Source organism: Camelus dromedarius, chromosome 7 (genome assembly GCF_036321535.1).
Source record: "Camelus dromedarius isolate mCamDro1 chromosome 7, mCamDro1.pat, whole genome shotgun sequence".
NCBI classification, from domain to species: Eukaryota; Metazoa; Chordata; class Mammalia; order Artiodactyla; family Camelidae; genus Camelus; species Camelus dromedarius.
Window position 1 is genome coordinate 46,453,083 of NC_087442.1, and position 144,179 is coordinate 46,597,261.

The 144,179-nt window shown below is 39.6% G+C and overlaps 2 protein-coding genes and 1 long non-coding RNA gene across 4 annotated transcripts in view; 2 read left to right on the forward strand and 1 right to left on the reverse strand.

The window, feature by feature from the left end:
- The window catches only part of TOMM7 (translocase of outer mitochondrial membrane 7), a 6,710-nt gene extending 2,632 nt beyond the window's left edge, over positions 1-4,078 (forward strand). Inside the window, exons 2-3 of the mRNA XM_031455038.2 lie at positions 442-490; positions 3,851-4,078. Of these exons, the coding sequence (XP_031310898.1) occupies positions 442-490; positions 3,851-3,866 (65 nt within the window). The 3' untranslated portion in view covers positions 3,867-4,078. The remainder of the gene's footprint in view (positions 1-441; positions 491-3,850) is intronic.
- Positions 4,079-49,469: 45,391 nt separating this feature from the next.
- Positions 49,470-55,376, reverse strand: IL6 (interleukin 6). 2 transcript variants are annotated; one of them, XM_064487510.1, is made up of 5 exons: positions 55,099-55,376; positions 53,652-53,839; positions 52,478-52,591; positions 51,395-51,541; positions 49,470-50,121 (listed from the first exon to the last, which is right to left on the reverse strand). In XM_064487510.1, exons 1-5 carry the CDS (start codon positions 55,133-55,135, stop codon positions 49,954-49,956), a joined length of 654 nt encoding a protein of 217 aa, XP_064343580.1. In that variant the 5' UTR covers positions 55,136-55,376; the 3' UTR covers positions 49,470-49,953. The 2 variants fall into 2 exon arrangements, with proteins under 2 accessions (XP_064343580.1, XP_010985479.3); XM_010987177.3 differs by lacking the exon at positions 55,099-55,376 and adding an exon at positions 54,006-54,081.
- On the forward strand, positions 52,591-109,230 carry LOC135321685 (uncharacterized). The gene is made up of 2 exons (XR_010381659.1): positions 52,591-53,194; positions 108,925-109,230. It is a non-coding gene; the product is annotated as an uncharacterized LOC135321685 (long non-coding RNA).
- Positions 109,231-144,179: the final 34,949 nt, after the last annotated feature.

Consider the following 144,179-nt stretch of genomic DNA (forward strand, 5'->3'; position numbering starts at 1 on the left):
CTTTGGTTGATTTATAAAAAGAGGTTCATAGGGGATAAAATAAGATATCCTCAATTTTTTTTTAAAAAGTATAGTTTAAAAAAAAATCTTTGTGCTCTTTGTAGTCTTTCATCCAGTATGATTTGGTAGTTGTGATGTCTTTTTTGTGGGTAATGACTAATAATGAAAGGTAGTGCATGCTGAGGGCTACTGTGCAGTTGTGTGTATAATAGGACTAAGATAGTTTGTCCTCTCTACTGCTTAGTCCTGTACATAGTCTCATATTCTAGTGAGGATTTGAGACAGTTCTGTCGCACAGGTAAATCTAGATAGTGCTGGTAGATCTAGATACCATTCTAGCTACCCTGGGTTGATTTAGAAAGTCTCGATTGTAAATTTTTTGTCTGCTAGGGTTTTAATTAGTATTTATTCTCTCTCTCCTCCCTTCCCCTCTCCCCCCAGGATTTAAGAGGGGTGCAGATCCTGGAATGCCTGAACCAACCATTTTGAGGTACTGCTCTTACAAATAAGCATTGCAGGGAAATGTTCATATATTAGTACTGAATCATGGAAAGTATAAGGGAAGTAGTGGTAGGCACTGTAACAGAGCTTTACCAGTCAGTGTCGTTTTGGGCTGTTGGAAAGCCAGGAGTTTGCAGACCAGTCTGATTTATGTTATTAGGTAACTACTGTCTCTACTCTTCCTAATTTTTATATATCATACATCATATATACTATGCATATGTCATATATACTATATATTTAAAATATTATGTGTTTAAACTATACAGTTTAAAAATGATAAACATTTTTATGTGCATAGATTTTATAGGTTTTGATTTATTTCCTTGTAATAAATTCTTGTGAGCTTAATAGGTCAAAGTGTATGAACATAAGTGGCTCTGACAATGCATTGTCAAATTCCTTTCTCAGAAATAACCTTGCCAGTGTTGGATAAGCACTTGTGAAAACTGCTACATACACACACACAGATACAGAGTATATTCATATACTTACATGTATGTGTATATATAAATAACTTGTGAAAATTATATGTATACATGTGTATATATCTGTATATATATAGATATATACATATACATATATAAAGGCAGAATCTGGAACAGGCAGGATTGCTGTGTAGGAAGGACTGGTATTTGTTTCACTGTGATGACTAGACCCCTGCACAAGAGCTGTGGGATTTCAGTTTGACCCTCTGTCTTAAAGACATTTCTTGTGAATTGTCCTAACAGACTTTTAGCTGGTTGTATTAGGTCTCAGTTTCTTCAGACTCAATCTAAGCCACTTTTTTCTAGAATGGGCAGAAATAATAATAGTAATATTACTAACAGTCACTGTTTTAAGCACTTTACATACAGTATCTCACTTCAGTCCTTCACATTGGATCACACAGTTGGTAAGTGGTGCAGTGTGGCTGTCTCCAAGGCCTACACACTGTCCACTGGGTCACGTGGCCTCCCTCAGATAATCTGACCTCTTAGCACAGTGCCATTGTGTATGAATTTGCTCCACATTCTCTGCCTTGCCAGCCTCTCCTTTCTCAAAGCAAGAGGTTTTTCTTCTTAAGAATTACTGCCATATGTACCTTCAGCATGTCCATTTCTGCAGTTACTCTTTTCCCTGATAAAGTTCTTCAATAAATGACCTTCACTCACTGCTTCCTTTCTTCACGTCCCTTTCTTTCTTTAACCCTTTATGTTATGGCTTCTTAAAACTGCTTTCAGAGATCCCTGATAAATTCCTTTTTTTTTTTTTAGCCTTACTCTGAACTGTCAATTTCCTTTTCTGTAAAATGGGGACTTGAGGTAATGTATCTGCTGCTGAGTAGCCCGTCGACCTTAGACCAGTTATTTCCTTAGGGAAACATTACCTTAGGGAACACTGTCAGAAATGGGACTACCTGGTCAAGCTGTGTGAACATTTTCCAAGCAGTGGAAATTATCATCAGATAACCTTTCCCCAAGAGACCATTAACCTTTCTAAGATGAAGATTCCTCTTTTATAAGTTGGGTATAATATCTGCTTTATAAGATTGCCGTGAGGATTGAATAAGAATATTGTATATAAAGTATTAACAGTGCTTGGCAAGTAATGTTTGAGCAATAAACTATTAATAATAATTTTTAATCTTTCCTATGTCATCTCCTTTGCCCCACTTCTTTCTCCTGTGAGAACTATGCTCTGGCTACATGATACTGCATACTTGTCCCAGAATAAACTGTGTTTTTTCATGTCTGTCATTCTCTGCCTAGTATTATGCTTGTTGCTTATTTACATTACATTTTTTCCTGTAAGTACCTAAAGTAGCTGCCAGCTACTTTGGCAACACTTTTTGAATGTTCAATTAACTTAATTAAATGATCTTAACCACTTATTGGTGGTCTTGAGACAAGAGTGGATATGACATTGCATCTTGTGGTACAGTTTTTAGACTGGACCTGCATGCTGAGAAATAGCATTTTTTGTGCCCTAGGTGATCTGGGATCCAGGGGTGGGGATAGAATGTGCCCTTCTGCTGTATTGGCTTCAGTTATCCCACCAAGAGTTGACCCTTCAAAGCTGCAGACTAGATGAAGCAGCTACCTCCCTGTTTTTTTCATTTCTTCACCTCATTGTTGTCTCAGTGCTGCTCTCCTTTCTGGTGCTAACGATCATTGATCATTCTTTTCTGTCGTTAGAGGGATTTTCTGGTTTCCTTTCAGGGTAATTTGTGATTTAGGAAAGAACTGAGTGCCTGAGAAGGGTTATCCTCTTAACAGAATTTCGTATGCTGTGCTGCTTGCACTGGGGAGACTGACTGGGGAGGTCTTCCTGGGTTGCCTAGTCTGTACACTGATAGGAGTAGAATTGTATCTGTCAGGGTTTTTATTAATGTAAATGTTTTATTAATATAAAATTTATTGTTCGAATATATAAAGTTTATTGTTTATATATAAATTTATTTGCATAATACTTATGTAAATAACATGGTGCATGATTTGCTGGTCTACTTCCCTTTTTGTTGGATTCCTTGGGATTAGGTCTGCATTTGTCTTAGTGTCCTCTTTTACCCAGGGTGGTATATTGTACATGGGCAGCAAATGTGGCTTGCTGTGAATGCCTTATTCAAAATGCAGTACTTAATGAATAAAGAATAATACCTTAGTAAAACATTTAGGCAAAATATATGAATACTAAGTAACAGAGAATCATTGACTCCTTATCAGTTTAAGGCCAAGGGAGATATTCTTCTCTTTATCTTGGATGCTCATTACCAGTGAGGAAGAGACCTTGATAAATGGGTATTTTATTTTTAAATCTTAACTGTATGCAAAAATAGTTGGGGTTTTATGGGAGATTTTAATACTTAATGAAAGTTGGAAATAGATGCATGTTGGTCTGTTTCACACGCAAAGGGAAAATATTTCCTAAAAATAAACTTAACAGAATGCTCAAATTGGCATTTTGTAACGTAGTTTTATTTAAGTTGACATCCTACTACAAACCACATTTTTAATCAGCAGGACTTAGAAGTAAGACATTTCTTTTCTCCTTCCCGGATCTAAAAATGATACAGCTTTATTTTCTGGGTTCATCAATCCTTTATGTCTATGTTTTGATTGACTTCAATTTATGTTTTTCTTTTTGTTTATAATAGGTACCTATAATAAAAAGTTACAAAATTATTTCTTTAACTAGGTCTCTGTGTTTGATTTTTTTTGCTCAGTGAGATTGATCCTTCTGCTAACTCTGAATTTGACTGATGAGTAAACACAAACATAAATGTATCAAATCCTCTAGTTCTTAATCTCTGTTTAAGAAGTTTTTACTTTGGGGTTTAATTTATGTCTCCTCTTCACAAACATTTTAGCTTACTTTGGGGATAAAAGACTATTTGGTCATCTGGTTTTGGAAGCAGTCAATGCAGAGGAACAACATGGAAAGTGTGCACTCTGGCTGGGATAAAAGATGGGACATCGTTCAGACGTTCATCACTTGGATGGCATAGGGCTCTTCTCAGATGCGTCTGTGACAGAGTGAACCTCTACTGACTTATTTATGATAGACTGTATCAAAATAAATGTTTTTAACAATGTTATGTCTTGAGTCCTTTTTGAATTGAACGTGATAGGACTATTAGGTAAAAATTTAGCCTTTTCATACTTTTTCAACACAGGGAATCTATGTATGTGCCTAGATGCTACTTTAAAAAACAAGAAAATCTTCAAGTTAATTCCTGTCCATTCATTTAACAAATGGATTCCAGTTTCCCTTTGCAGTGAATTAATAACTCCCTCTGAGATGGTCTGAGGTAGTAAAAGTAGAGACGAACTCTAACGAACTGGGCCCTTACTTGCTGTACTGCATTGGAGTAATGCTCTGATTAAAAGAAACAGAGTTTTTTGTCTCTTGGTAGGGGATGGGAATGGCGCTGGGGAGTTGTGTGTCTTATTTGTAAGTTAAATGTGAGTCTAAGATTTCCCTCAGTGTTAGGAACTATAGGCAGCTGGGCAGGAGCCCAGGGAGAGCTACATAGAATAGTAGCACTTACTGTTTTCTAATAGAAGAAAAGGCATTTAATTAATGGAAACTAGTTTTCAGTTCTAAGTCTTGGTTTCCTGGGACCTTTACCTGTATTTGAAGCCCCCACCTCCCTTTTTAAAATTTAGCCTTTTCTGTAATTCTAACTAAATAGATCTATTTACTTAGTTTTGGGAATTATAATTAAATAGGAAAGTAGGCCTGAAACAAGATATGACACAGTTTGGGAGGAGCCTATTGGATTGAATGTTTTAAACATACAGTGTTAAATAGGGAATGATCATGAATGTAATCTCAGGTTACTTGAGCTATCATTACCAGAAGTTCCTTCCTTATTTCTGATGTAAAACCCTCTTAGCTATTTAAGCCTATCTCCTTACGTTTTATTACCTTTGCCATGGAGATATAGAACTCTATTATGGAGGCTTATTGCATAAGGGGATTTTAAAGTGGAATTCTTGAGAGCTGACTGCAGGGAAACCATTTTGGGTATGATGTAGTTTCTGTAACCTCTTCATGAATCTAGGCATGTATGATTTTGCTAAACAGTCTGAGCAGTTTTAAATCCCCATAGAATTGCTTAAGATTGTGGCCTCCCCCCCCCCCCCCCGGACCCTTATCCCTTCTGCTAAATGTGTTGTTGGTGTTTTGGTGCATATTTTTCTTTCCCTTTTCACTCAGGGTTTCCAGAAATTGAGAAAGCTATAGAAAGTGTCCATTTTGATAAAATACTGCCATGTATAGTAAACATAACTGTTTTTGTTATTTTAGGAGTTGTAGCTGTTTATAAAACCCCAGAAGACTTTAAAGTGCAAAATCCAGAATTAAGTAGGAAAGGGTCAGTTCCTTGTACTCATACCTAAGGAAACCAAGGAACAAGAGTTGAAGCATTTATTCAAGGCACAAGATAAGAGCTGAGACAGGTGTACACTTTACCGTCTTGTGTATCTCTTAAGGTTTGTGAAATGTTTATCGCTAAGCTCCTGTATTTTATTGAATTTTTGTGTTTAGGGCATTACAGTCTAGTTCAGCAATCACTGGTCTCTGTTCTGTGGTAGACACTAGAGTCCTTTAAATTATTTCTGACCTTGATTTTGCTTAGGCAAACACCGAGCTGATAGGACCTGATTTGAGTCCTGGCCTTGCCACTTAGTTCCTGCTGCCCTTGACAGAGAAGTAACTTAATCTTTAGACTTGAGGTTCTTCACAAAATAATAATAATAATACTTGCCCCAATGTGTTGTTCCCTAAATCAGTGGTTGTCATAGCTGATCCCACTGGACACTTGTTAGCAATACACGTTTTGAGGTCTTCCTGAATCAGAAACGGGAGGAAGCCCAATTTGTGTGTTTTTGATTACTTCAGTCATTGTTTTAAATTAAACTTGTTTTGAGATAATTGTAGAGTTGCATGTAATGTAAGAAAAAATAGAGGAAGATCCCTGTACCTTTTACATAGTTTCCCTAGTGGTAACATCTTGTGAAGGCTATAGTACAATGTCAGTATGTTGACATTGGTAACATTTCAGAACATTTCCATCACCAAAAGGATCTGTCATGTTGCCCTTTTAATAGCCAACCTTCCTCCCTCACACCTCATTTCTGTCCCTAACCCCTGGAGGGATTTGAGTTGTTCCCAGTTTTTAGCTGTTATGCATAAAGCTGCTATGAACATTGTGAACATCTTTTTATGTGATCACTCTGTGTTTTAAAAAGCTCTGTAGGTGACTGATACAACTTAGATTTCAGAATACTGTCCTAGACTTGGAATAGCCCCTTTCCCCATATACATTAAAATCTTTTCACATCCTATCCAGAGTGATCCTTTTAAAAGTAAGATCACATCACACCATGATCAAAACTTCCCAGTGGCTTCCTATCTCACGGAAAAAATTCCCAGATGCTTATTTTCCATGACCTACAAAAGGATGTAACCTGGTTTTATGTGCCTTTGATCTCTTCATTGCTTAGGATTCTTTCTCCATGTTCACTTGCACTCTTGCTGTTTCGATATCTAGTCCTTCAGAAAGGCCGGGCACGTTCTCACTTTGGAGTCTGAGTTAGCTATTCTCTCTGCTGGAACTCTTTTCCCAGATACCCACATGTGTGGCTTTATTCTATTCTCTGCCCAAATGCCATCTTGCTAGAGAGGTATGTCAAATAGCAAACCCTACACTAGTCTTGTCTCCTTCATTCTCTCCTTTAACCTCATCTTATTTTCTTCAAAGAACTTTTACCTGCCTGATTACATATATGGATATAAATAAATAATCTTATCTCTCACCTCTAGAACATAAGCTCCATAAACATAGGACTGTATTTTTAGAAGCTAGCACAGGTCGTACATATAGTAGATGTTCAATAGGATGAATGAATGATAAGATAGTATGTGTGAAGTGTAAAATGTTTTGAGAACTGGAAACTCATCATTGTAAAGGGCCAGTATTCTCCACATTAGTCATAATTGGTAATAATAGATTGTGGCCAAAAGATGACATCAAAAGATGTTGGGAGGAGATGATATGGGAAAGGGAATGTTTACTCTGACTTGGCGCTTTTCTCATTTAGTCAGCACAGCAATGCCGTGAAGTTGGATATTTTCTCCATTTTGCAGATGAAACAGGCTTGTGTCATTTTCCCCAAATTTCAGAGAAAGCTTGAATTTAAACCCATGCCTGCTAACTAGAAGCTTAAGATCTTATTAGTGATAAGTGCCACATTTAAAATTTATACAACTGTTAAGATGGTATAATAGACAATTACAACAACTACAGAATGTTAACATTTCAAGTTCCATAGAGAGGGCTCATCTACTTAGTCCAATATCCAGGGCCATATACACAATAGCAGAGTCAAATTCACACTGTAAATTTAACTTACTTGAAATTATTATGCCAGCTACAGTAAACTCTAAACATTTCTTTTTGTTATCTTTCCATGATTAGCCTATGTTTCTATGGAGGTATATTTTACATACAGTAAAATGAGCAGATCTTAAGTATACAGTTTGATGAGTGCTCCCAGTTGTGTATACCTTATACCCACCATGCCATGATGGTGACCAGGATCTCCTCAAACCTGGAATCCTTAGTGTATCACACATGGCAGGTGCTCAACAGATGCTTTTGAATTAAACATAAATTTTTTGAGCTTGACGTTTATGGACTGTATAGGGAAGTTTGAACTGATGTTCTCTTTCTTTCCTGTAAGAAGCAAGGATATTAAAAGTTAAATAATAACAATCTTAGACTTTTACTCAAAACTGGGATGATGAAAAAGAGAGGTACTGCAAGCACTGTCTTTCCTGTTACATTGACAATCCAGAAGAGGAAGTAAGGGAAAGGGCTTGAAGACAGATGGAGAAGTAAATGTTTTTCTGAAGAAAACTGTACCACTGTAGAAAACTACCACTAGTAAGAAGTGAGCTATGAAATGTCAGCAACTCCCTGGTGTTCCCTCATGCCTACTGAGAATGAGGCCACGGACAAGAAAGAACCTCCTAGAGAATAAATCTAGAGGCCCCAGAAAGAGTTTCCTAGAAAGCAGAACTGAAGGCCTTAGGTAATGCCTGGAAAGGAGGTCTCTGTTTCTGCCTCATGGAATTGCATATTGCTATAGACCAGTGACCACTGCAGGGTTTTCTCTCTCCCCTTTTCTGAATGGCAGTTTTAATGTTATCTTGCTCCTGCTCCACATTTGTATATTGGGTAAGTTTGGGGTGGTTAAGTTATCTTTAAGTTCTTAGATTGCTGGACCCTGGGGAGCCATCTAGTCCAGATGGGAGGTGCACATTTCCCCAGATTCCTGAACTTTGATCAGGATGCAATATCTAGATGAGACCTGAGACATTGCAATCAAACTAAGAGGCTCCCAGACTCCTTGGCAGTTAGGTATGGCTCTATGACTAATAATTTGATAGTTGAAATAAGTAGAAGTGTTGTGTGGTACTTCTGGGAAGTCTCCCCGAAAGGGAAGTCTGTTTCTTGGACATAAGATGACTGGGTCATAGCTGTTCTGGACCATGAGGATAAGTGCATGCCCTAGGAATGGTAGAGTGGTGTGCCGTTAGTCTAGGTCTCTGAAGACTAATAGAAGCCAATTTGCTCACACCTTCACTGGCTGGTGTGTTACCAAATTTTGTGGTCTTTCCAAACAGATAAAATATGGTGTTTTGTAGCTTAAACAATGTTTTTCTTATGAGTGAGGTAGAGCATCATTCATCTTTTTAAAAAATCTTTGTGTTTTCTTTAGCCCATTTTTCTGTTGGAGCATTGATATTTTCCATATTGATTTCTAGGAACTTATATTTTAGGGAAATTTTATCTGTAGTATTTGTTGTAAATTTTCCCCAGTTTTTCATTTGTCGTTTGACTTTGCTTGTGACCATTCTTGCCACATAGGAGTTCTTGAATTTTATTAATTAAATTATTGACTTTTAAAAATGAATCTGGAATTTTGTATCGTATTTACAAAATCATTTTTTCTCTCTTGAGATGGAAAAAAATATTTTCCCAACTTTTCCTTTGGTATGTGTTAGTTTACATTTTTATATTTTTTTCCATTTATAAACTAAGGCAGCGTCTCATTTTACTTTGCAACAACTCCTTTTAATCTTATTTACTACCCTGACTTCACGGTCCAGGCAGGAGATAAGATCAAATAGATCTCATTTAGAAATAGACAGGATCAATTAGAGAAGGTGTGAGTGAAGTAAAATAAGGGGTTTTAGTAATAGATTCCAAAAGGATCACATTAAATTTTTGAGGGAGTTATACCCTCTCTTGCCTTTGGGCCTCAACAAATGCCCATTAACTTTGCCTCACTATTCCTGCTCCCTCCCCCAAGACTTCCCATATATCTGGCTTTTTTACCATAAGGGAAAGGACCTAGTCAATTTGTTCACTGCTATATCCCAGCACCTAGAATAGTGCAGGGCACATAGTAGGCTCTCATTATCTGGTAAGCATAGAAGTAGGCATGGCATAGATTGTTAGTTGCCTACTAAAAATCTGTTTTTGTGCAACCTGTGAAAGTTTTGCTCAGCCTTGTTCTCCAATCTCCCAGCAACTGTTCTGTGCTGGCTTTCCTGGAGTCTCCCTCGCTCTGTGCTCATGCAGCACAGAAACAAGGATCTGAGAAGTTTCTATAAAGATTCATAATTGGATGCATTTTTAGTGAGAGGTGTATGCAAGGAACAGGTACTGCTCTCATGTGAGGAGAACTGTATATGGGGACTGTATTTAGAGAGATGTGGATAAGTTAGATGGAAGCAGGTAATAGGGAGTCTCCAATGTTAGAAGAAAGAGCTTGGATGTCTTCTGATGGACAATGGAGAGCTATTTTTATTTAGCTGAAAACTAAACTTTAAAGGAGAGCTACAAGTATATTTTATCAGAACTAGAATAAAACTTTATGAAATACTTTGCTCAACAAGTTTATGTTTATAAATTCTATTAACAGTATGTACTTACTGTCTTGAAAAACTCCCTCCTCTGTGATACATATTAATATTAGATATCTTTAACAGGACTGTTCTCCAAAATTTAATTTTTTTCTTCTAATTTTTAGGTCTTTCGAGTAATAGATTGGAGGAAGGTAAATAAAACACCTAAGATTATTTCCATTTACACTTTTTTCCTGATATTAATGAGTTGTTTAAATGCCATGTAGATCAAGAGTTTATATGGAATTAGAGTGAATAGTGGCGGTATTATTGTCACTTTTATTATCCTTCACTTCATTACTATTATTTAAAGTTTCTCTATTCTAAAGTACTGCCATCCTTCACTGGCATGTTATAGAGTTCTAGATTTCAACCTCAATAATTTACTCTTCTGCATCATGTATTTCCAGGATTGACATGTTAAATGATAGTCTATAAGGTCTAACAGATGAATGGCATTATGTTAATTAGCATATCCATTTGCTCACTACCCAAAGCTTGAGGGAATGGGATACAGGATGAGCACCTTTGCAGTGGAGGGTCTGAGACCCAATTTTGGGAGAGCAGGCAGCCCAGTAGAGGCTCTGAACCTGTTGAGGAGCGCAGTGGTTTGCCTTCTGGACTCTGGATATGGAAATGGTAAGGGCCTTGAAAGGAGGAGTTTTGAACTGTCCAAACATCCTTTCTGCTTGATTTTTGTGGCCAAACTTAATTCTTTTTTAAATTTTTTAATTAATTAGTTATTGGGGAGAGGTAATTAGCAAACTTAATTCTTAATTACAGACTCTTCTCAACACCCTAGTAAACCCTTCATAAGTCAAAAATAAGTAAACATGTTTAATAACCTAACCTACCAAACATAGGAGCTTAGCCTAGCTTACCTTAAACGTGCTCAGAACACTTACATTAGCCTACCGTTGGGCAAAGTCATATAACATAAAACCTTATTTTATAATAAAGTATTGAATAGCTCATGTAGTTTGTTGAATACAGTAATGAAAGTGAAAAACAGATGCATCTTGGTTGTTTACTTCATGATCGTATGGTTGACCGGGGGCTGGGGCAGGCTGCCCAGCATCATGAGAGAGCATTGTACCACATATCGCTAGCCCAGGAAAAGATAAAAATTCTTCATATGGTTTCTACTGATTGCGTCTTGCTTTTACATCATTGTAAAGTCAAAAAATTAAGTCCAACCATCATTACGTTTGACTTAAGAGGACCATCTTTGTTACGTAGCTGTTTCTCACTAGGTAATCCCACTCCCACTCTGCTTTTTCTCTTATTAGAAAAATTACTTGTTTGGGAGAAAGAAGGAAAAAGAGGTAAATAAGAGAGTATCTCTCCAGAAATGGATTTAGGATAACTTTTTTTTTCTATTGTGTTTTTCTCTTTCCGTGCTAAAATGCAGGTATCTTTTATTGAGTGTGCTGCGTTTTATGGGTTATGCTGCTAACCCATCTGATAAATTCTTAATTTCTGATATTGAATTTTGCAATTATTGGATGTTTACCTGATTTCTTTAAAAAAGTAAATATTCTGATTCTCTGTTGATATGCTCCCTCTTGTTATCCTCACTGTCAATCTACTCCTATTTTATTTAACGTATTTAGTTATTTTGAAGTTTTCTCTGCTAACTCCAATATATTGGATCATCGCTATACCTGCTTCTAACTCTTGGCTGTTAGTCACTTTACCCTGATTCTTCTCACCTGGTAAATTTTTATTTCATGTGTGAAAATAAATAAAGGAAACCTCATTTAAAATGGAATTGGTGTGGGGAGGTATAACTTGGCAGTAGAGTGCATGCCTAGCATGCACAAAGTCCTGGGTTTAATCCTCAGTACCTCCATTTAAAAAAAAAAAACTAATAAATAAACTGACTTACCTTCACCCCAACAACAACAACAACAATAAATAAAAAGATAAAGTTTAAAAAATAAAATGAAGTCAGGAAGCCCTGAAAGGGGAGGTCTTGTACACATATCACTCACCACAACTTACAGACCCCACCAGAAGAAAGATTTCCTTCTGACCCACTAACAACAAGCTGCGGATAGCCAACAAGGAACCACCACAGCCTGCCCAGTTTGCTGCTAAAAACCTAATAAAAGCTGACCTTCCCTTTGCCTTCTCAGACTGGCCCTAGTTTTTATTGTCTCAAACTGCAATTCCTCTGCTATTGAATAAACTCATTTGCTGGTAAATTAACTGTTGTTTTATGTTTTTAGGGTCAACACATGCTAGATTTTGTGGATAATACTTTGTAGAAACTCTGAATTATGCTATCTTCCTCTAATAAGTGTTGAATTTTGTTCTAGGTGCCAGTTAAATTACTGGTAGATCACCTTAATTCTTATGACGATTGGATTTAGACTGTCATGGTAGGTTTATTTCAGTTTTGACCTTTCTCCCAGGGTGTAGTCCTTACTCCTAGAACATGATCTTTTTCTGCAACTCAGCTGAAGGTACAGTATCCCTCTACTCTGTCTGAGTTTGAACGCCACCATCTTTCCAGCACTATACAGTCTCTGAAATTTCTTCTCAGCTTTCCAGTCTCCAAGCAGCTATTCTCTGCTAGGACTCCGGGAGACTCACTCTGTGCTCATACAACTTGGGGTCGAGGATATGAGAAGAATTTCTATACAATTTCAGGAGTTTCTTCTCTCCTGTGCAATTCCCTCCGCTCCAGCCTCTGACCTCCAAATCCCAGCCACCATGGCAACCTCAAACTCCAGTCTATTTCCTCTGTCCTTTGAAATGCAACTTTTTGGATTCAACTTCCCAAGAAGGGTAAGTGTGAAGCTCCTTTCACTTTCATTTTTTCAAGTCTCAGCTGTGTTTTGATTGCTGTCCAATCCTGAAAATTGTTATTTTATATATTTTGTCCAGTCTATGACAGGAAGGCTAAATCTAGTATCAGCTATTCTGTCATGGCTGGACCTGAAAGTCTTAAACAGATTTATTTTTTAATTTTAATTTTTTATTGAATGAAAGATTCTTTAAATTGTCAGTGAGAGGTGGAGTTGGCATATATGCTGGGCTTAATCTTATTTTTCTTTTGATTTTTTTGTTATACTTCCTTTTAAGTGAAAAGAGGCTCTAATAAACAGTGTTGATGTGGGTGGGTGGCTAGATTATTAGAATTTTCAAATGCTCTGAAGAGAACGCCCATGAGTTATTTTACATAGAAAAAGTCTCCATAGAACTATTAGTTTACTTTCTTTTTCTTAAAGAGCAAGATTCCTCTCTGAAAGGCTGTAGCTGCAGGAAATTCAGCACATGTCAATCCTTTTTTAAGGACTCAGTTGGCAAAAGTATATTGCTGTGGTTTTTGCTTTCTGATTAGATCAGAGAAAGCTCAGGGTATGCATAGATCTAAAAATGATGCCAAATGAAATAGGTCTAATCTCAAATAAAACAAATTTTTTTGAAATAAACAAATTAGGATGCATGGGGGTGAATCTAAAAGTCTAATGTTTGCACTCTGAGATTACTTAAATTTTGAATGTTTAAAAATGTTAATTCTAGCAACTGACATCTTTACATGTGACAGTGGAAATCACTAGAGCTTAAAATTTCCTGAGTACAGATTTAAGATTATTTAATGGCTATCAGGCTACTTTTGCACAGTAGAGAGTGATAAATGTGCCCTTTTTTGCAAAAGCAGAGGATCCTCTTAAAAGATTATTGCATAAAAGGGCCTTGACAGCAAATTAGTCCAACATCCTCTGTGGCAGCTTCTAAAATGGCTTCCAGTGATTCCCAGCCTCCTGGTATTCATGCCTGTGTTAGTTTGCTTAGGGCTGCCATAACAAAATTCCACAGACAGCACGCCTTAAACACAAATGTATCTTTTCACAGTTTTGAAGGCTGGAGGGCCAAGATCAGGTATAGATAGGTTTGGTACCTCTTGTAGGCCTTTCTCCTTGCCTTGTAGATAGCTGTATTCTTACTGTGTTTTCATGGAGCCTTTCCTTGCCTCTGTGACCTGGCTCTCTCTTCCTCTTCTCACAGTGATACCAGTCATATTGGATTAGTGCCACCCCCACATGACCTTATTCAACAACGTATTACCTCTTTAAATGTCCTAACTCCTTATACAACCACATTCTAAGGTACTGGGGGTTAGGACTTCAGCACATGAATTTTAGGGTGACTCCAGTTCATAACAATGCCTTTGTGTAATCCCTTTCCCTTGACTGTGAGATGGACCTAGTGACTTGCTTCTAATGATTCAAATATGGCAAAAATGATATGTCACTTTTGATACTAGGCTACAAAAAGCTCTGACTTCTGTCTTGCTCAATCTCTCTCTCTCTGGTTTTTCTTGCTTGTTTTAATGGAAGCAAGTAGCCATGTTGGGAGTTGCCCTGTGGAGAGAGGCCCACTTAGCAAGGAACAGAGGGTGTCTTACAGCTAGCAGCCAGCAAGGAACTGAGGCCCTGTGTCCATCAACCCAGAGGGAACTGAATCCTGCCAATGGCCACATGAGTGATATTGGAAGCAGATTCTTTTTCACTTTAGTCTTGAGATGACTACAGCCTTGGCTGATAATTTGACTACAATCTGGTGAGAGACTGAGCCAGAGGAACTAGTTAAGTTGCACCTAGATTTCTGACCCATAGAAACTGTGAGGCAATAAATGTTGTTTTAAGCCACTGAGTTTTGGGGTAATTTGTTATATAGGTATAGTCTCTATAAACTCTCGATAAAATGAGAGCAGCTAATGTACTCATTTTGTCATTGTTGAGAACAAATAATAGTTACCTGTTAAGGACTATTTATGTGTAGTACAATGCTGTTTATTTCCATATATTATATGGATATGTCCTAGGTCATACTTCTAAAAAGTGGCAAGGGAGAATTTGAGCCCATAGGCCCACTCCAGACCTGACACCATGACAGGCTCCATAATTTGTGTGGCCTTGTGAAAAACAAAAATGTGGGGCTGCTTGTTTAAAAAATTGTTAGGAATTTCAAGATAGTAATAGCAGAGCATGAAACCAAGTTCTTGGCTCTTTTCAGTGTAGGGCTCTGTGTGTCCACACAGGTTGCTTGCCCACTAAGCCTGCCTGGCTGGCACTCTTAACTACTGTGCAATGATGCCTTCAGCTTTAAGCAGGAAAAATATTACAGATGAGGACCCTGAAGCCAGTTAGACAAAAGTCATAGTTATGATTAGATGTCCTCATCCTGAGCCTTTAATTCATCTCTATATCACACTGCCTTCCTATGGCAGTTATATTATCCAGCCCTTTATTTGTGCTTTGAAGTTTCTACAAAGTTGTCTTCCCACTGATAGAATCTCCAGCAAGGATCATAGAACACTGATGCCTTTCCTGCTTGACTGGCCGTGTTCTACTGTATGTTCTACTGAGGGCAAAATGCCTGTGTGGGAAAGAGGCACACAGAACCAAGGAATCTGAATTTGATTCCATTACCATCTGGTGAGCTTTTTCTTACCTAAGCAACTGTGTCCTTGATGGCTTCCTGTGTAGTAAAGGGTTAACTCATCAGGCCTGTGTTGTCCAAATCCCATATATCCTAAAGGTCCTTGGGACTGGTCCTTGACCATTGCCTAAGTGATAACTCTAAGCCCTTGGAACCTCCTGCCTGTTAAGAGTGTGTTTGTATACCTGGGATCTTGGGCCATGCCAGATAGTTTATACTAACAATTTGATTTATAGTGAGTTTCTGATTTTGTTTACTTGGGACCCTGGGCCATAGGGTATCAGCTTGACCTCTGAGGAGGACTGGAGACTGAGTAGCTAAAGTCAGTCATATGGGTACTCTATAAAAACCCTGGGTATCAAACCTTGGACAAGTCTCCCTAGTAGACAACAATTCACACATCACACATCATTTCTGAGAGAATTAAGCACTCTGTGTAACTTCACTGGGGAGGGAAACTGGAAGCTTGTTTCTGGTTTCTTTTGGACTCTGCCCTACTTTCCCTTTGCTGATTTTAATCTGTATACTTTCACTGTAATAAATCATAACCATGAGTATTGTAGCTTTTCTGAGTTCTGTGAGTCATGGAACATTAGGATGGTCTTAGGGACCCCCAAACACTTCTCCATTACATTCCTTTCAACAATTTAAATATTTCACTTCACTCTCTTCTTGCTTGCTGGTTTCTGAAGGGAATTACTGAAAAAGTAGTTCTTATTTTTCTCCACAGGTAAAGTATTCTTTTTCTCTGGCTTCTTTCAAGATTTTCACTTTGTGTTTGATTTTCTGTAATTTAGATGTGATATACCTTGGTGTAGGGCTTTTGGCATTTATCCTGTTCTCTGCGCTTCTTGGGTCTGGAGTTTGATGTCTTGTTAATTTTGAAAAATATCTCAGCCATTATTAATTCACATATTTCATCTGCCCTCTCTTTCTTCTCCTGATATTCCCATTACAAGTATGTTACCCCTTTTGTAATTGTCCCACAGTCCTTAGACAATCTGTTCCTTTTTTTTTTTTTTCCATTCATTTTTCTCTTTGACTTTCACTCTGAGAGGTTTCTGTTGATGTGATTCTTCAAGCTCAGTGATTCTTTCCTCAGCCATGCCCAGGCTACTGATGAGCTCATCAAAGGCTTTATTTCTCTTACAGTGTTTTTGATTTATAGCTTCTGTCTTAAGAGTTTTCATATCACTGATTACATTACCCATCTGTTTTCATATATTGTCCATTTTTTTCCATTAGAGCCCTTAGCATATAATCATAGTTAAAATTTCCTGTCTTATAATTAAAAAATCTCTGTCATATCTAAGTCTGATCCTGATGTTTGCTTTGTTGTTTCAGACTGTATTTTTTGCCTTTTAGCATGTTTTGTAGTTATTTGTTCAGAGTTGGACATGATGTATTGGATAAAGGAAACTGAGGTTAATAGGATTTTAGTGTGAGATTTTACATTTATCTGGCTGGGAGTTAGGCTGTGTTTACTGTTTGCTGTAGCTACGTCAGAGGCTAAAATTTCCTCTAGTGTCCTTGTCTTTGTCTTCCTTGTCTTTTGGTTTCCTCAGAGATTCCCTCTCAAACAGGGTCTGAGACTGGCAGTTCTTTCAGCTGTAATCCCCTGTTATACAGGAGCCCTATTTTGGGGTGGTAAGGTGAGGGGGTGGGAAAGAGAAGTGTTCTACAGTCCTATGGTTAGGTATCAGCCTTTTAGTGAGTCTGTGCCTCTGGGCTGTGACCTTCATGAGTGCTTCTCAGCTTTCTCTCCTGCCTCCCTGTGCCCAGGTGAGACAGGAAGGCTAGAGAAGACTGGAATTGGGTGTTTCCCTTCCCCCAGTTTGTTTTGGCTCTTGTAAAACTCAAATTTGTTAGGCTCAGGTCAAATAGTTTCCCTTGAAGGCGGGCTTTTGTTAAGGAGTACAAAATTCTCTGTTTATATTTCAAAATGATTACATTTCCCCTCCCCCTGCTGGAAGCACTAGGGAATTTTCCTCTCATCTTCACCCTAAGAACCTAGTGGGGCTTTTGGAAGTAAAACTCATGAAAGTATGGGAGCTTCCCTAGACTAGGATCCTCAAAGTTTTTAACTTTCAAGTTTGTTTACACAGACCCCATCATCAATTATAGTTTACCTGTTCCTACTGGTACTGGCTCCAGCAGTGGGCTTTCTGCTCCTGGGCTTCTGTTCCTGGTAAGCTGTGATTCTCTGTATTTGTTTCTCTTTCCAATTTGGGGGTCTGGGGTTTTCCAGTACCTCAGTTCTCTGATGGATCTAGGAAGGGTTGTTGATGATTAGTTTGTTCAGCTTTTTTCTTGTGAGGACAGATGTGATGACCTCTAAGCTTTTAAATGTTGGATTGCAAATTGGAAATCTCCATTGTGCTTCTAAATCCATATACATTAACTTTTCAGGTTGTCTTCTTAAAACAATATGGATTCTGAGTAGACTCTCGGTTTTAACGATGGAAAAATACTTGTTATAATGATAAGCAAGATAAAAAAAGCAGGATTTTATATATATACATATAAATCTTAACATGCTTCTTTAAAGAGCACAGAAAAAGACTAGAAGAAATTATACCCAAAATTAATGGTAAATGCATATTGATCATGGTACATTAGATGATGCTTGCTATTTCTTTTTTCTTATTTTCTATATTGAATTTTTAGTGAAAAGCAGATATCAAAGTATATATTGACTGAATGCACACTGCTGAAATTTATTTCTGAAACTCATCTACTCGGATGCTAAGTAATTCTACCACACCCTGTACTTGTGCCCTATTAATTCTAGACGTCTGTAAAAGAAGCGTTTTGAAACTTTATCTCACTGCTTCTGTCTTTTTGCAGATTGCTCAAGAACAGGACCAATTTGAGTTCGTGACATCTTTCTGATATTTTTTCTTTGGTTAAACTGACTGATAGCATGTGGCCCTCTGTCTTCAGTACTATGATTGTAATGCCTTCCATTTATATTTCCCCTTTCCTTTAAATCCTTTCGTCTCCCCCTGCCCTTCCTGAATCATTTCAGGCCATCTCTCTTTGGGCAGTTATGATTCTTTCCTGTATTCAGCTTCACTCTTCCTGTTACCTGCCATCCTTCACATTTTCTTCAGTAAAATTCCTCAGACCTGCAGCTCACAAACCTCAGATGGCTCATCATTGCCTGGCTATAAAGTTCCATCCAATAGAAGAACACTGTCATGTCTCAACCTATCTTTCTAACCCCGTTCTCCACTCATCCCATGCTGTAGCCAAACTGGAGTTCTTAGTGTCTCCAGAACCGTCTATTCCTCTGCATCTTTGCTCTCATTCTTTACTCTGTCTAGGAGGCCTTCTCCTCATTTTGGGTTTCCCAAATCTCACTTGTTTCTAGAATCTGGCCTGGTGTGAACACATTCCCAAAGCCATCTGTGATTCTTGTTCCACCCTCCGCCTCAGACTAAAATCAGTTTTTCTTTCCTCTTTGATCCTATTGTTCCTTTTCTGTAAAACTAAATATGATACAGCCTCTGGTTTGAGGGATAGTTATTCTCATGCAGGTTTATTTCATCCACAAATTTATAAAATTTTGCAAGGATCGAAACTAGCATTGTCATCATTGCCTCTTCAAAGTGCCAGGCAGTTTTGTTGTCACTGGTCAGTTAATTAGCATAGCACTTCGTGGTTTACCAAGGGCTTTGACACACATCTGTTCTTTCATTTGGCCCAGTCAACGCTCACAAGTGAACTGCACAGGAATTATGACCATTTCATAGATAAAGTCCCTAGTGTGCCAAGAGGTTAGGTGTCATGTGGAGAGCACTGGAGAGACAAAACAACTGGATGCTTGCCAGGGACCAGACACTGTTGCAAGTACTATCTAATATGATCCTTACAGCAACTATATGGGGTGGATACTATCATCATATTCTATAGATGAGGAAGCTGAAGCTCAGGGAAACTCAGAATAACTTTCCTAATATCACATAACTAGAAAGTAACAGAATGGGGACTAAGACACCAGCCTGCCTGACAAATGGTTTATGCCTTTTCCCACTGAAGGGTACCCTGTTTCTCTGGTATGGCATTAAAACTTTTGGAAGGTGATTAGCAAGTGTAGCTTCTCTTTAATATTTAGTCTATACATTTTGAGGCATAGATGGGTGTCAGACTGAGACATAAATAGGCTGTGGACTTTGGAAGAGTTGCAGTAGGACATAGATTTCCAGCAGAGGGAGTGGGAGAGCAGTCTTTGGCTGGTAAGAAGGTCTGAGTCCCACACAATACAAGATTGCTGTTGTAGCCTTTGCTTTCTTGGTATTTTACTTGGTTTCTAGCTTGTAGTTCAAGTGTCTTGAACTTTGTTTAGTTCAGTGTCTTGCCTTTGCTTTCCTTTAGGGAAAAGAATTACCTCTGACACTATGGTTGGCCTGTCTTAGAAGGGACAGGAATTGATGTCATAGAGGAACACTGCTTTTGGACCCCATTATACTTCATAGGGCAGGTAGAAGCCCTATGAAAAGCCACATGGGTTAGGGATACCATCTTAGAAGGAGTGGCCAAGATCACAGAGTGGCAAGACTCTGATCTCACTTCCTTCCATAGGTACACCAAAATTACAACTATTTACAGAGCAACTATCTATGAGAATGATCTGAAGACTAGCAGAAAAGATTTTCCATAACTAAAGATATAAAAAGGGAACCACAATGAGATGGATAGGAAGGGCAGAGATGAAATATACTCAAGACCCACACCGTCAACAGGTGGTAGGTGACCCACAAATGAGGGGGCGGGAGGATCACAATTACAGAGGTTCTCCACCACAAAGTGAAGGGTTGGAGCCCAACATCAGGTCCCCAGCCTGGGATTCTTGTACTGGGAAGACAGGCCCTTAGAATGTCCAGCTTTGAAGGCCAGCAGGAGTTGTGTATGGGAGAGCCAGAGGGTTGTGGGAAAGACACTTTACTCTTAAAGGGTGTGTGCAAAATCTTACCCACTCCAAGTCCCAACACAGAGCCAGTAATTTGAAAGAAGCCTCTGTCAGGCCAAATTGCTGATCCTGGAGAGCCTCTCAGAAAGTCAAGAGACAACTGGGATTCTCTCTGGAGACATAGACATTAGCAATAGCCATATTTTGGAGCTCATTCACAAGAACACTAGTGCTGGGAGGGCCATTCTGGAGTTTTTCCTCTAGCCTATTAGTGCAGGGGGCTTACCTGCCCAACAGTGGATCAGCAACAGCCTAGGACACCCTGGGCAGTGCAGCCATGCTGGGACTTGACATCACCCACTAGTGGGCCAGCAGCCACCACATGAGGTAGAGCCTGGCAGCCAACAGGGCCTGGGGCCAGCCTTGCCTACCAGCACACCCACAGCAAAAGGGCTCACACAGCCCACATATGGGACACCTCTGGAACATATAACTCTGGTGACCAGAGAGAGTGTGCTACTGGGTCCCATAGAACATCTCCAATGTAATGCCAATTCTCCAAGACTAAGAAATGTGATGACATACCTAATACATAGAAATAAACACAGAGAATTAGGCAAAATGAAAAGAGAGAGGAATATATTTCAAATGAAGGCAAAAGACAAAAGCCTCAGAAACAGAATGAAACAAAGTGGAGATAAGCAATCTACCCAGTAAGGAGTTCAAGGTAATGATCATAAAGGTGCTCAGTGAACTCAGGAGAAGAATGGATGAACACAGTGAGAATTTTAACAAAGAGTTAGAAAATATGAAGAACCAAACAGAAATGGAGAATACAATAATTGAAATAAAAAACTAGAAGGAATAAACATTTGATTATTTGATACAGAGGAATGGAACTAGAAGACGGAGTAGTGGAAGTCATCCAAGCAGAACAGAAAAAAAGAATAAAGAATTTTAAAAAATGAGGATAGTTTAAGAAACCTCTGGGACAACATTAAGTGACTAACATTCGTACTATAAGTTTCACAGAAGGAAAAGAGAGAGAAAAGGGAGTAGAGAATTTGTTTGAAGTAATAAAAGCTGAAAACTTCTCTAACCTGGGAGAGGAGAAAGACATCCAGTTCCAGGAAGCACAGGGTCCTGAACAAGATGAATCCAAAGAGGGCCACAACAAGATACATCATAATTAAAATGACAAAATGTAAAGACAGTCTCTTTGGCAAGTGGTGTTGGGAAACCCGGACAACTGCATGTAAATCAATGAATTTAGAACACTCCCTCACACCACGCACATAGTATACCCAAAATGACTTAAAGATTTAAACATGAGAAAAGACACCATGAATCTCCTTGAAGAAAACATAGGCAAAATATTCTCTGACATAAATCATAACAATATTCTCCTAGGTCAGTCTACCAAAGCAATAAAAATAAAAGCAAGAATAAACAACTAGAACCTAATTAAACTTATAAGCTTTTCCACAGCAAAGGATACCATAAACATAACAAAAAGACAACCTATGGAATGGGAGAAACTGTTTGCAAATGATGTGACTGACAAAGGCTTAATTTCAAGAATATACAAACAGCTCATAGAACTCAGTAACAACAACAGTAACAACAATCAAAAAGTGGGCAGAAGACCTAAACAAACATTTCTCAAAAAAGACATATAGATGGCCAAGAGGCACATGGAAAAATGCTCAGGATCACTAATTATCAGAGAAATGCAAATCAAAACTACAATGAGGTATCACCTCACACCAGTCAGCATGGCCATCATTCAAATGTCCACAGATGTTAAATGCTGGAGAGCATGTGGAGAAAAGGGAACACCCCTGTGCAATTGGTGGGAATGTAATTTGGTGTAGTCACTATGGAAAACAGTATGGAGATTCCTCAAAAAACTAAAAAATAGTTACCATAAAATCCAGCAGTCCTACTCCTGGGCATACATCTGGATGAAACTAATTCATAAAGATAAATACACCTCAGCATTCATGGCAGCACTATTTACAGTAGCCAAGACATGGAAGCAGCCTAAATGTTCATCAGCAGATGATTGGATAAAGATGTGAGATTTTATATATATATATATAAACACACACACACATACACATATACAATGGAGCCACAAAAAAGAATGAAATAATGTCATTTGTAGCAACAAATGATCTGGAGATTGTCACTCCAAGTGAAGTAAGTCAGAAAGAGACAAACATCATATGATATCACTTATATGTGGAATCTTAAAAAAAAATGGCACAAATAAACTTGTTTACAAAATAGAAACAGACTCACAGGCATAGAAAACAACTTATGGTTACCAGGGGGAAAAGGAGAGGGAGTGACAAGTTAGGATTCTGGGATTTGCAGATACTAACTACTATATATAAAATAGGTAAACAACATGATCTTACTGTTTAGCACAGGAAACTATATTCAATATATTGTAATAACCTATAATGATAAAGAATATAATATAAAACCGAATCAATATGTGGTACACCAGAAACTAACACAATATTGTACATCAACTATACTTCAATTAAACTTAAAGAGAGACTCCTGAAAGCAACAAGAGAAAAGCAACTAAATATGTGTAAGGGAATTTCCATAAGATAGCTAGCTGACTTTTCAGCGGAAACTTTGCAGGCCAGAAGGAAGTGGTATAATATGTTCTACAACCAAGAATACTCTATCCAGTAAGGCTATTATCCAGATTTGAAGGAGAGATAAAGAGTTTTACAGACAAGCAGACGTTAAAAGAGTTCACATCCACTAAACCAGCTTTACAAGAAATGTTAAAGGGACTTTTTTAAGTGGAAGAGAAAAGACCACAACTAGAAATATGAAACTTACAAAAGGAAAAATCTCACTGGTAAAGGCAAACATACAGTAAAGGTGGTAGATCAATCACTAATAAAGTTAGTAGGAACATTAATGACAAAACTAGTAAAATCATCTTACAGCCATAAGAAGTAGTTGGATATATTCCTGGAAATGGATGATTTCTTAAAAACTTTTTTTTATTGATTTATAGTCATTTTACAATGTTGTGTCAAATTCCAGTGTAGAGCACAATTTTTCAGTTATACATGAACATACATACATTCATTGTCACATTCTCTTTCACTGTGAGCCACCACAAGATCCTGTGGATGATTTTTTAATACCAAGTCAGAAAGAAATAGAAAATATGAACAGATCAATTACCAGTAATGAAAGCTCCCAACAAACAAATGTCCAGGACCAGATGTCTTCGCAGGTGAATTTTACTAAACTTTTAGGGAGGTATTAACACCTATCCTTCTCAAACTATTCCAAAAAATTGAAGAGGAAGAAATACTTTCATTCTATCATAGGAAACCTGCATCACCGTGATATGAAAACCAGACAAAGACAGCACACGCGTGCACGCACACACACACACACACACAAATACAAGCCAACATCACTGATAAACATAAGTGCAAAAATCTTCAATAAAATATTGACAAGCTGAATTCAACAATATATTAAACAGATCACTATTAAGTGGAATTTATCCCAGGGATGCAAGGATGATTCAATAGCCACAAATCAATCAACATGATCACATTAACAACTGAAGAATAAAAATAATATGATCATCTCAGTAGATGCAGAAAAAGCTTTTGAAAAAAATCAACATCCATTTATGATAGAAACTCTCAACAAAGTAGGTATGGAGGGACCATATCTCAACATAATAAAGGACATATATGACCCTTCAGCCAATATTATACTTAATGAGGAAAAACTGAAAGCATTTCCTCTAACATCAGGAGCAAGACAAGAATGCCCAAAACTATTAGAAGTAATAAATGAATTCAGTAAAGTTGCAAGGTACAGAATAAGTATACATGAATCCATTTCATTTCTATACAGTAATCATGAACTGTCAGAAAGAGAAATTAAGAAATCAGTCCCATTTACAGGTGCAGCAAAAAGAAAAGAAACCTATGAATAAACCTAAGCAAGCTGGTATAAGACTTGTACTCTGTAAACTATAAGACATTGATGAAAGAAATTGAAGATAACACCAAAAAAAAAAAAAAATGGAAAGATATAGCATGCTTATGGATTGAAAGAATATTAATTGTTAAAATGATATTACCCAAGGCAATCTTCAGATTCAATGAAATGCCAATTTTTTACCGAATGACATATTTCACATAACTAAAACAAATAATTCTAAAATTTCTGTGGAAACACCAAAGACCCTGAATAGCCAAAGCAATACTGAGAACGAAGGACAAAGCTGGATGTATCATGCTCCCTGATTTTAAACTATACTACAAGCTACAGTAATCAAAACAGTACAGTACTGGCACAAAAACAGACACATAGATGAATAAAGCAGAATCAAGAGCCCAGAAATAAACCCACACTTATATGGTACTTAATCTATGACAAAGGAGGCAAGAATATACAATGGAGACAAGACAGCCTCTTCAACAAATTGTGTTGGGAAAACTGGGCAGCTACATGCAAAAAAATCAAACTGTACCACTTCTCAAACCATATAAAAATAAACTCAAAGTGGATTAAAGATTTAATTGTAAGACCTGAACCCACAGAGCACGTAGAAGAAAGCATAGGCAGTACACTCTTTGAAATTGGCCTTAGCAATATTTTTTTAAAAAAATCTGTCTTCTCAGAAACAAACCCCAGAATAAACAAATAGGACTACATCAAACTAAAAAGCTTTCATGCAGGGAAGGAAACTATCAACAAGACAAAAAGGCAGCCTACTGAATGGGAGAAGATATTTTCAAACAATATATCTGATAAGGGGTTAATATCCAAAATATACAAAGAACTCATACATAAAAACAAGCAAATAGATTTAAAAATTGGACCCAAGTAGACATTTTTCTAAAGAAGACATCCAGATGGTCAACAGACACATAAAAAGATGTTCAGATCACTAGTTGCCTGGGAAATGTAAATCAAAAACTCAGTAAGATATCACCTCACACCTGTCAGAATGACTATAATCAAAAAGACAACAAAGAACAAGTGTTAGCAAGGATGGGGAGAAAAGGGAACCCTCATGCACTGTTGTGTAGAATTGTAAATAGGTACAGCCACTATGGAAGACAATATGGAGGTTCCTCAAAAAATTATACCTAGAACTGCTATGTTATCTAGCAATTGCACTTCTGGGAATTTACCCAAAGAAAACAAAAGCACTAATTCACATAAATGTTCACTGAAGCATTATTTGCAATAGGCAAGATATGGAAGCAACTGAAGTGTCCATAGATGAATAGATAAAGATGCCGTGTGTGTGTGTGTGTGTGTACACAATAAAAAATTACTCAGCCATTAAGAACATGAAATTTTGCCACATGGGACACTATGGTTGGATCTACAGGGTATTATGCTAAGTGAAATAAGTCAGAAGAAAAAGACAAATACCTCATGCTCTCACTTATATATGAAATTAAACAAAACAAAACAAAATGGAAAGACTTATAGATACAGAGAAAAACAGGTGGTTGCCAGAAGGCAGGGGAGTTGGTAGACTAAGTGAAATAGGTGAAGGAGATTAAAAGGTACAAACCTCCAGTTATATAACAAATAGGTCACAGTGATGTAATATACTGCATAAGGAATATGGTCAAAAATATTGTTATAACTTTGTGTGGGGACAGATGGTTACCAGAGTTACTATGGTAATCATTTCATAATGTATACAAATATCAAATCTATGTTGTACACCAGAAACTAGCATATTGTACATCAACTATATTTCAATAAAAATAATAAATTTAAAAAAGAATCCTGTCTGACAAAACATGGTAGAATCAGAGTATATGTTATATTAAATCCTTCCTGGAATAAGGATAGTCACAAATAAATAAAAACCAAAAATAGGAGACATTATAAATCAGTCATTTCCTATCATGTTACACATGGAAAGACTGGCTCCCCCCAGAAGGCAGAGTGTAGAAAGCTGATGGTGGAGATGGGGCAGGGGACCTGTACTGAAGTGTGGAGACAGGCTGATGAAGCCATGGGGGTCGAGGAGGGTACCAATGGGCTAAATGGTTAAGCAATTGGCAGGTACTACATGCTTTGAGACCTTAGTAGATAAGATTTGACTTGCAGAGATTAGGTTGGAACAGAGATGGTAGGGATGCAGTTATGACTGAAAATTAAGACTAGCTGGGTAAAGATGCAAAGGTAAACCAAGCTAAGAATTGTGGCTGGAGTTGGCTGTGAGGTAGGGAGTGGGGAATCTGGAGACATGAATCAGGGCCTAGTCTTAAGCTTGTCAGGGTAGGGATGGGGGAATATTTATGGAACATATTTAGAAGAATATTATGGAATATTTATGGAATGAGAGGTCCTGGATAGAGGGAGCAGACATATATGCATAGCAGTCATATCCATTATCTTATTATCTCATAGAGGAGGTATTTTGGGATAGGGAGCCATGCTTTATATCCCTTCAACTGTACATTGCTAAATATCCTGTTACTCAGAAGGCTGTCATATGAAGCAGGAAGCATTCAAGACGCCTGGTGGCCAATTTGAATTGTCTCTCAGAAAGATCTGTTTTCTTTTTTATTTCCCAGTGTCTGGTACAAGTGCATTCTTCTCCTAAATTGTGACAGGCTAAGGAGAAATGACTAGGTTCCTATTCCTTCTATTCTTGATCTGGATTCAGGCATAGGTTTGAGCTTTTCTGATGACCTGGGAAATGGTTCCAGTTATTTAGTGGAAATAAGCAACTGTTTCAACACATAAGTTCCGTAAGATTCAGGGGGGCATAGTGCCATGGACTTATCTCCAAATAGCTGATGAAACCATTAAGAATTATTGGTTAAATACTGATACTAAGTTAAGAAACTAACATGAGCCAAGGCATCATTATTATCTTATCAAAATCATAGTTTAAAAAAATTGAAGTTGAAAAATAGTTTTTAATAAAATAAAGCTGAAGAAATAAACATAAAAGAATTTTTGTGATACAAAATTTATGGTGTGTTTTTAAAAATTACATATTTTTCTAATTTAAAAAATAGATGCTAACTGAAAAAAATATGGAAACATAAAAGAACAAAAAATAAAGAAACTATCACTGTAATCTTCTACTTAGAGATGATCACTTAATATTTTAGTGGATTCTTTCTGGGCTTTAGTTTTCAATGCACATATGCATAATTTATGTAGTTGAATTTGTACTTTATAATCAAATCCATAATTTGGTTTTTGTTTTTTCTTTCACAATGCTATATGGTAAGCATTTTCCAATGTTATTAAGATTATTTGTAAACATATTTAATGGCTGCATAATTACTATGTGAATGTTCCATTATTTAATTTTTAATTTTTAAACTTTCCATTTTGAAATACCAAAAGTTATAATAATAGTACAAAGATTTTCAGTCTATCTTTCACCAAGTTTTTGTTAATGTTAACATCTTACAGAATTATATACAATGGTCAAAACCAGAAAATTAACTATGATACAATACTAATAACTAATCTCTAGACCTTATCCAAATTTCACCAGTTGTCTTGCAAATGTCCAGGATAATGCATTGCATTTAGTTGTAGTGTCTCCTCCATTATGGGATAGTCCTTCCATCTTTCTTTGCCTTTCATTATCCTGACTTATTTTGTAGAATATGTTTCAATTTGTGTTTATCTGATATTTTTCTCACGGTTAAATTCAGGTTATGCATTTTGGGTAAGAATACCACAGAAGTGATGTTCTGTCTTTCTCAGTGCATCAGTTCAGAAGGTGATGTACCATCATTTATAAGCCGTTTATGTATAGCTGATGATGTGTCCATTGATTTAAGTGCTATGTGCTCTAGGGGTGTCCACTGTGTGGGCTGTGTGGGCCCTTCTATTGTGGTGGGGACCAACTATGGTGGGTGCACTGGTAGGTGAGGCTGGCCCCTGGCTCAGTTGGCTGCGAGGCTTTGCCTTGTGTGGTGGCTGCAGACCCATTGGAGGAGGGGGTAGGCTCTGTGTAGTTGGCTGCACAGCCCAGTTGCTTGGATTGGTTCTGGTCTGCTGGTGGGTGGGGCTGGGTCTCTGGTTCTAATAGGCTAGAGGGAGGGTTTCAAAATGGCACTTGCCAGCCCTGATGTTGTACTGCAGTAGAATGAGCTCCCCAAAATGGCTGTCACCAGTGTCTTCATCACCAGGGGGAGACTCAGTTTCCTCCTGCCTCTCCAGGAGGCTCCCCAAGCTCAGCAAATGGAGTGATACAGGCCCCTTTCTAACTACAACCTCTGGTGGGGAGGGTGTAGCTCAGTGGTGGACTATGTGCTTAGCATGCATGAGGTCCTAGGTTCAATCCCCAGTACCTACATTAAAATAAATGAGTAAGTAAATAAACCTAACTACCTCCCCCTACCAAAAAAAAACCCCAAAACAAAACAAACAAAAAAACTATTGCCCCTCTGCTGGGACTCAGAGCATGTGAGACTTTGTGTGTGCCTTTCATGTGCAGAATTTCTGTTTCCTATAGCTCTCTGGCTTTCTAGAATATAAACCTTGCTGGATTTCTCCCCTCCCGTCCTCTCCCCTTCCCTCCCTCCCCTCTCTCCCCTCCCCTTTCTTTCCTTCCTTCCTTCCTTTCTACATTTTTTATTGAGTTATAATCATTTTACAATGTTGTGTCAAATTCCAGTGAAGAGCACAATTTTTCAGTTACACATGAACATATGTATATTCATTGTCACATTTTTTTCTCTGTGAGCTACCATAAGATCTTGTATATATTTCCCTGTGCTATACAGTATAATCTTGTTTATCTATTCTACATTTTGAAATCCCAATCTGTCCCTTCCCACCCCCTGCCCCCTTGGCAACCACAAGACATAGAAAACCTTGCTGGATTTCAAAAACACATTCTAGGGGCTTGTCTTCCTGGTGCAGCCCTCTTGGCCTCCTTGGGGAACACCTCTACAATTGCAGTATTTCTCCTTTTTGTGAGTTTCCATCCTGGGGGTGTGAGTCCTGACTATACTGTGTTGTCATCCCTCCTACCTTTCTCATTGTGGCGTCTTTATTTTGCCTTTTGTTGTAGAAAATCCTTTCTTCCAGTCTTCAGGTCATTCTCAGAGATAGTTGCTCTATAAATAGTTGTAATTTTTGTGTGTCTGTGGGAGGAGGTGGATTCAGAGTCCTCCTTCTCCCCCATCTTGGCCATCTTCCTCTATCCATTTAATATTCTATTAGTAACAACAGAATCATCCCCTTTATGTTCTTGCCAGCACTAAATGCAATTAACAACAAAATAAGACAAAAACTCTCTATTAATTAGATTACTATTGAAGCTGATCAGTTTTCCATATATATTCTATCCATTTTAAAATTCTGATTTCATGAGACTTCTATCTAATTACTCTCAAGTCTTTTTACAAGTGCTAAGTGCTTTACATATATCATCTCATTTAATCCTCCTAAGCATTCCCTTAGGATGCTATTAATATTTACATTTTACAGATTGGAAACTAGAGTTCAGAATTTTTAAATAATGTTGTCTAAGTTCAGTTAGCAATAAATGGAGACAAAATTACAACACACACACCCTGACTTAAAAGCATATGCAGTAATTCTAATGCTACTCTTGTTTTGGGATTACAAATTATTTTCTCTAATGAAGACAGCTTTTATATATTTAATAACTTCCAACATCTTGCAAAATAGTAACAGAAAATCTGTGTGAGTGGTTTAATTCTTGAACCTTAAAAAGCGTTAATAAAACAAGAATTCATAAGTGTTTGTTCTTTTCCTTAAATTCTGTGATTTGCTGGACTTCTAAAGTTGATACTGGGTTCTTTAAAGATGATTGCAATAAAACTGCTCTTTTAAAACTTTGTAATTTTTTTATTTAAAAAATTTTTTAAATAAAATATTCTTCCAAACTCGACTCCTTCAGTTTTAGGAATGGTATTCTTATGGAAACAAAGAAAATAAATGGCTTGCTTGTTCTGTTATTCAAAAGCATAAGAGACAGTAGTAACTCTAGACATTAGTTTGCCTTTTCCATTTTCAAAATGCTCATGTTGAATGACCTACTCTATGAATGAGGTAGGATTTCTATCTCCATGAGGAAACAGAAGCTAAGAAAGGTTGGGTGATATCTCTACTTACACAACTAGTTTGCAGCATATTTGGTAGTGAAATACGGGATATGTGAATTCCAGCTCTTTCCACTACATAAAACTAATTTAGCAGTGGGCTATGAAACATTGAAATTCTGAACACTTCTCAAATTTCCATTACTTTTCTGAATAAGAAGATCATAGCCATTTTGAGTATCTTTATTTTAATATCTCACAAGTATATCTTAAAAACATGTCAAAAGTGAAACTTATTTTTCCCCGTTAAGTCCTATTTCTTCAAAAGTCAGTAAATGCCTCTACTACCTTTTTATTTATTTAAGCCAGAAATTTGGAAGTCATTCTTAGCTGTTTCTTTTTTTCATCCAGTCTCCACACGGTGGTTTACTTCCTGAGAAATATATATGACATCATAAAGGAAAAAAGAGATACAAAAACTGTACACACCGAGGGTGTACATATAAGTGATTAATACAGAAATTGCTATACACTCAGCTTTTTGTCTTCTGCAATAATAACTAGACATTAAGAGGGAAATAATGATTCCTATATAAGTGCCTGTGTGAACACTTTGAATGTACACATGTTTATTGGCATTAAAGATTTTAATTGACAAATCTGGGTTGATTGCTCATAATATTATTTACAAGAGATAACATATATCTAAGTTGAGTCTGTGTTTTGTTTTAATAATTTTACATGTTAGCTACATCTGAGAATTCATCAATTTGCAATGAAGAATACTTTGCTAGATGAACTTACTCATTAAGTTAGTCTTTCCTATCATTAGCCAGTTTCTGAAAACATCAATCTATAGTATCACTAGAGAAAGTGGTACCTGAGCTACATCTTTTGCTGTATATTCATCAATTTGAAGAAAATATCTCTGATTCAGTCTTTCACTAATTTCCTTGACTAATGTCACCTGTATGTGGTTTGTTAGTTTTAGCAACCTGAAGTGCTCTTTTATAAGCTCTCAAAGCACAGATGTTTGTGAATGAAATATTGAATGTTTGTCTGTGTTGGCTTTTTAATCCAGTTTTCTTCCATGAATTTTTTGTGTGTGTTTTGAACTTTCTTTTAATGCAAATATTATGTAAATTTAGGAGTTTAGGTACCCTCATTGCTTCATTAGCTGTATGTTTCTACAAATAACACACTGTGGTTTAACATTTGACCATCACTTATGGCTACAAAACCAAGGGATCATATTCTGAATAAAACAGGTACAAATTTAACCTTTCTTTCTTTGTAATCACTCCCCTTGTTACCATTTGGTTAACTACTATTGCTACATTCAAAGTTTTGTTTTGTTTTGTTTGCAAAATGTTCTGTGAAGCTTATTTAGCAATCAGATTTTTTAAAAGGCTTGACTAACATTCAAATTAATTGTAAAAGTGTTATTAAAAATGCTTACATTTTGTCATCAAACCACAAGAAAAGGGAACAAAAAGAAGAAAGAGAAAAAAAAAGACCTACAAAAGATTGCTTTGGCAATTCGGGGTCTTTATGATTCCACATAAATTTTGGAATTGTTTATTCTAGTTCTGTGAAGAGTATTGTGGGTATTTTGACAGGGGTTGCATTAGATCTGTAGACTGCTTTGGGTAGTGTGGCCATTTTGATAATGTTGATTCTTCCAATCCAAGAGCACAAGATATCTTTCCATTTCTTTATATCATATTCAGTTTCCTTCATTAATGTTTTACAGTTTTCAGAGTATAGGTAACCTCCTTGGTTAGGTTTATTCCTAGGTATTTTGTTATTTTTGATGCAGTGGAAATGTTTATGCCAGTTATAAAATTCTGGTTTTTGAAGTGCAAAATAAATAAATAAATAAATAAATAAATAAATAAATAAATAAATAAATAAATAAATAAATAAATAAAAAGAATAAAGGGCTGCAAATGGCAACATACCTTCTTTTTTATGGGTGAGTTGTATTTCATCACATATATGTGCTACATCTTCTTTATCCATTCATCTATTGATGTACACTTAGGGTGCTTCCATGTCTTAGTGATTGTAAATAGTGCTGCTGTTAATAGTGGGATATATGTATATTTTTGAATTAATGTTTTTGGTTTTTTTGGGGTATATGCTCAGGAGTAGAATTGCTGGGCCATGTGATGGTTCTGATTTGGGTTTTTAAGAAATCTCCATATTATTTTCCATGGTGGCTGCACCAATTTACATTCCCACCACCAGTGTGCAAGGGTTCCCTTTTCTCCACATCCTTGCTAACATTTGTTATTTGTGTTCTTTTTTCTGTGGCTATTCTAACAGGTGTGAGATGGTGTCTCATTGTGATTCTGGTTTGCATTTTCCTGATATTGGTGACGCTTAGCAGTTTTTCATGTTCCTATTGGCCATCTCCATTTCTTCTTTTGGAAAAATGTTCAGTTCTTCTGCCTATATTTTAAATGGTCTGTGTTTGCTTTTTAATTGAAGTACAGTTGATTTAAAATGTTTAAAAAAAAACCCACAATGGGAAAATACTTTATACCCACTATAGTGGTCATAAAAATTTTTTTTTAATGGAAAATAGCATGTGATAGGGAGGATGTGAAGAAATCAAAACCCTGATACATTGCTAGTGGGAAAATAAAATGGTGCAGTCCCTGTTGAATGGATAAACCAAATGTGGTACTTCCTCATGATGGAATATTATTTGATCATAAAATGGAGGGAAGTACTGATACAGGCTACCATGTGGATGAACCTTGAAAACATTATGTTAAGTGAAAGAAGCCAGCCCCAAAAGGTCACATATCATATGATTCCATTTATATGAAATTTCAAGAATAGGAAAACCATAGATACAGAAAGCTGATTAGTGTTCACCAGGGGCTGGAAGAGGTAGGGAGTGAAATGGGTATTAGGTTTCTTTTGGGGGGTGCTAAAAATTTTCTGGAAGTTGATGATGGTGATGGTTGCACAATATTTTGAATGTCCCAAATGCCACTGAGTTGTAGTGTTTAAAATGGTTAAAATGTTTTTAAAAATGCTTACATTTTTCAGGTTTTAATATATCTTGGGGTTTCAGTTGACAAAGTGACCTTAAAATAAATGGTCCTACTGCTCCTGAGCTATATGCAGCTCACATGCATCTCATCTCATGAGTTCACTAATAGTGACTGGTCTAAACCTTGGTCACAGGAGCCACTGATCACATGTTTGGATGATGCAGCAATATCAAATCGCTGTTTCCAAAGGTTTACTCAATCAACTGGTATTGATCTTACTGCCAATCAGTATGACAAGGAGTTAATGGGCCAGTGTCAGTTCATAATCCGCACTTTGAGTAGCATTGAGCTGATGGGAACTAAGATATACAGAACACAGTAGACAAGTAATAGCTCTCATTTGAATCCTGCATTACAGCCTACAAGCATTGTCACATGCACTATTTTCTTGTCAGTGTAACTCAAAATGAGTACTATTATTATTCTGCTGTCAAATCTCCCATAGCCAGGAAGTGGCAGGAGGGACTTAAGACCCCTAGTCCAGTGTGCTGTCTCATCTAAAATTTCCAAATAGCTACACAACACCTAAGCACTTAAATTATATGTACTTACTACACCTTCTTCCCAGCTATTTGCTGTGACAACTCAGTTCTGAATGGGTAAGTAGTCTCTTTTGATGATGCATTTTCTAAATACACTTGAGTTGATTTTATCTGTGATCCTATAAAAAGTCCTGGCATCAATTTTGTTCTCTAAATTTATTATTATTCTAAGACATATTAGGAAAGTAAATTCACTGTCACATTTATAAAATGTCAACTTATGAAAAATAAAATTAAGTTAGAACACTCAGGAAACATCACCAATATCACTGTTGGAGCCAAATTGTCTTCAACTTCCTTATATGGGCTACTGTTTTGAGAGGTGTAACACTAAGAAGAGTGAGCTGCTAAGGTGGTCTTTGTGTGTGAAAAAATTTTTTCCAGTTATGTTTCGTTTCTAAGCCAGATCTACATTTGAAATGCCCTCAAATTCTAGTAGGAAAGATGTGTGTGTTTGTTGGGAGGGAAGGGTTAATATACACTAATCTCTTAATCCCTGGTTAATGAAGACTGGGGACTTCAGGGTTTGAAGAGAGTATTTCTTACATCAGGACATCTAAACTGCTCAAATGTTGAATTATTGAGGACTACTCTATCAATTACTGAATTGCTGCTTCTTATTCAGATATGGTTAACTTGTGAGTTATATGAACATATTAATACAGTATGATATCTGACAACTGAGTTATTCCACTAATCATGAACACTACTGTATGTTATTTAACCTATTCTATTCCTATAATGAAAATAAAATAATAATAATAAAGATAAAATTGATAAAAACAATCAAATTGGATTGAGTGGTTCACCAACTTTCTGAGAATTATTTTTCCTGTGTAAATGAGGACAACTGTTTGAATGCCAATCTCCATGGGCTTCTGAGTGATTCAGGTGGTCAGACATTAGCGAGGCTGTTCAAGCTGGGTTATCAGGCATTTACCCATGAAGCCTGCTGTCCAGCTGACTTGCTCTCTCTTCAGGAGAAAATGAATTCATTATAAGGAGAACAGTGTGTCATACGGCTTTCAGGAATCTTGACTATTTGGCTTCGAATAGGTTTAAAAAATAAATTAACACAAGTATTTGGAAGTCAGGCTCTGGGAGGTTTCTCCTGAAAATAATTACAAGGCTATGTGAATTAAAATTCTTTGGTTTATAACTAACAGAAATAGACTCTGGCTAGCTTAAGCAAAAATGAAATGTATTGGATGGACACAGAATTATCTTATTCATTTAAGAAATCACTGACTAGCTAAATCTTGGGAAGAACAGGAACTGAGGGTTCAGTAGCAGGAGTTTGTAGAACTCTGCTATCAATATCTCTTCTCCCTAGTCTCAGTTTAATTTCCAGAGAATTGGATTGGTTTGACTTGAGCCTTTATCTGAGTTTATCCTTGGACCAATCAGTGATGGCCAGTGGCAGGGTCTTCTAGTCCAGACAGTGCAGCTGAGTGCTCAACTCACATGACCCTGGAAGCTCCTGGAGAAGGGAGGGGGTATCTACTGCAGAGTGTTTTACCTTTGACTACTTTCTTTTTCATCCTGCCCTTAAAAACCTTGGTGAACTTTTTATTCTACTTTTTGTTCAGGGAAGTTAAATGAATTTCTGCCCCTATTCCTGGACATTTGATTAGTGATTTTTGAGAAGTTCTGTGAGTGTCAGCAGTTCTACTTAGTAGATCCAGTAACAGCAGTCTTTGGGTATTTCCTCTGGTGATATCTGTTCTTCACTTTTTTTGCTTACATTTCTTTTTTCCTTTCTCACTGTTTTTGCAATTTTTATGTATAGTTCCACACTGATTGCCATCTGATTATTACTCATCTTTGAATGAGCTGGCCATCATCTGAAGGGAGTGGGTAGGGCAGTAAACTGGAGCAATCTGAACCACAGCTTGGGTTTATCGTCTCAAACATCTTCTCATCTAATCTGTTATTGCCTTTGTCCCGGAGGAGTGTTTTCACTCACTTGTCTTCTCTCCCCTCTGATCTTTTATTTGAGAGAGACTGTTCAATAAGAAGGTATTATTTCCTCTTTTTAAAAAATTATGAACAGGATAAGTCATACAAAAGAATAAATAAGATATATGTCTTATTAGTCTTTTAAAGACTAATCATAAAAAGAATTTTGATATATAAATAGAACATTCCAAGTGTCTTAGAAATCCTCTGTGTGTCCTGCCCTGATGACACCATTCCTCCCCTGGTGGTAATCATTTGCTGACTTTTGTGTTCATAATTTTCTCACTTAAAATAAACTTTTAAAATCACCTGTGTATATGCATATGTATGCCTAAGCATACATAAAAACATAATCAGTCAGTACAAACTTAGCTGAATGGGGAAAGAACTATATTGCCATTGTTAGAAGTCTCTCCAGAGAAAATACACTGAATGGTCTCTTGGACATGGTTTACAAGAGACCCTTCTAGAGAAGTCTTTGGGCAAAGGCTTGAATAATGCATCCTGGGAAAGTTGAAACATCTGGTGGGCCAGGAGTGTGGGCCAGGGCTATCCAGAGGAAAGATGGGTGAAGAGAGCTGAGAAGCATTGTTTATTGCTTCTCAGCTCACCATGACCAACCCCAGGACTAAAAAGTAGGTAAAAAGCAGTGGTTCTCAAAGTATGGTTCCTAGGCTAACAGCATCAGTATCATCTGGGAACTTGTTTGCAATTCCTAGTTCTCAGTCCAGGGAACAGGTATCTGAGGGATGACGGCCCTCAAACATGGCTGCCTTTTGGTGACATTGCATCAGCTTGGACTATTGTCTTCTGAAATTGGTGCACAGCTATTAACCCAGATTCTTCCTTTATTGTTCCACCTCGAGATTACCTTCAATTCTCTCCTCTTTCCTCTACCCCATGTCTTTTCTTTTCCTTCTTTTTTCTCTCTTTCTAGATATACTCTCTTGCTTTGGTAAAGCTCAGCATTCAATAGCTCCTTCCAAAAGAGTGAATGGGATGTAAATTTTTGTAGTCCTGGAATTTTTTCTAAAAGTGTCTTTATTCATTTTTCATGCTTAATTAATTGTTTGGCTGAATTTAGAGGAATGTTGAAGACATTGCTCTTTTGCTTCTTATCCTTCGGTCTTCTTGCTTCTAGTGTTGCTGCTCAGAAGTCTACAGCCATCTGATTCCTGGGTTTTTTTGTTTTTTTTTTTTTTTTTTTTTTTTATGACCTGATTTTTCCTCTCTGAAGCATGCAAAATCTTCTGTCTGTCCCCAGAGCTCTGGAATTTTACAAGAATATGCCTTGATGCATGTTTTGTTTGTTTGTTTGTTTTTGATGTGAGGAATTTAAAAAATTAACTGTGTTGTGACCCTTTCAGTCTAGAAATGTACATTTTTTCATCCTGGGAAATGTTCTTGAATTATTTTATTGACTTCCATCTCTCCATTTTCTCTGTCCTCCCTTTCTGTAATTCCTGTTTATTTGTTTGTTTTGGTTTGTATCTCTTAAGTTGGTTGCCATTTAAATTTTTCATGTTTTAGCTCTTTGTCCTTGGACTGTTCCCTTTTTGATAGCCTCCCATTCTTGTTTCATGGATGCAATGTCCTTTCCTATCTGAGGATATGCATGATACTTTTGAAGTTTTCTTAACTGCAGAGTATCTTTTTCCTGGAAATTGCTTATTTTTGGTGGGGTTGGGGGTGTCTCTATCTTCTACATTAGAGGTTTAGAAAAGTTGATTAACAAACGTCAGTTGAATAGACTCAGGAGACCAGAAGGGGGAGCTCTCATGCCCTGCAATAATAGCCGAGTCCAACAGAAAGAAGAAAGTCTCTTCTTTCCTCAAAAGGGCTCAACCAATGAAGAGCCATGGCCTCTTTGTTTGCTATAGCCCTCTCAACTACTTTTTTCTCTCTATGAAAGCCTTCTCCTTCCCTTATGTTGTGGGGACTTACACGTGGCTTGCCATGGTTGCAGATCTCGAATCTCAGTTCTCTGCTAATCTCAAAGAAATCCATCTTTGTTGGAAAAATTTCTGGCTGTCCATATGTTTCAGATCAACAGAAATTTCCTTAGAAGTATGACTTGGTTATTTGCTCATATTAAAGTGTTAAAAGCTAAAAAGCTAACTGGAAGTTTAAAACATGTGTGTGTGTGTAGGGCTTGTCATTCTTGAATGTCACAAAATAATGAGTGGACTATTCATTGGAGTGCTCCTAATATTAGTATTTTTACATCCTTACTCTTTTATCAATTCCCGGAGATGACTCTTCCAATATCCTGCCTGGCTCCCGGTATTCTGGAAACTGAGTGAGGCATGAGGGCTAGGGGACTTACAATTCAGCTTCTCAGAACTTGTTCACCCTCTCTTCCTTATTTGGAGATCCTCCTCACCCCCAGATCCCTTGGCTGAGACGTCTGGGTCAACAATGCACATGAGTTCTCCTTTAGCCCTTTCTTCTCTGACATTCAGTGGAGTTGAATTGGGTCTCTCCATAGGTCTAAAGGCGTTTCAGCTGTGATACCGTTTAGAACTCTGAAAAACCTTGCGGTCTACAAAAACCATGCTCTAAAAATAAGGCTTCTGGGAAAAATAGGTTTAGGGGAACACTACTCAAAATTTTATACTTTTGTAATCAGTGCAATGCAAAACCAGTTATAATTCTGATAGGAAAGACAATAGCACAATTACATTTCCATGTTCATTTGCATCCAGCATCATTCAGTAGATCCTTTGCAGCCTTAAACTGAAGTATAGGTTATTAAGAGCATTTGCTTCTAACAGAGATTAGTATCAAAATAAAAAATCTGATCTGACCTGGATGTAAGTGTCTCTTCCTTGATTTTTTTTTTTTTAAACACAGAGAAAATGCCTTTGCAGTTCCAACACCAGGACTCTAAGATCCCTCAAATGGTTAATGTAGAAAATGTAGAGATTCTTGAAGTCAGTAAACCATGAAACCAGACCATACTGGAGTAAACTTTTTTTTTTTTTTTTTTTTTTAAGGATTTCATATACTGTTAAGGCTTTCTCTTTAATTGTGTGAGGTCTTGCTCTCTGGTAGCTTCACAAGGACTGGGAAAGTTCATTTATGAACTTATACAAGTTCTGAATTATACTGTATCATCCCCCTAATTACCAATTGCATTTGAATTGTTTCTCATTAAAGAAATACATCTTATATCTGAACAGACTGAACCCCTCACTTCTGTGGGCCGTTTCCTCCCTGGGGCTTGTTTATCTAAGCAAAGATCCTTGGGTGGACCTTTCAGTGCACTGGCAATTCCTTTAGGGGAAGTATGTATGTTCTGTGCATTCCTCCCACATCTCCATCCAGACTCCCCAGGTTGGGGCCATGCACTTGTGGACTGGAGCTGTGCTTATTTCCTTATTTCACTAGTGATATCATTGTTTTTCTTTTTCCCCTCAAGTTTTTATTTTCAGAAAAAGGTTTTCATAAAACTGAGGAAAGGCAATGAAGTAGAATGTATTACTTCGTGGTCATTATCCAGAAGCCCCCGAGGCACAGTAGTCTTTGAGGAAATGAACTCAAAGTTAGTTGGACTTTTACAAGTTGAGAAGTTTGCTTTGGCCCCAGAGACTTCCGAGGAAAGAGAGGCTGTGAGGATGGGGTGAGTTAGAGAGAGGGAGAGGTAAAGGAAGCATTTTTGGAAACGCCACAGGCTGTGGCTAGTGATCTAATTTAATTGAGCCTGATTCACAGTCTGTTTAGAGTACTCCCTTGTTGTCTATCTTTTGAATCTCAGAATCACCTAGGAATTTGAGAAAAAGTAGATTCCTGAGCACCATTCATGAGGACCCACTCTGGGAAATGCTGGCTGGGGAATGTAGGGGAAGGAAAGCCAGTGCATGACTGTAATGTGGCAAATTCACGTATCAAGATGCATATGTAGTTCCATTTCTAGTTCTGCTACATTTCAAAGGGATACAGAAGTTCCTGTGGCCTCTATATCTTCAGCGGCCCAACTACTATCTAATTAAAATGACTCAAAGCCTTTAAGCATAAAAATGAATTGTGTCATGGGTCCTTGACAATTGTTATTGCTTTCTAAACAAAATATTTGACTCTTGCAAGAAACTCTCAATTTTCATTTTCCGCTGTGGCTCTTTTTCAAAGGGTGGAGATTTCTAAGCCCTGAATTGTCTGCCACATACGGAACTACCTATTATTAGCTCTTGGCCTTTATGGCATTCTGTAGTTAATTATTATCATACTGCAATAGAACTTCATTAAAAAATTTAAAAATTTGTGGATCTGTTAAACAAAAGTTTAATTAACTTATTTGTCAAAATATACTTAGTCTACCAACTCTACTGGAAAACCAAGCTCTCTTATTTGAATATTTCTGGTCTCTTGCCAGCATCTCTTCATTATTTCATTATTTCTGTAGTGTCCATGAATCTTAGGCTCTCAACAGAGGTATGTAAACCATGTCATTTAAAAAAATTGAATGTGAGTTCTATGTCAAGCCCTCATTTTGTAAAAGTTTAACCTCAGCCAATTCAGTCAATTCAGGCTCTTTGCTTCCCCTACCGCCCACATACCTTCAGAACTGAGAGTCAGTCCCAGGAGTGCCAAGAATTCCTAGGGGATGGGTTTCTGTGGGGATAAGCTGTCTGCCCTCCCCTGGTTGTCACCTGTTTCCAAGTTATCAAATATAAATCAGGTCTCTTTTCATCAGATACAACATTGCTCTTATGTCTGACCTATCCTGTCCTGAGGTCTCTCCAGGCTGTTCTTACTTGTGACCTTTGGACACATACAGCATTCAGATGCCTTCCTTAGAGATATTTGTCAACAAATAATTCTCTTGTTTTTCCATTTTTTAACTCCCCATCTTCCATAGCTAAGGGAATCTGCATTTCCTCTAGGGTAGGAACAACTGGGTTTTTTATATATAATCATGCATTTTCTCCAATCTATTTGGTAATATATACTTTTTTGCCATATGCTCAAAAGATCAGGCTATTATGACTGAAACAATGGTCTGCTTTTCTACAGAAGCATTCCTTTTTGGAGGTAGTAGATGCCTTAATGTTCAGTTTGAGTAGGCGAAGGGTCAAGGGGCAAAAGGGAATGGTTAGAAATGAAATGAACACCAGTTTAATATATGAAAATATTAACCACAAAAATTACATTGGAACTTGGTATATATAATTAATATCTGTTGTGCATTCTAGATTCTTAATTTTAGTTTGATATTCTATTTTTCATATATGAATATTATTTCTACATGTCCCTGTGGGGAAGTGGAAAGCCAGGGGTAGTGAGCGATGGCTGGGTAGCACAGCCTCTGCATGATGTGCAAATTTGATTTTAGGTTCGGAACTGAGAGCACCTGGTATTAGTACACATATTCTGCTTCCAGGAAGATGAAATAAACACACTTCCCCCTATTCGTCCTACTAAATATAATTAAGACCCTGGATATTATGTGTAAATGAACATAAGAAGACTGTAGAGAGAAGAGGCAGACCATCCAGGGACCTGAGGACATGAGGAATGACACAGTGGTGAGTTCCTTGTTTTTTTTTTTTTTTTTTTTTCGCCTCATATATTTCAGACTCAATACTGGGGAAGACAACAACCCAGAAAATGCCAATGGGTACAGATAAAAAAAAGTCCCAAGAAAAGCTTGATCTCTCTAGCCAAAGGACTAGGGAAAGGACAGTCTTGCAAGGCAGAAAATTTTTAGATAATAGTCACTAGACTGTAGTCAAATGTCACAGAAAAACATGGCGTCCCCAAACCCCTCCTCCAGCAGAGACCAAGTGAGGAACTTCAACAACCACCCTCATGAGACTATAATGAGGCACCCCAACACCCCTACTGGAGTAGTGTCACAGAAAGCTAAGTGGAGATCTGAGACTTCCATGTCTGCCAGGCAGTAATGACCTGCCCTCTCTCACTACCCCAGCCCTTGTGGTGTCAGTGAACCATATGGAGAGCCTGGACTTCCACTCCTACCTGATGAAAGGAAGTGGCTTTTCTCTTCCCCACTAAGATGATGTCAGAGGGGGCCTAATGGAGAACCAGAACTTTCACCAACACTCAGAGGTAACAAGGCCATCTCTATTCCTCACCATATCAGTGATGGCCAAATGGGAAGCAGTAATGAGGCACTCCTCTCCAGCCAGCATGGTATCTATGGAGACCTAGTGGAGACCCTGGACTCCCACACCTACCTAGTAGTAACAAGAGGCACCTCCCACCCTGGGTGTCAACCAAGGACAGCAGAGGACCTGGACTTCTTTTCCCACTTTATTACTTTGTCTAAAATAAAACTACTTCATGTAAAATGAAACTAAAGATAAAGACAAATTCTTGAAAACAGCTAGAGAGAAATGACATATTGTCTATTACCTATGGGGAAAAACAATTTGAATGACAAGCAGAATTCTCATCAGAAACTGTAGACAATAGAAGGGATTGACACATTTTTCAAGTGCTGAAGGAAAAGAACTGTCAACCCAAAATTCTATATCCAGTGAAAATATCCTTCAGGAATTAAGAGGAAATCAAGACATTCTCAGATGATGGAAAACTAAGAAAATTTGTTGACAGTACACCTATCATAAAAGAATGTCTAAAGGAAGTTATCCAAACAAAACAGAAATGGTAAAACAAGGAATTGTGGAACATCAGGAAGGAAGAAAAAACATGACAAGAGCAAAAAAAAAAAAAAAAAAAAAAAAAGGTGAATACAATAGACTTTCCTTCTACTGTTGAGTTTTCTAAGTTACATTTGATTGTGGAAGCAAAAATTATAACTTTAGTGTTCTGAATATATGGAGAGAAAATAATTAAGACAATTATATTATAAATGGGGGAAGAGTGTAATGGAATATAAAGAGAGATAAACTTTCTAAACTTCACTTGAACTGGTAAAATGTTGATACCAGTGGACTCTGATAAGTTATGTATATATTACATAATGAATTCATGGAAGAAACACTGAAAGAGTTCTACAAAGAGAAACACTCAAAAACTCTATAAACTCTATAGGTAAATCAAAATGAAATTTGAAGAAATGTTTAAGTAACCCACCAGAAGACAGGGAATAGAAAACAGAGAAACAAAACTACAGAGAGATTAAACATAAAGTGAAATAACAGAATGGCAGGATTAAGGCTTAATATATCAACAATTATATTAAATGTAAATCACTTAAACATACTAATTAAAAGATGGAGATTGGCACAGTGGATTCAAAAAAGTTACCCAGCTATATGTTGTACAAAAAACTCATTTTAAATAGTTTAAATGATATATGTAGGTTAAAAAATAAAAGGATGGAAAAGTATAAGCTATGCAAACCTTAAACAAAAGCAGATTGGCTGTATTAATATCAGATAGACTTGGAGCAAAGAAAATTACCAAGGACAGAGAGGAACATTATATAATGATAAAAGGGTCAATCCACCAAGAAAACATAGTAATCCCAAGTGTGTCTTCACCATGACAGAACTGCAAAATATATGAAGCAAACATAATGGAAGTGAAAGGAAAAATAGATAAATCTGTAATTCTAGTTGGCAACTTCAAAACTCCTCTTTCAACAACAAATAGAACAACTAGAGAGAAAATCATCAAGGATATAGAAAAGCCCAATAGCACCTATTGGTTGGTACCAAGCGAATCTAACTGACATATAAAACACTTCACCTAACAACAATAGAAAACATTCTTTTCAAGAACCCATGGAACATATACCAAGATAGACCATATTCTGGGTCATAAAACAAACCTCAAGAAATTTAAAAGAATTGAAATCATATGTTCTCTGACCACAATAGTATCAAACTAGAAATGGATATCAGAAAGATAACAGATACATCTCCAAACACTGGGAAACCAAACAACATACTTCCAAATAATCCATGAGTCAAAGAAGTCTCAAGAGAAATAAAAAAAATTCATTGAACTGAATGAAAATGAAAATGCAGTATATGAAACTTTGTGGGACAAAGCTAAAGCAGTGCTGAGAGGGAAATTTATAGCATTAATACTTACATTAAAAGGAAGTATATAGATTGTTTGTGTAAGTTCTTCCTGAATGATGATACAAAAGGGCAATGGTTGAGCAATAATTGAGCCTTTGAGATCTTGGGAAACCCTACTCCATGTGAACAATGTCACCAACTGACATGTTTTCTGATTAAAGACCTGGTCATCAAAGGTAGCTATTCTCCTTAGATATTCTGAATCTGTTCTTTTCCTGCTTGATTACTTTGCTTCATGTGTGGTTTTTTATCCTTGGTTAAGAATAAATTGGGAGCTACATTATTTAGAGTATAGGATTAGCTTCTGTAACAAAGATATTGCCAAAAATAGATGAATAAGATAGAAGTATTTGTCATCTAACAATCCATTGATTGTTGGTGGTCTAGAATGATGAGTCTATTCAGCTCCATAAGGTCATTTAGTGATCAAGGTTCCAGTCATCTCTTTGCCCTACTAACCTCTAGGGCAGGGCTGTCCAGCAGAAATTTCTGCAGTGATGAATATGTATTGTATCTGCACTGCCCAATATGATAGTCACTAGCATGTGTGAAATTGGGGAACTTTTTAATTTTATATAATTCAAATGAATTTCAATTTAAAAATAAATTCATACAAGTGACTACTGTGTACCATATTGGATATTGCAGCTATGGACATATTGCTCTGTTCTGCATGATTAAAGCTGATTCACTACAGCATTCCCCCCCATCCCCACCCCTAAAGCACAGAAAGTGAAAGACAATGGAGGGCAAGTAATATCTTTTTAGGCAAGTGAAAGTAAAATTACAACATCAATTTTACTCACGTTTTATTGGTGAAAACTCAGCCACTGTGTTGGGGGTTCCAAACACCACCCTCAGGTTCAGTGATTTACTAGGAGGGCTCCCAGGACTCTCAGTGTATATGAATCATAGAACTCATACTCATGGCTATGATTTATTATAGCAAAAGGATACAAAGCAAACTCAGCAAAGGGAAAAGACACAAGGGGTGGATTTCAGAGAAATTAAGCATGAGCTTCTGATTATCCTCTTCCAGTGGAGTTGCATGGAATACGCTCAATTCTTCCAGCAGTGAGTTGTGGCATGTGTCTACCAGGGACGTTCATTGCAACTCAGTGCCCAAAGTTTTTATTGGGGTACCCTCTGCTTAGTACATATTAAAATTTCAGATTTTCTGAAGGAAACAGGTGGCTTGTATAAACCATATGGTTTGTACAAACAGTTTAGGGACTCTGATCATTTGGAGGAAGGTTTATATCAGTGTAGGGAAATGTTTACCAGTCAAGTTCCCAGATGCCAGCCAAGGGCTATGCTTGTAAGCAGACTTCTCTAAAAACTTTATTCTAAAGCCTTGGGCTTGCTATGTTCTTTTTTCAGCGTAGCCACACCTATTTGCAAAGGAGAATGGGAAATGTAGCCTCCAGATGGTAGCCACATGGCTAATTCAAACACCATTACTGTGGATGAGGTGGAGGGATTTGAAAGGATAACTAGCAGTCTGCTGTGGAATTTACACACTATGACTTTGCACAAGTTGCTTAGACTCTCTGTTCCTTTGGTTAATACATGTGCCTCTAAAATAATACATACATTGAATCATGCTTGGTACACAGTAAGTGCTCAATAACAGATCATTTATTATCACCATTATTATCAGTCTATTCTTAGTCTTATTATTCTATTCATATGGGTCGGTTTATCTCTTCCTTTCTATTCTTAACCCACTGGAAACTCAGAATTTTATTAGGGTGGAGTCTGGACTGCAGTCTTCCTATCAGCTTTCTCTCTTACAGATTTTAAGGCCATTTTCATAGTATAACCTGTGTGTCCTCAAGCCCCTAGCCTTTGGAGATCATCCTTTCCTCTAGCTTCCAAATTATTATAACCAGTACCCTTATCCCAAGCTGACTACAGGAAAGTCAAACTTCTCCCAAACTTTCCTGAGTATTCTTGAGTTTCTTTGTAAAAATTATTATTCTTTATTTTCTTGGTAGGGCCTTATGAGTCCTGATTGTTGCCTGTCACTTCTTGCCTTGACCTCTGGTTTCTCCTTAATCTCTTCTTTGATTCTTCCTGCGTTTTTCAACCTTCCATTGTCCATTTTGCTCAGAAAGGTGAACATGAACCTCCCTTTATTCTTCAGAGCTGGGCTAGCACAAGGCTGCCATAAATTTATTCTATGTTGATGAATAAAGTTCATGGAAGTTTTAAGAGTAAGGGCGAAGATGAATGAAAATTGGATACTAGACACCACAGTGTTTGAAGTTCTTAAGTCATACCTTGTGAGTACTCCTCATCATCTTCTCCTTTTTGCCTCTCACCTCCCTCGTGTCATCTGCCCTGTTGCTGGAACCCACTACAGAAAGCTAGATGTCTTCTAGACCTTCTCTATCATAGCCTGGATCCAAACCTCCTTACCCCACACCACCAGAAAATGCTGAAAATCCCTAAACATTTAAAAAACCAAACCAAACAAACCAACAAAAGTCCCAAATCAAAAACTCTAAGAAAGTTGCTCTTCATCTTTCTGTTATACTAGTGTTTTTATTTAACCCATCCTTTCTGCTCTTTCGTAACTTAGACCCTACTGCTTCAGCTTCAGTTTTACTACTTCCCTCTTGGTGCTTCAGCTATTTAGGTTCCTTCAGTTCCTCCAACATGTTCTCTCCTACCTCTGAGCCTTTGCACATGCTGCGCTCACCACTTGCAACACATTTCCTGCCTCTCCAACTGGCTGAATCCTATACCTTCTTTTAATATAAGCATGATTGTAATTTCTTTTGGGCAGCCTCTCTTGAACTTTAGATTCAATCCTTCCACTGTGTGCTGGCATAGTAGCTGTCTTTTGTTTCCTAGGGCTGCTATAAATAATTACCACAAGCTGTGTGGCTTAAAACCACAAGAATGTATTCTCTCACAGGTCTGGAGGCTAGATACCTGAAATCAAGGTATGAGCAAGGCTGTGCTCTTCCTGAAGACTCTAGGGGAGTATCTTTTCCTGCCTCTTCCTACCTTCTGATGGTTGTCCCTTGGTGATCCTTTGTTTGTAGATGCATCTCCCCAATATCTGCCTCCCTCTTCATGTGGACTTCTCCCCTGTGTGTCTCTTTCTGTCTTTTTTATTCTTATTAGACACCCCCCCCCAAATGACCTCTTGATTATCTTGATTACATCTGCAAAGATCTTATGTCCAAGTAAGGTCACATTCACAGGTACCAAGGGTTAGGATTTCAACATGTCTTTTTAGGGGGCACGATTCAACTCATAACTGTAGCCCACATACTTAGCTTACAGCATAGTAAATATTTCTTTAAATTGTTTTCCTTAGATTGTAAACTCCCTGAGAGCAGAGACCTAGTCTGTTTTATTCACCATTAGATCCCCAGGGCGCAACAGAGAATCTGGCACATTGCAGATGTGCAGAGAATATTTGAATAAATGAAAACTCTCAAATCCAAATTCTCTGTGATTTACCCCTCCATTCAACTCCTGCTTCTTCCCCCTCTCAAAACCTGTGTCCTCTAGAATTCCTGTATCTTGGTCAGCAATCACCGGATTGTAGCTCCTAGATGTCTTTTGCTGATGACTGCTACTGCCTTCTCTTCTCTCACCATTATCACCATCCTAATTCATCTCCTCCCTGCAGTACAACGAAGGCCTCTGGATTGTTCCTCCAACATTCTCTTCCAGCCTCTTGCCCATCCATTCCCCACACTGCAACTTGAGTGATCATATCAAAATGTAAATCACATATGTCATTCTACTGCTTAAAATCTGTCAATGTCTTCTCACCACAAATGGGATAAATTCCAAATTTATATGGCTTTTTTAAATTATATTTTTATATTAACATGACTTTATATTGATATGGCTTCTGATGCTGTCAGAGATCTGGTCCCAGCCTCCCTCTGCACCCACTCTCAACTACCCTCCTTCTCCTTCTTTATGCACTGGACATAATGTACATTTCACTGTCTCAACCATAGAGTGCTCTTTGTTGATTCAAACTTTTGCACATGCTGTTCCCTCTGGCTGGAATACTCTTCCCACCCATCTTGACCTGGCAAACTCCTACGTATATTTTATAACTCAGCCCAAACCTCTCTTCCTCAATTAAGCCTCCATGACTGCCCTCCCCTGGTTCAGTTCAGTCCGCCTGCTATTGGTGCCTAATCACACTTACATTCTTTGTTCTGCACCTGTCTTCCATGCCACAGTGTAAACCACATGAACAAACATGTTTAGCTTGTTCACCTTTGCATCCCAAGCACTACCTGACTTATATGGTGCTCAACACATTTTCGTTTGAAGAATGGATGTGTTGGTTGACTGCTATTTCTCTTCATTCTTTGATCTGGCTGATTTTGGGAAGCTGGTTTGTGATGCATGGTGGCTCTTCTCTTGCTTGACTCCTGTCAGTTCTTGACCCCTGTGGACTTTCCCTTGCTCAACAGAACTCCTCCCTAGAGGAAGACGTCTGTGGTGGTTAGGGTGGGGAGAGCGTTATTAGAAGACAGAACTTTTGTATGGCTGGGGGTGTAAAGGGGAATCTTTACCAAATTCCCAGTGTAGTGTTGCAGTGGGATGGAGGGGCCATGTGCACTTACCCAGACTGCCTCTCTCACCACCAGTCTCAACCAGGTTGAGGGGAGAGGGCAGATGAAGAACAGTGCTGATGGGAAAGGAAGTGGAGGCGGATATACATGCACTGACTCCTCACTGCCTCCTGTAGAAGTTCTTAGAATGTTTCTTCCTAAATCTCACTATTTTTTCTGTAGGATGAAGATACAGAAGTGCACAGTGTTTTCCCCCCTACTCTTTGACCAACAGTGTATGTCCGTAAGAACTGAGGGGTCTTAGGTTTGATCATCTACATATGGTTTCTTCATTCAGCAGTTGTTTACTGGGGCCTCCTATGTTCAGGTTCTGGGCTGTGGGCTCAGGTTGCAAAGATGAATACAACAGATTCTGCCTTCTTGAGGGACCTACATGTTAGCTGGAAAGAAAAATCCATCAATTTTAAGATGTGATGCAATGTGGTCTGTGTTGTGACAGACAGGCATGTGCAGTGTTTGAGGAAGCTAGGACGGGGAGAACTAGTTATTTTTTGGAAGCTTGCATATCGCTGTCTTCTACAGGTGGTTTTGATTGCATCTTTAGGTGTATTCCTTATATTGTCTTGGGATTTTCTACATCATCTCTCAGTTCCCTGGGAGGCAATGGGACATAAAAGTTAAGAAGAGTAGGGGCTCTAGAGGCAGGTAGACCTGGACTTCAAATCTGGAAGGTACCTTACCTTCCGGCTGGGTGAATTAGGGAATCATGTACTCTCCCACATCCAGTAAAAAGTGTGTAAGCTCCAGGATGAAATGTGATGGATGCAACACATTTAGCTTGGTGCCTGGCATGCAATAGGTGCTCAGTTATATCTTTCTCCAAGTGATCGCAGCTCGTTTTTTGGTGGTGGTGATGGTGTTGGAAACTCGTTTATATGAAACTTCACAGGATACACACGGATGCTTAGTTGCTAATTTTTTTTAAAAAGGCGTTTATTGATATAAAAACAACTTAAACATTATATAAATACAATATAAATATTTCTTTTAAAAATACATATAAGTTAGCAATTTATTTGAGGTAAGCCTACACATTCAAAGAAATGATCCAGCTCTGAGCCAAGGACATTCAAGCCGTGTAGCCATTTTATGTTACTTTTTCAAAACAAATACATAAAATATTTCAAGTGGTACTTCATAAAAATATAAATATCTATCACGTATATAAATTAACTCAATATCACATATTTAAATATCAATAAATTAAAAATAATTAAAATAGTGTCCTAACGCTCATACTTTTAGTTCTTCACAGAGAACAACATAAGTTATGTGCCCAGTGGACAGGTTTCTGACCAGAGAAGGGAACGCCCATGAACTGCAATGATCTTAGGTGTCCTGGCTACATTATCCGAACAGCCCTCAGGCTGAACTGCAGGAAATCCTCGAGGCTTCGCAGGATGAGGATCATTTTTGTATTCTTCATCCACTGGTTCTCGGTCTGCAGTTTATTCAGCAGGCTGGAGCCTGTGATTGGGTTAGGGGTGCTTACTTCTTCTGGTTGCTTTACCTGGAGGAAAAGAAAACAAAAATGATTTTTTAACTATCAGACAAATCCTTTGAAGTGGAAGGATGCTCTGGTCTGCAGGGAGATGTTCAAACTGGGGGTGAAGGAGTGAATTGGGGCCACCTGCTGTGACTCCCCCAGACAGGGCCAGGTGCCTCTCCTCTGAGCCCACCCAACATGGAGCCCTCTCACAGCAACCGAGCTCTAATCATTCCTTTGCTGTCTGTCTCTGTTAAACCATAAGCATCTCATGGGCAGCCATAGTATCTTACTTGTCTTCTGTTATGCCTGGCACATAGTTGGAATTCAATCGATAAATGAAGAAGTTTTAGTTAGAGGCATTCTAATGGGTTCTTCAGGGCTCTCTAACCCTAATACTTTTCTCTGGTTTCACTCTCACCCATCCATTGTGTATCTATTAAGAATCCTCTGCTCTGATGGTGTAAGGAGGACTGGGAAACATCTTTCTATAGACCCGCTGACATGGGGCTAAGTAATTGTGAAAGGCCTTGCACCTCCATGTGATCCTGCAGCAGTACAGCCTCCGCATCACTGGGAGCTTGTTAGAAATGTGGGTCTCAGGTCTCACCCCAGACCTGCTGAATCAGACTCCACACTGTAACAGGATCCCTCAGGGGAACTCCTGTGCACGTTAAATGGAAGAAGCCCTGGTTTAAGGCAAACAGCTAGGAAAGGCAGGGGCAGGATTAGCACCCATGTGCTTGCTTCTCCATCCAGGGCCCTTCTCTTTGCTCTTCGGCTCATCCACACACTGTGCCATCAAGCCTCCATCACGTGGCATTTGAATGACTAGCTGGTAGTGACCAGAGCCCTTGGTACCTGCTCTTCCAGGCTTTAGCCATTTCTCTGCATTAACTCTTCCAGCAAAAGAGTAAGGGAAAGAAGCTGAAATTACCATAATAACAAGCATGTCATTTGGCAATATTAAAATAATTTTTGTGGTCTCTGTTTTTTGTTATTATGGATCACAGAGCAGGATTGGAATGGCTTCCTTCTGCCTGTACAGATACATTTTTTTTTTCTTATTTCTTAAGTTTTTAGAAGTTGATGTTAAAAATCCACTTCGTTTAAAAGAGTTTTAAATATAGTTGATGTCTTGCAGAAGAGATGAAGAAAAAAAATAGTTTTAAATGTCAGGAAACATTTCTCAGATCCTTTCCTTTGCATGCGGCCATCTCTTCTGAATTGGCTTTGCACTCCTGTGTTGTCTAGGCTGCCTTCTTTGAGCCTAATGAGAGGACGAGGAGACACTCACTTTTTGCCTCAGGAGCTGGATCAGTGCTTTGGTACTGATTTGCACAGCCTCAGTGTTTCCCTTATCACCCTCATAATAGTTCTGGAGGTAGTCCAGGTATATCTGAAACTCCAGAAGACCAATGGTGATTCTCATCAGGCAGGTTTCCTAAGAGGAAAGATCATGGGAAAATTGGTTACAGCTAGGAAGACATAATCAGTTTTAAAAGTTAAAATTGCTATAATTCAATAACTTCTCCCACTGCTTCTCCAGGGAACTTCAAGAACTTCTTAGGCATCATGTTTCGAGACATCAGACAGCATCTGCTATCCCATTTTAAATATCCGGACAATCAGAGACATCACTTAATTTTATCCAAAGCCCAACAAATGCTAGATCGGGGCAAGGGGTCTTCCTCTGATCCCCTCTTTAATGCTCTTCCTTCTGGCTGCTCTCCTGCCCTTGTCAATGTTGGGCTGAAACCTCCTTTTATGAAATAATCAGAAGTCAGTGCAGGTTATCTCACTGTCGGGAAGGAGAAGGATGTAAAGAATGACCTCAGCAGGGAGGATAGGAGTGGATCCTGCTAAGGGCAGTGAAGGAGGAGAAAGGACCCTGGACCACATTACCCAGGATGAACTGTGACATTTCCTAACATCTGACAGTTGTGAAAATCCCAACACAGAGGGACTATCTCTGACCATGTCATTCAAAAAGAAGTTGCCTTTACTAACTACTGTATATAAAATAGATAAACAACAAGGTCCTACTGTGTAGCACAGGGGACTATATCTAATATCTTTTAAAAGCCTATAAGGAAAAATATGAAAAGGAATACATATGTACATATATATGTATAACTGAATTACTCTGCTGTAAACCAGAAACTAACACAACATTGTAAATCGACTATACTTCAATAAAAAAATAATAAGTTGCCTTTAATAACACTTAAGTTGGCCTCCTCATGAAAATTTACATGATGTTCTTTACATTTATCCCCCTCTTTGTTGCCTGCCTGGTCTATATGTGTACAGACGCTGCATGCAAGAGGCAGAACTTTTGACTAGGGAGTAGCTAGAAGTGCATGTGATGCATTTGTACCTGATTGAACCCAGATTGGAAGCATCCGTCTTTTTCTGTCATTTTCGGAAGGTTCAAGTTGTTTTCTGACAGTGCCTCCTTGCTGTTTTCACACTTGTCATACTTTTCACACATCTGGGAAAGAATATCAGAACTGTTATCATATAAGTGCCCCTAAGACCAACACCACTAGAGGGCTGATTCATGGTCTGTCATAACCGGGAAGTTCTCTAAGAAAAGTGAAGCCACAACCCACTAGCATCCAGGCAAGCAAGGTCTAGTGGAGATGGGCAAATTTGGGTTCAATTCTAGCCTCACCTGTGACTTCAGGCTTGTTCCCTATTCTGAGTCTCAAAGTCCTGTGTCTCTAAATTGAGGATAAGGAGACACTTCCCTTGTAAATTTATTGTGAAGATAAGACATAATTTATATAATGTGCCTGACACATAGTAGGTACTTAATAAATTATAGCAATTTTGATGATAATTGGGTGAATATAATTTGAGCCATAGAATGGCCCAGCTTGCAAATCATCTGGTTCAATTTCATAATTATACAGGTGAAGACCAGAGGTGATAGGGAATTTGCCCAAGAGCACAAAGCTGGTTTAGCAAAGCCAGAACTAGATTTGGGGCTTCTAATACGTTCTCCTGTATTCTTTCCTTTCTAGCTAACAGAGCCAAACTATCTTACATTTAAGGAGCTGCTTACGACTTTGCCATTTCGGTGGGCTAGCAGGTATGCACCTTATATGCCAGAATGACTTTGGGGAGTCCCTAACCACTGAGCTTATGTAACCTAAAAGTACTGTGTCCTGAGAAGCTGAACAGTAATTTCAGGTGGCACTTTTTAATCCTCCCAAAGTCCAAGGAACACAAAGAAGATTGACAGACCTTATTTTTTGATTGAGGAAAAGGAAATCCTGACCCCCCAGCTCATGCCAAGTACGGAACTGAGAATGGGCCAGGGGTATGGATTCCAGCCCCACTGTATATTTTCCAGGAGGGAAAGGAACCACCTGAGACCAGCAGCAGATGAGAAATTATAGAACACAGCCTGCCCCTTTGGCTTCAAATCTAAACTGCCCCAGAACCCAGCAAAGCCCTCCCAATGCAGAAGCTTCCCTGTCCACAGCCAAGGCAAGGAGATGAACACCCAAGCTGGCCCTACATCACCCTCAGGTGAGCCTACCCACCTCCTTTCTCATTGCAGAGATTCTGCCGAGGATGTACTTAATGAGTTCTTCAGATTTGTCTGGAGAGGTGAATGGTCTGTTTGAGGTGGTACCATCTTTGAAATCTTCTCCCAGGGGTACCGGGGTAGGGAAAGCAGTAGCCATCACCAGGAGCAGCCCCAGGGAGAAGGCAACTGGACTGAAGGCGCCTGTGCCGGAGGGAAGGGAGAGCAGCCAGTGAGCAGACTGCACCGCTGGGGGAGCTGTGCTTCTGGCTGCTGGCCGCCCGCCAGCCCTCGCAGCGGATACACACCCCCTCCCTCGCTCAGGCTCAGCTGCTAGGCAGTTCCAGGGCTAGGGATTTCCTTCACTTACTTGTGGAGAGCGAGTTCATAGCTGAGTTCCTGGAGGGCAGATGGAGCTCTCTTTCGTTCCTGGTGGGCTCGAGGGCAGACTGAGCCTCAGGCATCCCCAGTCTCATATTTATTGGGGGTTGAGATTCTAATATTGAGACTCATGGGAAAATCCCACATTTGATAAATCTTTGTTGGAGGGTGGGGGTGGGGCCAGAGCGGGTGGGGCTGATTGGAAACCTTATTAAGATTGTGCAATGTGACGTCCTTTAGCATCACAGGAATCACAACTAGGGGGAAAAGGGCCGCTTAGGTCATTACCAAGGCTATAGCCCTCAGAAGCGGGATCACTCTTCCTTTACTTTCTGTTTTTTCTTTTTTTCCCCTCTCTCTCTCTTTTTTTTTCCTTTTTCCTTTTTTTTTTTTTTTTTTTTAGTGACTCAGCACACTGGCATGTCTTGAGGAGAGTAAAGCTGAAATCATGCACGAAGTTTTACAGGGGTAGAGGGTGGGGAAAAGCTAAGGCTGATATGATTTAAAAAACCCTTTAATTACCAGATTAGCAAGCTAGGATTTAGTATTCCAGTTTACTCATATTTGTAAAAAACCCAAGATGTTCTGACCTGAGTTTCCTCAGACTGCCCCACAGCCCACCAGCCTGGGGTTCCAAATAAGATACTAGGAGCCATCCGCAGTACTTTTCTTTTCTGGCTCTGGTGGTGACCAGCTGTTGCAGAACCGCCTGTCTGCCCCCACAGCTTGTGCAGTTATCTCTAGGAGTCTCCAGGTGCAGAGTGAGTACACACATAAATGACTCCTTTGTGCCACCACGTGGCATCTGCCAGTTTCCTCCTCATCTGCTTCAGCCCACTTTGCCCAGGTCAGTGACAGCCCTGCTCACTCCCTTGTGGCCTTCATCATCCCAGTGAAGACTTTGATCTCTGTGCCAAAGGGGTTGTCTTGTGCTGCTGGTGCTGTCCTCACCACTGGCAATGTGGTGATCCTGCTCCCACTGGGGAGCCCTGAGGACCTTGGGCAGGTTCTGGGTCTGCGGGAGCCCTCAATTTACTGCCACACACTGGGTTCAGGGCAGAAGTGGGGAGAATACTACTCACCTCTTTGGTGGGATGTCAAAGGAGGACCTTGTGGCATTTCCTAGAGCTTGTGTTCATAGCTCACTCCTGCTGTACGACTTGATTTGAGTCCAGAGGCAGCTGAGAAGGAATATACTGATAGAACAGGGCTCTAGGTTCAGAATCACGCTTCCCCTCCAATGCCCCAGCTTCCTTACTGGGTTGAGCTTGTACAGTCTCGCTAGGCTCTTACAATGATATCACTTGCAGGAGGGTCCTTGGTTTCATGCAAATGGGCTCTATACCAGGCTGCCCCACCAGTCTCCCAGAACACCCAGAAAGCTCAGAAGATTGGTTCCAGGCTGAAACTAGGACCCTTGTAGGTTACCAAAAGAAAAAAAAACCCAAGACTGTTTTTATTTACAAAACACAGTGTTAACATCACAATCAGCTTCTTTGCTTTGCAAAGAGGATCTTGTCAGGATTGCTAAAACAAAGACCTCTGCTGGAGTATTTAAAATATGAATCGATTTACTCAAGTTTTGTTTTGCGCACAACATTTCAGACCCGCCTGTTGGGGAAAGTGAGGTCATCCATTCTTTCACTGACTTTCTAAACAGAAAGGCAGGTCCTGCGGTGGTAGAGTGGTAGTGGGGGTTTTGAGTTTGAAAACGGAAAATGGGAGAGAGTGGCTGAATGGTTTCACTTTTAGGTGCTCTTGGTTCTCGAGCAACTCAGATACTCCTAGCCAAGTCTCCTGCACTGAATGAAGCCACCTTGCTTGGCTCCCCTGCGATGATTGCGATAGGACTTTGTAACGTTGGACTGCTTCTTCTCACATTTCTATTTTTTAGAAAATATGACTCAGTAAATTTCAAATACTTAGTGACACAACAACATACAGATTTTTCTTTTTAATTAAAAGTTTTTAAAATAGGAAGTACATGTGCACGAAAAAAAAAAGTTCAAACAGAACATCAGGGCATATAGGGAAACGTAAGTCTCCTTCCAGGGGGAGAGTGTAGCTCAGTGGTAGAGTGCATGCCTAGCATACACCATGTCCTGGGTTCAATCCCTAGTACCTCCATTAAAGATAAATAAAAATTTAAAAAACCTGATTACTCCCCCCCCCCCAAAAAGGAAAAAAAGTCGGTCTCCTCACTTTCTAGCTCCTCTCCCCAGAAGTAGCCCCTGATCCACAGGGTTTTTAGCTAAATCCTCTGCTACCCTAATCTGGGTAAGATTTTATTGTAAGGCTTTCTTGGCTACCTGGGTACTCACCTCTGTATTTACATTATTGGTTTGTATATTTTGTACATATACACACACTCATATGCAAATAGCCATACAATATAATTTCCCATTGTCTGGATGCCATCTAGGCAATTCTCTATGGGCGGGCACATGAGAGAGCACAGGCTCTTGTGTTCACACAGCTTGGGTTTAGAGCCCAGCTCTGCCACTTGCTGTTTGACCCTGGCTAAGTTACCTCAAGGATCTGTGCTGTTGGTTGCTCATCTATAAAATTGAGATAATAACAGTTCTTCCCCGATCACTGTGGTGAAGAACAAAGGAGATGAAGTGTGAAAAAATCCCTGGAGCATAGTAATCCTGCAATTAACACTTGCTTCTTGTAACATTCCTTGGCTCAGGGTCTCTGCCTTGAAGAACTCTTCCAGCTCAGCTGTCAGTAAGTCCACGTGGTGTCTTGCCTATAAGGGAGCTCTGCATGAGCCAGACCACTGGGGCAGTGGTCAGGTGGTCTTCCAGGCATTTTCACTCTGAAGAAATGAGACTCTGTGGTTTGTTGAAAGTAAGTGGGAGATGAAGAAAAAAAGGTCATTCCCTTTCTTTTGGAGAACCTTAAAATCCCCAAACCTGGTCTGTCAGTTTAGATAATGAGCCCAGCTTGTCTTGTTCCTACACTGTTCTCAAGACTTTCTGCTAAGTGTTTTTATGACAGAAGCTTGCAGCCTTCCCTGTCCATGGTCATCATCATTATTCACAATCTTTAAAGTGGCCCTTGAGGGTGAGGGGACCTGAGACAATCCCAGGTCTTGTGCTTCTGGCTGCCAAAAAAGGGCAAACTGTGTAGGGGTGGGAATGCATGCATGTGGGGAGGTTGGAGGCCGCTGTCTGCCCCGTTGCATGTTGCTAGCTTCTAGGGTCTTTATTAGTTTAGTATCATGGTCTTGGGCTGGCATTTATGAGAGAAAAGGTCTCTTCTTTGCTCAAAAGCATTAATGCAACATCTGTAACTCCACCATGATAGCTTTCTTCTTTTGGATCTTAACGGATTTTCCTCTTGGAGAGTTCATCCCTCGTATTTTAACATGTACAAATGACCAGGAAAGGCCATGCTGTCAGCATTTATTAACTAATAACCTTACCTGCTGGATTGCACCATCAGTGATTTGAAGTGACTGCCAGCTGAGACCGAGAGGACTGACAAATGGGAATATCTGGGGAGAAAGAAGGGAAACCAAGGTAGCTTTGCTTCCTTTACCCTTATCTAGGGTTGGCCAGTCCCGTCTGTGCCCCTTAGAATTACTGCCCATGATTTCTCTCCTACATGTTGGTGGAGTCCAGTTCAGAAAGTCCATCAGTACATTTGAGGTGATGGGGAAAAAGTAACTTCCATTTGGTCCTAAGCCCTCAGGAGAAAAGGTGTCGTCCACATCTCAAAGGTTAAAATGTGGTGCTGCACTCTGTCTTTATTCCGGTAGGTAGAGGGTTAGGTTGGTTCTTTGATTTAGCGGGAGGGAGTGTCCCAAGAAAAAGAGAAGTCACCGGGTGCTAGGGAACTTGCAGTTGCTGTCAGAATGTAGTTTCACTTGTCACTAAGTTATAAGAAGTCTGTAAACTGAAACAGTGGGTTATTTAACAGCTTCTTCCGTGGTTGAGTCCCACTGAGCAGATACTAGGCCTGTAAGGCTCTGGGAAATGTCTTTGCTTGGGGAAAAGTGGTGGTATTACTTGGAGAGAGACCACTAGAGACACGTGGTATGTCTACTTGGAAAGGGCTGGCTGGTCTGGGGGGCAGCCAGGCCTGAGACGAACACTCTGGGCAGTCCCCAGCCTGATCCAGTCTCTGTCCTGGCCCTCACAACCTCAGCTCTGATGTCCTGTTGCAGCCCCTAGAGACTTCATGGTCTGGTCTCAGCTTTTCAGAGGGCAAAGCTGTGCTGGGGCTGGGTCTAGCTCTCCCTCTGTTAGGGAAGGGGCACTTCTGCCCTGCTGGGTTTCTGATCCAAAACTATGCAGGGAGGTCATCTGTTCTGTGCCCTCGTTGTTTTGCTATGTGCTGAGTTACCTTCCCCTGCTGAACTGGAAAATCCCAGGCATCTTGGGAGGGAAGCGGCCTCTCCAGGGGCAACAATGTAGACTCCCCCTGCCTTGGGGATCACCCCTCTCCCCGCGTCCCTTTTCCTCTGGTCTCCAGGCCTGGAAGAGAGTGCCCAGATCTCCAGATGTTAATAAGCCAGCTACACTGAAGCTGGTTTGGTGATGGGATCTTGCTTTGCTGATCCTGAAGTAGCCCCACTGCCCCCAGGGCTGGAGAGGTCCCTTAAGCTGTTTCAATGCTTTATCTCTTTTCCATCTGTGGGGTAGGCCTTCTATGTTGGTGGCTGCTGGTTCTGCTTTACAATTAAGAAACTTCAACTCCTCAGCGAGAAGCACTGAGTTAATTTATTCTCACAAGTCATTTGAACATGTTTGGTTTCTCTAAAGGTCTCAGTTCTCTTGAGTTCGGTGTCATAGGCAGAAACTAAGCATGCAAAAGCATTGGCTGGTTCCTTCCACTCTTTTGCCTCAAAATTAAGGTACTAATAACCCTTTTGAAAGCATCATACGTAATGATTAAGACCAGGGGATTCTGCTGGCCTGGCTATGATGTATTTTACCTCTCTTCCCTGCCCTTTTGGCTACTTAGTTGCTAAGAAGAGAATGCTTTTGTCTGTCTGAACTATGCCTCATGTGTGTTCTCATTAGGAAGCTGAGTCCATGAAGGTAGGGAAGGTCTCTCTGGTCTTCATGGTGGAATAATTTCCATGATATGCCTTGGACATGTTGAGCGCTCTGTAACTGAGGCATTGGGGTTTATTATCCCTGAAGGAAGTCCCACCTGGCTTGATTAAAAATATTGCAGAAGAATTCAGATCCAGGTAAGCAGATCGAAGAATCATAGGTAATTTCTTCAAGCTATTAGTTCTATGAACTTTTGTATGGGTGTGGGTATATGTAGTGCAGTCCTTGACCTACAGGCCACTGCCACAGCTCCAAGGGTGCTGCCTTCTCTGTGTAAGGTGGCTTCAGAGGCCCGGGTACCCAGGAAGCTGGGCTGGTGGTCTGCTGTCACTTTGGTCTGCCAGGCCTGTAGCTCCCACTGTGCTATGGGACATCCACAGTGGTCTGTGTCTGAGCAGAAGTGTTATGTCCCCCAAGGGCTCTGTGGGTTAATGGCCCTATAGCTCCACTCTGGAGGCCATGTTTCTTATGTGCTCCTTTTTGTGGGTGAGAGATAGTGACAGGAGGAAAAGTATGATCTACTATATTAGTTTGCTTGGCAAGTGATCGGGTTGTGTGGAAATGGTGTTCTCCACTCTGGCATTTGAAATTGTCTTTTGGTGATACTTTTCTTGGGAGGTGATGAACTTTTAGAAGGAGAGACAGCATTCCCAAAGGTTTGTTTGGAGCCTTGGTGCTTAAGCAATTGCTGCTTGCTGCCTCAGATTCTCTTGTCCTAGGACAATCAACAGAGAGGCTATGATACATACTCCTTTCTCCATGTTAAGTTCGTTCACTGTGGCCCTGGACGACATCAAGTATGGAGTCTGGGGCAGGTTAGGTATCAGAGAAGATTTAGGTTCTGTGTTTTTTTCCATCTGATATTGTGGGGCCACTCTGTTGGTAAGGCTTGTAAAGACCCCTCCAGCCTTCTTGTCTTAGATTGCAGGATTCAGAAGGAGGTTAGGGCTTTTTGCTGCCAGCAAAAATCTTCTGGCCAACTGGAGGATTTGGGGCAAAGCAGTCTTCTATCTCAGAGGTTCCATTAGGGAGATGTTTTCTAAGTTCGCTCCTCACTCCAGCATTCTGTGATTCTGTGGGTCTTTCATTAGCAACAATTCTGAATTCATAATAATCTAGAGCCTACTCTTAATGGAACTGTAGGAGTGGGAGACTCTAAGAAATAGTTCTTGAATATCCAGAAAGTCTGATGCTGTCTTCTAGTTCACACCCAAAGACCTGCTGTAGCTAGTTGGGGTGCTGCCCATTTTGACACACCCTGGATCTTGGTGGCCTCAGGCAGACTAAACTGATGTGGAAGATGCCAAAGCCCAGACATATCAATGCAAGGAGGTAGCAGATTTCTTAGTTATCATACAAGTAGAAACAGATCAGTGTTCAAAATTTTAATTGTTTTTAACTTAAAAAAAGAATTGCATGAGTAATACATGTTCAATGAAGAAAATAGAGATAAGCGGAAAAAATTGCAAAATAATCTTATCATTCAGTGTTAATCAGTGCTGTCATTATGCTGTAATCATTCTTGTCATTTTTCTATGTAACGATACATCTATAAATGTATGGGAAATAGAAAAATACCATATGTAGTGTTTTATAACCTGCTTTTCTTTCTTTATACTGCTTTGTATGCATAATGAACGTTCTGGGTAATTCTCTGAGTAGAGATGATATAAATCATGGCTATAGCTCTACCAACAAGTCTGAGCCGAGAAGGAAAATATCCAGTGAGGTTTACTGATGACTGCTGCACACTATTCACTGCACAAGGCACTGGAGAAAGAGTTCATATCTTAACGGGGATAAGATGCATTTAAGACATTCACTGAGTTTCCCAGGGGTTTAACTCATCTCTTGTTTGTGGAGTAGCGCAATCTCTAAATCAGTAAGTCTTGCTGATTGTTTGGCATCGTGAAACTGACACTTGCTTTTTCAGCTGGTTCTAGTAACCTGACATAGCCCAGCTCAGCTGGTTCTTGCATAGGGCATTGGTAATTCATTGCTCTTGGTGTCAGGGTGCACGGGGAGTTGTCACAGGCGATAGCGTCACCATCTCTTCTCGCCTTGTGTGGCTCATTTCCCCTAGCACTGGATACAGTGAGAGAATTAGACACAGCAAAGCAGCAGTCCATGGGCTTAGGAATTTCTGCTTTGTCACTGTCCCAAAGCAACCAGAGCTGATGAATCAAGAGTGCAGCTTTGGGGCACTTAGTGGACAGGATGAGGAAAGCCCTGAAGCATTCTTAGGGTCCCTGAAGATTGCTGCTTGGGTCATAAGCTTTGCTCTGAGCTACCAGAATCACAAGGAATCACTTCTCCTACTGTTATTTTTGGCATTACATCTTATTGTACTACATCCTTTTGATTCATCTCCGCTAGTTCTGTTGCATATTTCTAGGACATTGTGTTAGGAAAACAAACAGTGCCATTAAATCCAACCCCTGCCTCCCTCTAATAGAACCCGCCTGATGACAGGAACCTGTTGATACTTGACTATGTCAGCCAAACTTCAGAACATTGAGTAAAACATAAAATTCCCTGACAGAAACTTGGTTCCATTACATGGCACAGCTCCCAGGCAGACCACATTAGGCTCTGCGCTACAGTATTTTTTTTCCCCTCTCCAAAGGATGTAAGTCTTTTTTTTCCTAACAGTTCCAATGCAGGGTAGAATGACATCTTGCGGATGCCATGACGTCTCTCTGTTCTGAACTCCATGAGACTCAGACTCTGACTGGATCCTCCAGGAAGCCTTTGCTGACCCATTTCCAGGAACAATGAGGTTCTCCTCTGAGTTCTCCTGAGGTGTCGTGTGCTGTACTAATCAGTTTCCAGGCAGTGTCCTAGTGGCACAGGCTCTGGAGCCAAACTGCCTGGGTTCAAATTCCTGTTCTGGAATCTACAAGCTGTGGTCAACTGGGAAGTAATTGAACTGTCAGGCTTCATTTTTTTCCTAATTTGTAAAGTTGAGGATGGTAATTGTACCTTATGTCATACAGTTGTTGGAACCAATGTAAAATGCTTAGCACCCTGCCTGGCACATTGGAGGAGCCCAGTAAACAGTAATATTGCTCCCTCTGCTATTGACTGAGAATGTCTTGAGGACACCATCTTTCAATGTCAATGAATAGCACAGCTTTAAGCATTAGGTGCTCAGGGCTGATCAGTGAATGAAAGGTGACATTTCCTTTCAACTGATTTGTTGAAAATAATCACCGAGAATTTAGAAATAAAAAATAGTTTAATTCACAAAATTTTCTTTATATGTGTGCTTTTTAAAAGTCATTTAAAATATTAAACTCTCTTGACTTTTAAATTAGAAACGACTTTACTTTATCCAACAAGTTAAAAATATATATGGATATATATTTATTCCTTATTGTAGGCAGTACGGTTTACTAAAAGAAGCATGGATTTCAGACAGACTTGGTTTAAATCCCAGCCCCAACATTTGCTGTTCATATGGCTTAGGCTAAATTCTGCAGTCCCCTTTGCCTGAGTTTCCTCATTTGTGAAATGCAGCGAAACAACTCCTCTGGGGGTGGTTGTAAGAATTAAATGAAATCACACCCATAAAGCACAGTTTTTGGTATATACTCAATTGTCATCAGATGCTAATTTTTTTTTAAGTTGTATTAAACAGAGGTGGGGTAAGGGAAAGAAGGGAAGAGAAAGGGAATAGAGAGAAAAGGAGGAAGGTAGACAAAACATGAAGAAGAAAGTGAAAAAATCCAAAATCAGGCCACTGGAAAATAAAGACAAAGTCGTTTACATATTTCATTTTGTTTTAAAATATTATATTTTTGCTTTTTTTGTGTGTGTGTGTGTAGCCATAGTATGAAATTCAAAAGTTATCAAAGGGTACTCAGTAAAAAAGAAGTCACTTCCACACCACATGAGCCAACTAGTTTACTCTTTGGGGACAACTACTTCTACTATTTTAATTTTTTCTCTTGTGATTCCTTCTAGAAATACTCCATACACTGATAAACAAAATGTTTATATTGCCCATGATTTAATTTTATTCTTCTGCATGAGTGGTAGTGCACTGATTACAGTGTTTCATACCTTGCTTTCTTTATTGAATGTGTTTTAGCAAACATTCCTTTGCAGGAGATACAGGGCTGCCTCCTTCCTCTTAACCCTTGTATTCCATTTATTAGCCAGTTCCCCATTGATGGAATTTTAGGTTGTTTCCAATCTTTTGTTATTACAAATAAAACTACAGTGAATAATTTTGTGCATGTGTGATTTCACACATGTGAGTGTATCAGTGGGATAGTTTCCTAGAAATAGAGATGGTTACTCAAAGGATATGGGCAGTTTTGATAGAAACAGATGGAGCTTGTACTCATTTAACACTCTCTCCAGCAAGGTGTGGAAACACCTGTTTCTCATACGCTTGTCAGCGATGATGCTGTCAGTCTTGATCTTTGCCAGGCTGTTGAGGGAAAAACACATCAGTGTAGTTTTCATTTGCATCTCTCTTATTATAAGATGGACCATCAGGCAAGATATTTGAGAACCATCTTTACTTCATTTTCCAAGAACTCTATGTTCATATCCTTTGTTTGATTTTCCATTGATTTTTTTTTATCATTTTCATATTGATTTGAAGGAGCTCTTGCTATATACTCCAACAGGTACACTTTTGTTCTTCATGTGTATTTTTTTTAATATTAAAAAAATTTTTAGGGGGGAGGCAATTAGGTTTACTTATTTATTTATTTATTTGTTTATTTATAGGAGGTACTGGGGATTGAACACTGGACCTTGTACATGCTAAACATGCACTCTACCAGATGAGCTGTGCCCTCCCCCCCTCTTCATGTGTATTTGTAGTTTATCATTTATCTTTCTATTTGTTTATAGTGCTTTTTCTTGCCAGGTAGAAAATTTAGATTTATATAAAGCAAACTTTATATCCTTTCTTTCATAGCTTCTGAATTTTGTGACATGCTTAACAAGGTTTAGTGTAAGCTGATTTCATAAGAATATTCTTCTAAATTTTTCTCAAATATCTTTAAATAATAAGTTTTCAAAGTATTGAGCCAACACAGACTATGCTTGTCACATGACAAGATGAACTCTTCTTGTCCACACCCTGATGTGTAAATACAAATACACAGGAAAATTGTAGGTCTCTCTGGAAGGTAAAATAAGTGGTACTTTTCCCCCCGTCTTTGTACTTTGTTTTCCAGGTTTTATGCATTGACCATGTATTGCTTTGATAGTCAAAAAGATATTACTTAAATGACAATTTACTTTTACCTCCTTTAAACTTCATTTAAGATACCCCTTGGTCTCCACATCTTTCAAAGTGCTAGTGATGCTGCCCGCTTTGCTTTGGAAACAGTCTGTCTGGCTTCCCCCCTGACAGCTTTGGCCCCATCAGGTGACTTCCTTGTCACTAAATGCAATGGAAGCACTTTAGTTCTAATCTTACTCTCCCATTGGCGTATCTGAATCTCCTTGCCATGCCTTCCTGCTTGGTCTTATTGCCACCTCTCTCTCCGCTGTTCCTCACTCCTTTCTTGTGGTTGCTTCTCAGTCAGTTGGCCAAGCTGATCCCCAAGATTGGTAACATTTGGGAGGGCTCCCTGTGCACCAGGTACTCTAAGTACTTTGCATATATTGTCTCCTTTAGTCCTCTTCACAGTTTTCTAAGAGAACTATGATTATCAACTATATTTTTCAGACCAGAAAATGAAGAATTAGAAAAGTGAAGTAGCAAATCAAAGCGAGCCCAGCTAGAAAAAGGGTAGAGCCAAGACTGGGACCCAGGGACTCTTTGCTCTAAACTGTGTCTCTGATGCACACACTAAACTGGCCCAAGGCACTCTTCTCTGCGCCTTCTGTGGACCAGTTCATCCTTGTGTGGTGTTACTTATCCTTTCTCTTTTAAACAGATGACTCCCAAGTTTATGTCCATGGCTTCAATCTTCTGCATTCTAGACAGACAGGCTACATATTTTCAGTGTTCAGTGGACATTTTCAGTTACAGCTCCCACACACACCTTAAATTCAGCATGTCAGCATCTCTAAGACTGGGCATCTGGAAAGATGGAGATGTTATTTTTCATAGTGCCTGGTGGAAAAGGCTGGCAAATGAGAACGTGAGGGACCTGAACTCAGGTATTCTATATCTGAAGTTGCTAGTTTGCTTTAATTTAGATTCAATTCATCAGCACCCACCAGGTCCTTGGCCTCAGCCCTCAAAAAAATTTCAGTGATTCAGCTTGATTTGCATGTTCTTGGTTTCTTAAGGCCAATAAATCTTTTGGAAGATTGGTCGCCTTTTCCCCACAGCCCAAAGTAATTTGCTTATCCTGATGGGAAGCCTCGTTCATTTCCTAAAAGTGAAGAGGGCTTCCTCTCATTGAGTAATTAGCATTGAAGATTCAGATCCGATTAAATCCCCTGAGGGTCTGGGTCCAGTCTACTGGAATTAGTAATCACAGAGAGCTCAAGGTATGACATTCAATTTAAGAACAATTACATTCCAGTAGGAAGAGGAAACTTCAACCAGAAGAGGTTGTCTTGGTTTTCTGGCTGAAAATTTTTGGTTTTTCTGCCTTTGCAATTGATAACAACCACTACAGTTCCAGTTCTCTAGGATAGTATTTTTCTCTTCATTTCTCTATTAATTAAAAGATAAGTTTTAAAAAGTTATAAAAATTACAGTGTTAATTGTAACCATGGCAAGTGGTCACCCTTGAGGTGATCACTGTTACGAGCTGTCTCACCTCCCACACCCTGCCATGGGCTCACATGAATGGACACAAACAAGGCACCCAAATTACATGTATAAGGTTGAGTTATAATTCGTTTATTTTTTAAAGTAATGAAATCATACAATGCATATTACCTTGTAATTTGTTATTCTCACTTAACTCTGTGTCATGAACACTCCATCCACGTTAGTTAACATAGCTTTTATTCTTTTTAATAGTATGTACTATAGGCGGGAGGATATAGCTCAGTGGTAGAATGCATACTTAGCATGCATGAGGTCCTGGGTTCAATCCCCAGTACCTCCATTTAAAATAAATAAATAAATAAACAAACAAACAAACCTAATTACCTTGCTACTCCCCCATTTTTTTTTCAAAATGTGCTATAGTATGTTCCATAATTTATTCAACCAGTTTCCTCTTGGTGAACATCTGGGTTGTTTTCAATTTTCTATCTCTATAGGCAAGGCTGCAGGAGACATCCTTATATATACGTTATTACATTATGAAGCATTTATTTCTAAAGAGTCCCAAAAGTAAGATTGCTAAGCCACAGGTTTGGCTAGTTTCTAAATAGCATTAATGCATGAGCAGAGGAAGGGAAAAGGGAAGTGATGTACTTCTGTCTGGCAGGTAGTACAGTAGGTACTTTCCATAAGTTGTTTAGTTTCATCTTGTTCCTGCCCCAATCCCTCCTCTGTGTAACCACAGATGAGCATGTCACCACTTTGCTAGGAAGCCCTGCATGGTTCCCATCTCCTCTAGGTTAAGACCAAGCTACTAACGTGGCTCACAAGGCCCTCCACACTATGGTATTGTCTACCTCCTCAGTCTGTCTCTTGCTCCCTTCTTGCCTAGCATTCCAGCACCCTCGGACTCTTTGCAGATACCCACCTTGCCAGGCCACTGCAGCCCTCCAGGCCTTTGCTCTACCTTCCTCTCTGTTCTGACAGTTCTTCCTCCCCTCTTCCCCTGGCCCTTCTCTCACTCATCAATTAGCCCTCGGTTTCTGGCTCTTTCAGAATGTGTTTTGCAGGTTGGTTTATGAATTAGTGAAGCTATATCACACTGTAGTGACTTATCATCCACAGTCTCCATGGCTTAACACAAGTTTACTGTTTGATCAGTCAAAGTTTGCTTCAGGTCTGTGCCATTCTCTTGGGAAGCTCCCCTCAGTGACCTGCTGATGGAGGCTCCACCATCCTATGATTGTACCATCCAGAACACTTGGCTTTTCTGGTTGATGGGGCAGAAGAACAGAGTACTGACAACATCATGTTGGCATTTAAATGTATTGAATGAGATGTGACCATGTTACTTCCATTCTCAGCCTACTGGCCAGCCCTGTTACACAGCCCTGCCTAGCTACAAGGGAGCATACATGTAATCCTCTCATGGGACTGGAAGGAAGGAGAATTTGACATAGGTGAGCACTAGAAAACTCTACTACAGGTGAGATGTCACCACCCTCTATATGTGTACTGGAATTATTATGTGGTATTAGGATGATGGCTTACGTATATCTCCCCCACTAGAGTGGGCACTTCTGTAGAGTAGAGGACTTTATCTTGTTCATCTTTGTATCCCCAGCATCTAGCACAATGTCTGGCACATAGGAAATGGCCAAGAAGCATTTGCTGAACAAATCCATTCATACAAATCAATAATCTACATTTTATAGATGGGACAATAAAGTTCAGAGTGGTCAATTAACTTACCTATGATCACACAGCTAGGTGGTAGCAAAGCTAGATTCAAACCCAAGTCTGTCAGATTCTAAAACTAATGCTTTTAGAAAAGGTTCTAGTAGTTAAGATTCCCAGGTCTGATTTGGGACAATTAGTAGTTCACCTAGGGGGAGTGAATTTAATCTTGGAGATACAAGAATTCTAATAGCCTCTACCCAGACTCTAACACAGACTTCTAAGAGACTTATCACACCAAGTCTGTGATGTCCAGGGGTGCATCTACCTCTTCTTTGTGTTCTGGGAGCCAGTGTTGAAAAATTAAGCATCCCTTTATGACCCAGGATCTCTCAGGTACATACTTAAAACAAAACAACCGAAACAACACTAGAAAAACCAGTCCCCAGCCAAATCAAAGGACATTTAGGTCACTATCAGAACATTCCTCTATCCTCACTTAATGTATTTGAATTTAAAAAGAACCCTTACTTTCATACAACTTGTGTGGCTACAGAGTGCTGAAGAATTGAAATATGAAATTAAGTGTGAGCCTTCGCTCTGCCACATTTCCACCCCATCACTGGATATCTGTGCATCCCTTTCCTGATCTTATTAAATAACACTGACTAAGAATACTCATTCTCGTAATGACTTCATGTAGACCACAAAGTGCTAACTTTGTGCTTCATGGATTCAAAATTCCAATAGAACTTTGGGTAAGTACCCCACTATATCAGAGTTCTTCAGAGAAACAGAACTAATAGGAATATCTGCCTATCTATCTATCTACCTGTAAAATAAGGAATCACGTGACTGTGGAGGCCGAGGAATCCCAAGATTTGCAGTTGACAAGCTAGAGACCCAGGAAAGACAGTGATGTAGTTCCACAGTCCACAGGCCTGAGAACCAGGAAGGCCTAGGTGGCAGTCTGAGGGCAGGAAAAGACCAGTGTTCCAGCTCAAGCCTTCAGGCCGAAAGGAAGAGTGAATTCTGCCTCACTCAGACTTTTTGTTGTATTCAGGCCTTCAGCGTGTTGGATGAGGCCCACCACACTGGAGAGGACAATCTGTTTTATTAAATCTACTTATTCAAGTGTTAGTCTCATTCAGAAACACTTTCTCAGACACACCCAGAATAATGTTTAACCAAATATCTGGGCACCCTGTGGCCCCGTCAAGTTGACACAAATTTAACCATCACACCTAACTTTCCTTGTGCTCCCGTAATTTGTACTACTTGTTAATCTTCTACTGGACTGCTATGCTTGCATTCCTTCTATATTGCTATTTGGTGTTGTTAAAAAACATGAAAAGACAAAGTATTGGAAGTGGAGTAATTTTACCTTCTGAAAACATTTTTAAATAAAAATGATTTGCTAAGAGTCCAATGAGAATTCAGTTCAAAATAATCCCCACCCCTTTTCACAGTTTTCCCTTACCCTGATATTTTTTAACTTAAAAAAAAAAAAGACTTGAGTTTTTAGAGCAGTTTTTGGTTTACAGCAAAATTCGTGGAAGTTACAGACATTTCCCATATGCAACCTCACATGCAACCATTCCCTTTATCAACATCCTGCACCAGAGTGGTACATCTGTTACAATCAATGAACCTACACATTATTATCACCCCAAATCCATAGTTCACATCAGGGTTCACTTTTGGTATTATACATTCTCTGGTTTTTGACAAGTGAATGACATGTACCTGCCATTATAGTGCACAGAGTAGTTGCACTGCCCTAAAAATCCTCTGGGCTCCACCTATTCATTCCTTTCTTTCCCCAGTGTCTGGAAACCACTGATCCTCTTACTGTTTCCACAGGTTTGTCTTTTCCAGAATGTCACGTTATTGGAATCAGATGATATTTAGCATTTTCAGATGGGCTCCTTTCACTTAGTAATATGCATTTAAGTTCCCTCGATGTCTTTTCATCAGCGTATCCCTGATTCATTTTTATCATTTAAAAAATAAAGAAATTTATAAATTTAGCATTTAGCACTAGTTTTTATAATTTATCTTTTTGTGTGCATAGTCACTGTCCATCTCTCCCACTAGAATGAAAGCTTCTGGGAGGCCGGGACTTTGTTTTATTTATCAATGTATCCCAGTCTCTGTAAAAGTATTCAATACATAACCATTCTCAAAAAAATATTTATTGAATGAATTAATCAGAAGAATCTTTTATAATTATAAGCCTCTCATTTAGTGAATTGTTTGTAATATGTGTGATGTAAGAGTAATCTGATACTATTGTTTCAGTGGGATTTAAACTCTTAAAGAGTTTGAGTCCTTTTTGGTTTGGAGAGCTCATCAGTGATCAATAAAATTGAAGAAATTATTGGTTTTCAGCAAAGTACTATTTTAATTTTTTATGCAGAAATAGAGTATGAATGGAAAGGGGGTTAATTCAATTTTCCACCACCAGAAGTGTTTCACACCGTCCCACCATCTGGGATTTTGGCTGGGGAAGCAGGTTTTTCATAACTCACAAGTCTGACCCTCTGCCTCTCCTCTCTTCTTCCCACAGCCCCATGAGCCTGAAGGTTGGGCTTTTATTTTATGTCTGCTTACTGTCTGCTAGGGACTTCTCCGATGGCGTGTCCTCTGCTATTCCAACTCAAGGGCTATGCCTTAGTCTAGATGCTAAGTGCAGAGTTCAGGGAGAGAAAGAAGTTTGTTGATGAGGGAACATATATACATTGGGAAATACTTCAAAAATGACATCCTGTTAACATGTGTATTTCTTTAATTTAGTTTAACTAATCAAATTTGAGGTCATACCACATATTCTGTTCCCTCTTTTGTTTCAATTTAATATTTCTTGAGATCTTTCCACATTCACACACATCTACCTTATTCTTTTTGAAAAGCTACGTAATATTCCACAAAAACTAACATGGTTTATTTGGCCAGTCTCCAGCTGAAGGTTGTTTAGGTCATTTCCAGTCATTTTCTGTATAAATAATGCTGTTGTGAACATTACTATATATAGTTTTGGTTTTCTTTCATATTTGTGTGAGCATATCCTTTAGCTATATCTCTAGCAAGGGGATTGCACAACAACTGGTGTGTGCATTTAAGATAGTCTAAAAAGGCTCTAGCACTTTTTAGTCTGATCTAGTGATATGAAAGTCAGTTTCCCCTTAAGATTATGGGTTTATAACTATGCTGGTGATTAAGAGAGCATGAAAGAGAACATCTGGGAGAATGAAAGAAACAGGAAGGGAGGAGATGAGTCATTTATTAAGTGTAGTGTGTAATGTGGGGGATAGTTTTGTAGAGGTCGGGAATCATATAGACCTGGATGGGAATTTCAGCTCTGCCATTTATTAACTGTGTGATCTCAGTTTCCCCATTCATATGGGTTGTAGTGAAGATCAAATCAGATCATATATGTAAAGTAGATGTAAAGTATTTTGTATTCAATAAATGGTTATTCTTATATTGGAAATATCTGTCAAAGTATCTGTCAAAATATCTGTAAATAGGAGAATGATTGAGTAAATGACAGTATAAGCATTCTATGAAACACTATGAAGCTATTTTTAAAACCTTGAGTTTGGTCTATATGTAGTAGTAAGGAAAGATGTTTGTGATATACCAATAAGCAAAGAAAATCAAATTAAAAAGACATACGTATTGTGTTCTAAAAAAATGCTTATTCTCAATACAATCATTATGTGCTATGCTACACATAATATGGTACAATGCTAAATGTTTAGCATGTACTAGGCACTGAAGGAAATGCAAAAGAAAGTACTAGACTTTATTCCAGACTATTTGGGAAAACATTATAAGCCCTTTGGAAACCATCAGGAAATAATGAAGACCTTCAAAAGCTCCAAGTGCCCTAGAAACTCAGATCTACTTTGGAGATTTTTTATGTGGAAAATTTATATAAATAATTTTTAAAAATCAGTCCCAACAAAGTAATTTATTTTGGGGAGTCTATGCTTTGAAAGAACTCTCTTTAATTTCACATGACTTTCTTGAAAACGTCTCATAAGTCATATGACAGGTTGCTATGACAACCTCATTTTTCAATGATTCATTTACATGTTTGAGTGGTTTCTATAGCGTCAACAGCCTGAAATTGTTTTTAAAAAATGTTATTGGTATCTTGGTTGAAAATTTGCTACAGGGTACAGTTGAGGTAGATTTTGTTCTTCCAGTGGGTTTCAAAGGGGAATTTTAGGCTTCTTTCAAGGATTATTTTGTAAAAATGCCAGAGTCTTGTGTATATCTCTGGCTGAAGGTACAGTAGTGCCTGCCCTGGGTCAACAGAGGAAATGGTGAAATAATGAAACTTAACTGTAGCACTGTCCCACCAGAGCATGAAAGGACAGCTACAGCTTTTACCCAAACTTGGTCCATTTCCATCATGACATACCACTAGTGATACTAGGGGAGCGTTTGGGACCTTCTCTGTTCTCTCATCCATTATTCATCTCTTACAGTTTTAGGGTGAATCATATGTGATTTGAGCTTTCATTCTGGCTCTTATTACCTGTACAATCTTAGGGCACTCTTTTGCTGTGTGCTTGCTCATAGTCTAACTGAGAAAAATGTCTATAAATATGCATTTTAATAAGCACTTCAAGAGATTCTGATATGGGAGGAAGGGGTTAGGACCTTTCAGGGAACTGAAGTCTGGAGAAGTAGGGTGCCTTGCTTAAGATCATATAGCTAATCAGTGGCGAATTCCAAAATTCATTAAGAGTTTCCTGATTCCTGGCCCAGCATTTTGTCTATAAAAGCAGTGGCCAACTGGAGGGTGAGGGGATAGGGGAGGGATCCTCTAATGTTGTCTCCTACCATAAAGCAGCTCAAATGTTCCTCTTCAGAAAGGCAGACCCTAGACAGACCCACCAATTCAGCTCCAAGTTGCACCACCTTACCTGCTTCTCTTTCCTCCCAGCTTTTCCCAATGCTACTCCCTTTTCCAAGCTCCAGGTAAAAACCTAGGATTGATTCATTGCAGGTACCTTCCCTTCCCTCATCTTCTGTGTAATCTTTTGGAAGTCCTGTCAGTTTCTCCTTGTAAATAACTTTCAGATTTATCTACTTCTCTCTCTACTGCTACCACCCTAGTCCTATCACCTTTCACCTGGACCATAACTTTCTGTCCAGTTTCAGACTGAACTTTTCATAACGTGATCCTGTTCTCTCTCTACCACCTGGTTAGAAACCTTCTATGACTCCCTAGGGCTGTTAGGTTGGAGGTACAACATGACATGACCTCTAGTGCCCTGCAAGCTCTGGCTTTTCAGACTTACCTTGTCCCATTCTCCTCTCTGTGCTCCTTCCAGTTTCCAATATGTGCTGGCTCTCCCCTGCTATAGGGCCTTTGCACATGCTGCTCTTTTACCTAGGACACTTTATTTTAATCTCTTCTTCTTTTGCCCAGTCAACTCCTACTCACTATTTGGATCTTAGCTCGAGTCGCTTTCCCAAGAAAACCTTTCCCAATTGCTTCCAGTTTGTTGGGTTCCTGTTATAGGCAATCCTAGAACCATCTCCCCTCCCTTGTACGTATGTTCATCACAGTCTGTAATTCATACACTCATTTGTATAATTACTTGATTAATTTTAGCCTTTCCCACCTTACTGTATGTTCCATGAGAGCCAGTAAAATGACTGATTTTGTTCACTGATGCTCTCCCAGTGTCCAGCACAATGCCTGGCACATAGTAGGTCCTCAATAAAAATCTGTTTAATGAATGAATGAATGAAACTTATGTTCAACTCTTCCTTAAAATTTCTCTTGATTTGTCACATCTGGCTTCAATCACCCAAGGCCTGTCTTCCATATATTCATATTTCACTGGGCACACGTATATACATGTGTGTCTGTTATCTTCTCTTATCATAAGGTAACTTCTACATTTAGACTAGGCTATTTCATTGATACTTTGTGATCTGAGTATCTCAGATAGGAAATAGCAAGGACCTCGTGACTGTAGGGAAGGGAAGGGAACTGCTTTGTAAATTACCCTTCCTCTCTCTCTTTTACTGAGCTGCTGGGGAAGTCCCTTTGACCATGAAAGCCAGGGACAGAGTCAGACTGGAGGCCACAGACTATCACGGTTTGCACTAAGGCTTGAAGCCTAAATAACTCAGGAAAAGAAGATAGAAATCTGTAGCTATTCATAGTTCATTGATTCCTTTATCTGTGGGAATAATAGTACTAAGCTGCTCTCTGAGACTTTCTGATTGGCCATCTCAAGAATTTTAGACTATTACAAATCATGACTGCAAATTACTTTAAACTGTAACTTACACCTAGACAGGATCTAAGATTAGTAGAGGGTTGGGTTCCGCAGTGCAGGGCGCCTTGTCAAATGTATGTTCAAGAGGTCAAGCAAACTATTGGCCTGAGGCAAGATGGGGTGGGAGGTTCTGAGATCTTCCCTGGGGCATCTGGGAGTGTCTGCAAGAACCGGAAAGTTGGCATTGTGAAGCTAGGGACTATCTGAGGTAAGGCAGGCAGTACCTTTGCCCTTAGTGCATAGTAAGTGTTAGCCGTTCTTTTATTACTGTAGAGAAGAAATAGACACTTACTCTTTAGTTGGGAGAAGAAATAACATGCATAGCTCTTTTTTCCTCCAAGGCACAGGTACTTTTGAATCTGTCTACTTTCAAATCTGTCTACTTAAGAAACTCCAATGGTCTGTCACACTTTTAAAAACTGGGCCATTTCTTTTTTTTCTTTTTTTTTTTTTTTTTGAAAGGGGGAGGTATTTAGGTTTATTTAGTAGATTTTTTTTAAGTGTTGACAGCTGGATGAACCAGAGATTTCCTGCCCTTTTTCTTTTCTTTTTTAAAATTTTTATTTATTTTATATTATTTGGGGGGTAATTAGATTATTTACTTATTTATTTATTTGAATGGAGAAGATACTGGGGATTGAACCCAGGACCTCATGCATGCTGAGCATGTGCTCTACCACTGAGCTATACCCTCCCCCACTAAAAACTGGGATGTTTCTTTTAAAATGTAATTCTAAATAGGAGAATCTATAACGTGCTTCAAGTGTTGGCAGAGGAAGCTTTTTCTGGGTACCTTTTGTTGTGTAACCACTGAATTCCTGCCTGAGCTAGGAGCATTAGTCATGAGACAGGTCCCCTATTGTAATACACTTTTCATTTTTCTTTATGCCTCACATCACGTGTTATTATTTGTTATTTGTGTCTTCTTTTCTTTTTTCTTTAGATGGAATTGTGTCATTCCTACTAGACCCTAAACTCTGTGAGAGCAGGAATCTCTATTTTGATGACTTTTGTCTGTATCCACAGGACCTAGAACCATCTCTAGCAGAGTGTATGTGCTCAATAACCATTTACAAGTTCATCTCGTCCTGCTGGGAGCCTAGAAGGCAGATGTCATTATCATCCCCATTTTATAAATGAGGAAGCTGTGGCACAGAGAGGTGCATAGTTTACTAGTTGATAGTAGAGTCCAAATAGTAAATAGAGACTAGAACCAGATCAAGTCTAGATAAATTCATCATTAAAATCTTCTGCCACAAATGAATGTAAAAAGAAGGGAGGCTCCATGGGAGTAGACTTGGAGCAGCTTTGGCTATGTGATGTATAAGTCACTCAGACAGACAGGTTTGGGTTTCAGTTAGCTGGGAAGGCCTAGTTACAGTGCATCCCTGAGCTGGGCGGGGAGGGGCGGGGAAGGGAGTGTGGTGAGGACGTGGTAAGTGGAGTAGGCAAGTCTGAGCAGTACTTTGGGAGTCAAGAGTGTCTGTCCTGGTCTGTTTCATAATACTCCTCCTATTCTGGATTGGAGGTCAAGATCTAGGTTGTTTCTGTACTTGGAAGCAAAATGACCTAAGTGGGAGTATTTTCCAAGTTTCCAGAAGCCAAACACAGAGTTTAGGTGCATTCTAGTTGCATAACCTGTCCTAACCCTCTCCAATACCAGTGACAAGCTAGAGCAGGTAACGAGGTTCAGGGAGGTTCATGCTAGCCAGTGATATGCTCTCTTTCTTATAGATGGCTATATTTTTTTTTAAGCTAGGTCTTTAAAATGTAATTTTAAGCAAGTTCTTTACAAATCATTTATGCTTCTGGGTTTATTTTATTTATATATTTGTGGGGGGAGGTAATTAAGATTTGTTTGTTTGTTTGTCTGCTTGTTTGTTTATCTTTAAGTAGTGGTACTGGAGATTGAACCCAGGACCTCATGCATGTTAAGCACACACTCTACCACTCAGCTGTACCCTCCCCCTATGCTTATGGGTTCAAAGATCAAATCACCTGGCACTGAAGGGCACAACATGGAAAGTAAGAGTATCTTCATCCAGAAGTCCTTTGTGTATCTATCAGCCTGCATATAGTCTCATCTTTTTTTTCCCCCTCTCACATAAATGGGAATGTACTATATTACGTGTTCCATTTTTTTTTCTTTTTAAAGGTAGATTTATTTTGGAGACATTTGGATTAATATGGTAGATTGAACACATAACTTTTCTGCCTTCCAAAACTCCACCAAAACTATGGAAAGGGATTTCCTCTTAAGGCAAAAATTTATAAAGATGGAGCAAACACAAGAGGAATCAAAAGCTCTTAACATTTTGGAAGCAGAAAGCAGGTGGAAGACTGGCATCTGATGTTATAGACCCAGGAAAGCTGAACGCTAAACTGGCCTTGGAGAAAACTGAGAGCCACTTGCTCTAACTCAGGATGCCCAAAGGCTCAGCAGCTAACAGATGGAACCATGAGTACTGGGGTGGTGAGGAGTAGGGAGTAAGGGATGTGGGGATTAGGGTGTCTGGCCTGGGAATGCAAGGCACAGGGGAAGGCACAGACTCTACTGAAACGGGAATTATACACATAATAATGCATATGCCTATTGAAGATGTTTTTTCCACTTGGCTCCTTGCGCTCAGCAGTCAGGCCTTCAACCTCCAGGTAGAGGCTGGGAGACTACACCAAAGGGAATCATATCTGTGCAAGCAGAAAGATAAAGATATGGACATTATATTGCCCAGATCACTCTGCATTGAAGTTCAAAGTCAGTAAGCCCCAGCCTCAAGCCTAAAGCTTCCAATCAGCTCTTTCTCCCCCTTCTTTTATTTTTTTTTACTTTTTTAAAATTGAAGTATAGTCAGTTTAGAATGCTGTGTCAATTTCTGGTGTACAGTGCAATGCTTCAGTCATACATGAATATACATATATTCATTTTCATATTCTTTTTCACTGTAAGCTACTACAAGATATCAAATATAGTTCCCTGTGCTATACAGTATAAACTTGTTTATCTATTTTATATATACCAGTCAGTATCTGCAAATCTCAAACTCCCAATTTATCCCTTCCCACCCCCTTCCCCCCCAGTAACCATAAGTTTGTTTACTATGTCTGTGAGTCTGTCTCTGTTTTATAAATCATTTCATTTGTCTTTTTTTTTTTTTAGATTCCACATATGAGTGATATCATATGGTATTTTTCTTTCTCTTTCTGGCTTACTTCACTTAGAATGACATTCCCCAGGGTCATTCATGTTGCTGCAAATGGCATTATTTTATTCTTTTTTTATAGCTGAGTAGTATCCCATGGTATAAATATACAACTTCTTTATCCAGTCATCTGTCGATGGACATTTGGGTTGTTTCCATGTCTTGGCTATTGTAAATAGTGCTGCTGTGAATACTGGGGTGCAGGTGTCTTTTTGAATTAAGGTTCCCTCTGAATATATGCCCCAGAGTGGGATTGCTGTTTCCCTCTTCTTTTAAACATGAGTAGACAACCACCTATGTGAGGACAGCACCTAACATGAGAATGTCCAAAATAAACAGCAAAGCAACTTGGAAGAAACAGATTGTGCAGTTAGAACAAAACCTGTCATTAATAGCCTCAGGGAAAATATCCCTTCCATAAAAGAATGGGATACTATAAAAAGTAATGTTTGGAAACAAAAATAATTCTTGGATACTGGAAGCATATCAAAAGTGAAAAAGCTCAGAAAGAAGCATTGGATAAAAAGTTGAAACTCCTAGAAAGTAGAGCAAGAAGGAAAGAGTTGAAAATAGAACAAAGAGAGGAAAATTAGAGGGTGAGTTTGGGAGATCCAACAATCCAAGAATAAAAGTCCCAGAAAGAAAGAGAGAGCAGAGATCATGGAGAGGAGAACATCTTTCAGAACTAAAGGACAGGAATTTTGAGATTAAAGGGGCCCAATGATTGCTCAATGCAATGGATGAAAAAAATACCTCCAGCAAAATCGTGAAATTTCATTACCTTGAAAATACGGATGATTCTACAAACTCCCAGAGAGGGGAAAATGAAAACAAAAACAAAAACAAAAACCAGGCCACATACAAGTGACCAGAAATCAAAAGGGTTTGAATTTCTCAAGAGCAGCACTGGAAGCTAGAAGACCATGGGCAGTACTTTCAAAAATATGAAGGACATTTATATTTCCAACCTAGATTTCTATAGCAAGCCAAATTATGAGTCAAGTGAGAAGGTATAAAAAGGATACTCTGACAGGCAAATGTTGAAAAACTGCAAAAAGTCTCTCTTCTCAAGAAGCTCCTTGAGGTTACACTACATATGGATGAGTAAATTAGCCAAGAAAGAGAAGACATGGGACACAGATGATCCATGGTGGCACATCAGGGAAGGGAATCTCCTGGAGAGCGGTAAAGGGGGATCCCAGTAGGGCAATTATGCATCAGATGTAGAGGGCAATCAGTTCAGATTGGAACAGCATGACTCAGGATGTGAGATGAGAGCTGTCATCACCAAGTCTTCTGCATTGGACCAGTCCTTTTAAAAAAATGTATTATTATTGTGGTAAAATACATGTAAGATAAAATTTACCATATTGACCATTTTAAAATGTACGGATCAGTAATGTTAGGTATTTCACACTGTTGTGAAATAGAGCTCCAGAATGTTTTCATCTTACAAAACTGAGACTCCATACCTGGTAAACAACTTCCCTTCCTCCACCATTCTACTGTCTGTTCCTATGAATTCAACTACTTTAGAGACCTCTGTTCCTATGAATTCAACTACTTTAGAGACCTCATATAAATGGAATCATACAGAATTTGTCTTTTGTGACTGGCTTTGGTTACTTAGCATAATGTCCTCAACATTCACCCATGTTCTAGTGTGTGACAAGATTTCCTTCTTTTTTAAGGCTGAATAATATGCTACTGTATGTATATACCATGTTTGGTTTATTCATTCATCCACTGATGGACATTTTGGGCTGCTTCCGTTTCTTGACTATTACGAATAATGTTGCTATAAACACTGAAATACAAATATCTCTTTGAGACTGTTTTCAGTTCTTTGGGATACATGCTCAGAAGTGGGACTGCTGGGTCATATAGTAGTTCTAGATTTTTAATTTTTTGAGGAAGCGCCACATTATTTTCAATCCCATTTTACAATCCCATCAATAATGCACAAGGATCGAGGGGTAGGGGGGTTATAGCTCAGTGGTAGAGTGTGAACTCAGCATGCACAAGTTCCTGGGTTCAATCTCCACAACCTCCATCAAAATAAACAAACAAACCTCATTACTTTCCCCTCAAACAAAAACAAGCAAAAAACCCAAACACTAACTAACTAAATAAACAAGTTTTTTTTAAAAAAGTTCTCATTCCTATGAAAAGAGGTGAAGAATCATTTCAAGTGTAGTTTTCTGGGTCTTCAAGTCTAGGCTATATTCAACCTAAAGTTCCTTGGCATATAAATTTATCATTAAAAATTTAAGTACTTTATATAATATCAAAAATAAGGCCAAAAAATGGAGGGGGGTATAGCTCAGTGGTAGAGTGCATGCCTAGCATGAGGAAGTCCTGAGTTCAATCCCCAGGACCTCCGTTAAAAAAAGAAAGAAACCTAATTACCACCCACTTCCAAAAAAAAAAAAAAAAAAAAAAAGAGAGAAACAAAAAGTTTAAAAAAAATAGTGCACAAGGGTTCTAATTTCTTCATATCCTTGTTAACACCTGTTGTTTCCTTCCTTCCTTCCTTCCTTCCTTCCTTCCTTCCTTCCTTCCTTCCTTCCTTCCTTCTTCTTCTACGGTCATAGTCATTCATTTATTTTCACATTTTTTTTCTCATTACATTGGGCTGGCGAGAAAAGACTCATGAGTGTATAGACTTATACTAGATCATTGTCCTTCAAATAAAAAAAAAATTTTTTTTTATAGTAGCCGTCCTAATGGTTATTAGGTGATATCTCATTGTGGTTTTGTTTGCATTTCCCTGGTGATTAGTGATGTTGAACATCTCTTCATGTTGGCCATTTTTGTATCATCTTTGGAAAGTGTCTATTCATGTCCTTTGCCATGTATGTGGTAAACACATACGGATCCAACGTCACTCTTTTGCATGTGGATATCCAGTTTTCCCAGCGTCATTTGTGGAAGAAACTGTCCTTTCCTCATTAAGTGGTCCTGGCACTATTGTTGAAGATCATTTGATCATATAAGGAAATTTCTGGGCTTTCTATCTATATGTCTCTCTTCATACCAGCGCCATATTGTTTTGATTACTGTAACTTATCATATGTTTGGAAATTAGAAAATGTGAGTCCTCCAAATTTGTTCTTCTTTTTTACAAATTATTTTGGCTATTCAGGATCCCTTGAGATTCCATACGAATTTTAGGATGAATTTTTCTATTTTTGCAAAAAATGCTGCTGGAATTTGATAGGGATTGGACTGAATCTGTAGATAGCTTTGGGTAGTCTAAACATTGTACTAGTTTTTTTTTTTTTTTAATCTGTATAAAACTACTAGAAGATGAGTTTGAACAAAATGAGGTATAAAGAAAAAAAGTGGAAGATGGGAGACCAATGGGAACTGATAAATTATCTGATGGGATTGACCAGTAGAACATTGTACTGAAAGGCCATTGGACAGTGTTGAAAGTGTTAGTATAATAGTTATAAAGATATTCAAGCTAATAAAATACAAGGTGATTATTAAATTAAGGAGAAACAAAAAAAACAAGAAGGGAAGCATTACCACAGCACATTACAGTGCTTAGCTGTGATTTATACTTGCATGTGCGTACAAATGTAAATACTGAATATTTAATTAATCAAAAAATATGATCTACGTGAAGTTGTGAGAGAGAAAGCACAGTGTTAGGAGAGCTAGACCTTCATTTGCCCATAATAGGAAGTCAATAATGGATCAAAAGACACCAGTATTCTTTTTTGGTATAGAGCTGTGCCATCCAATATAATGGTCACTAGTCACATGTGGCTGTTGAGCACTGGAAATGTGATTGACCCAAAATGAGATACGCTGCTAGTGTGAGCTACACATGGAATTCTGAATACTTAGTACAAAAAAAAAGAATGTAAAATATCTCATTAAGGATTTTTGTATTGATTACATGTTGCAATGATAATATTTTTGAAAGTGTTGAGTTAAATAAAAGATACTATTAAAACTAATTTCACTTATTTTTTTACCTTTTTAAAAATGTGGCTACTAGGGAATTTAAAATTACCTATGTAGCCTGCATTATATTTCTGGTGGGCAGCACTGATTTAGAAGTAAGGGGATGTGTAAATGCCAGAAGAAACAGCTAAGATAGTGAGAAGTGATCATCTCTGGGGAAGGAACTGAGGGACTGGGAAGTTGTGGAACAGGGAATAACTGTAAGGTGTGGATCAGGGAATTACTGTATTTTGTTCTAAGCCTTTTAAAAAATCATTTGGTTTTTTAAAATGACTGAATATATGACTATTAAATACAACTTAATTAAATATGTATCTATTTGGACAGTTTTCCTGTTAGTCCATATAGGTTTATCTGATCTTTTAAAAATTGCAGAATAGCCCACTCTATGAAGTTAGTATAATTGCTATAATTAGTCTCTCTTTTTTATGGACACTTAAGTTGCTATTAGATTCTCAATCTCTCTCTCTCTCTCTTTTTTTTTTTTTTTTGTTATTTCAATTACCACTTTTTAAAATATATTTTCATTAAAATATAGTCAGTTTACAATGTTATATCAATTTCTGGTGTATCAAATATCACTTTAATGAATATCTCTAAACATAGATCGTTGCCACATTATATCTGCAAGATAAATACCCGAAAGTAGGCTTCTGGGGCAAAGGGTATGTGCATTTAAAGTTTTGATAGAACTATCAAAACACTTTTCTGGGAAATTATACTAGTTTATACTCCCATTGGCCATACTAGCTTCTTCACACTTCAATCAAAATGGAAATTATCAAATTTCTAAAGCCCTCTTTCTTTTGTTGTTATTCATGATGTTGAGCATTGTGTGTATGTTTTATTGACCAGTGTCCTTAATCTATGTCCTTTGCTCATTTTTGTTTTGGGTTCCTGTCTTTTTCTACATGATTTGTAAAAGTGGATAGATCCTTTCTGGATGGATACTGAGGGCTGTTGTAGATAGGAAAGATGTTTGTTTTCCTAAAGGAAGACCAATCCAGAAGTATCTAATGAGGGAATAGGTGGGAATATTTCTGCTGATGACGTTTCATATTTGGCAAAAAAAAAAAAAAAAAAGTCACTTAAATAAATAGAACCACATGTGTCCCAGAAACAAAAACAAGCAAACAATGCTGCTAAAATTGTGGTCAATTGTTAGGATAAGAAAAGATAAGAAAGTAATTTTGTGGCAAGAAAAAGATTGGCTTTTATTAAGATCTGTGCTACCTCCTTCCTGACTCCTTTGTTTAACTTCATTTTAAGTTTCCATAATTTGTCTTCAACCCTAACCTTATATAAGTATTGTGTCATTCAGTCTGAAATATTTATACACATACCAAGCTTTAAAAAATAATGTATGAAAAGGTTTTTCCCCTCCACATTATTCTGTGCCTTTATTCCCCAGCAGACAGCCCTCAAGAGCAGAGGCTGCTGTGAAGACAGGGTTCCCACCCCTGGAGATATGCATGATCTATTGAGTTAAAGTAGAAGGATGCATACAAGTGTTAATAGTCATCATCACTCTAGCAGAGAAAGAGTTGTTTCTGGTATAGCAGCAGCTAGTGATAATTTAACTAAATAACTTTTCTTTCCCTCCAATTTAATATTAAAATATTTGCATAAAAATAAAGAAGAAAAATGTGTTGAGGGTGGAGAGGTATGTGATGGAGGTATGTAGGGTGCACATCAACACAGAGAGGTAATAGCTTGGAATCTAAAAATAAGTCTCTCTCCACTGTTTATAGAAACAGGACCAAAAGCCCCAGATAACGTCAGAGAGTACATGTCTTTATCACTAGGGAGATTTCTCCTCAGTAACCCCAGATGTGGGTTTGCATCCTTCTGCTCTTTAACGTCTCTCGGGGTGGGGGGCAGTCCATGACCAGGCTCAGAAAACCATGTGAGTGTCAAACCCTCCTGTAAGTCAGAATGAGATCATTTCCTCTTCTTACGGATATGCAAAGAGACCGGACCACTATTCATAATCTGATAACCTAAGAAGCAGTCTTCTTATATCACTTCTCTCTTGGCTTCTTAAAACTAAAAGATTCCTCCTCTGTGATACATTTCCCCCCCTCTGTATTCTTGAGTAATTTCAAAGCTCCTTTCTAACTTATCTCTCCATATGATGCCAAAATTTTTCTCCTTTAGTGTTGAAATTTGCAGCCAGGCATTTAATTATTTTAACATTAACTGGTAGTGGGAATTGAAAGTGATGGTGTTGTTTTGCCATTGCTGAAAGACTTCATCTTTTTCTCTCTGGCTTCCGTCCTCCAAACTTCAGCTCCAGCCACCAGTAGTAACAACCTGTTTCCAGGGCTTACAATATAAATTCAACAAAACTTATGAGTTCTGGCATTGTGCCAGCAGGTTTATTCTTATAGAACACTTCTAACTAGAATAATTAATTGTTACATCAGCATTCCGTGAAGGTCTGCCAATTTAGTCACCAGAATTTTGGAGTGAAGTCTAGTAGAGCTCATCCAGGCACACAGAGGAACCTCTATCTCTAACCTCCTAAGACAGACAAAAATTCTATTGAGATTGAAGGAGCATATACCACAGAATTAGAGCTTGTTATAATTTACTATGCAGTTAACTACAGTATAATTATGTACAACACATTATCAACGATTTGCAGTAGGGTACTAATTCCCATGTCTCCTTCCTCCTGTCTTAAGTCATTGGTGAACCCAGTTCTTATCTGATGATGGTTATGGGGAATACCTTCCTTCCATTCTGGCTTAGATCTCTGTCTGTGTTCTTGTGCTATGCTAGTCAGGGTGGGGGTGGCCAAGATCTTGAATGAAGAATTTCATTCTCATCCTCTGTTTTTGTGCTCTTTCAAAGTACTTTCTACAGTTTCTGCCAGCCATTAGAGGAGCATGTGGTAAGCCTATTGCTTGTCACTACTGAGAAATAACTTCTCCTTCTCCCTTTATAGATAGCCTTATTCTGCTCTGTTCTCTTTTCCTCTGGTGATGACATTGCATTCTGTCCACTCCCCTGGTGTGGAAAAATTACTTCCTGCTTTCCCCCCACTTTTTCTTAAGAAAGAGTGTTGTCTCTCCTATTTACAGGACATGTTCAATAGAGAAAATTTGGAAAACACCAAAAAGCACAAGGGAAAAACGATTCATAGGTTTACTATCCAGAGTCATCACTATTAATACTTTAGAATATATGTACATACATGTACATATGTACTTTATATTACAAAATAACTATCATACTGGGCTTCCTGTTTTATAACATCTTAGAATTTGGCAGTGTGTTATATTCATCTTGCCACATTATTCACATCAAAAACATTTTACAACATTTTTTATTAATGGATTTTATGAGTTCTATTTTATGGACATAGATTATTTCCATTTTTCTATCACATATAATGTCACCATGCACATTACTGCACAGACCTCTTTGCACTCACTTGACATTTTCTTCAGAATAAAATCCTAGAAGTGAAATTGTAGCATCAAAAGGCATGTACACTTTAAGGCTTTTGATAAATATTGCCATGTTGCCCTTCATAAAGGTGGTACCAGTTTGCTCTCTGACCAGCAGTATACGGAAATGTTTATTGCTCAAGGCTGTGGTCAACAGCAGGTACTTAACTTTGTAATCTTTTTCAGTTTGATAAGTATAAATGGTATCTCAGTGTTTAATATGGCATTTCTTTGATTATGAGTCTGAATATATTTACATGTGTTTTGTGGTCAGATGTACTTTTTTTGTGATTTGCTTCTTTAGGTCTTTGGTCTTTTGTTTTGTTCATCTTTTTATTATGTCTTTTATTATGTGATGATAAACTCCACTAACTCCATGGCAATATGGCAAAGTGGTTATTAGTCCGGAGCCAGACTACCTGGGCCTAAATCCCATTCTACCTCTCACTAGCTGTGCAGCCCTGGATGAGTTACTTAGCCTCTCTGTGCATCAGTTTTGTCATCTGTAAAATGAAGAATCATGCCCACCTCAGATGGTTGTTGTGAGGATTAAATAAGTTGATATATGGAAAGCACTTAAAACACTGTCTAGCACATAGTATTTGCTGAATAAGTTAATTTATTATAAATACTAAAGATATTCTCTATATTGTAAGAATATTGACCCTTTATTATATATGTTGGAAAGAATTTCCCCTATTTTAAAAAATTTTATATATGGCTTTTTACCTGTGACATTCTATAAGTCAAATTTATCAGTTTTTTTCCTTTATAGCTTCTACACATGGTATAATGCATAGCAAATCCTTTCTTATTCCAAGATTATATAAATATTACCATATTTTCATCCAGGGTTTTGTTTGCTTTCTCATTTGTTTATTTTATTTAAAAATTAAAAATTATGTAACCTGAATGGAATTAATTCTGGTAAATAGAGTGAGGTAAGATACTAATATTCTTGCTTCTTAATATCCTGATACATTTATTGAATAATCTCTTATCTTCCTATTTATTTGAAACACCACCTTTATGATGAATCATCATATATGGTGATTACTCCTGTATACTTACTAGTTTCTAGACTTTCTATTCCATTTCACTGAGCTCACTATCTCTTCTATTACCAATGCCACATTGCTCAAATTATTGTAGCTTTAAATGTTATCTTATTTTCTGGCAGTGAAGTTACCTCCTTTATTATCTCTCCTCTTTATTTTCTTAGCCAACACATCTCATTAACTTTGGGATAATTAAACATATAAAATATTGTGGAATGAATTGACATCATCACAGAGCTAACTTTTTTCATTCAATAAGCTAATTTATGTCTATTTAGCAAACATTTTACATATTCCAGTAAAATTTTGTTTTGTTCTTTCATCAAGCCTGATTTTAAAAAATATTGTGGAAGAAACACATAAATTTTTTTTTAAATATATAGGTCCTATATATTTCCTTTTAGATTAATTCCTGTGTATTTTATGTTTCTGTTGTGCTTTGGGAATAGAATATTTTTCCATTATATATAAAACTTGCTGTTATTATAATTTGCATCATATATGGAGTAATAAAGTCTTCATAAATTTTGTAAGTGGTTGTCTTACCAAACTGACCTATTTATACTAACAGGTGTTGTATCTTGAAATGATTTTTACTAGTAATCACATCATTTAAATAATATTTTTGTGGCTTCTTTGTGACACTTACACTTATTTTTGTCTAGTGTCATTAGGAGCCCAAATTCTAGAATATTAAATGCTTGCTGTACTTTCTGAGCATTCTTATCTCACTCCTCTTTTTACTGGGATTATTGGCTATTGATTGGAGCTAAAAATGCCATGTTTGGGCTTATAACCTAAGAACAGACGACTTTCTACTGAGCAAAGTCACAAAGGCCTATCACATTTGTGATAAAACCATTCAACATCCCTTGTGGTTATGATCACTCAAGGGTGGAACTGTTTATCATTTTGTATCTAAAATGACTTAATCTGCCTGTATTATATGATTTAATTCTCCTAACAGACCTATGAAGAGATATCGTTATCCCTATTTTCAGATAAGGATGCCAAAATTCAGGCGAATACATGAGTTGCTTACTCCTCAGTCACACAGCCACCGCATGACAACATGTATTTGAGCTAATTCTTTTTTCTTCCCCCCCGGTGTTTTACAAAGTGATGGAAATGCTGGAAGTTACAAATTTCATTACTCTGTGAAATCCAAAAGGAATACCAAGAAATATATATATATATATATATTCTTAACTTCATAGCCCTCAAATTTTAATATTCATAAGAATCACCTGGAGTGCCTTTAGAATTATGGATTCTTGGGCCGTACTTTCAGAAATTCTAATTCCTAGGGATTGGGCTGGGCTGCGCCCCAGGTTTCTATAGTTTTGAAAGAGGTCCACAAAATCCCCCCTTGAAGAAACAACATCTTAATGTATAACTAGGGATATTACGTCAGTCAGTTGTATCTCACAACTATTTGGGAGATAGAAATTCTGGCGGGAGCTAATATAACAAGGCTCCCCCGACAGCTGTTCTCAGGTTCTGTGCTTACACAGTGCAGCCCTGCTAGATCCATCAGCCCATCTGTTTAGTTTGCTTAAGTCAAGGAAGAAGAAACCAGTGTTCTGGTTCAGTTGTGTGCAAAGTAATTATTTTACTGAATAAGATTTTCTGATAGTTTCTATCACATTGAGGGAATGATTTTTTAAAAATCCTTTGCTAGGACCATCATTTTACCCAAAAGTAATTGAGAAGTTTCTGTAACGTGTTTGTTCTTTGTCTATTGCCATTTCAATCAGGTTCTTATCTGGAATTCTCTCTTTTACACATGGTTTAAGCCTATAAATTTGGGAGCTTTTAAAGAAACTAATTTTTCATTATTGGACTATATTATAAAGATTAACCACTGTATCTTCAGTTTAATCAGAAAGAAATGCTATGCCTTTACATCTAGGGCACTTTTACTCTAGTGGCATTAAACAAACAGACCACGTACATGTGAAGTTATTAACTACTTAATAATTATTTAATCTTACCTGTGCTGTTTTGGATTATAATTTTCCTGTTAGAGAATCGATCTTACATACATGTTAAGTCAGGTTTATCTTCCCCATACATATTCCATATTTTCAAACATTAAATAAAAGCTCTTGCACTTTCTAAGTTTATGGGTGGAAACTAATTTTATTATAGTTTTTAGAAAGCAGCCCTAAGAAGAAGTATCACCTTAGTGGTGCTTTGTGAAAGCATTTACTTCAAAGGACATCTTATTTTTTAAAAAATCTCTGAGCACAGTGTATCTTAATTCACACAAGTTGGAAGACAGGATGTACCTGGTAGAAAAGGAGGCAGTGAAATTAACCCCTTGCACAGTTCCCAGCTGTTGAGGGGCTGGAACAACTGAGACTGAGCTCTTTATAAGACTCTTGGGTACTGATGAATTGATGCAGATACTCTAACAGGTAAATGCCTACATGGTACAATTCCAGGTTCCCAAATAACTCTTGAGTCTGGGTGCCTTGGAGTCTAAAATTCACCATTAGGCATAACTCTTCCTTATTAGAGAGTCCTCTTTTCACAATTCCCTGGGGAGATGGTTTAATTAGTCTCGAATTCGTTGATTTATCAGAATGATTTCTGCCCTGCTGAGATCACTGGAGAAAAAGGCAAGGTAAGATGAAGAGCGGAAGAGGGGACAGAGCCTGGAAAAAGTAGCAGACCATGCTAGGCCCTGGCTAGTTTCTGCCAGCCAGCCTCTTGGAAACTGCTGTCTGCTCCGCTTGCTTACTTGACTCTGCCATTCTGTGTCCCCTGAACCAGATGGGTATTTTTGAGCGGGTCTCTGAAATCATAGAAAAAAAATCCTTATAGGCTGGTTAACTTTCTGCTTCCTTCTTGAGCATGTGTGGATTCTGATTTCCACCTGGGCTCACTTGGGAACTTTGAGGAATAGTCTTTGCAAAGAGAGCAAGTGCACTGCTGCTGCTGCTGCTGCTTTTGGGGTCATATACGGATACAGTGAAACTTGAGGACACTCCACCCAGGAGGACGTGCCATCGAATATTAATGTGATTGCCAATGGGCTCCCACTCTCCTTTCAATCCTGCTTCTTGGGGGATGGGCTCATTCTAGTACTTACCTTTGGGGGAGGGGCTAGGGAGTGACTTTCTTCTGATCCTTTGATACTTGATCAGTTCTTTAGTCAGTTGCCTATACATTGAGTAAATCCAAATGTTTTTAAATTTTTAAAAAATTAAAACACTTTGAAATATTATTCTTCAATAACCTTTCAGGATCATAACTGCAATTTACAGCATTAAAACTTTTGAACCCTGCTTATTCCATTATAGTGTAGTTTATTGCCCTTAAAAAGATTGTAACCTAAGGTTTTCTTTAGAATTTAGATCCTCTCAGGTTTTCTTCCTTCCTTTCTTCCCTCCTTTGTTTCCTTTCTTCCTTTCATTCACTAAACATTCATAGTGCCCTGACATTTGACAGTCATTGTCCTTAAGGAACTTTTAGTTGGGATGGAGGTAGATTTAGGGAAGAGTCTTAGCTGGTTTGTTAGGACTGAGTCGCATAGAGGGCTATTGGAGCAAAGAAAAGGTGACCTAACACCAACAATGCTTCCTTCCTCCGGAGAACACAACACTTACTCTCAACTTTTCTTTTTCACTTAAAACCCTATTTCTCAAAGAGTACCTTGACCTAAACTGGTTACTTATTCTTTCCCCTTTACTGTCATAATAAAAAAATGTTAATGAATCACTTAGTGGTTTGCTGTCCTCTCCAGCTGTTTTCTATTCATCTCCTTGGCCACTTCCTCAAACACTTTGAGGTCTTTGTCACCTGGAATTCCTATGACTGACTGCTGTTGCCTTTGGGAAGCATTAGTGAGCACATGTTGATCCTTCTAACGTTCCTTCTCTTGGAGACCTCCTCAGTTCCAGTGATCTTCACTTCTTTTCCATTTCAGCTTTTCATACCATTGGCCTCACTTTAGATTTTGCCATCCAGAAGGGCTGCTTCACCTGTGAGGTCTTAAAGGACAGCGCTCCCCACCAATAATGGCTGCTGATCTCCCAACCCTGTCACTCCCTTTTTCATTATGTCTGCTCTCAGATCTCCTGGGGCCCTTCAAGTGGACTAGTCCTCTTTTGCCTTTTTTTTTTTTTTTTTTTTTTTTTTGGACTAGTCCTCTTTTGATATCACTTTCTTTCCTGGGCATCAAGGACTTTATTGTATATCCATCTGGGGTGTGTGTGTGTGTGTGTGTGTGTGTGTGTAGGAATGTACGCTACATCTCTTCCTGTTTCAGGTTATGTATTATTACTGATTGAGAATTTACATGTAGTATGTTATATGCAGTAAAATGCACAAGTCTTCAATGTCTAGCCTGGTGAACTTTTATGTATGTATCACCTATGTAACCACCACTCAAATCAAAATATAGAAGGTTTCCATTACCCCACAGAATTCTGTCTGGCTCCTTTCCAGTTAATAACCACTCTCCATATGTAGCCACTGTCATGACTTGTAATCAGCAGAAACCAGTTTTATCTATTCTTGAGCTTCCTATAAGTGGAAAAGTCTCTGCTTCATAGAAATCAAGATTTAAATGGTTACTGGTTACCACATGGTAGTAATTGCAGTTTTACATGTGTTCCGTTAGCTTCAGACACACACATACACACACATATGGCTATTACAATAAAGAGAAAAAATCTTTTTCCTTGTATGTTACCAAGTTTTTGTCCTTTCCTTAGTCATCTGTCACTGGAGACTACCACTCTTGGTATCTTGTGTCTTTTAGCTCAGAGTCTTGATTATCAGGTCTCATCTCCAGATCCAACTCTAGAAAAGGGAAATGGTCCTTCTGTGTCTTTCTGTGAGTCTACTCTTACACATAGAGGAATGCAACTGAGCCCAAGCAAAGACACCTTTAGTTGGGAACAAAAGAAGCTTTTGGGGAGCCAAGCTTCTTTGGAAACAGGACCCCGAAGCTGTAGGTCAAGCATGTTAATACCTTGATTTGAGCAGAGAAGGGAACACAGTTTGCTGTAATTTTGATAGTGCATATTCCTTTAAGCCTTCCAATATAATAATGAAAAAGGTATTACTATTTCAATTTGTCCAGGACTTACACTGTATGAAAGAGCAGATACAGTGTCAGGATCCAAAGGAGTCAACCATATTAACTGTTTGTCTCAATCTCTTTGCAGTCTCCAGATGACATTTTATGTGTTCCCAGAAATCCATCCTGGGGCCTCTTTTTTCCTCCCTCCACATACTCTTCCTGGGGAATTTCATCATCATCTGCTGTGGCTCCAGCCATCATCTCTGTGGGTGTGACTCCCACATATGTTCATCTCAACCCAAGCTTGGATTGAGACCTTGATCTTAGTTCACCCTTCCTGGATATCTCCACATGCATGTTTCAAAGACATCTGCAAGCCAGTAAGTCCCTAATTGGATTCAGACCCTCTTCTCCAAATCTGCTCACTCCTGTACTCTATGTATTGATGAGGTGAGCCTCCCTATACCCTCACCTAGGACTTCTGACTCATCAAATTCTCCTGCACCTTCCCTCCCCTTCCACTTGCATTGTCACTGCCCTAGTTTAAGGCCTGCCAACTTCTGCCAGATCTTGTCTGAAAAGCTTCCTGTTCTGTTCCCCTTCACCTATTCTGCTTCTACTGCCAGAGGGAATCTTTCTGACACAACATCTAATCATATCACTTTGATTCAAAATGCTTCAATGACTTCCCATTTCAACTTCTTAATTTGTCATGCAAGCCTTTGGTGGTCTGGCCCCTGGCTACTTGTCCAGACTTATCACATTGCAACTCTCCCTTTACACTTTGAGCTTCAGTAATGCTGAACTATTAGACATTCCTTGAATCTACTCTATGCTGTGCCTTTGGACTGCTGTTCACTTTTCCTGAAATGCCCTCTTCCTCTTGGTCACCTGGGAAGAGTAGGGCATCCTCGATGCTACCCAGTTTGTGATGTCTCCCCTAATTCTCTATCCCTTAAGCATAGGGTCCTCAGTCCTACAGGCACAAGGAAATGAATTCTGCAAACAACTTGAGTGACTTTGAAAGCAGCTCCATGGAGGCAGCCATCTTCCTGTATTGTAATTGTCTTCATTCTCTATCTCCTACTCATCTCCAAGTTCCTAGAGTGTCTAGTCTCACATTCAGCTTTGCACAGAGATAATTCTCACTACCATTTGCTAGATGAATGAACAAATGAGTGAATGAATGAAGAGCAGAGCGTTGTGCTGGGTACTTTGCAAATACATTGGACACCACTTCTTCCCTCTTTAGACTTATCTGTGGAAAAAATGATGAAGACTGGAAAGGTAAAAGATGAAGCAATAAATGGCTATTCGTTGGAAAATACTTATCTTGGGGTTTTGAACAATAGGTTAAGGGACATTTTAAGTGTGTGATGGGAGAGATACTCTAGGAAATTACCTTCTTTTTCTGATTAATTAGTGGTGTCTTGGCAGTTGGGGAAGCTGTGACTTTAGGACCTGGGGCTGGGGTGGTAGTGAGGGAGACTGTTTAGAGGGTGGGTAAGTGTATTCCAGGCACTGGGTGTGTTTTTGGAAGAGGCTCCTGTTCATGAGTAGAATGTTGCCAGGAAGACACTCAGATTTGCCTAAGCAGTGGCAGGGTGGGCGGCACAGGAGTGAGATAAGCAAAGGGATGGTGAGATAATTTACGGGGCATTGACTAAGAGGCAGAGTCCAGATTGCTTGGATCTAGTTCCTTTCAAGTGTGCTCGGATTGTCCACCCTTGGGGCTCCCATCTGATTCATCTGCCCATCCTAAGGGTTAATCTATCATAATTGTCAACTAACTGAGTACTGCCCTTTCCCTAGGGCCACTGAGGACAGATACTAAGTCAGGAAAAGCTTTTCTCTGCCCACCCACATATATAAACATACACACACTCACTTTTTCACAAACTCATAGTATTTTGACTGAGAAAAAAATGTGAGATCATAATATTTGAGATAATTTTGGAGAGGTTATTTGATGTCATCTCTAAGATTTTCATTCCCTTCTGTAGTGAAGGCAAGTTAATGTGTAGGTGAGCACACATGTTCATGCATGTGTGTGTTCAGCTTGTATAAAGCACAAAATTTGTAAACTTTCTGATGGCACTATTAGCTTCCTATAATAGAAGAATTAGAGGGTGGGGGGTAGTAGCTCAGTGGTAGAGTGTGTGCTTAACATGTATGAGGTCCTGGGTTCAATCCCCAGTACCTCCACTTAAAAAAAAAAAAATAGAAGTAGTTGAGCATCAGAGAAGTTAAGTGACTCGCCTTGAGTAACTTTGGACAAGTTACTTAAAATTTCTGAGCCTGAGTTTTCTCACCTTTACAACAGAGATGATAATACCATACTGGATATTGTAGTTATTGATCCGAATTCTATTCTGCTCCTTCTCTGTTGTATAACAGCTACCTTTTAAAAAAGAGAATCAGAGTAGTTCTCAACTTTGGGTAGTTATTCCCTGGAGGTATATGTTGGGGGACATTCTTGATTGTCACAATGACTGGAGGAGACACTGTCAACACTTGACTGGATAGATCCACTCCTGACCATAGACTGCAACCTGATGGGTCTAAGTCAATCAGGGTAAGTCTCCCTCTTTGCCGCATTGTGGAGTGGTTGTGCTTGTTAACCTTAGGCGACTGCCTTCCAAGAAGGAAAACTGTGAAGGAGCCATAGGAGCAGTTATAAAGAAACATTACCAAGTGGTATCAGTAGTAGCAGAATTTCCCCCCTAATCATACCCTGCTTTTTGTTGTTTCCTACTGTTTCTGTTGGGTCCATCTTATCCACTCCCACTGTACTGGGAACTCTCTGAGGGCAGAGACCACAACTTCTAATGCTCTTTTATTCTCCACAGCATCAAACTCAATGCTTTGTACATAGTCTTAGTAAATTGTTGCTGAATTCAACTGAACAGATATGGGGAGCAAGATCTAGCCTAGAACTGTGAGTTTAGGAGAAAGTGTCTAGTTCTTCCAGGCACCACTGGACTGAGATCAGCCAGGGTGCAGTTGGACTGGATTAGTGCTTTTTTAGAATCTCAGGGTTAGAAGGGCCCTTAAAGATTTTGGGACACCCCACCTTTCCACTTGTACAGCAGTTCTGGGTGCCATCTTTTTAAAGGGTCATGGTAGTTTTCAGCAGTAAACTTCTGCATTTCCCTTGGAGGTATTTGGAAATGTGGTTGGGGGTGTTGGGGAATTTTAGGTTGTCACATGAGTTAGGGGCACCTAAGGTACATAGTGGGTAGTGGCCATGGATTCTAAGTTATCTCAAAGCACAGGAAAGTAGAAAAACTGTCCCGTTTCAAATGTCAGTGGTTGTCCCTTTGACAAATACTTTAAAATTGGAGCTCTTTCAAAGAAAAGTAACCAAGCAATGATGACCAATGAATAATTTTTATGAGACATATTTCAATTCAATATAAAAGGCCTTTCTCTTTTTCTTCTTATATTCTGATTTTTACCCCAATAAATATTAACAGTTAACAATTTTTATATAATATGTATGCATATATACATTTGCATGTTTTTAAATTTTTAAACAAAAGAGACATATTGTCCATTTTTCTGCAGCTTGCGTTTTCACTTTATAATATTCCTTGGATATATTTTCATATTATCAGGTATAGTAATAATAATAATGATGATTAATAATAATATTTGTTAACATTTATTTAATGCTTACTCTAAACCAAGCACTGCCTAATTGTTTATATAAATCACTTAATACAACAACCCTTTGAGATAGGTACTATTATTAACCCCAGAGTGCTCCCCACCACCATGATCTAGGGCTCTTGGTGTCCATACCATTGTATAATCCTCTTCTCTTGAGTGTGAGTAAGATCTGTGATTTGCTTCTAATCAATAGAACATAGCAAAGGCAATGGATGCAGCGCTCATGATTGCATTATGTAAGGCTCTATCTTGCTTTGGCAACTCTTTGGGGACTTGATGAAGTAACCATTTATACTGCATTGAACTGAAGCTGCCTTCTAGAAGCTAAGGACAACCTCTAGGATCTGAGGGTGGACTCCAGCTGGCAACCAGTAAGAAGCAGGGATGCTCAGTTCTACAGACATAAGAAAATGAATTCTGCAAACAATTTGAGTGAGCTTGAAATCAAATCCTTCCCCAGTTAAGCTTCCTGATGAGAACACAGCCTAGTTGACACCTTGATTGCAATTGTATGGGCCTGAGTAGAAGGCCCAGCTAAGTTGCACCTGGACTCCTGATCCATGAATACTGTGTGATAATAAGTGTGTATTGTATTAAGCCTCTATATTTGTGATAATTTGTTACAGAGCATAGGAAACTAATCCAACCCCATTTTACAGATTAAGAAACAGAGGCACAGAAGAGCTAAGTAACTTGCCTGAGGTCATGCAGTGGCAAAGCTGGTAATATGAACCCTGGCTTCAGAGTTCATGTTCCTAATCACTTTGCTTGTCTGCCTCTACACAGACCTACCTCATTCTTTAAAACAGCTGGAAGGTCTCACATTACATGGATTAAACTGTAATTTATGTATCCATATTCCTACCAATAGTCAGATTGTTTCCTGATTGTTCATTTATTTATGTATTTGAATGAAAAATATGCTGTAATAGGCATCTACATTTCTTTGCCCATTTTTATGAATATATCTTTTAAATAACTCTCGGCAATAGAATTGCTAGACTAAAGGTTATTTACATTTAAAATTTGGGTAGAATGACCAGTTTTCCTCCAAAGAAGTCATATCAATAGTGGGGAGTGTTTTGTCAGAACTGCCCAAAAATGAAATGGGAAGATTTCTGGGCAAAGATGGCAAGTTGAACCCACATTTCCACTCTTTCTTCCTCCCCAAACCACTAAAACTAAAATAAATATTTTTTTTTTTTAAGGTAAAAGCATGGAGGAATTAGAGAGGAGGCCAAACAAAAGTGTTTTAAAGGCAGAAAGCATATAGACAAGTGGTAATTAACTTAGCAGAACTGAGAAATGTGAATCCTAGGCTGGTAGTAGGGAAATTTGAGAATTCCCTGATTTAATACTTCAGAATCCTCCAAAGACCTTGGAATTGGCAGAACCAGGTATCTATGGAACTAGAGCAAAGGGAAAAGCCTAAAATTAGCTGACTGATGTTGAAAAATAGAGTCCTGGACCTTTCCAACAATTCAGTGATGCTAGATCCATCCCCACTCCAACCTTAGTAAGGTTTTTGTTTTTTTTTTTCCTTTGAAGTTGATAAAGCAATCTTCGGACTGAGGACTCAAGCATAGTTGAGGGTAGTGGTAGAGATACTGTCCAAAAATGCCCCTAAACCCTTAGAATTTTGTAGTCGGGACTCTAAGTTCCCAACAGAAGAACAGAAAAGTATACTCTGGCATATCTGATCAGCCCAAGAAGAAATATCTGATGTTTCTAATTTTGGAGTTCCCCCAACAAACAGCCCAGCTAGATTACATTAAAGTGAAACCAAAACTGGACAAACCCCATTCAAAGGCCACTGCTTCCAGTTAGGTTTAAATTCCTATTTAATTTGAGCTGACAACCAAGGAATACCAGACCTCTGAGAACAGCCTTAAAGGAAAGATAGAGACCAAAAAGTCAAACAAACAACTGGAAAAAACTAACTCAGAAGGGAGAAAAAAGAGATTATTCAAGAAGAAAACGTTAAGAAAAAAAAAAAAACCCTAAAACTATTATGAATATTTTTAGAGATATAAAAAAAAATTAACCATAAAATAAAAATAGGATGCTAGAAAAAAGCAAATAGAACACAAAAAGCTCTTAGAAATTGATAAAATGACATCAAAAAAGAATATTTCACTAGAAGGGTTGGAAGAAAATGTTGAGGAAACATCTCAGAAATCAGAAAACAAAGAAATGAGCTAGAAAGCAAGGGAGAAACGTAAAGATAAGATAATTAGAGGATCAGTCCAGGAAGTGCATTTTCCTGAATAAGAATGTCCAAAAGAGGGAACAGAACAAACTAAGGGGAGGAAATCATCAACAAAGTAATTCAAACACATTTCCCAGAACTGAAAGATGTGTTTCCTGACTGAAAATGTCTGTTGAGAGCCCAGCACAATGCAAGAAAACAGACCCACTTCCAAGGCACAGCACTGTGGAATTTCTCAATGTCAATCTCTCAAGACAAGAAGATGATCTTAAAAGCTTTAAGGGAGACAAAACAGGTCACATATAAAGAACAGCTATCAGAATGACTCTACACTTCTCCATAGCAACACTAGAATACAATTTAGAATCAAGTGTGAGGTAGTAGAATAAAGGTATATTTAGTCTTGAAACAGTCAGAAATTTTACCTCCCACACAATCTTTCTCAAGAAGCCACTGCAGAATGAGCACAAATAAAACAATGGAGAAAACTAGATAAGGGAGGGACGGGAGGTATAGGAAATAGGAGAAAGGTTCAGGGACTCTCCAGGTGATGGTAAAGGAAGTTCCCAGATAGCACATGTGTAACTATGCATGTGTATGAATGTCTTAAGAGGAAATTCAGACATTTGATGGAAAATTGAGGGTTTTCTCAAATACAGATAAGTACATAAAAATTAATCAAAGGCAAAAAGAGAGACTTTTTATTTGTTTATTTATTAATTTTTAAATATATAGTGTTATTTTTTAAATTTGGGGGGGTAATTAGGTTTATTTACTTTTTTTTAGTGGAGGTACTGGGTATTGAACCCAGGACCTCCTGCATGCTAGGCATGAACTCTGCCACTGAGCTATACCCTCCTCCCCTAAAAAGTAAGACTTTTTATTCATTCCAGAGGAAATACAGAAATGTGTAAGAAAAGAAAAATAATCATGGTTTATATCATGCCTCAGCTCTGAATAGCGTTTAGTTACAATAATGTAAACACTAAATGCTGATCTAATCACGATCACTACATAAAGTGTTATGGAATAATAAAAAGAAGGAAAAGGTATGTGTGTGTGTTATGGGTGAGGAATGAAGGAGAACAGAATCATCTAAACTGTGGGAAGTTATGGAGAATGTCTCCTACTGAGCAATCAAGATGTAACAATATAAGGAGGTTATTTAGAGATACAGAGGTAAAATTTTCTAAAAGAATTACCTTTAAAAAATTGAAAGTGGATACCTCCAGTGAGGAGCTTCTATTTTCCTTAATGAGTCTTGTAGAACTCCTTAAATTGTGTGCATGTGTAACTTTGATTTAAAAAAAAATTTTTTTTTAATGTGCTGCCTTTGTTTGGGTGTTCTTGATCTCTGAAATGCTTGAGAATACCTTTTAGGAGGGTGATGTAAAGGTGATCCAAGTATCCTGAGGTTGATTTGATGAAATTCCTTTAGATGTTCTTCCAAACCTGGAGTTTGATGAGCTAATGATTTTCAGCAATAGGAGCATCTATTTTTCAAAGTGGTTGATTTCCCATTGAACTGTGGAAAAGTTCTTCCCTAAGCTGAACAGTGACTTCAGATAATCTCTACTGTTGGATCTAGTTTCACTACTTGAGGCACAAACAAGTCCAATACTTCTTCTTTATCAGGCCCCTTGAAACATGATTATTAGACTGTCATCCTTGACAAACTATCTCTCTTTCCCACACCCACTTGCATGGTTTTTGGTCTTCTCACATCCTGTTCAACTTCCTGTGATTATATTCCACCTCTAAAGAGAGAGAGAGAGAGAGAGTGTGTGTGTGTTCAGAAGAATATTCCAATTGTGGCCTAACCACAAAACACCTCTTTCTTGGCTGTAAAGCTTAGTAGTTAAGAGCAGAGACCCCCCCAAAGCCCACAAGTCTGGGTTTAGAGCCAGCTTTGACATCTCCTAGCTGTATGACTTAGAGTGAGTTATATAACTTCCTCTGTCCCTCAGTTTCCTGTTCTATAAAATGGAGACAATATCAGCATCTTCCTCATGGGGTTGTGAAAATTAAACAATGTGATCTATGCCCAGCACGTAACACAAAGACTGACATAAAGTAGGTGTTCTATGAATGTTAGCTATTAACTTTTCCCCTAGATTTGTTCTCTTAATGTAGCCCAAGACACCCATTAATAGAACAATCGATCAAACAACAAATATTTATGGAGTTCCAACTCTGGGCTAGATGCTGGGAATGAAGAGAGTAAGACCAGCCCCTCATCTGAAGGATCAACAGTCCCTTATCTTGTTGATTCATTGAGTTAATTAGGAACTAAAGTCTTTTCCATTTGTTTTATTTTTTCCTTTTTCAAAAAAGTATATGTTAAAAAGATCAATTGTTTTATATACATACACATACACTTAGAAAGTTAAATAGTGTTGAAAACTCTATGACAAAACACAATGGTTCCCTGCATCATTCCTCACATTCCTTCAGTGTCTCTTTCCAGAGGCAACTATTATTTTGGCCATTTTTTTCTGGAGTATACATCTTGGCACTTCCAAATAATATGCCTAGATTATACTGTTAAATTGTGACTTTTAGACATTTCCTATCACCTGTTATGGTAGATAAGCATCAATCTCTCTTACACCACATTCCCTTCTGTTCCTGTACTCCCTGCTCTCAAGATAATACACTTTACCTAAATCAACTTCAGTGCTTGTGTAACTTGTTTTATGCAAACACAATTCACAGTGAGCATTGTGGACTATGGTTGTTTCTTTTCTTCTTATTTTTCCTGAGATTAACTGTTGCCTTTCCTCCCATTTGTGTGATTTCCTTTGTACTGACCTTCTAATAGACACAAGGTCAACTAATGTTAGGTAGTCTGCCAGTGTCTTTTTTTCTCTTCAGTCTCCCACCTCTCCAACCTTATCCTATCTGGGTTGATTGCTCTCCACACTGTTACAGAGTTGTCATCTGGGGGTTTCCCTTCGCTATTCACCTTGGAATTCCCTATATTTTTCTCCTTAGTTGGATTCCTCAGCTCTTCCTCTTTCTTGGTTTACTCTTTTGTTTTGATGGAGAGCATCCTCTAGTAGTCAAGGCAAAAAAGTATCTTCCCTTTGTCCCCAGTGTTTTGAAATTTCACTGTAATGTTCCTGGGCATAAACCTATGTTCATCTGTTATCCTGGGCTTTCAGGAAATCTGGAAGTACATGTTTTTCCCTTCTGAGAAATTTGTTTAAATTATTTTATTTTATTTTATTTTTAACATTTTTTATTGATTTATAATCATTTTACAATGTTGTGTCAAATTCCAATGTACAGCACAATTTTTCAGTTATACATGAACATACATATATACATTGTCACATTTTTTTCTCTGTGAGCTACCATAAAATCTTGTGTATATTTCTTGTGCTGTACAGTATAATCTTGTTTGAAGGGATAGGCGGGATTTAAATTATTTTATTGATGATTCACTCCCCTTGGTTTTCTGTTCCGTCTTTCTAAACCACTTGTTAATTAGATATAGGAATTCCTGGTTTGGTTCTCTAATTTCTCATTTTTTCTTTTCTGTTTTTCCCTGTGTCTTACTCTCCTTTTCAGGAAAATACTTAATTTTCTGATCCTTCTTTTGAGTTTTTTTTATTATTCCCATCATGTTCATTAATTTCTACTGCCTTTTTTCTTTGATAAACTGAATGTTCCTTTTTATAGTCTCCTATTCTTGTTTTAAGGGTATAACATTGTCTCTTATTTCCCTGAGAGTATTAATGATACTTTTAAATTTGTTTTAGTTCCTGTGTATTTTGTTTCCTCCAAGTTGTTTTATCTGTTTTGTTCTCTAGTTTTCTTGTTTTAAGCCTTCCTTAGATATCTGGTAACCCTTGGATATCTGCTCAGAATTAGAGTAGATGACTAAAAAGCTAATTGGAAACTCTGAATTGATAGATGTGGCTTGTTGACTGAGATTCACTGCAATGTGATCTGGAAGCACTGTTTCTTTTAGAAAACCTCTGATTCAGTTTTTTCTGGACTTTTTTCTTGGGCTGGTCACATTCTCCAGGAAGAAACTTCTTATCTCCTGTCGAGGTTACAAGTATGCTTCTGGTGTTCTGGTACCCAACTAGGAAAACAGGGCTGGGGAAGGAGGACTGGAAGTCTCAGAATTTTAGGAAAGTGCCCTAGTTTGTGGTACTGTTCCCAGACTAATGACTGGGCCAGTCGACCTCCAATCCAGAAAGTGTCTCTTCAAAGAGTAAACCTGCTATCTTCCATGGGCGAGGGGGAGAGCAGGGTGTAGACCCAGTGGTGTAGAGCAGGGAGAGGACAGAAGGCTCTCATGGCTTCTCAGATGGCCTTAGGTTTGATTGCTTCACCTTTAACCCCCAGTTTCTGAGGTCTCTGGGACTGCCAGTTCCTGAGTCTTTTGAGGACTCTGCACTGTAAATTTCATTGGTTCTGGAATATGGGTCCATATACCAGTGTTTGCCATGGTTGGTTTAGACCTCAGCATTCTATGATGTCCTTAAATCACTTCAGTCCTGACTACATAAGAGCTGCATTGCATGCTGAGGTTGTTTCTTTATTCCTCCTTCCTTCCCTTTATCCCTCTCCTCCAGCTTTTCTTTATCCTCTTTCTGGATGTTGGCCCTTTTGGATGGATCCTCTATTTCTTTAAAGAAAATCTTTTTTTTTTTTTTCCCCTCTCTCTCCCCCCTCTTTTCAATCTCTTTCTCTTTTTCCTATTCTTTTTGGGAGATTTCCTCAGCTTTTTTATTTAACCCTTCCGTGGAGATTTTCATCTCTGCTATTAAATTTAGAACTCCCAAGGCCTCTCTTGAAAAAAAAAAGTGTCTTGTTGCATGAATATGATATTTTATCTCAGAGGAAATTAATATTAGCTTACACTATTTTTTTCTACTCCTTATATTTTTGTTTCTCCTGAATTTCTGTTTGTTTTGGTCTGTTTTTTCCCCAAGGGTGTGGCTATTCTCAAATGTCTTGGTTACTTATTTTTAGGCACGGAAAGGCACTGAAATGTTGACTGGAAGTTTTATGTAGATGGGGCTTATCGGTGGGCCTTTCTGAAGAGAGATCTGTCAGGGCTCACAATTTTTCCATTGGAAGACCTTTAAATATCAGTTATCAGTATACGTAGGGAGTGGAAACAGGTTTCTCTTAGGATTTCAGTTTCCCCAGAGGGGAGTTGTCCAATCTCTTGCCTGGAGGATGTAAACCTACCTTGCAAGTGTTCTGATAGCTGAGCCCTGAAAATGTTGGCAAAAGCGGTAATGTCGGGGATTGTGTGCATGTGTGCCTGCATGGGTGCCTCATCATCCAGTGTAACCTTTTCACTTAATCCCCCCGTTTCTGTTGGCGTTTAATTCTGCCTGCACCTGTGGCTGAAGTCCTGTAGGCAGACTCCCTTGGCTGCTTAGGGTTCTTTTCTTTTCCTTAACAACTTTTTTTATAATGCCATTTTAATGGGCTTAGGCAGGGTGGGAAGGAACACAAATATTTAGTTCTTTAAGTGGAACTTGAAGTTCCACCTTTATATTTATTCTTTCCTTCTCTGGCTAAGTCATGTCTTCTCCCTGAACTTGTTTAATTGTTTACGTGGAAACTTACTCCTTTAAGTCTTGTTTAATCTGAAAGGACATGTTTAATATAAGAGTGAGAGTACTTGGGTGTTGAGCTAGGCTCCCTCAGGATTCTGGAATATGGGTCCATATACCAACTTCTGCAGGACAGCTATGGGCGAGAGAAAGGAGACTGATGTGAGGAGTAAGCGTGAGTGCTATGCGTGTGTAGGCACCGTGGATGTGGCGGGATGCAAACTGATGTGTATGTCGAACTCACAGAGCACATGCTCATCTTCAGCGTGTAGCCCCTGGCACTGCTTTGCACCTCTGGGAAGCTGTGTTAAGACCCTTGTTTTATGCTTTACTCTGCAATTCCTCATACAGTTTACCAGTTGCTCCCTTGCTCTGGAGTAGGGTTTCTTAAGAAGGCTTGGGTGGTGCAGCTTTTCCTTCTTAAAATCTTGCATGCAACCAGTGCTCTAACATAACTTAATTAAGATAGAGTGGACAATAGTAAATCTGACAATTCAACTGGGCAAAAGCCATTGCTTTTGGAATGGGAATAGAATTTTATTAAAAAAAAAAAAAGCTTTAAAATGGACAAACAAAAACTGAAAGAACAAATGGCTTCCAAGCTCTTTTTGGACATTTTGGAACTTAATGCATGACTACATTGAAATGCCTTTCTTATCTAGTCACCAAGCAAGAGATACCCAGAAAACGGTCCTTTGTTAACCTGCCTTACATCATAGTTTTGAAAGTAATAAAACTACTTTTAAAAATTGCCCTGTTAATCACATTAAAGCATAAAGGAGGTTTTCACTAATTCAGCCTGGCTGTCATCTTGTTAGTTCAAAATGACCCATGTTATCAAGCAGATTCTAAGTTTTTCTTCTGAAATACACGTGGACGCTTTAATGGAGCATGAGGAATTTGTTTCCTGTTATCATCTAGAGCCCAGGAAGCTGGTTTGACGTCAGGGCCAGGTTGGGTTATTGTGCGGCGGGGCGGGACCAGCGCTCTGGTCAAAGTTGGCATCAAGTCCTCAGCTCTCTGCCCCATCTCCTTCGTGTGTCCACCAGTCTCCATCTACAGGGCGGGAGGAAATGGAACACTGACTTGTTGTGGCCTTGAGTATATTTAAAAGCATCTGCTGAGAGAATGGTTTTCAACTGGGAGTAGAATGCTTGTGACCCAGAAGCTGTGTAGGTGGAATGTGGAGTTTTTATAACAGTTCCTAAGAAGCCAGCACATTTTCACCCTCATGATTATATGCAAGCATGCTATGCATTATTATTAACCTTGTAAATGTTCAATGGATTTTTAAAAAGTTGTGTCAGTGGCGTTTATAGAATTTATTTTCAGTGTTTTACTTATCTGTGTTGTGATTTAGACTTAAGGTAAAATCCTCAATTGTTGTATTGCAAAATTTAACTACTGTGACATCATCATTTGCTAATATGTTTTCTAGACATAGGAATAAAATTTACTCCCTATAATAGTATAGCAATTATTAATGTCCTTAAAACATTTACCTTTTAAGTAAAAGGTAAGAATAACATCAGAATGCCTGTTAATATGTAATTTCCTTTGCAGAAGAAGTGAATCTTTAATTTTGATCATGGTGAGACAGTTTCTTTATGGAAGCATTGCTAGAATGTAAGATGCAAAAAAATCGAGCTCCACTTCTAGGCAACTGAGCAAAATGGGATTCAGGGCTGACTCACACAGTGCGAAGCCCAGCATTCAGAGCTTCCCTGGTTGTGGATGTCTTTGGTGGGGCTGGAGAGGAGAAAGTAAAGCAGCAAGGCTCCTACAGCATGGGAAATGCTCTTCTTACTTAGAGTTCTTTTTTGTTACCATTTATTATGGAAAATTTCAAGCATACACAAAAGTAGAGAGACTCACATATTGAGGCATCATTGCAAAAATTTATTTGTAATCTAATGCCTTCAGCCTCATTTAGGAGAATACAAAGTGGCAAATATAGGAAGTCCTTACAAACATAGCGGAACCTAAAAACCATAGCAAGGACATGTTTCCTGGGTTACTCAGGTTACTCCTTCTCCAACGAACACCAGCATAATATAAATGCCATTTTAAAACGATGAAAACAGTTTCTGAACTTTTGACAGTGACATCTTCCTTAGGACTCACATTGATTTGATAAAGCTCAGGGCAGGCTCATGGGAACAGATCTGGGCATCTGACCTGGTCCACTGTCCTAAGTCAGGTATGCATGGAGTCAATAGTAATAGACCCAGCAGGATAGGCAAGTGCTAAAAAGGCACCGTCAGAAGTCCACAGTGACCTGGAGAAAGCTATCAGATGAGAGACATTCTTGATTCATGGGCTTTAAAAAGGCCAGTGAACCGTAGTACCCTGGCGCAGGTGCAGGTGTGGCTGAAAACTTGCTCTTGCACCTCTGAAATTCCCACTCACCTTTAAGACTCTGAATTCCAGCTGCTGCAGGTGAGTGCTCCAGGGAGCATAGGCAGCACATTCCTTTTTCAGAGGAATGTCACTGTTTAATTTACTGCTTGGAAAGCCCTAAAACCCCCCAGGGCCTTCCAAAAATAGATGGGATTAGTCAGTAGTGACATTTACAGGGTTTTTTTCCCCCCTTCCTCCCTCCTTCTCAAGAATGACAAAAGTTTTTCTTCTGTCTACTTAGTAAACTTATCTCCCTTGAGGATTTTCACCTTGTGAAAGAAAAACATGGTTAAATTCTAGACTAGATTTACTGGATCTTATTGCAAAAGAAAAATATGTAAATTGCTATCGCCAATTTGGGGAGGTGTTTCAATTATGCTAATAATGAAAAGGGCTGAAATGGAAGGTATAAACTGGGGGAAATTTGTGCATTAGCGAAGAGTTGAAAGGAGTGAATCCTATGAAGTAGTGAAAGTCTGAACTTTCTCAGCCCTCCATTTGGATAATGACTGCTTTCCACACCATAGTAACCGAGGAAATGGTTATATAAATACTGCAAAATTCTTTTCTAACCACAGTGGTAGGTGTCCAGGACTCACACCTGCTTTGTGGACTGAAGAAATGTAACCACATGTGTCTGGCAGCTAAATGAAAAGAAACCCAGTGAGAGGTAGAGTGCCAGTTACCAAGGAGTAGGCCAGGCTGCCCATTCATTGGTTTGTTAGTCCTTCCTTTGCTCACTCACTCATTCATCCACTCATCTTCCTTCTTTCCAACTGCAGGACCTTTGGTCTCCTGAATGTTCCTAGTACAGTTATCTCCCACTCTTCCTTCAAATCCCAGCCAAACTTCACTTCCTCAGGGGCACCTCCCTATCCCCTCTACCCCCACCTCCACCTAACAGGTGGGTCCGGTTCTCTGTCGTCTATCATAGACACTCAGTAAATATTTGTTGAGTGAGTGAACAAGCTAATCCTCCTGACCGTGCATACTTTCCTTTGTCTCTCCACTAAGCAAGAATTTACTAAACAAAAGCTGCGTGAGAACCCCAGCCAGGTGAGCCAGGCTGGGAGGAGAGCAATCTTCGGTGCCTGAGAACTCAACCAAGTCAGGACCCACCTTCTGTAAAACTGGAGGGAGCTGAGAGTGAGGTGGATTTCAGCCTGGGTCTAGGGGTGAAAGTTTTTGGAATGAACCAGAAGGGATAGAGGGATAAGAAACAGTGAAAACTAAGTATACCCTTATGCTCTTAGAATCTGAAATATCACTTTCCTGGTAAGGAAGCTGTGGCCTGGAGAGATTAACTGATTTGCTTTAAAGTGACAGAACTGGTGAACTTGGGTCTCTGAGATTTTTTTGAACTGATTAAAAGATGTTGTGGATTGAACTGTAGGAACCTGCAGCATGTTTTGGTGCCTTGGTTTGGAAGGGAATTCGTTATTTACAGAGAAGTGAAAGGATCCAGAGTGTGGACCCAGAGGAAACGTTTAGAAGAGAAAGGGAACCTCTCAGAGTCTCAGGTCTTTTCTACCCTGGGAGGCTGGTGGCCAAGGTGTTACTGGCAACCCTACCAGGAGAGCATTCTTGGAGGGGGTTATTTCTTCAGCAGTTGATTTAACCATGCAGAGTTTTACCAGAAAGAAAACTCTCCTCATGGCAGTGTAGAAACTTCTGGGTGGTTCCTTCTGGACACCCATTCTATTTAACTCAGCTGTTCTATTTAATAGGCCATCAGTTGTGCATTTTCTAAATAATTGCTCCTCATTTGCAGGGTTTTGGTGGGTACAAAGCCCTTTCACATACACTAGATTGCTTAGCCCCGTGACACTCCCATGAAGAAACTAAGCCCAGAGAGCTTGCAGTCTGCCCAAGAGTCACATGGCAGGTTAGTGGAGGAACAATGTCTAGAACCCAGGTGCCTGACTCAGGTCCTGCACTGTGTACCACAGGTGCTCACATGAAAGGAAATGTTTCTCCAGCTGGCCAGAGCCACATAGCGAAGTGTGACAGGGGTTTTGAAAGCACTCAGATTTCACTTTAGATATTCAATCTATGTGCCATCCTTCTCAGAGTCAGGTTTTACTTCCCTGGAACTTTTCTTCTTACCATGCACCATAGCAGAAGGTGACAGAGGTGAGCAGCAATCTATCAGGATAATGATTGTTAGCAATCGATTATACAGCATTTCCTATCTGCCAGACACCAAGTGCTTCATTTACATTAGTTCATTTCATCTCACAATAGTCTGTGAGAAAGGTATTATAATTATACCCAGTTTACAGATGTGGTCACTGAGGCACAGGAGGTTAAAAACATCTAATTAAGGCCTTGCAGTGGGTTTAGTGTCTGACATTTGTCTTCTTAATCACCATTTTTTTAACCTACTAACTTTTTACCTGTAAGATTATTAAGCCATTTGAGTACAAAGGAAAGGCCTCAGTATTGCATTCTAGAAAATATTCAAAAATTCTGGGTTTCAAAAAAATTACTTTTCTTTCTAAAGTAATTTTCTAGAAAATTACACTCCTTGATTAGGCAATCCATAAGCACAGTATAACACTTACAACTACTAAGGAACGTATAAAAATGTCAGTCTCCCTCCAGCCTATACCCCAGCTACTCTGTTCCCCTCTCTGGAGGCATCTGCTGTGAATAGTTTCTGGTGTTGAAAATGGTTTTGGAGATTTACTTTCTCATATGTGATTAAAGTAGAGGGAAACAATGTAGTAGGGGCCCCAGTCCTAGCCTCAGCTGTGTGCCCTGGCAGGACTGAGCTGCCTCTGGACCATCTGGCACACTTGCAGGGCAGCCAGCCAGCAGTCAGAGGGCGGGCGAAGTGAGGAACTCTCAGGGAGAGGTGAGTGCCCACGGGAGCAGGAGCCGGCCCCACATCAAGCCTGTCGGCTTAGTTAACGGGGGCAAGGGGTTTCTGAGGAGGTGGAGGTGATGTTCTCAGCTCCCGTGGCAGATTCCCCCATGGAGTCATTTCTGAGCCTTAGGTTTGGAGAGAACCCAGTGGGCTGAGAAAGCTTGCAAGTGCTGTTTCTTTGAATACTCTGGAAGACGTTGAGCCCTGAGTGGGGACCCCCTCCATCACAGCAAGCCTCCATAAGGGGGAGAGCCTTCTTCCTCAGCTGACCCTAGATGACTGGAGAGTACTGGTGCCTCTGAGTTCCCTGGGAGTGGTGATGGAGGGCCATCAAGGCAGTGGCCTGGAGGCTGCACTGTGAGTGTCAGAGATGGGCTTCACTGGCCGGCCTCTCCTGGGGGCTCCAGAACAAGAGAGGAATGAAAGGGCAGGCCCAACTCTGCAAAACGGTAACTGCACATAATAAACTCACATGGGATAAAAGTGTTTGCTGAGTCTTCCGATTCTTTGGTTATGCCATTCTCCTTGCCTGAATTGACCCTTTTCTTTCCCATTTCCTGTCTAGTTCCTGCCTATTCCTTAAGACATGGTCAGGCAACTTCTTCCCTGTACCCCTACCTCACCCCCAGCCCCTGGCCATGTATATCTGTCATTACCTGACTTGTATTATAATTACATGCTAATGGGTCAGTCTGAGACCATGAACTTCTGCTTAGGGGTGGTTTTGATCAGTTTTGTAATTCCAGTGCCTGGATTTCAATAAATATATTGAGGAAGTGTAGAGTTCCTGCAGGATGCTCTGAACTACACCAGGGGTACCATTCCTTTGTGCAAAAGACCCTTCAGTGACAGTTTGGGCCAGCTAATGATCAACTTTTGGTAGTGTGACAGACAAGAGAATTTGCCTTTAGGGTAAGAATGGGGCTAAAATGTCTGCTAAGCTGTAGGTGATTTTGATTTAAGAGTGAGCATATTTGGAACAGACTGCACTGGAAAATGAGCCACATTAATACGTCACCATAACCATTTAATTATCTGAGGTAGCCATCAAAGTACTGACTGTATTACTCAAGTTTGGGTCATTGAAAAAAAAAAAAAAAACCAATTGAGAAATCTCATCCTGTTTCTGTGAGAGAAATGTTCTGTGAGCATCTGTTGAGATAGCCTGAAGAAAGACTCTATATTATTATGTGCTCCTACTTCGTGGGTTTTTTCTTTTCTTTTCTTTTTTCCGATGTCTGTCTCTATTCCAGATGGGGTGCTTTAAATAATTTGACTTGGAGGCAAGATGGGAATATAGAATACGGGCCAATATGGAGGGGATAAGTAAATGCCTAATTGTTTCTAAGTGACAGAGGGGAAACAGACTGTAAGTGGTACACTTCTGACATGTAGCTTTTTCTGTCTCTTTAGAAGATTGTCAGGGACATAGGGGAAAAAAAGTCTGAATTCTCTGAGTAGGTTCTGCTTTGTATAGTTTCAAGGAAATGAACTAAATCTGTGCTTAAAAATTGCAAGTCTACATGTAATTGTGCACGTTGAAGGTTTTACACTACATGAAAATGGTAATTTCCCCCTTCGGAAGGCAAGGAGACAGGAATGGGAGGGGTGGGTGGGGGAATCAATGTGTAGGTCAAAAATTTGAATTTTAAGTGCAATCTTCTTAGTCATCACTTTCATTTCTGTCTTCTAGGGAAATCTGACACAGCTAGAAAGCAATGGAAAACACTAAGGGTTGCATCAGATATTGAAGAGGAACTGATCACACCATGGAGATAAAAATGATCTCTTTTTAAGGGAGATTAAAAATAAAAGCTGGTCACTTAAAGGTAGCAGTCTTTTGGGGAGAAGCTAATAAGGGTTCCAGAGGCCAATTTGTCCCTTGTAACCAATGTTGATCGCATGTTAGAATGAGGGATGTGTGTGTTTTGGTGCTATACCTCTTCCTCTCAGCATAGATTTGCAAGGCAGGCTCAAATAAATTTTCAGCCCCTTTCAAGGTGTTTCCTTGTGGAGAAAGTTTTATATTTACTCTGTGGAATAATGTCTACAATAAGATTTAATACAGTTACTGGTTTGCCTTCATTCTGTAGGGCAAGTGGTTTTCTTTTATTCATTCTTAACTCTGCATCTCATATTAGCCTGTGGTGTTACTGGCACTGTTCGTAACCCAGGGGAGAGTTAGGAAGTAAAAATTTGTGACCTCACAGAGCACTGGGGAGAAACAACACAATAATGATACAATAACACTGGTGTAATACTTGAAAACTTAAAGGTCATGTCTCATTACTTCACCTCATTCGTTCTCTCCACAAACACACTGCATAGGCTTTGCTCTCTCCATTTTACAAATGAGAAGATGGAAGTTTGGAGAAGTTAAGGGACCTCCCCAGGATCACATTCCAGTAAATGACAGAGTCTGAACTTAAACACAGTATTCCGGCTCTAAGATTGTGTCAGAGTCCATTGAAAATTGGCAATTGTAGTCTAGTTCCTGTACGATTACATGCTGATGAGGCTTCATGAATGGTCAGAGTGGAAAGAGGCTCCTCGGTGATGGCATCTGGGGGGAGGATGCAGTGCATGTGGATTACTGTCAGGGCCAAGGAGAGCCTCCTGTGGGGAAGGAGGTGGAAAATGACACGAGTGGAGGGCAAGGGCAGGAATAAACTGAATGTGTGGGTCGGGAGAAGGAGACAGACCTTCCTAGGCAGAAGAACCGTGGTTGAGAATTATGACAGACAAGTCTAGGGGGCGTTGGGAATGTAGGTATAAGGGGTAGGGGAAAAGCAATACCTGGAATTTTCTTTCTGTTGCCTTGGGGAACCCATGGCAGAAGGACTGTGAGCTCCCTTAAGAACATGTTCTGCACTGGTGCCTTAATTGGTAGAAAAGGGGGTTGCCAAATGAGTTATATATAGGAGTTGTGCAAGGGAAGTTCTTATGCAAAGTGACTAAACACGCTCCATCGCCCTGCCTGGTTACTTATAAACGCTGCATACGTGCCACGCTGATGGGAAGTTGACGGGAGTCTAAATGTTGTCCAAGAGTCTGCTCAGAGAAGAAAATGAGAATCAAGTTGCAGCAGGTGATGACAGTCTGTCCCTCTGTCATATTGGAGACAATTTTAGCCGCATTCCCATTAAGAATTTCCTCTATCTAACACTGCCACCTTGGAACGTGGTGGAGACTGGGTGACTGAGCCTTACTCAAGGGAGGGACTGAGAGCTTGGGGGCAGGAAGGGAAGAGACCTGAAACAGACCTAGATGATTTCTGCAGTTATGTAACTTTCCAGGCACATATCACTTACACCACTGAATTCATAGGCCCAATATCACTGTGCATGTGGGTCACTCCAGTTACCTTGAAATATGGGACCCCCAGGGGCAAGGGGTGGCAGCTGGTCATGCCAGGGAGACTCCTCTGCACAGCATCACAGCACAAGAGAGAGCTCCGAACTCAGGAGAGACATCCCCTGGAGCCCACAGCAGTAGAAGCAGGAGATTCTACTGAATTTAGAATCAGGAGTCCCCTTATGGGGCCTGGAGAGGGGAGCTGGGTTACAGAAGTTCCCTCCCTCCTTCCTCTGCCACGTTCAGGTAGGTCCCAGAAACACACGATGGAGACATTCTAAGAGTTAGTGCTTGACTGGCTGCACCCAGAGTCTATTAACCCAGGGGGCTATTTGCCTGATCCCGGGACAGGGATTAGAGTGTGCCTATCCACTTTGTTAGGAGCATAGGCCTAGAACAAGGGAGGGTGCAAGTTTACTAAAGCTCTTGGAGCTTGAGTTTTCTCTGTAAAATGAGGATCATAGTAAAGACGGGAGTCAAACGGATCCAGCCCCAGGAGTGGTGAGGAGCGAACAAGACAATGAATGTGTTGCAGCTTGGGTTCCTTGGGACACAGATTATGAGATGGAGGTTTGCCTGCAGGAAGGTTATTTGCGAAGCTTGGGATCAGTACCTTTGGGAAAGCAAAGGTAGTATTGTTGAGTGAGGGAGAATGTGAACTGTGGTGCAGTTTAAGGAAGGCCCCCAAGTCTTGCGGTGGCCATGCAGCAGCAACAGCCCTTCAGAGTTACCCTAAATTGATACAAAAGTGTGGGTGTTACATCCTCACACTGACCAGTCACTGGATGTGCTGTCCCTGGGAAGGGGGTGTGACCGTAGGCAAAGGAACTCTTCGGCAGAGGGTAGTGCCTGAGGGGGACTCAGCAGCTGGCTGGCAGCTGCCTTCACTCTTATTAGGTGAGAGAGTGAGAGCTTGAGCCCTGAAGAGGGTGGTAAATCTGGGGGACATGCCACAGATGCACCACAGCCTGGTCTTGGTGCTGCTGCTTCTCTTGCTGCTTAAGTAAGTTCTGCAAACAGCTCTTCCCAGATTCGAGGAGCATCTTTTCCTGGAGAACCTTGAAAGAGGAATAAACTACAGACTTCACCACAGCAGCCGCTCTGGAGGCTGCACCTGATCCTCATCGTCTTCCTTCTTTATTACCCATTCGGGCTTCTCCTTACCCTAATTGGGTCCAAGTGGCTTACTCAGTGCCAAGTGGGCTGTGGTTGCTCTACTTACCCATTTTCCACTAAGAGAGACCCAAGACTGTGCAGTAATATTTTCAGTAAACCTTGGACAACAACAACAACAGAGACACCCAAGAGGATTACCTGGGTGCCCAACTAGGTCTTCCTTGCTCCCCAGTTGTAAAAGCAGCCCCATCACTTCTGGATTTTCAGGGTCAATTATGTCTGCCAGAATGTTGACTTCTTGCTCTGTCTGCTGTTCTCTTGGCAAGAGAAACATGACGTAACTGGGTGGCAGCCACACCTTATCCTTTAATGGGAAACTTACTGTGTCAACAACCATGCTGTGAGCCACTCAATCTCTGTAGCATTTTTATCCTTCCATCAGAAAGGAACATGTATTACTAAGGCCTCCGACACACTTGCCACTTCTTGCTTCTCTGATCCGAATAGCATGTTGTCACCAGTAGAGTGGATTTATATGTTCTGCAGGATGTCTAGGGGGCCAGGTTTCTTTGGACTATGTTTTGACAGAGGGTGGGGGAGTTAACACACCCTGGGGCAAGGCTGTAAGTGTACTGTTGTCTGTCTCAAGTGAAGGAGAACTTTTTCTGATCTTCCTTTCTGATAGAGGTGGGAAAGAATGCATTTTTTCCATCCAAGACTGCAAACTATGTACCTGAGGCGGTGTTAATCTGCTCTAGCCAAGATATCACATCTGGCTTAGGTGCTGCAGCTGGGGCTAGTGCTTCACTGAGTTTGCACGAGTCACTCTCCATGACCCACTTGGCTTTTGTAGAGTCCAGCCTGGTGAATTAAATGGCAACGTGGCAGGGATCACCACTCCTGTGTCTTCTAGATTCTCCATTCCCCACAGGATTGGATTCTGCTTTCAATTTTTACTGTCTTGATTGGAGTGAGGAAGGGCAGTTTCAGAGGCTTCCACTTGGCTTTCCCACTGTGATGTGTTGGGGCCCTGCCAACAACCGAGTCTGTCCATTCTAGTTACATATTCAGGGACAGGGAAAATGACTATCAGATGGGTCAGAGGAACCAGCATATCCACTGTGAGACAGGGTCCCATTTATTAACTGGCCCTCATAAATCCCCATGCTAAGGGAGGTTGGGCACAATGTTGCTTTGGATCCCTGGTTTTTAGTGCAAACCTATGTCCTATGCCTAACAGTCCTCAAAATGTTCAGGATTTCCCCTTTCCAAGTATACTATTACCTGGGTAAATGACCATTAGATGCCTGTAGGGAAGTAGTGAGGTAATCATTACTATATATACTCAGCATGGTGTTATAGAGTCCTCCCTCCTAGGGACCTTGTCTCTTTCAGTCAATTTTCCAGAAAGAAGCACTGACTCAGATCCAGAAATTGAGCTAGGAATCATGACTTTTCATTGGCTTACCCCTAGTCTCTTGATCACCCATCCTTGATTTTTTTTTTTTTTTTTGGTATGTTGAATATTACCCTTATGTCTTGCCCTAGAAGTCCTGTGTTCTATTAACCATCTCCATGGATTATGGTCATGGTGACCTACTAGCTTCTGGTGATTAAGTAAGGATACTAGCAGGCTTCTTTTCAGAATCCTCCCACCCCCATTGCTATCAAGGAATCCAGTTCTATAACAACATCTACTATTGTCAGACTGGCCCTACAGACGATGGCCACTATTAAACTTCCCAGTGATGCTGGTGCCCTTCTCACCACAGCGTTCCTTGTCACTTTGATAAACAGAGTGCCTTCTGTGCCCTCTCATGAACGAGGTCGTCTGGTGCATTTCCTCGTCGTGTTTCGTGTATCTACTTTGGGATGCTTACTCCGTGGAGTCCTTTGATTCCTTTTTCCACTGTCTGTCATGGCAGTTCTGAAATTCCTACCTCACCACTTTCTCCAAACTTCCAAGATCCATCCTAGATGTGTCTTAGCACTGTCTTCTGGGGTGTTAAATCCTAGTTCCCGCTGGCATGTGCTAGCTAGCTCCTGCAGTTTATTTGAGGAGCATACATTTTTTCTTTTATTAGACAGTCCAGTACTCCCTCAGTTAGGTTATGTTCTACTTTAACCCTAGTTATTGATTTGATGGCCAAGACAAAGGGAGTGGGAGTAGATCCTGAGAGGGTGTATTAGTTACGTATTGTGTAACAGATTATCCCCAAATCTAAGAGCTTAAAACAATAAAATTTATTATCTCACAATTTCCGTGGGTCAGGAATTTGAGCATGGCTTAGTTCTGCATTTCTGGCTTAAGATCTCCCATGAGGTTGCAGTCAAGATGTCGGCTGGGGCTACAGTCATTTGAAGGCTTGACTGGAGATGAAGGATCTGCTTGTGCAATGGCTCATAACTTGGCTATTGGCAGAAGGTCTTAGCTATTTGCTTGATATTGGCAGGCAGCCTCAGTTCCTTGCCACGTGATTCTCTCCATAATGCTGGTTAAGTATCCTCACAACATAGCAGAGTGATCCAAAAAAGAACAAAAGGGAAGCCATAGTGTCTTTTATGACCTAGCCTCAGAAGTCACACTTGGTCATTTCTACAATATCCTATTGGTTACAAAGTCAGCCCCACTCAAAGTAAACAGGGACTACATAAGAGTAGGAATACCAGAAAACTGGAACCATCTTTGGAGCTGCCAACCACAGAGCAGTATGTCTTGTTCTGCAAGAAGGAGACTAGTCATTATCTTTAGGTAAGGGTTGCACACTAGCCTTTGATAGAAGTAGTGAGCCAATTCTGCAGACCCAGAGCATTCAGGGAAATCTGGGGATTTGAGATTTTTGAATACATCAACTTAGGTGTCCCCATGTCAAGTGTCAGAGTCTTGCCCCTTCCTAATCAGAGACTGGATTCTCATGTGGAACAACTTGTGGGTTGAGGATGCAAATCTCTTCTAGGGCTCTGCTATTCCTACAATTAAGTCCTGGGTCTGATGTTCAGTTTTTTCTGCCCTCTGGCTGCAGGATATGAGAGTTTCTTTATGTGCTTCCAAGGAAGCCTTCTGGTGCTAACATTTAGATTTAATTAATGATTAACTACACTCAGTCTTTCATTGTTTTCTCCAATGCGTCTCTTCTCCCAATAATCGCCATCTAATCCCATACTCCTTATAAACAGTATTTACCCCATCTTTCAAATGCTTGATGCATTGCACTTGCCAGTGTATTCTCTTCTGTTTACCACCCTAGTTCACTCTTGGGAAAGGTTTAATAATTGCACTGCTAATACATATGAGGGCCTATCAGTGCTTCATTTTACCACTGAGGTGAGGACCTCATTGTAGTCTGTTTTAATGTCTGCTTTTCCACACAACTCCTGCCCTTTTTTCAGGCAATGGTTACCAGGCAGGTTCACCAAGAAACAGGCTCTGAGCTGGAGATTTGTATGCTGCAAGGTCACTGGGGACTCTCTTATGAGTGAAGGAAATAAGATGGGACAGGAGGAGAAGCTGAACTGCAGTGCAGTTACAATCCCGTGAGCTCAGTCAGTCCCATGGGCTGCTTTGGATGTGTGATGACCCTGCAGAGTTTACCTGAGTTGATGCAAAAGTGCTGGCCCTTCATACCCCTGCAAGTCCCAGTCCCAGTTATTACATGGGCTGCCCCCAGGAAGGGATGAGACTTTGGGCAAGGCAGCTCTCTTCAGCTGAGGGCAGTTCCTTGAGAGAGACTTAGCTGAGAGTTCCCAGCCACCCCCAGTCCCAGCATCTGGGAGAATAGGTGCCTTTTTTCTGAATGGAGTGGCAGGTCTTGGGTGGGGCACAGCCCCGCGATAGGGCTGAAACTAGATGAGGTAAGGCAAGTGAGGTCCTCAAGGCACAAAATTTAGGGAGGCACTGGCTCTCAAGTGCCCACCTGCACAACCCTAAGAGTGAGTGGCTCCTTTAATCTTGAGCCTTGCCTGCCTCACCTCACCCTAGTCCTGACTCTGCACAGCACCCCTTATAGTGTGTAACACACTTAAACCAGGGCCTGGTATATGGTGAGTGCTCAGAATTGTTGCTGTCATTGCTTTTATTATTATTACACAGCTCAGCACAGCTGGGTTGTCCACATAGCTGGAGTGGGAAAACTGGCTGCATGAAGGCAGCTTTTAAGTCCTGGCACTATCTTTGTTTGATAAGGAAGGCATCTTCTTTTTAGTGCTGGAAATGCCTTTCTGGACATGGGTACTATGATAGACACCACTGATTCCCTACCAGAGCTCTTGCTAATAGAACTCCAAATTTGGGGTTATCAGGGTTGGATATTTCCCAGGAGACAGATCCCTCCTCAGGCCTGGGAGTGAATTCTAATTGGCCAAAGCCAATCATGGTTGTCTTTTTCCTCTTGCCTGTGATTTATTTAAGCATGGACACATGATACAGTCTTGGCCAGTAAGATAAGGGGAAGTCTGCTGGAGGCTTCTGGATATTTTCCTCATTGATAAAAAAAAATTCTCCTGAAGAACTATTCTCTGGATGTTGCCTACTTGACTGCTAGGACTGTGGCAGCCATCTTGGGGTCATGAAAGGAGCCAGCCAATAGGCTGTATTAGTCAGGGTTCCCTAGAGTATCAGACCATTAGGAAATACACACGGAAAGAGATTTAATATAAGGAGCTGGCTCCCGCAATTATGGAGGCTGAAAAGTCCTTCAAATTGTCACCTATAATCTAGAGACCCAGGGAAGCCAGTGACATAATTCAATCTGAGTCAAAGGCCTGAGAGCCAGGGGATCATTGATGTAGATTCTGGTCAAGGTTTCAAGGTCTGAGAACCAGGAGTGCAGAAGGCAGGAGGAGATCAACGTTCCAGCTCAAGCAATCAGACAGAAAGGGCTGGATTCTTTCTTCCTTCACCTTTTTGTTCTATTCAGGCCCTCAGTGGGTGGGATGATGCCCACCACGCTGGGGAGGGCAGACTACCTCACTGAGTCCACTGATTCAAATACCACCTTCATCAGGGAAAACCTTCACAGACACACCCAGCAATAATATTTAGTCAAATGTCTGGGCATCCTGTGATCCAGTCATGTTAACACAAAAAATTAACCACCCCTTTTCAGGCTGGCACCCATATGCATCTCCTTAAACCATATTTAATCTCCAAAGACAATGACAAGGTTAGCATTCGGCTTTACATAAAAACTATCCTGCAAACAACCAAAAATGCACTAACCCCTTCCCCAGAAGAGGAGGTAAAGTCCTTGATTGATGTTTCTTTATATTCCATAACTTAAATACTATAATGTAAGGAGGGAGGGTATAGCTCAGTGGCTAGAGTACATGTTTACCATGCATGAGGTCCTGGGTTCAATCCGCAGTACCTCCATTTAAACAAACAAACAAATAAATAAATAAACCTAATAATCCACTCCCCAAATTTTTTTAAAAAGAAAAAAAATACTGTGATGTAAAATTAACAGTACTTAAATACTAATATAAAGTCAATTCATCTTATTTTGATAATGAGAGGAAAGGGAGCAAGATACATATACACACATACTCATAGCCAAATGTGGAGGAAATGCTCATGACAATTACAGTCCTTGTTTCTGTAACTAGTCACATGGTCATAGCTAGTATTTGTAACTCCCTTCTTCCACCACCTACCCTGTAGTCCCTTTGCCTTTAGCAAGCACCTCAGCTGGTTGTGGTTCTTTACCTGGTAGGTGACCCAATCTTTCAGTCCCGAAGAGTCTGGGCCATTCATCGTCCTACCTAGATTGGGTTGTTGCAGTTTTCCATGGACGATAATCTCAGGACATGGTAGTACTAGAAGATTCCCTGAGGGATCTCCTGTAGACAACTCTGACAGTGAGGTTCCATTCTGCTCAGGCAGTCAATCCTGGACTTGGTGCTACTTCTGGCTGACACTTGGGTTTGTCACTGCATCTCTCTACCTCACAGGTGAACGAACACCTTTTGGGATATCTGTCCAACTCACAAGCCAGTACATCCCCTGTTCTAGGAATTGATCCCTCTTCTCTGTATGGTGGATATGGTCCATGGGCAGTCAGGGATTGCTGAACAGATCCTGGCCATGGCTGATTGGTGCAGGGGCAGACACCTGATCCAAACCAAACTAGTTGTTTTCTCTTGGGAATTTATAATTGTGACCAGCAGAGACAGGCATTGTCTGTAGTTCCATCTGTAATGTGTAAACTTGGGAGTTGTGAAGTGGCCGTCTTCTGCCCATCATGAAAATGGATAAGCAACAAACAGCAAAAATCCCAGTCTGCCAAGAGAGAAGGACAATTTTCTCCTTGCCTCCTTGAGCATCTGTTACACATTTCATCTTTGTCCCTCATTTGGTTACTCGGTCACATCCTGGCTTGCATTGACATCACTGCTTTAAGCATGTATTGCTTTTCTCCTCAAGTATATTTATTCTAAAGGCTTTCATTTCGATGAGTTAGGACTCATTTAAAATCAGCAGTCAATTAGACTCTGTTATTTGAGCACACAAAGACAGTGCTAGGGCAGAGAGCAGAGGAGCTGTGATGCCTGGGGCTTGATAAATACTCCTTTTACCAAAGGGCCCATTGTTCTCACACTTGCAGGTTTTGTGTTTCACTGTGTATGTGCTGATCCACTTTGCCTTTGTCCTCTTACAGGCTATGTGTACGCCATTGCCTTTGTAATTCCTCTGGAAGCTCTGTTGCCAAGAAACAAGGAAAGGCCAAGCTCTTGATGTGAAACTCAATGTTAATAAGAGAAGGGGGAAGGAAAGTTGGCAGACATCAGGTGTTCTTTGGGCTGCTAAAATCCATACCAGAAATGAGTTTTTGACAATACCAAGAAAATCAAGGAAATTGGGAAGGGTGCAACAATGACTAAGGCAGTAAAGTTGTCTATGCCAGGAGTTTTACAATAATGGGATGGAACTGGTGCTCAGTCCTTGGCTTGAATGCAGTCAACCCTACGTTGCAGTGGTTTTGATTCAGGCAAAGGCTTTGGATAGCAGTGAAGCGTGGTATGGGAACATTGGAAATTGACATATGTACTTGATACCAGGATGATGGGTATTTAGATTCTAATTTTTATCTTGAATTATAATAACATTACTACTGAAATTATTTTAATATGGAAATCAGGCTATCATATCTGCATGTATCAGTGCTATCTAAATACCTTAATTTGCCATTATTTCTAAAATTTTTAAAAGAATTGAAACAAGTTCTTTTCAGTGTGAATTAGAACCGCCTAAGGATCTTGTTAAAATGCAGATTCTGATTCATTTAGTAGGTCTAGGAGGGACCTGAGATCCTGCCTTTTTAACAAGTTCCTAGGTGATGCCTACACTGCTGGTCCATGGTCTATATTTTGAAGAGCAAGGATCTAAAAGACTAGAAAGAAATAGCTGCATAGAGATCAACACCTGTTGGTATTTTCCCTCCTGCGTCCAAGTCAATAGTAAGGTGTGTTGAGCAGTTAATGCAGCTGGAGTTCTGGAAACCTGGGTCCTAATCCTTACTTCATCACTAATTAGTCCCAGGACTTTGGGCAGATCATTCACTTTCTTTGGACCTCAACTTCCAGTTCTGTAAAATGGGGGAGTAGGGCTTAGATCATTTTTCCAGCTGTCCTGAGTGCTATAGCTCTACAGAGTTACCTCAGGGACCCCCAGGAAAAGTGTGAGGAGGAAGAGAAAAAGTAAAGACAATGGAGAAAGGGTCATTCCTTAGAAGAGTAGGTGAACAACCAGGAATGTGTCCTATCACCAGAAAGATGGGTTTAAAAAGGATGCAGTGGTGGATTGTGCTACATGTTTTTATTCAATTCTCATTCAACACCGTGTTCACAGTCAGCATATTTCCTGCTCCTGGGATTTTAACGCATGTATGTCCTAAAAAAGTCTGAAAATTAATTCTCGACCTGCCTTCTTAGTGGCTGTACCCAGACCATACTTAATGGCAAAGGAGGAAGGAAGGGAAATACCAACTGGACGAGTCAGCTGCCGCAAAGCTGTCCTGCTATCCCTGGAGTCTGATCTACTCTCCCTCCTTCCCTCTGGTTTCTCCAGTGGACATGTTTTTTCTCCCCCATTTATCTCCTTGGGAACTGGGAGGTGACTGATTCATTTAGTTGCCATTCTTGGGAAGAGCTCCAAGAGGAGCTGATGGCCAAAGTCTGACCATGAGTGAGGCATACGTGCTGAGATTCTTCCTATATCTTCTATTAATTTCCAGGAAACAGAGAAGGGGAAGGAGAAAGGAAAATTTTCTAGAGACGCATTTCTATAGTTTGAAACCATTTTTTTTTCATCCTGTATGTTTGAATTACCTGTAGAATTTTAGGAAAATACTGATATCCAATTCCATCCCCAGAAGCTCTGATTCGATGCATTTGGAGTGGGACTCAAGCAGAGTATGTAAGTTTTTTTTTAAGTTTCCCAGATGATTCTAATATGCAACCAGGGATGAGAACTGGTTTAGCACTTAGACTCAGCATTCCCCCTCTTCTTTCAGTGTGACTGTGGGCAATTTACCCTGAGTCTAGAACTTCTCGGTAAAAAAACCTGTGGTGGATATAGATTATTTAAAGGCCATCTTGATCTGGACAGAACTGTTACATTAACCTTCTGTTCAAAAAGTGATGTGTCCCTAGGCTCCTGCAATGTTTCAGCCTCACAGCCCCAGGTGACTGATGGCTCTGTTGGGTGGCTCCAAGGCAGAACCAGGGGTTTTAGGCAGCAGGGAATTCAAGCTGGTGTTCCAGGGACCTAGCAGTGCTTCCTCTACCTTCAGCTTACATGGAATGTTTTAGCTCAGCATAAGCTCTCTGGATGGTACAGATGGTGTGTGTTTCAGTTTGCCAATTTGCCAGACAAATGTGCTGGAATCTGGCTATTGTATTTTTTGGCTTGGGAGCGGGATTTAGAGCCAGATCTTAGGGACCCTAGATTAGGCTCCACAGTGGGGCTCAACATGGCATACCATGACCTCATTCAAGTGGTGATGTTCTCTGTCTACTATCTTATCTCTACTTATGGTTTTGAAGGGGACAGAATATGCCACCCCAAAACATGCCAATTTGGCATAAGGATTATTTTGACCTAAAGATATGTGAGATTCAACAGAAATGGAAAGAAGCCTTCTCAGAGCATCCTTCATCTGCCTAAAAGCAGAAACTCCTGAGAAATAAGGACTGCCACAAATCTTCTCTGCTGGGGAAGTTTTATGGCTGTGAAGATGGAGATTTGGCACCAAGATGGAGCTGCACAAACAAACTTTGCTAAGATTACCCTCATCTTCCATTAATTTTCCTCATATATTTACTTTCTCAGAGTTTACAGCTGCTTGAAGCCTAAAAGCCCCTCTCCTCTGTCTTGTTACATCTCTATGATTTATCATTCTTTGTTATAACTGATATGTAAGCTCTCAGGCCAATCCACTTCTTTGGGTTTCACTTTTTTCTAGCAAGTCCCTTGTGTCACATAAAAACTAACATCAAATAAAATTTGTATGCCTTTTCTCTTGTAAATCTGTCTTTTGTCAGTCTAATTTGCAGGGCCCCAGTCAATGAATCTTCAAGGGTAAAGGAAAAAGTTTTTCCACTCAAGCAGATTTAAAGCATCTCTCAGATCTACAGGTCTCTCCCAATTTTTGACTCATGACCTATTTGAAATCACCACTTGGCTATCTCATGGGCTCCCTCAGAAATCAGCATATACAAAACTGAACTCATTATCTACTTCTCAAAACGTTCTTCTTTTCTTACCACTCTTATCTTCATCAACAGCAACTCTATACTCCCCATCACTTGGGCCAACATTTCAGACTCACTTAGTTTTCCTCACAAGCCATTCATGGAGTAAAGATTTATTGAGCACCTACTATGGGCCACCCATTGTTCCAGCCAGTGTATATACAGTGGTGAATAAGCCAGACAAGCCGTGCTGTCCTGGAGCATGTAGTCTCATGGGGAGAGATAACAGACAATAAAGGCATTACTTTCAGATAGTGAGAAGTGCTATGAAGAAAGGAAGGAAATGGGAGAGAGAGTGATGGGGAAGCTATTCTAGGAAGTGTGGTCAGAGAGGGCCTTTCAGGGCCTTTGGGGTCTACTTGAATGATGAGAAGGGCCATGGAAAAATTGGGGATGATTGTTCAAGACAAAGAGAACTGCAAGTCTCGGGGTCTTGAGGCTGTTTGAAAAGATCTATTGGATTCAATTGTGTTTTATTTAGTCCACCTCTTTATCCACACCTTTCTTTACACTCCTCTAGCTACATTCTTTGTCAAGATCCTGTTACATTTCACCAGGTCTATTTACCTTCTGGGGTTTTCTAACTCTTCCTGCTCCTCAGACTCCTTAGCTGGTTCTTCTCTTTCTCTTCCTTACCTCCTCCCACCCTCTTTATTCTGTCAATTAATTAATTAATTTTTAATTGTAATCTACTTGATGTACAAAATTATGTTAGTTTCAGATGTACTGCGTAATGGTTTGATGTTTGCATATGTTATGAAAAAATCACCACAATAAGTCTAGTACCATTGGTCTTCATACAAAGTTATTATATTATTGACCATATTCCTTATGCTGCATATTGCATACCCGTGACTTATTTGTTATATAACTGGGGGTTTGTACCTTAGTCCCCTTCACCTATTTCACCTACCCCACACCCCACCATAACCCTCTCTTCAGGCAAACGCTGGTTTGTTCTCTATATCTATGGGTCTGTTTTTATTCTTCTCCCATTCATAGGCTGCAGTTGTTGGCAGTTTCCTTCACTGTTCAAAAGCTTTTCCATTTCATGGAGTCCAATTTGTTTGTTTTTAGTTTTATTTCCCTTGCTTGAGGAGACAAGTCCAAAAAAAATATTGGTTTTTCCATTTCCATTTTCTTGGAATACTTTTTCCATCCCCTTACTTGTAGTCTGTGTGTGTATTTAGACATGAAGTGAATCTCTTGTAGGCAGCATATATATGGGCTTTTTTTTTTTTAAATCCATTCAGCCAATCTATGTCTTTTGATTGGGACATTTAGTCCACTTATAGTTAAAGTAATTATTTATAGCTATGAACTTATTGCCATTAAAAAATTGTTTTATGGTGTTTTTATAGTTTTTGTTTGTTTCTTTCTTTTGCTCTCTTCGCTTGTGATTTGATGACTGTCTTCATTGTTATGTTTGGACCTTTCTCTTTGTGTGTATCTATTACAGGTTTTTGGTTTGTGGTTACTATAAGATTCATATATAACAACCTCTCTCTCTATATATGATTATTTTAAGTTGATGATATCTTAAGTTTTAACACATTCTAACAACCCTGCATTTTGACTACCCCCCAACGTTTAATGTTTCTGACATTATGGTTTACATATTTTTGTTTTGTGTATCTCTTAAGCATTTGTGGATATAGATGGTTTTACTACTTTTGTCTTTTAACTTTACTGCTGAATTCATAAGTGATTGATCAACTATCATTACTATATGTTTGCTTTTACCAATGAGATTTTTTCCTTCTGTGATTTTCATATGTCTAGTTGTGGCCTTTTCTTCTCCATTTAGAGAAGTTCCTTTAATATTTCTTGTGAAGCTGGTTTAGTGGTGCTAGGCCCTTTAACTTTGGCTGGTCTGTAAAACTCTTTGTCTCTCCTTCAAATCTAAATGATAGCCTTGCCACGTAGAGTGTTTTTGGTTGTAGCTTTTCCCTTTCATCACTTTGAATATACTGTTACACAGCCTTCTGGCCTGCAAAGTTTCTGCTGAAAAGTCAGCTGATAGTCTTACGGGAGTTCCCTTGTACACAGATGCTTTTCTTTTGCTGTTTTAAAGAATGTCTCTTTATTTTTAATTAATTTTGCCATTTTTAACTATGATGTTTCTTGGTGTGGGCCTCTTTGGTTTCATCTTATTCAGGACTCTCAGTGCTTACTGGACATGATGTCTGTTTCCTTTCCCAGGTTAGGAAAGTTTTTAGCAATTATTTCTTTATATTTCTCTGACTCTCTATTCTCCTTCTGGGACCCCTAAAATGCGAGTGTTAGTATGCTTGGTGTTGTCCCAGAGGGCTCTTAAACTATCCTCATTTAAAAAACAATTTGTTTTCCTTTTCCTTTTCAATTTGGGTGATTTCTGCTACTCTGTTTTCCAGTTCACTGATCATCTCTGTATCATCCAATCTACTGTTGATTCCTTTCCAGCATATTTTAAAATTTCATTTATTATATTCTTGAGTTCTGTTTGGCTGTTATTTACATTTTTCTAAATCTTTTCTTTTCTTTTTTTTATTGAGTTATAGTCATTTTACAATGTTGTGTCAAATTCCTGTGTAGAGCACAATTTTTCAGTTATACATGAACATACATATATTCATTGTCACATTCTTTTTCGCTGTGAGCTACCACAAGATCTTGTATATATTTCCCTGTGCTATACAGTATGATCTTGTCCATCTATTCTACATTTTGAAATCCCAGTCTGTCCCTTCCCACCCCCCGCCCCCTTGGCAACCACAAGTTTGTATTCTATGTCTATGAGTCTGTTTCTGTTTTGTATTTATGTTTTTTTTTCTAACTCTTTGTTAAAATTCTTACTGTGTTCATTCATTCTTCTCCCAAATCAATTGAGCTTCTTAATTTTAATTACCTTGAACTCTTTATGGGGTAGATTGCTTGTTTCCACTTCATTTAGTTCTTTTTCTGAGGTTTTGTCTTGTTCCTTGGTTTGGAACGTATTCCTGTGTCTCTTCATTTTGCCTAATCCTCTGCATTTATTTCTATGTATTAGGTAGGGTGGTTATATTTCCCAATAGTAAAGAAGTTGCCTTGTGTAAGAGATGTCCTATGGGACATAGCGGTGTGCTCCCCTCTGGTCACCAAAGCTATATGAGCTATATGTTCTAGGGGTTCCCCCTGTGTGTACTGTGTGGCTGTTCTGTTGTGGCAGGTTCCAGCTACTGTGGGTGCACTTGTAGGTGGGTTTGGCCCCTGGCCCAGTTGGCTACCAGCCCACTGGTGGGCAGGCTGGATCCCAGTGTCATTGCTGTGGGGCCTGAGGACACTGGAGCTGGTGCTATCCCACTGGTGGGCAGGGACAGTCCCACTGTGGATGGCTGTGTAGCCCAGAGGGTCCCTGTCCTGCTAATGGACAGGGAAGCCCCCAGTGCTAATAGGCTAGAGGGAGAATTCCAAAATGGTGCTTGCCAGCACCAGTGTCCTCGTGGTAGAACAATCTTCCCCAAATGGCTGCTGCCAGCATCTCTGTCCCCAGAGGGAGTCCCAATTGCCTCCTGCTACTCTAGGAGTCTCTCCAAGATAAGTAAGTGTATCTGACCCAGTCTCCTTTCAAATTACTGCCTCTGTTTTGGGATTTGGAGCATGTGAGATTTTGTGTGTGCCTTTTGAGAGTGGTGTCTATTTCCTGCAGCCCTCTGGCTCTCTTGTACACAAGTCTGCTGGCCTTCAAAGGCAGATGTTCTGGGGGCTCATCCTTCTGGTGCAGGACCCCTGGGCTGGGGTGCATGATATGTGGGTCAGACCCCTTGTTTCTTGGGGAGAATCTCTGCAGTTGTGATTATCCTCCCATTTGTGTGTTGCCTACCCAGGGGTGTGGGTTCTTGGCTATTGTGCACCTCCTAACTGTCTCGTGCTTTCTTCTTTACATCTTTGGTTGTGGAAAATCCTTTCTGCTAGTCCTCAGGTTGTTCTGGTAGATAGTTGCTCTGAAAATAATTGTCATTTTGGTGTGCCTGTGGGAAGAGGTGACATAAAGTCTTCCTAACCATCTCCTCCTCACCTCTTAATGGTCAGCTGACCCCAAGCTTCTCTTCTGTCTCTTCCAGGGGTGTCACCCTAAGCCAGTTTACTGCAGCTTCCCTTTTGACCCTGAGGAGCAGTGTTTGGTTAATCATCTCCCACAGGTCCTGGCACATTATTTAATTAGAAATGGTAAGTCTCTCACTTGATAGAAGAACTGGTATCCTTTCATCTCCCCTTTTTATTTCTCTCCTGCCCCCATGTAGTTTTTATTTGGATGTGTTCTTATAGAATGTGTATTTTTATTTCTGTGCGTTTATCTGAGTATGAATGATATTATGTTCTATATCCCAGTCTCTTTCCTGATTTTTCATTAAGCATTGTGCTTTTAAGGACTATCTATGGAGGTGTGTATTACTAATCTGTTGCTCCTAACAAATAGCAGTATTTCATGATGGACACATTACTCAAGATGGGCTGGGTTATGTGTGCTGAAATAACAAACAACCCCCAAATCACAGTGGCTTAACACACAAGTTTATTTCTCATTCATGCAGAATCCTCTGTAGGTCTGGCGATTCTTCAGCGAAGCTCCTTTCTAAGCTGTGATTCAGGGATCCTTGCCACTTGTATTTCATAGCTATGCCACTGGGAACATATGACTTTCAGGGTTGCTGAGACAAAGAAGGAGAGAGAGCCTGGAGAATTCATACTTGCTCTCACATTCTTCACACCTGAAGTAACACATGCCATGGGACTCACAGCACATTGACCAAAACTGTTATATGGACCTGATCAACTGTGCAGTGGCTGGGAAATATAGGGCACACATGGGTAGTCAGTGAGCTGTAAATATGTCTGATACAATGAGCATCCACCATATTTTACCCACATACTGTGTAAGTGGTGGGCATCCAACTCCCAACCACCGCCAACAAGGCTGCAGTGGATCTTTGACTTATACACTAGATAAGGAAACCTAGGTAGGATTTTTCTGAGAAGATGTAGTGTGTCAAATGGTGACGTCTCAAAAGATATGTTCACATCATAAGCCCTAGAAACTGTGAATGTGACCTTATTTGGTAAAAAGAGTCTTTGCAAATGTAATTAGTAAAGATCTCAAGATGAGATCATTCTGGATTATACAGGTGAGCTCTAAATCCAGTAACTAGTGTCCCTATGAGAGACAGAAGAGGAGCAGAGAGAAGCCATGTGAAAATGGAGGCAGGGATTGGAGTTATCCAGCCACAGCCAGGGAATATCTGGAACCACTAGAAGTTCTGAGACGAGGAAGAAGCGAGGAAGGATTCTCCCCTAGAGACTTCAGAGGAGCACAGACTTGATCTCAGACTTCCGTCCTCCAGAATTGTGAGAGGATCAATTTCATTGTTTAAGTCATCAGTTTTGCATTACTTTGTTAAGGCAGCCCTGGGATACTGAAACAGATTTTGCTACCCGGAAATAGTGTGCATCCATAATGGATATCTGAAACTGTGGGAATGGCTGTGGAATTCGGTAATGGGCAGAGGCTAGAAGAATTTTGAGGCTCATTACAGAAAAAGCCTAGATTCTGGTGAGAACTCATAAGGAAGTGAGGAGCTCAGTGGAGAAAGTGTCTGTGATCTTAGAGACTATGTATACTGCCATGTGTAGAATACCATTAAAAATATACATGAAAGGTGCTTCTGGCAAAACCTCAGAAGAAAACGAGAAACAGGTTATTGGAAAGTAGAGGAAAGGTCATCCTTGTTATATAGTAGTAGGAAACTTGGCCGAATTGTGTTTTCTTTGTTGTGTGGAAAGCAGAATTTGTAAACTATAAGCTTGGATACTTAGCTGTGGAGTTATCTAAGCAACATGTTGAAGATGCAGCCTGGTTTCTCCTTGCTACTTACAGAAAAATGAAAGAGGAAAGATAAATTGAGAAAAGTACTGTTAAATAAAAAGAAACCAGCACTTTGATTGGGGAGATTCTCAGTCTACCCATATTACAAAGGATGCTAAAATTAGAAAATTTACCGTTGGGAAGCATCCTCTAGAGAGAAGCCTGAGAGTGTAGCTGGACAACATTTTGCTGAAGAAATTAGGCATATGACACATGGATCCACTCAACCATCTCAACAGAAGCTAAGAATATAAGTAGGGCTATGCAAGAAAAATCTGTGTTCATAGCATGAACCCCTGTGACATATACAGAAGACCCACAAATTTTCTGAGAAGCACTGCCGGCTTGTACTGAAAAGGACAGAGACAGGGTAAAATGAGAGAAAGCTATCAGACTTCCAAAATTCTACAGACAGGAAATAGCTGATTGAGCTACTCAACTGCAAACATTTGCTACCCTTCAAGAAAAAGAATGACTCTGAGGTAGGCCCAAAGGGTAGGGTCTCTGTGGGCCTAGAGGGTGGGACCACTGCCGGCCAAGGGGCAGAGCTGCCATGCCCAGAGGATTATCCTCAGGCTCTGAAACCTAGTAAACTTTTCCCTATTAGGTTTTGACTTTCTTGGGACCAGTGTCTCCATTATTCCTTCCATTTTTCCCCCTTTTGAAATGGAAATATCTATCATATAACTGTCCCACCATTGTATTTTGGAAGCAAACAATCTGTTTTCTAGTTTCACAGATCCACAGATGGAGAGAAATTTTGCCCCATGATGGGTCATGTGTTATCCATACCTGATTTAAATGATTTATATGATGAGATTCGGAACTTTATGAGTTGATGACACTTAGACGAGATTTTGAACTTACAGTTGATACTGGAACAGGTTAAAATTTGAGGGGAAGTTGGGCCTGGGTGAATATATTTTGCATGAGTGAAAGACATAAATTTGAGGGGAAACAGAGGGTTAACTGTATGGGGTTGAATAATGCCACCCCCCAATCATATCTATCTGGAACATGTGAAAGTAAAAATATTTGGAAATAGAATCTTTGCAAATATAATCAAATTAAGATGAGGTCATACTGGATAAGAGTGGCCTTTAAAGCCTATAACTGGTTTCTTTAAAAGAGACAGAAGAGGAGAAGACACAAAACAAGAGAAGCCCATGTGAAGACAAAAGCAGACATTATAATTAATGCATCCAAGGAACAGCTGGAGCCAACAGAATCTGAAAGAGACAAGGAAGGATCCTCCCCCAGAGTCTTTGGAGGGAATGAGACCCTGCTGATACTCTTGATTTCAAACTTACAACCTCCAGAACTATGAGAGAATAAAATTTTTTTGTTGTTTAAAGCTACCAAGTTGTGGTACTGTGCTAACACAGCTGTGAGAAATTGATATAGATGTTTACTCAGGGAAGGTCATAGGTATGAGTGTATTTTGTTTGACTAATTATCTGCCATTTCTTTCTATACTGGCTACACCAGTTTATACTTGTACCAACAGTAAATAGAAGCGCCTACATTTCTGCCAACACTTGGCATTATCCAGCTTCCTAATTTTATTCTTATTTTTTATTGATATGTAGTCAATTTACCATGTTAGTTTCAGGTGTACAGCTTCTTAATTTGAACTTGCCTAATAGATACAAAGCAATATCTTATCATTCCTTTAATTTTCCATTTTTCTGGTTACCCCTTTTTCTGTGTATCTCATGGTACGCTTATTAGCTTTTTGAGTTTTCTCTTTTGGAAATTGCCTGTTCACAGCCTTTGTTGATTTTCCTATTGGGCCTCCTTTCTTTTTCTTACTGACCTTCAGAAATTCAGTATATATTCTACTTATTAACCCCTCATTGATTTTGGATATTGCAGTATCTTTCCCCATTTTTTCAGCTGTCTCTGAACCTTGTCCATAGTGTCCCTTGTTGAACAGAAGTTTTTAATTTGTTTCATTTTTCCCTTGTTTGCCCTTATTCATGCCAAACTACACTAACCACTTATAATGACTTTGCTGGAGTTTCCTTAATGATATGACAATGTCATGTTCGATGATTTGTTCTCTTGCCCTTCAGCTGTTGTACATTATTTTTTTTCTGAACCCAGTCAACTGTGCAATCATGTGTTTGCAAAGTCAGGGCCGGAAGTGGCAGGCCTTATTCTGTAAAAGAAAACACTGTAGCTAATCAGGAACACTTGGGACTTCAGCACATTTCCTTTCAATGAGGCTCTTTGCATGTGGTTATCCTGTTATGTGGTTGGGCCATAATTATACCCCCCTTACCTTGTGATCCCTGAGGGAACCTGTTGAGACATGTGAGGACCAGTGACAAACAATTCTTTGGCCAGTAGTGTAAGGGAGATCAGGGGTGTCTTATTTCATGGGGGATTTTAGGGGTGAGTGTTCACTGAACCATACAGTGTCAGAGCTGGAAAGGACCTTGGGGATCAACCAGTCTAGCCTTTCATTTTACAGATGCAGGAACTGAGACTTAGGGAAATGCAAGGGCTTGTCCAAGTCATATAACTGTCAGGGGATTGCTAAGACTAGAACCCAGATCTCTTAACTCCCATTTTGTGTGTTTCCATTTTTCTGCCTTCCCCAAGAGGATATGGACAACAGAAGTCTTTTTTCTTTGGAGGGCTCTGAATCAGAGCTAGGACTTCATCTAGGAAGGAACTCCAGAATTTAGACCCACTCAATCTGTCCAACCACTTGCCATTCTAAGTTAGTCTCCACCTCTTTCCTCTAATGTTCCATGCTCCACTCTTACCTGTAAGCCTCTGCTTGTGGTGTGGCCATCAGAGCATCTCCTTCCCTCTTCTTTCTGCCTGTCTCATCCTTCAAGTGTGAATCCTTTGAGACTCAGTCCGACTCTCTTCATGCCACTACTAGCCAACATTATTCTCTCTCTTCTTTTGGTTTTCATGACACCTGCAGCCTATACAAATATAATATAGGCTTGATTATTTGCTGTCTTTTTCCTGGACTATTTGTGTTGTACAACTGACTAAGAAAGTGATTTAATGTCTCTATACCTCATTCACTAAAAAAAAAAAAAAAGAGAGAGAAGATGATCAAGATAATTTCTAAGGATTCTTTTATGTCTAACATTTTATGTCTCCACAAGATTTTAAACTCCTCAAGGAAAGGAATTCTGTCATATTTCTCTTGTAATTCCCTTAGTCGAGTGGTTCTCAACTGGGAAAAGTTTTATTTTCCAGGGGACATTTAATAGCATTTGGAGATATTTTTGGTTGTCACATTGGGGGAGGGGGGTGCGCTGGCTTAATACCATAGACACGTACTAGACACTGAATAAACACTTTCATCTTTCAGTCAATGAGAATTTCCCTCGTAAAAGGAATTCTATCAGACAAAGAGCTGTCATGGGAGAAGAAAAGGAAATGAGCTCTCATGTAAAACTGGTGTGAAGTCAGAGGGAAGAACTTAATTTTCCTTAGTCAAGAGGGGGAGGAGAGAGTACAATAAAGAAGAAACTGTTGGATGGATGAAGACTGAGAGCAGAGAAGTTATTTGCTTTGTAGGAGGTATTGATTTAAATAGCTTATCTTCTAGACATCCCTGAGGGAATTGCTTGTGATTCTGGTAAATAGTGGTAATGATAACACTGGTCACAGGAAGGAAACTTCTAGGAACTATAATTTATGTCGTCAAGAAGATTTGTGTTTATAATATCCTCATTCTTACCTTCCTTTGAAATAAAGCCTGTGTGATGAAAGTGGCTTTAATTGATACATGAGGCAAGAAAATTGGTTCCGTGGGCTCTGAGCTCTGGCATCCAAAAATGTCCCAGGCTCTCTTTCCAGACCCCTACTCGGGGTTGTCTGCGAATAGGGATGATGAATGGCTAAAGGGTTTTGGTGACTCCTCCTAGCCTCTGTCTTGGCTGGGGTTCCCAATGTTCTTCATCGTGTTACATCTGGCTTTCTCTTTAGGTTACAACATGCAAGAAAACTGAGTCGTTACTCCTTTGTCACCCTTTCCTCTCCTCTCCATCATTAAATAAGTATAATAGGAAATATCCTAGACATACGAAATAGAAAGCTCCCTAAAAAGTTGGGATTGGAGTGAAAATCCATGACCTAAAGACTCTCTTGAGATGGACACCATTATTCTCAACCTCTCCAAACACTTGGCAGAAGATTGCGTTATGAAGTCTCCTGGCTACTAGATATATTTGGCAAAGTTTCTGTTTAGATTTCATTTGGGGAAGAAATGCTTAAATTAAACATTAAAATTCATGAGAATATTTCAATTCCTTGTAAACTCTTCTAATCACAGTTACTTCCAGTGAGATACCATTTATTTATTCATTCATTCCTCTCTGAGGAAAAGTTCTTATGAGGGGTACTTCCAACAGTTCATTTTAGAAGATCTCTGAGTTTATGGTCAAGGGCAACGCATTGTAAAACAGGCTGAAATACATATGGTAGCAATACTAATGAACTGTTTTTTAAGGTTTAAATTCCTCTCTGTTGCGTAGAATTATAAAGTCGGTCTACAGGAAAATGAGTGCTTCTTACCCAGTCATGCCTGAGTTCTTTTTCTAGGTTTTCCAGTAAAAGAAAAATCAAATAAGGGAATTAAAGTATCTCTTTCTCTCTTTTTTAACTTTCCTGTAAAGGTTTTCAGGAAAATATTCGGGTTGAGGACTGTCAGTGTAACTGGTGCTGAGATCTATGTATAACGAAAATTCGATAAATTTGTATTGCCGCTGCTGCAGCATCTATATTTTTTGGCAGACAAGTGCATAGCTTCTCCTTATAGAATGATCTGAACACACACACACACACACGAATTACAAAAAGATAACGCCCATAAGTTTGACAACCCATTTTGTGGTCCAGTCAACATTTTTGTTGGTTTGGAATTTTGTTTTTGCATCCATTCATCAAGGTTGTCTTTTGCACTTTTCAGCCGCTTCTCCTATATACCAAATAGCAATATACGAGAAACTTGTACGAAACTTGGATTGCCACCTCAAGTTTCTTTGAAACCAATGCATGTGTGAGAGGGCCCTGTTTGGGATTTTCTCCGTCTTTCCCCTTTTGTGATCATTTAAAAAATGTGATGCGAAAAGACTCTGGATAGCTCTTTGGTTTTGCTTTCACAGTCTCTTACGTGTGCTTTGCTGGGTACAGCTGAGGCTGGTTTTACAAGAAGCCACCAATAAAGCCCAGAATGGGAAAAGATGAGTAAACTCTTACTCTGAAGGCAGGTTTTGTAGAAAGGAAGAAAAGGAGATCCCCTTTGCACTTTATGAGAACACATAATTTAGCAAGGCTCCATTTAAAAGTTCTCCTGATCCTCTGTGGAAGGGACTGGCTCAGCCACTAGCTACCTTCTCGTACTCATTAGGAAATTTTTTGTGCTCACTGGTTGATTTTCCAGCATCTCACTGCAATTCTGTTCTTTCCCTGAATATGGAGGATGATAAATTTTGCAAGTAACTTGAAGAAGCATATGGTAGGCAGAATTCTAAGATGGGCCCCGAGATTCAGCACCTCTCTGTTCCATGCAGGCACTGTGCACATTGAGTATGAAAGACCATGAATATGATGGATTTTCCTCCTGTGATTATGTTATGTTATATGGCACATTGACTTTAAGGGAAATTATCTGATGGGCCTCACCTAATCACACGAGCCTTTTAAAAGCAGAGCATTTTCTCCAGCTGGTCATGGAAGCAGCAGGCAGAGATCGGACACAGGAGACAAATCTGATATGCTGTTGCTGACCTGAAAATGGAGGGGGCCGCAAGATAAGGTATGCAGGCGACCTTGAAGAGCTGAGTGTGGTTCCCAGCTGACAGAACCTCAGCCCTCCAACTGCAAGGAAATGAATTCTGCCGAAAAGCAGGGAGCTTGGGAAAGGGCCCAGAGCTCTAGAGGAGAATGCAGCCCCACCTGACACCTTGATTTCAGTCAGGTGAGACCCTGAGAAGAGAATGTAGGCACACCACGTTCAGACGTCTGACCTTCAGAAGTTGTGAGATTATGCATTTGTGTTGGTTTCAGCCACAAAGTTTGTGGCTTAAGCTTTCCATTCCACATAGCGATGCAAAACTAATATGGAGGAGGAGAAGGCCTTTGAGACAAGAAAGCTACGTGAAACCAGCACTCCTATGTTTGGTTTTGGAGCAAAGTTGTTGGCTAGACTATGGTGCCCAGTTGTTTGGTCAAACCCTAGTCTAGATTGTGCTGCAAAGGTATGTTATAGATGAGATGAACATTTGCAATCAATTGCCTTTAGGCAAAGGAGATTATCCTCCATAATGTGGGTGGGCCTTATCAGGAAGGCCATAAGAGCAAAACCTGAGGTTTCCCAGAGAAGGGATTCTGAAAGACTGCCACAACGAAATCCTACTTGAATGATGGATTTCAGACTTGCCAGATCCCACAATGCCATGAGCCAATTCCTTCAAACAAATCTCTTCATATGTATCCTACCATTTCTGTTTCTCTGGAAACCTTAACTAATACAATCATAAGCTCAGGTGCCCTAAGGACCATACAGATGCCTGAGGTGTGCTGGGGTTTACTGGAAGACAGCATGGGTACCCGCTCAAAGGCAGCAGCTCATACATGGTGCCACAAAGTGTGACTGGCCAGCAGCACAGGTCTAGGACCATCAGATCTTTTGATGTTATTCAAAAGAAGCCAGAAATCCAGAATTTTATACAAAACTGACCAAGTTCTAAATGTAGGTTACTAATTCAAAAACATATTAAAAAAAAAAAATCCTTGAGCATGTTGCAAGGAAACAAGCAGACATGCCCAGAATATGAGTTGTCCTATAAGACACCCCATCCTAGTTCCTTCAATAAGTCAGTCATTAAAAAAAAAAGAAAGAAAAAAAGAAAGAAAAGAAAAAGACAAGGGCTGGGGGACTGTTGTAGATAAGAAAGATTAGAGAGATTTACCAGACCTAGCAACCAAATGCTATGATTGTCTTTGGAGCCTGGTTTGGGAGGAAAAAAAGTCCCTCTTGGGGACAGTTGGGGAAATTTAAGTATGACCTGGATATTAGGTGATATTCAGAGTTAACTTATTTGGGCATGACTATATAAGGAAAATCCTTAAAATTTTTAGAGATAGTTGTTGAGATATTTAGGCATGAAGTGTAGTAATGTCTTAAAATTCCCTTCTTTCCCTTCTTCTCTTACCCCCTGTGCATGTACACGCACACAGAGTAAAAGGTTAACAATGATTTAATCTAGATACTGAGTATATGTGTGTTTATTGTACTATTCTTTTTGTTTTTCTGTAGTTTTGAAACATTTTATAATAAGTAATTTTTTTAAAGCCACTGAGAATGAGTAGACTGCACATAATATGTCAGTGGGTTCTAGTTCACAATTGTGACCTTTGAAGCTGGGTAAAAGAACTCTAAGTACTTGCAGGTTAGTCTTCCTTTTCTGTGCTTCTGTGTTGGGGGTATGGCCAGCCTATCATCATTGTGTATTTGCGTATGTCTCTCCTTCCAAATCTGAGTTCTTCTTGGGATGCAAAGGGAACATACTCACCTATGTGTTCTTGGTGCCTGTGCATAAGTGAGCATTCACTACATTTGTGCTGAATGGATAAAGTCAAGCCCAGGAAAGCTGTACCAACAGTAACAATGACAATAATGATAGTAGCTAAAATAAATTGAGCCCTTGTGTTCCAGGCTGAGAGCCTCACAATAGTCATATGAATTAGATTGAATTGGATGCTGATAGTAACAATTGTTGGTCTTCATTTACTGATGAGGAAGGTGAGGCTCTGGGATAATCGGAAGTTTGCTCAAGGTCACAGGGCAAGAAGTTGAGGCCGAGCAGCCTGGCACCAGCCCCTTTTCAGAACCACTCCTATTCGTGCCTTGGAAATCTCCTTAGTTGTCTAACTAGCACAGTTTCACTAAAATAAATTTTACCACATTCTGTGTGCAAACGAGTATTTCGGGAAGGACCAGTCGCGGGAGAAAGGGAGTGGGACTGTGGCACCCTGTGCACCTGAGCAGAGGAGCTATTTCTGTGGATCCTACACAGGGCTGAGCCTGGGATGCCAGGAGTTGCCACCCAGAGGCTGGTGTGACTTCAATGGGTATGTGGAGGCAAGAGCAGGCTTCAGGTGGCCCTTTATTCTTGCACTCCGGGACAGCTTGATGAGGGCACAGGAGCGCAAGCCATCTGTTTTCCCAAAGCCACAGGCAGCTGCCATCTAATGGCCCTGGGTCCTGTCTGGGCTGGGGTGGTACTAAATGTTTGTTACATAACTTCCAAGGACAATAGACCTCCCTTGGGGACCCACCACAAGTCATCTCACTGGGAAATGGCAGGAAGACTAATTCTCCTTGTCTTATCCACCCCACCCCCCAAACCATCCCCAGGCACATTTTTAAATCATGCTGTACATATTTCCAGGGACATTTGTTAAGTGGGGCAAATCTGTTTATTTTTTTTACCCTGAGCTGGTCAAGAAAGAAAAAACAACTATAAAATGAATGTCAGGGATTAGAGTCCCCACCAAGCTGTCTGCTGGAGTTGGTCTTCTTTACGTTGAAACCTTCATTGCAGGAGGAGCTGGTATCCCCACCAGGGACCCCCACTCCCTTCCCTGGGGTCTTTTTGATTGCAAATATGGTCCCTCATGCCCATCAGTTCCTCCCCAGCTCTTTCCCCCTGTGCACTTACTCCAGGCTACTGGAATACTGCGTTACCCTGTCCAGAATACTGTTTCCCAAAGCTCCTCACCTAGAGAGGAGAGGCCCACATGGGACTCTCCTTTTTAAATGAATGAAAATTCATGTGTTTCACACTTGGTTTGAGGTAGACTAATGTCTTAGTTTCATATTGCTGCTGTAACAAATTATCACAAATTTAGTGGCTTAAAACAATCCAGATTTATTATTTTATCATACTGGGGGTCAGAAGTCCAAACCTGGTTTTACTGAGCTAAACTCAAGGTGTTGGCAGGATTGTGTCCCTCCGGAGGCTCCAGGGGAAAATCCATTCCCTTGCCTTTTCCAGCTTTTGAGGCCGCCTGCATTCCTTGGCTTACAGCCCTTCCTCCATCTTCAAAGCCAGTTGTAACATCTGCAGGTTTCCTCTGACTCTTGCTTTCTGCTCTGTCACCACATTTTCTTCTCTCCCTTGGTCCCTCCTGCCTCCCTCTTATAAGGACCCTTGTGATTACACTGGGCTCATCAAGATAATCCAGATATTCTTGAACATCTCACCTTAATCATATCTTGAAAGTTCCTTTTGCCATGGAAAGTAACACAGTCCCAAGCTCCAGGGAGCTTTTGGACCGGGACATCTCTGGAGAGCCGTTATTCTGCCTCACCCAACTAATGTTTGGGATAGACATGAACTCCAGAAAAAGGGGTTTTGTTCTTTTGCTTGGAATCTAATTTCAGATGGTGACAAGTCTAGCTGATTGGTAAAGTTATAGCCCAAACAGGCCTTTTCATTCAGCACCACAATCCCCCTGTTGCAGTAGCTTGGTAACTTTAAAAGGTTTTTTACTTTTGCTTGTCTTACCAGAATTGCTCTTTCCAAATTCTAAGCTTTAACCTGCTCCCCCCAACTCCAACTCCTATCATAAACTGTCGTTTTGTATTTATCTTTTTTGAAAATTTGGGGCACAAAGTTCATTAAGAATTTAACTGTTTGGATGAAATAAGACTGAGAATTTTAAAAGCATATACAATCTTGGGTGAAAGACCCATGCCTGATAGACTCTGTTGAAGTGTGTGGATTTGCCATGATGTTCTGAAGCAGTCATTTCTTTCTGTGAGTAAAATAACAAAGGAGGAAAAAAAAAGAACAAAGGACCTTTAATTTTTCACCACGGTGAAAAACAAAATAATATCCTTTCAAAGGAAAAGCTGATTTGATGTGCTGACATTTTCCAAATAGATTAGAATTTTGGAGTTTTCAGTGTAAGGTCTAACTCCAGGTCAGTTCCAACCGAGTTCAGTGGTGCATGCATCTTTTTTTAAACCTCATGAATAATTAATGTCTACATGGTAAAGTGTAAAAAATACCTGTTTTAATAAGTAAAAGGGACTGTTTGGTGTGAGATTTATTTCTTTTCACAGAATATCTTACCTATTTTTAGAAGTGAAATGCAAGGTCTTCCGTTTACAGTAAGCGGCGCAGTCCATATGAACAGGCTGGCTATTTGTATCTTGGGGAGAGAGAAGGGAAATTCCTATGAGAGTTGCTTTTCCCAAACTGAGTATTGACATAAAATCATCTTCGGTTTGTAAATTACTATTGACTATGTTTTTAGTTCAGACACCTCTTTTGCTTTTCACAAATCACACCAGTGTTCTCTTTGGAATTTGAATTAATCCAGTTGAAGCTTACTGGAACATTTGGCAGAAATTCAGGAAATGACCCTTGAACACTTTGGTATGTGTAAATCCAAGAGGGCTACAGTCAGATAGAGAGTTTGGGGGCATGTGGACAAAATATTTCTGTGATGTTGCAGCTACCTTAAAAAAGTACCAGGAATCTGCAGCAATTGAAATGTGTCCATCTTTAAAACCAGTATTAATTCTTATTATGGCTTTACCCTCTTTCATGCTGCCCCAAATACACCCTCACTCGACAGATACTCAACCAACACAGCCAGGAATGGAATGCTACTTTTTTCTTCCAGAGCAGATTGCCAAAGACCCAATCATCCATCTGGAATCCAGAATGGGAAGAGAGTTGCTTCTTAAGAAAATTACGATAAGATCTTAATCAGTACACACTTGAGAAAGTATTGTAGGTCTCTGAGAGATGCGATTTTTCTAATTTGGCTGTTTTGCTAGCTAATTATTATTTGGACTCGGGGAAGGTATGACAAAAATAGGAGGGACAGGGTGGTGGTATAACCTATGCAATCCTTTCTCAATCCCTTCTTTGCCCTGGATCCAGAGCAGAGGTAAAAAATAAGAGACCATTTGACAAACTGCCAATCCTATTCTTCATTTATTCATTCATTCAGTCATTCATTCAGTGATTTAGGTTGGAGAAGGGATAATAAGAGCTCTTTTCAAATATTTGAAAAGGAAGACGTTAGATCCCAATAGTCACTCTTTATTGTGGTAAATAAATTCTGGGTGAAAGAAAGATTTACACAAAGTCAACAATAAAAACCCAGCAGGGTGAGTATTTTTTATCATGATGAGATAAGAAAGGCCTTTCTAAGCATAACATAAAACCAAGAAGTCCTAAAAAAAAAAACAGCGACAGATCTGCATGAAAATTTAAAATGTCTACATGGCAAAATATTCACCCTGAATGAAATGAAAGGACAAGTGAAAGAAGGAGAGAAAATGTGCAGCATATATAGTAGACCAAAGGGTTGATATTTCTAATATACAGAAAAATAAGAAAAAAGAAAAACCTAACTAGAGAAGAAACACTAGTGAACAAGAAACCTGCTAAGACTTAAAAAATATATAAATTAAAACACCAATTTTATCTGTCTGGATATAGATACACAAATACACTTTTTTTTTCCCCAAATCAGATTTGGCAAAAATTAAACCATCTGACAATGTGGATGTCTGATGTTGGTAAGAGTGGGAGAAAACAGTGCCATTGGTGGGAGTATTAATTCTCATAACCTTTTTAGTAGGAAATTTTATAATATTGCTCAAAAGTAACAATGCACTTTCCTTTCTACCCAACAATTCTCCTTCTACCAATAAGCAGAACTTGATCAGGATGTTGCAGAGGAACTCTCACATCAGGCAAGGAGCTCAGCCCCTTCGTGTTTGTTGTCCCTGCAGTGCCAGGAATCTGTGTCTCCGTGGACATTTGTTTTCTGGTTTTGAGGTGGCTCCCTCCCCCTATCACAGCTGACTTGGGACTGGCCTGACTTTTTAGGAACAAGCTCATCAAGAGTGAATCTGCTCAGAGGCTGGCTGTCTGGTTTTATCCTCAGTTGTCAGGATCCCACGTGGACATGGAATAGAATGAAATTTAGAGTGGGAAAACACATTCCCTGTATGCTGGAATTGAGGTAGCACCTCCCTGCATCTGCTGACAGGGGAGTGGCTCTGAGTAAATTTAGCAATTCCTAGCAATGGTTCTTGGCGAGATATCACTGGGAATTTTGTAAATAATGGTCCATATGAAATGCTAAATGCCTTGCCAGCTGGGGGAGAATGTACGTAGCCTCTGGCTACTTTTACTCTTTAATAAATAAGGTAACTAACCTTAGTGTTTTCTTTTGCCCTCTTATGCTTATTTTACTTTGTTCATAGAATTTTAAAAATTCTATGTTGGTGATAGAGGTGTTAGCTAATACTAGGATGGTAATCATATGGCAATATATAAATGTATCAAATCAACACATTGTACACTTCTACATACACAGCGTTATATGTCGTATCTCAATTTAAAAAATCTAAAATGAGAACTAAAAAAAAAACTATGTTCACTTGGGATAATAACTTGTTTTGTGTTATATCCAAGAGAAGACACCACAACACTATGGCTAAGAATTTTCAGGCGACTAAATGCTATAACAACTCCCCTCCCCTCCCCTCCACTCTTCTCTCCCCCTCCTCCTCCCTCCCTTCCTCTCCTTTTTATTTCCTCTCCCATACTCATCTTTCTCTCCTCCCCTCCCTTCCTCCTTTCCTCTTACCCCACCTCCCTCTTTTCCCTGTCTCTCTTTCACCAGTCCAGGCACACTTAGAAAACATATAATCGCAGTAGTATACCATTACTACAACCAGAAGCCCCCGTCCTAGGTTTATATTATTTTCTGAGTATTAATCTAAGGGAGATGCAAACAACCATTATCCACCATTCACATAGACACAGATGTCAGTCACAGCTGAGCCACCTTCTGAGCCAAGTCTTTGGCTGAGGCCAGAGAATGAAACAAACATTCCAGGCAAAGGAGAAGGAGGGAGGTTGTACTCAGACGGCATTGCTAAACCCACGGGCAGGCCCTGGAATCCTGTGAATGCCAAAGAGCTTGGAAGCATTTCTGTCTCGTATTTTTTGGGAGGAGGCGGGTTGGGGGAGGTAACTAGGTTTACTTTTTATTTAATTTATTTTACTTATTTTTTAATTTATTTTTACTTATTATTACTTAATTTATTTACTTATTTTCTTTTTATTTAATAGAGGTAGTGGGGATCAAGCCCATGACCTCATGCATGCTAAGCATGAGATCTACCACTGAGCTAAACCCTCCCTACAATGTCTCATATTTAAATTTTTTTTTTAAAAATAGACTAAGGCAAAGTAATATTTCAAAATGAGAGAAAATTTTAGATGGCTCATCATCTCCATTTAAATTCACTGCAACTAATTAACATTTTAACTCAGTTCAAATTCCTTCTTATTTGACCCTGTATTTGCTCGCCCCTTCTCCCCAGTCAGGGTTGCTTCTGGGTTTTCTCTACTAGGTCCTGTTATCATGTTGAATAAAGGTAAAAATCATACTGCTATGATAGTGCCCTCTCTTCTACCCTGGAGTCAATGTAATTCTTCTGTACTAGTGTCCTTTTGTAGCTTCTTCCAGGGCCTCTGCTAAACTACAAGGAACCTTTCTGCAAATTAAATAAAACAAGTGCCTTGCAGGGGTAACGCAGCCCCCAGCTGGGAGCCATAGTGGACTGTGGGCTACATTTCACTCACGATGTGACCATCAGCCTGGTGCCTTTGTGCAGTGAACAGCTTTGTGATACTCTGGGGTCACCCTGCTTCCTCCTACTTCTCTTGCTCTAAAGTATAAGAAAGATGAATGGTTAGGAAGAAGGATGTGTGTGGTGCAGCAAGGAATAATTTATGGGAGTCTAATGCAATGTCGGCTGAGTCTGGCCACACAGCTGTACTGACTCTCTATGCACTCATGCTTCTTTTTATGCATTTCCTATAAAATGCTAAAATGGGACTCTTTTGCTGTCAGAGTTTTGGCAAAAGACCCAAGTCTGAGAACCAAATACTCCAGGATGCTATTGGGCCACCTGTGCAACAATATGGTTAGAGACTGACTTCTGTTCTGCTGGCATGAGTCCATGGATCACTTCCAAGTGACAGAATAAAAGGGATAAATGATGCCAGGATTGAGAATATCTTTGGAGAGAGTTGTGGGGAGGATGGGGTAGGGGCAATGGGGGAGGGAAGAGAGTTTCTGACATTTCAGACCAAATAAGGGAGTCTTTAAGAGACACAGAGAAGTTGTCAGGTGTCACCTGGAGTGTGAGGGAACACCTCAAATGTCTGAAGAGGAGAGACTGTCTCTAGCTGGCTGGTCAGGAGCCATGGAGTAGATTTTGGCTGGTCTTGAGCTGTTCTTCCAGAGTCTGGTGGGGCAAGGGTGTTTCCCCTTGGTTAAATGAGGGTCCCTTGGACCAGACTGGGTCATTTTGTAATGGACTCACTGGTAAATGGGGGTGACTTATCAAAAACTACAGGGCAGGAGTCCACCTACTGTCTTTGGGAGATTCTTACCTATGGGAAGTCTTTGAGGAATTCATACAAATGCTTCAGAAGAGAGAATTGGCATTTAAATTCTGTACCCTGAAAGGGCATTGATGCCAAATTATAACTCACCAATCAAATAAGGCCTTTCTTCCCCTTTCCTTTCCTCCCTACCAGGCTCCAACCCCGGAAAGGCCAAAATACTCTCAGGTTAGACAAGCAGATGAAGTAGAACAAACAAGAAGGGAGAAACAACCTGTCCTTCCCCTTCTCTCACTGATAATTTCCTGGTGCGGGGTAGGCCAGAGCTGGCAGGTGGGAGAAACTTAAAATTAAATAAATTTTGGATTTTTGATAATGTACTAGATGCTAAACACAGTCAATGGATTTTTGTTGTCGTCGTCGTCATCTGCGAACAACTGGAAAGGCCGTGAGATGTTCTGGAGGTTTCATCCAGGAGCAGGAAAGTACAAGCTGAGAGAACTAGTTTCATGGGATGGTGGTGGGAAAGAACAACAGTGCTTTCTGTCCCTACTTATTTACTGGTCAGTTCTGTATTGAATACAAAGGTTCTTACTTGCAGAGCAGTACATATACGTTCTGGATCCCGTCTCCTCTCACCTTCTCAAGGCTGTCCACCCTGCAGCTGTCTCCTTCATCTTGGGTATCGTTGACCTCCCCCTCTCTACTGGCTCTTTCCCACCAGCACATAAGAATGACTTAATATCACCTCTCTTTTTTAAAAAAAGTGATTCCATATCCCCTTTAGCAACTACTATGTCCTATTTCCCTTCACTGAACAAAATTTGATGGTGTTAGCCAGCTTCATGATCTATGTTTCTTCATCTCTCATTCTCTCCTCAGCCTACTCCAGTGGGCTTTCCTCTCCACCACACCACTGAATGGGCTCTTATTAGGACCAATAATTCTCTATCTGCAGTTCATTTGAGTTCTCAACTGTGCTTGACATGGCTAATCAGCTCCCTCCTTCTTGAGCCAGGCATGTTTTTCCCCTAGGCTTCTGTGTTAAACATCCATCTGGGCTCTTCCTACTCTACTGGCCATTTATCTGCTAGCCCTTCCTCCCCCACCAGTCCCTGTTCTTGGCCCTCTCATCTCTGTCCAAATTCTCTTCCTAAACCATTGTCTCCAGTCTGGGGGCTTTATTGGACAGGGCAGATATAAAACTTTCCATCCCCACAGAAAGTTTTACTGGCCAATGTTTGTCTAAAAGAAGAAAAGAAAATGTTTTCATTTTTAAGTAGAGCAGACTTTAATCAGACTCAACAAAAATAAAGAGAAAAAAACAAGTGTGTGTGTGTGTTCATTTAGGAAAACATTCTTATTTTAAAAAAAATTTTTATTGAAGTGCAGTTGATTTACAATGTTAGTTTCAGGTGTACAGCAAAGCAATTCAGTTATACATATACATACATATATATTTTTTCTTTTCAGATTCTTTTCCATTATATGTTATTACAAGAAATTGAATATAGTTCCCTGTGCTATACAGTAGGTCCTTGTTGTTTATCTATTTTATATATAGTAATGTGTATCTGCTAATCCCAAACTTCAAATTTATCCCTCCCCTGCCCTTTCCCCTTTGGTAACCATAGTTTATTTTCTATGCCTGTGAGTCTGTTTTTGGTTTGTAACTGGAATTTGTATCATTTTTTAAAAGATTCCACATATAAGTGATATATTTGTCTTTCTCTGTTTGACTTACTTCACTTGGTATGATAATCTCTAGGTCTGTCCATATTGCTGCAAATGGCATTATTTTATTCTTTTTTATGGCTGAGTAATATTCCATTGTGTGTGTATACACACACACACACATCCTCTTTATGCAGTAATCTGTTGATGGACATTTAGGTTGCTTCCATGTCTTGGCTACTGTAAATAAAGCTGCTATGAACATTGGGGTGCATGTATGTTTTTGAGTTAGAGCTCCTTCCTGATATATTCCCAGGAGTGGGATTGCTGGATCATATGATAAATCTATTTTTAGTTTTTTAAGGAGCCTCCATAGTGGCTGCACCAATTTACATTCCTACAACAGTGTAGGAGGGTTCCTTTTTCTCCACACCCTCTCCAGCATTCATTATTTGTAGGAAAACATTCTTTGATTCTGAGACAGAAAACCCAACTATATCATCAAAAGAGACAAGGAAAGTATTGGCTGATACATACTGAAAAGTTGAAAGGTTCAGGGGATCTTGAGCAGCAGCCTAATGGAGGGCTTAGCCGTTGTCCCCAGGATCCCTCCCTCTGCTCTCCATCCTCTGAGCTGGCTCCACTTTTAGCTCTGCCTATTGACTCCTCATTCCCACGCCAGCAGCATTAAGTAAGTGCACATAGTCATAAAACTCCATCAGATCACCTTGTTTCCTTCAT

What these genes read in the sequence shown, in the direction of transcription:
- IL6 (XM_064487510.1), bottom strand. Translation starts at nt 55,135, where the DNA reads ATGCCACAAGGTCCTCCTTTGACATCCCACCAAAGAG. An exon ending in TCTCTGCAATGAGAAAGGAG is followed by an intron (nt 52,592 to 53,651) that starts GTGGGTAGGCTC and finishes ATTCTTTCCCAG; the next exon opens with ATGTGTGAAAAGTATGACAA. An exon ending in TCCAGCTCCTGAGGCAAAAA is followed by an intron (nt 50,122 to 51,394) that starts GTGAGTGTCTCC and finishes CTTTTCCTCCAG; the next exon opens with GTAAAGCAACCAGAAGAAGT.